Below are 113515 nucleotides of genomic sequence, written 5' to 3'. Positions count from 1 at the left end.
TCTCTCTCTCTCTCTCTCTCTGTGTGACTATCATAAATAATAAATAAAATTAAAAAAAATAATTTGAGCAAAGATATTCTTTCAAATTACACCCCCACCCCCACCCAAAGACCCAGCTCCAGAGAACCACGGTCCTAATTCACACCATGGCCACCAGAGGGCGCCCGTGGGCGGGAGGCCAGGCGGTGGGGGGAGGGCTCCTGCGCCCGCCGGCCGGAGAGTCGCTGCTTTGTCTGCGTCCCCGGGAACGCCGGCCTAGGGCCTGGGCCCGCCTTCCCCGCCCGCACCCTCCACCTCCCCGTCACACCTCCCTGTTGCCCAGACGACCTGTCCGGGCGCAGCCCACCCTCTCCCACCCCAAGACCTGCCCAGTGCTTGCTGCCCGGTTGGCCTCCCACGTCGCGGGGTGCCTGGCCATCTCTCCGCTGGGAATCTCCTCCGGCCCGACTGTGCTCCAGTCGCTGATTCTGTCTTGAAGCCGTCGGTGGTCGGTGGTCGGTGGTCGGCGCCCCAACCCACAGGGCTGCGCCGGGCGGTCACTTCTAAATTTTTTTTTTTTAAATTTATGATAGTCACACACAGAGAGAGAGAGAGAGAGAGGCAGAGACACAGGCAGAGGGAGAAGCAGGCTCCATGCAGGGAGCCCGACCTGGGATTCGATCCCGGGTCTCCAGGATCGTGCTCTGGGCCAAAGGCAGGCGCCAAACCGCTGTGCCACCCAGGGATCCCCTGCATTAGCATCTAGAAGTGGACCGCCCGGGGATCCCTGGGTGGCACAGCGGTTTAGCGCCTGCCTTTGGCCCAGGGCGCGATCCTGGAGACCCGGGATCGAATCCCACGTCGGGCTCCCGGTGCATGGAGCCTGCTTCTCCTCTGCCTATGTCTCTGCCTCTCTCTCTCTCTCTCTCTCTGTGACTATCATAAATAAATAAAAATTTAAAAAAAATAGATGCTAATGCAGCTCCTGCTCCTGAGATCTAGCCTTCCGTCTTCCATGACATGCTCTCTTGGTTTTTGTCCCATATTCCGGCCTCTCTGGACTTCCCAAATTTCTCTCCCCTGAACACAACTAATACATCCAGCTGTGTGATAGACACCCCAGCCCTGACGGTCCAGAGCCCAGCTACCTTCCCTCCATGGCATCCTACCTACTCTCCCTGTGGCTCAGGCCACCCCACTCCCACTCAACAGCAAGTCAGATATGTGCCTCCCACCCTACCTACCCTGCCTGCATTTGCCCACCCTCCTCCCGGTGATCACAGGACCCTCTGGCCGCCACCCCCTTCAGTCCACTCTGGGCTCAGCAGCTGGGGGGGGGTCTGTGAAGACCTGAGCCCCCGCGGCCCCCACTGCGCACACCAGCCCGGCTCCCCCCTCGGGCGGGCACCTCTCATCCCTTCCATCTGTGTGGGCACCAGGGGCAGTACCCAGCCCACCCGCCCCACACTGCATGCTCCCTGGCTCACCTCCCTAAGGTCTCGTCTCAAACCTACCTTCCTGGGTGAGATATTATCATAAAATGGAATGAAGCCCTGACACACGACGAACCTGGAAAACGTTCATGCTCAGTGAGCGAAGCCAGTCACAAGAGGCCACAGAGAATATGATCCCATGTATGTGAAATGTTGGGAACAGATAAATCCATGGACACGGAAAGCAGGGTGGTGGTTGCCAGGGGTGGGGGAAGGGGTGAGGAGTGACTACTGGTGGGGACCAGGTGTCCTTTGTGGGGGGGGAGGAAACGTTCTGGGACTAGAGAGAGGTGGTGATTTCACAACACATTGTGAATGTAATCCGTGCCACTGGAGTCTTTAAATGGTTAAAATGAAAAGTTTTATGTTATATATATATTTTACTACAATTTTTTAAAAATATATTTATTCAAAAAAAATAAAAAAATATATATTTATTCATGAGAGACACACAGAGAGAGAGAGAGAGAGAGAGAGGCAGAGACATAGGTAGAGGGAGAAGCAGGTTCCCCTCAGGGAGCCCAATGTGGGTGGGACTCGATTCCTGAACTCCAGGATCACTCCCTGAGCAGAGCTTAACAGCCGAGCCATCCAGGAGTCCCATCTTGCCACGATTTTAAAAAGAAAGAGGAGGGGCACTTGGGTGGCTCAGTGTCTGCCTTCAGTTCAGGCCATGATCCTGGGGTCCTGGGATGAGCCTGGTGTTGGGCTTCCTGCTCAGCAGGGAGCCTGCTTCTCCCTCTCTCTGCCCCTCCCCCATCACTGTGCTCTTGAGCACTGCCTCCCTCTCTTTCTCAAAGGGGAGAAAGGCACCTTCTCCAGGAGGTGGGCCCTGAGCCCACCCCCAGACTTCTGCTCATGTTTATTCTTTTTTTCTCTGGAATGTAATCTCACTAGAGCAGGGCCCTGGTCTGCCAGTGAATCCTGGGCTGCGGGGAGCCAGGAGGCAGGCTGCAGGAACTGAGAACAGGCCAGATCTGAGGACAGGCATCTCAGGCAGGGGGAGGGAGTCAGCTGCCACTGTATGGATGCAAACGACAGAAAACCCACATGGAGCCTTGTGAGGAGAAATACCCACAGCAGGCAGTGCTGGGTTGGTCCCCAGCTGGCACCTGAGCAGCCGCAGCCAGGGACAGACACCAAGCGCTGAGGCCGAGGGGCTCCTGCCATGGCGCTTCATTGGCTGGAGGAAAATCCTGGCAGCCATGGAGGTGGTGGCCCTCCCAAGCTGCACCATGCAGAGAACAGCAGGGCGTTCAAAGTAGGGACATGTAGCTGGGACACATCACAGCCTGTCACAGGGCATCTGGGTGGGATGGCCTGGGAACTGGCAGGCACTGGTGGCCTCTGGAGAAGGGAGGAGGGGCCAGGGCCTAGACAGGGTGGGAGGAGGCGGCAGGGCCCATCTGAAGACGCCAGCAGAGGAGGAACTGGGGCAGCCGGGAGGTCACCCAGGAATGAGGGGGGTTAATGCCGAGGCCCTCAGCGCTGCACCGACACAGCGCTCACTTGCTCTCGCTCGGGGAGTGTATTGACAGGTCATTGGAGGATGGTAGAACTTACGTTAACAGAAAAAAAAAAAAACATCAAACCCATCCCCAGTAAAATCTGGAGCTCACAACATATGGAAGGAAACAACAGAAGAGAGCGGGGAAGGCAGCGCCTGGGGGAGCAGACCCACGAGGGACCCCAGGAGCGGCCAGATCCACACTCCGACCCACCCTGCTCGGCCAGCGGTCGCTAAAACAAACCTGATATGACCAACATTGACATGAAAATAAGTCCAAAATTTTAATGGGAGAATTTGTGACAAGTCCTAGAAGAAACAATTAATTCACAGTCTTATCATAAAATTACTATTAAAAAAATGAACTGAATTGAGAAAATGAGCAGCATCTCAGCCCATTTCAGATCCCAGCTGGCAAGCAATGGATGGCGCCTGCCACCTGCTGCGGTTCTGGGTCTTTGAGGTAATCAGCTGCACGCGCAGCAAAGACTCGGGTGCCTGCAAACCACTGCAGGCCACCCGGTCCGCTTTTCTGGTCGACTCCAAACCTTAATTAGATGCGTCTGAATGGACGCTGCCGGGGTCTCCAGCGGGCGAAGCGGTGGACGCCGGGGGCGCGGCTCCCTGCCAGCCACTCTTGGCCTGTAAAGACAGAGACTGGGGGTCAGAAGGCCATGAACTGAGATGAACCGAGAAACAAGGAGAGGAGCCAGGAGCCAGCGGAGGGACTGTGGGGCCCTCCTGGGTCACAGCTGGCCTCACTGCCTGACCCCTGACATGGGCGAGCTTCCCCGGCCGGAATGGCCTCCACTGGCCACCCGACGAGGCTCTGGTCAAGGACAGATGTGGCATCGTGGTGCAGCCGAGGCTTCTTCTTTTTTTTTTTTTTTTTTTAAATTTTTATTTATTTATGATAGTCACAGAGAGAGAGAGAGAGAGGCAGAGACATAGGCAGAGGGAGAAGCAGGCTCCATGCACCGGGAGCCCGACGTGGGATTCGATCCTGGGTCTCCAGGATCGCGCCCTGGGCTAAAGGCAGGCGCCAAACCGCTGCGCCACCCAGGGATCCCAGCAGCCGAGGCTTCTCCACACTCTGAGCGGGAGGCAGCCTGGTCTGGCCTGGAGCTGATGATAGAGCCGGAAGGAGCTTCAGGACCTGGCTGGACGCTGGTCTGGCTGCGCAGCCAGAAGAGTAGCAGCCATGGTCCCCAGGCATGGGGACTGTGTCTGCCGTGCAAGGACAGTAGCAGGTACACGCAGCCTTGGGATGTTTGCCCATGGGATCTCCCCACCCACTGTAGTGGAAAACACCACTGGAAGCGGCTCTTTGCGAGTGGTCTGCTCTGTGGTGAGTCCTGTTTGCAGCCCACGAGAGCAGGGCCATTCTGCTTCCTGACATGTGCCCGGAGGGCGGCTTCCAAGCCCAGTGGTCCCAGATGTCATACCCTCCACGTGACCCTGAGGGCTTGCTGGGTCCCTGCTAAGTTGGCGGCGATCACACAAGTTCTTCCTCACCTTCCTCTCTCTAGCACTTTCCCTGACAGGCTGAGGCCTCCTGCCTGCATCCTCTACCTCATCTGACCCCACCAGGCCGTAGACCCTGCCCCCTGCCCCTCCCCACCACAGCTCCTTCCTCGCCACGTGTCCCCTGGTGCTGCCCCAGTGCCTGCGCTTCAGAGGCCAGTGTCAGGTGACTGGATCAGCGGACCACTGGCTTCCTGAGGGGGCCGCCTCATCCGTGACACGGGGCACCCTGCCCATCAGTCTGACAGCAGCTGGGATGAGCACCAGCCTCAGGGGGTCACTGTGCCCTCGAACACCCACAGGCCTGTGTTCCAGGAAGGAGGCCATGAGTGGTGAAGGGAGGGGGGGTCCATTCACAGGACTGACAGGTGACAGGCTAGTATCCAGGTGTGGGACTGGCAGCCAGAGGGCAGCCCAGATGTTCCTTGGGCACACAGAGTGGAGGCCATGGCTTCTGGCCAGGTGGCCTCCGCCCTCGGGGTCTGCCCTCTTAAAAAAGCATCTGTGCCCCACCCACCCCAGCACAGGTGGGGCGTCCACACCAGACCAAGGACATTCCCACTTACTCTGCTGGGTGGATAGGACCTGCCTCCTGGTCCAAGGAAGCCACGAGACTCCAGATCTCCTGGGCTGGTTCTAGGGGTAAGGACGGAGCTTGTCTATCAGCTCCCCACTCTCATACTCACACCCGCTACACCTGAGGCACTGAGCCAGCCACAGAGCTCCCCGCTCTGCCCAGGTGCTCATTATGGGGCTGTAGGGTTTACTGTGGTGACAGGACATGCAGGACCCTGTGCCAGGTCCTGCCAAATGGCACCAGGAGGCATCCAGTCCCTGTACCAATTAGGGGGTAAATCAGTGGGGGTCACCTGGCACTGTAGGCTACACTTGTGTGAAGGAAAAGGTCTGCTAAGGCCTTGCCAGATGCCACACAGCCTTGAACCTATAAGACACCTCACAACTGTGCTCACAGCCTCTTCAGGATGGCCCTGTGGGTGGGCCAGGCCCTTGTGACAGCAGGGAGCTGGGGAGGCACCAGGGCCAAGAGAGGGATGGGGCCCCTAATCCTGGCTAGCCCAACACCCTGAGAAAGTTCCAGAGGGCATGTCTGAGATGCTTATGATCCCCGGCTCATTTTCCCAGCCACCAAAATGGATGTTCACTCTGACCCAGCTGGGCCCTAGGTGGGTGACAAGGCCAAGGCCAAGGCCAAGGCACTGATGTGGTGGAGGTCTGAGCCTAGTAGGGCTCCAAGTCCCAAGGGTCAGGGCCTTGTCTGTCTGTCCCCTCCCACCCCCTCCAGGTACAGATGCCCGCTGGGAAGGAGGGCTCCTTCCCAACAGCTCAGCAGCTACCGTGACTTCCTGAGTCCTGGGGCTGGGAGTGAAAGGAACATGTCTTTGCAAAGTGGGCCCCACAGAGTCGGGTCCCAGAGGCAGCTTAGCCAACCTGCAGTCATCAAGGCAATGGACTGAGTATCCAGTGGGCCCTTCTTCATTGCTGGGATTCCTGAGAGAGCCTTGGGGAGGCTGAGAGGTAGCTGGCAAGATGGCCCATTCCCAGGACCCCCTACCCACTTTGTCTCTGAGTCTCTGCCCCAACACTGAAGCAGGGACCCCAGGGCATCCTTGGATTGTGCTTTGAGACTCACCTGGGACCGCAAGCTGCCTCCTGCAGGAGTACGGCGGAGAGAGGCCAGTGTCTGTAGGGTGATAAGTGCATCCCCGGCACTGGTCAGTGGGAAGGGATCAGAGGAACCTAGAAGGGGTGTGAGGTATCAGGACTAGTGTTCCAGCTCCAAAAGTTACAGAGGCTCCTCAGGTGGGATCTACTAGCCCCTCAGCCAGGAATGCAGCTCCTGCCGGCATCTGCTCCACAGAGGTCTCTGGCAGCCCCGGCCCCTCTTATCCCTTCCTGCGCAGCTCAGCGGCATGCCTATGTGTGGAGGACAGGCCCTGGGCTGGGCAGTCACTCACCAGAGCTGGGTGTTGATGGACAGCTAGCCTGGCTCCTCAGGCCCCCGACTTTGGTGGTGTCAACTGCCATTTTAGTAGTATAAATGGTAGCCTCTTCTTGAAACTTCCCCATGTTCTTTTTATACCGAATTCTTTTGTTGCCGAACCAGTTGGAGACCTGTGGACACCACAGAGAAAGAAGTCGCTGGAAAAGCTAACCCAGTAATGAGGTAACATGAACATATGGTGGGCTCTCTCTGAGATGCCTGTGCTCCCACTGCCCAGGAGGGACATCCCTGAGTGGCAACAAGCAGCCCTGGGGCCGGGTGAGAGGCTGGGACGGAGAAGCTGGCACTGATTGAACCATGGACACAGGGAAATGGCTGCAGTGGGTGGAGGTCACCCCAGAGCCGGCCTGTCCTACCACGTGCTGCTGGAACAGGGATGGGAAGGAGCTGGAAGGAAACAGGATGTCTGACATGTGGAAAGAGGAGCACTGTTCCTCTTCCTGCAGGGGCAGGAACAGATTAGATTCCAGATTGTTCTTTAGGGAAAGTGAGACCCAGGGAGACACGCCTCCCTGGGGACCCGGTAACTCCACTCCTGGGAATTCAGTCTAAGGAAAGATCACATTGATCCACAACTTATCAAAGGATGACACAGGTGGACGAACTGGCAGGCAGTGGAGAGGAGCTGAACACTGAGCTAAGCGCCTGTCTAGTGCTCGGAGCAGCTGGGGCAGCTGCTGTCACAGCCAATCTACAAGCAAGCAGGCTCGGCAGGTGGAGAAGCCCAGGGCTGAGCGGGCCGAGCCCAGCTGACTCCAAATCTGCACCAGGACTGACCAGGGCTTCTCCCCGGGGTCATTCTCTACCTCAGGGCTGTCCTGGACGCTGTGGGGTGCTGAGCAGCATCTCCCCCGACTAGATGCCAGTAGCGCCCCACCCAAGGGTTATGACAGTGAAAATTTCCCCTGGGGGCAGAATCTGTCAGCCCCTGACCAGCACCTTCCTGTGGAGACAGCCATGACTGGAAACACTTCAATACCCCAGACTAAGGCCTGGGGCCCTGCAGTGAAATACGTGTGGGTCAATGAACAGAAAAAAAAACAGTTGAGTGACGGTGGCAGGGTTTTGATGACCTTTTCTCTCTTGAAAATGTATTTATTTAATGTCCCTACCCAAGTGCTCCACATTATCCTCTGCATGTTAACCGCGAAAAGAAAAAGCCCTTATGTGCGCTCCCTGCCCCTCACACCGGGTCTCCTTGTGCCTGCCCCCGGGGTGTGAGGGCAGCCAGAGCAGCACTTGGCTCCCACCTACAAGGAATGTGCTAGAATGTCTTTGTGGAACTGAATTTGCAGAGGAATGGCAGCAAGCAGTTTTCCATATTAACTGGCATTTTAGGAGGGCAGAGAGCAAGCTTTTCTGTGTGTGGGAGGCTGGCCCTGTTCTGGACAGATGGGGGACCCAGGGGCTGGGGAAGAGCAGTGTCCACCCTCTCCACGGGGAACACCTCAACATGGGCACCTCAAGCAGGCTCTCAGATATTCTCTCGGCCGGTGTGGCCTGGAGCCACTGGCCACCCCCACCCAATCCCTCTGGCCCTTCCAGCTGAGCCTGCTGCGGCTGCTGCCGAGGTTCTGCCTGTCACCTCATCTGTGGCTCAGCAACCTGCCCCTTTCTCCCTCGGGCCTCCTCAGCCTGCAGCTGCAGCTGATTCTAGCTTGAAAACGTCTGTGGCCTTATTTGTGACACCCCTTGCCCTAAGGGTGCCCCCATTACCTTTTCCTTAGGTGAACCTCACAGCTTGCACATCTGTACCTTAAATTCAGAATCTCCCCTCCACTGTTAGCCACTTCAGGCTGTCCTGAGACCTGGTGGATGCACCACACTGGGGAGGGGCTCCCAGCACAGAATTCTGCTGCTGGTTGGTGTGTGTGGGTGGGCATCTTAGGGCACTACCACAGAGGGGGAGTCACTGGGATGTGGCTAGTGCTTTTCAAACTTTTGTTTGCAACTGACCCTCTGTTCGATGAAGTCTAGACCCAAGACCCATCTGCTTTCCATAGGCTCTGGGCCTTGAACTGAATCTGGCTGTTCTTCAGAAGACAGCACAAGGTGACCAGCAAGCGCCACACCTCATGCTTCTGTGTGGCCCTGAAGCTCGTGAGGTGTGCACCTTCCTTCAGCTCTGGCCTTGGTGCTGGGGATGCCAGAGCAGTTCCAGGGTGAGTGAAGTCAGATGTGACCAGGACACCTGCAGGTTCTTCTGCCTGTGGGACCCTACAGGTTCCTGTGTGCCCCTTATCATGAAGTTGCAGCCTGGACTTGGCCTGGGCCAGGGTAGAGAGCTCTGGCTAAGGGCATGGGCTCTGGAGGCAGCCAGATTGGGCTGGAATCTCAGCCCCTCCGACTGTACAGCTGGAGGAGGGGGCTTCCTTGGAGCTGGTGGCAAGATCCAGCGAGCTAGCATTAGCGCCAGTCAGCTCTGCTGCCAGGGGCTGGGGGTGCAGCCTGACCCTGATTGGAGCTCCTGAGCTGCCCGTCCTCACCATTCCCACCTTGAAACCGTCTAAGATGTTTCTTGGGTTGTCCCCTCAGCTCCACCTCTCTCGCCCCCAGCTCCACTGAGGACACTGGAGGACCAGGCTACCAGGCTCTCCCAAGGCTGTTCGGGTCCCATCTGCAATCTGTACCACTGCTCCTCGTGTGGAGCCAGATGTTGCCTGACATTGTATAACCCTGGTCACACACTCTGGGCCACTGGAGAAACAATCAAGCATGTGTACATCCAGGCCTCTCCCAGGATAGCTGAACCAGTTCTTTGGCACAAGAGCTGGTCTATCATTTCAAGTCCTAATTTTGTTCCAAGTTCTCTTTCTTCTCTTATGCTAATATGCTAACCTTCCTTATGCAACACAGAACATCCTTGTGATACAAGTGTGACGAGGGCCACACTCCACGTGCCACTGGTGCTTGCCTCAGGGACTTCACACTCTGTCCGAGTCCATACAGTTAATGAACTTCCCTGGGTGTCCTCCTCATTGGACACAAGCTTCTCCCCCTCCTACATTCAGGGAGGCCCATCACCTGGGAGACTGTGATGCCGCCCTTCCTGGCCAGCTCTTCTTTGGCTTCTTCACTGGGATAAGGGTTGCTCAGATGGGAGTAAAAATACTCATTCAGCACTTCCGTGGCCTGCTTGCTGAAGTTCCGCCGCTTGCGCCTGCAAAGACGGACAGCCTCAGGCAGTATGTGCACCGGCCTCTCATAACGTCCCTGTGTCCCCGTCTGTGATTTCCTAGAGGTCAGCACTTTTATTTTTTTATTAAGATTTTATTTATTAGAGAGAGAAAGAGAGAGTGCGTGCACAGCCAGGGGGGAGGAGCAGAGGGAGAGGGAAAAGCAGATCACCCACTGAACAAGGAGCCTGATGTTGTGCTTGATCCCAGGACCCTGATATAATTACCAGAGCCGAAGGCAGATGCTTAACTGACTGAGCCACCCAGGTGTGCCAAAGTCAGCACTTCTGATTGCCTCTCAAGAAGCTGTGTGAGGGCTGCACCCCTGGTCACAGCTGGAGCCCCAGGACAGGCTGGGAACCCCCCAGAACTTAAACCCAAACCAGCAACAATTCGGTTCTTCTTAAGAGACAACCCTAGGGTCACGGGAAGCACGTAGGGCCTGACCTGGCATCGAGGAACCGTGAACGCAGGGTCATCACAGCCTCGCAGGTGCTCTGCTTCAGCTGCATCTGGATGGCATTGAACTTGCCGTGGATGACACCGACCATGCGCTCAATCTCCTTGGGTGAGACGGGCCTCATCCTGCTTTGCTCCTGGAGAAGGTTGGTGACATGTGTGGTAAACTCACGGCAAGCCTGGGGTGGGAACATACATGCCAGCCTGTGACCACCCAGCCGGTGGGTTCGGGACTCCATGTGGGACCAGCCACCTGCCGCCCCCTGCAGCTCCCACACAGGCTGGCTATTAAGAAGTGAATGCAAAGGGTTTCCAGCAAAATTGGCCACCTCTGCTGTGAGACCAAGTGCATGTACTCTCTGGTCTGTGCCACAAAAGAAAGGTGGTTAGCGTTCCATGTTTTGCTTTGACAAATGCGCATTCACATGATAAAAACTCTTCCATGCAGAAAGATCACCTGTTCATATTTCTCTAGCTCAGAGTGGTAAATCTGTCGGATCTGGGACAGCTTGGCCCTGTAGTCAGAGTGCTCAAGGCTATTGTCATTTGGACAGCCACCTGGTGTTGCTGTGTTGGCCGCTGCCGCCGATCCTCCTCTTCCTCGCCTCTCCGGCCTGGATACACCCTCAGCCAGCAGCATGTTATCCAACCTCATGAGCTGAGCATTGGAGGGACCTTCTTCTTGAATGCCATGGATGCCTAACACTAGACAGGAGAGATGGGACCGAATCAGTGGAGGCTGAGCAAAAACAATCACAATAGACTATTAGCACTGGTGTCATATCTGAACACTTGAGGGGAAACAAAGGCTTCCTTTCATCTGTAAGAAACACTGAGTTCCTCACTTTGAAAGTGGTCCAGGTGCCACATAGGAGCACAGTCCAGGAGGTGAAGACAGGCTACCATTCAGTGTAGCCATGTGGGCACATATAGGAGGACTTGATAGGGCGAGTTTGGGGTGGCACCTAGCACTGGAGAAGCCCGAAGCCCTGAACCATGCCTCCAGAAGGTGGGGAGTGCACATTTCCAGATGCCCATACCAGCTCAGGCATGGACATGAATGTGACTGCCAGCCTGCTATCAGTGCGATACTGTGGTGGTGTGCATCTGTTGTGACTATGTGTGTTGGGGAGGGGAATTGGTGCTATAAAGTCAGAGAGGAAAAGCTTGATCCAGAGGGTACCAGAAAAGATGAACTAATCCACTTAGACATTTTAAGCAGAGAGACAAGACATTTGACCCTAAAACCTGGAAAAGGCATTCCAGCTGGGCTGAGAGGGTGATCTGCTGAGGGGCAGGGCTAGACAGGCAAGGGAGGCCTTGGGGAGAGCTGCCGATGTTCAGGTGGACACGGGGCAGCCACAGGGCCTCCAGAGGGAGAGTCCTCAGGATTCCTGACCACCAGATATGGGTGTGAGAGACAGGCAATTCCTAAGTTCATGTGGACAGTGCCATGGATGGCACATTCTCCCAAGCACAGTGTGCAGAGTGGCAGGTGAAAAGGCTGACCCAGCCTGAGTCCCTGACCCAGCCAAGCACAGACGTGAGGTGGCTGCTTACTGGGAATTGGGGATGAATTGACCAGTTTGGGTGGGAGACAGGTATTTGTGTGTCATCTGCATGTGGTACTTGGGACATCTGTATATACCCACCTATCCCCATAGCTATACTTATGAGAAGTAGGCCATGCCCCTCGAATGCTGGAAAACCAACACAAGGGACAGGCAGATGAGGAGATGGAAAAGAATGATCAGGTAGGTCAAGGAAAAACCAGAAGTAGTCATGGGATGAGACGTGGGCTTAGTCATTAGGAGACCGCCATTAATCTCTGCAAAAGCAGCTGCAGGATCTGGCGAAGTAGAATCTGACTAGAAAGCTCCAGGAGACTGTGGGAGCCAGGCAGTGCAGAGAAGGAAAGTGAGGCTCAGATCCGAGGGGGGCAGTCTTGTGGGACCTGAAGTTTGTTTGCTTCTTCAGTGACTGAAGAAGTGTCTGTAGCTACAGAGAAAGAACTGGGTGGATGATCATTGTGGGGGGTGGGGTGAGGAAGGAGGTGATGGTGTCCATCTAGATCTGACTTTGCAGAAAGTTTTGTTTTGTTTTGTTTTTTAAGATTTTATTTATTCATGAGGGAGAGAGAGAGAGAGAGAGAGAGAGAGAGAGGCAGAGACACAGGCAGAGGGAGAAGCAGGCTCCATGCAGGGAGCCCAACGTGGGACTCGATCCCGGATCTCCAGGATCACGCCCTGGGCTAAGGCGGCGCTAAACTGCTGATCCACCCAGGCTGCCCCAAGAAAGCCTAAGTGCTCCCCACAGGGAGCCTGCTTCTCCCTCTGCCTGTGTCTCTGCCTCTCTCTCTCTCTCTCTTTCTCAGGAATAAATAAACAAAAATCTTTATTTAAAAAAAAAAATAGTGTTTTCTTGGGAACAGGCTCCTTTAATACTATCAGCTACTAACTGACTCCAGCACTCAAATAAAAAAGGAGTGGAGCCCTCTCAGAGATATTTACGTATGGCTTGTCCTTCACCTCTTCCTTGTATAAATGATGGACCTTTTCTGTCACAAATTTACTTGTGATAACTGAAGAAGCTAAAAAACTATCCTTGTAGGAATCTCCCTCGTGTGTGGGGCCTCTTGCCTCCTACCCCATCCCCCTGGGTCGCAGGCAGGCACTTTCTGGAAGAGCTGAGGGAGAGAGCTGTCTCTCCACCAGCTCCCCACGGCCTTCCACTGTGGAGAGCCAATTCTCTCACAACCTGCCTTGATCTCCAAGAGGCAGCGGATGTGAAACCTAGTTCCGGTGCTCTACCAGGACACCAGGACAGGGACTTGCGAGGCTAAACACATCCCCCATTTGGTCCTTGCAGACGCAAGCTCCTGGGGGCTCCTGGATGGGTCCTAAGTCTGCTCTAGAGTTAACCTGCACTGCCTAGTCTTGGTTCAGGCCCCTGTCCCCCTAATCTCTCCTCACCCAGAGTAGATAATGGACGCCCTCCTGTTCAAGTTCCACTGTTTTCTAATTCTATCAAATCTACCTCCCTTGAAATCAACTGACCATCCATCTTCTCCCTTAACACTATTCCTGGGTCCTGCTGTGTTGACCCCTCCCACGCCCTCCATGATCTGCAGAGGAAATCCCTCTCTCCATCCATCACGTACACCTGCAAATGGACTACCTTCAAACACTTGTTCATCATGCCAATCTTTTGTTCAAAGATGTCAACGACTCCCTGACTCCCACAGTTGAGACCTAGAATCTGACACCTGGCACTCAGGGACTTTCCTGACACCCTTCCAAACTCACGTATGTCTTTGTGAACCTTCCCTCTGCTGGGCCCTGTATGTGGCCCTTTGATGGCACAGCAGATACTCTACTCCTGCATAAGGTTTATTCTGCAGCTGTTCCCTGAGTGCCTATGGTCTGGGAGGGGGATCAGGAGTGGGCCAAGAGGGACACATGGGACCCATTCCCTCCCCAGAAAGGCCCCAGCATGCCCTGATGCCCAGGGCTGGAGAGGCTACCTCTTCACTTTCCATTATGGCTTCAGTTGAATCAGGGAAAGGAGTGGTCAGGGTTGAAACATGAGGCTTTAGTGAAGGCAGGTGTGTACACGCAGAGGTGTGGGCACATGTGAGGGTGAGTGTGTCTGTGTGTGCCCATATGTGCATCTGGGCTGCTGCAGGCATGTGACAGTCTTTCTTGTGCTATTTATCCAACAGCAAGCATCTATGGAGCCCATCACAAGCTGGACACCACACCAAGTGTTGGAGATTAAAAAAAAAAAAAAAAAACCCACCAAAAATACACTCAAATGAAAGTTTGAGAAATTACAGAGAAAATTCTCAAATTACAGAGAATACCCAAGTCTTTTCTCATATCTCATATCTCTCTACAGGTATGTAATGGTACAGCCATTTTTGGAGGCGAGTTTTGAAATGCTGATTAACAGTGAAAAAGTACGTATCCTTTATCTCCAAATTCCTGGTCTGAGAATTTGTCCTACAGGAACATTGACACCTACAGATGCCCTATTTATAGGACACACATTCCCTACACTGTCTGTAATTTTGAAAAACCGAAACCACCCAGATGTCCATGAATAAGGAGGCAATATGCCCGTCATACCCTAGGCCCTGTGGTGTTAGCCAGGCGTAGGTCTTGAGGTGCTGCTACGGTAAGCTACCACACCCTGTAAGCTTTATTAAGACTGGATGTCTTTTTTTTTTTTTTTTTACATTTTTACAAATGTCCTTAATTTGCAAAATTAATTTGCTTTTACTCCTTAATATAGGAGTAAAAGCAAAACTTAAAAAAAAAAAAAGCGACCCCGTGCTAAGGTCACCACCAATTATAGCTGTGGACGTGGCTGTGCAGAGAGCACACGTTTGGATGTCACTTTACATGCTTGCAAAATGTGCCTTGCCCTCTCCCAACTGCCCTGCGTGTAGCTCTGTCTCTCCCTCAGCTCCGAGCGTCTGTCCTCCCAGGGCACCGAAACTGGCCTAATTATGGTCATTAGATACTCACTGCCATCAATTACAACAAGCTCATTTCCGGTAGGCTGTTCCAGAGCATCTCAGACGTGCTCCTGGGCACCCTCAAGGGCCCTCGCTGGCAACTGGGAGGCCTCAGGGACCAGGAGCTCAGCCCAGGGACACTGTCTGCTCAAGGCACTTAGAAGAGGAGGTACAATCTATAATAAAGCCCCCCAAGCCCCCACCCTGGGGCCAACTGCCAGATTTCCTTCTGTTCCCAATTTACTAAAGGTGACAGAGCACCTGATGAATCAAACAATGAAAGGAAACTGTGAATATCAATACATTATGTTTGTTTTTAAAAAAAATCATACAAAAAAATAAAAAATAAAAGAAATCATACAGAAATGTTATGGACTGAACTAAGTCCCCCTAGTTCACATGCTGCAGCCCTAATTCCAGTGGGACTGTATCTGGAGGGGGTGATGAAGACTGAATGAGGTTGTGAGGGCCTTCATCCTAGGACAGCGGCCTTCTAAGAAGAGGGAGAGCCTTTCCATTCCCCCAAAGTCGGGTGTGAGGGCAAGGCAAGAAGGGGGCTGTCTGCAAGCCTGGAGATGGCTCTCAGCAGGAGCTCAATAGGCTGGCACCTTGATCTCGGACTTCTACCCTCCAGAACTATGAGAAAACAAATTGTTGTTGAAGCTTCCTCAAGTAGATTAAGATAGGAGCATGATCCCAAGTTGCTTTATTTTTCTCTCCTTGATGGAACAAAGACATGGCTACTGGGGGAGACAGAAGGCTTGGACGGGAAGCCTCCTTCACCCTGACTTCCCCCATCCTGCATGCCTGTCCCTGTGCCCAATCAGGAGTGTTCCTATTTGGCAGCAAGACTGTGTCCCAGCTTCTTTCCGCCGAGGTGGGAGGCTGGGTACAGCCATCTGCAGGACCCATACCCACATGGGAGAAAATCTAACCCATGAGCTGAGCCCCCAGAAACCTCAGATGCCCCTAATTGGCCTGACCTCCTGGCTGCAAATGTGACCCCCTGCTGGCCACAGCTCACAGCTATGAATGGAGCTGCTCTGAGCACCCGAAGGGATGGGATGATCCACAACAGGCCTGACCTGGAGCCTGCCAGTGTGCAGAACTCAGCAAAACACTGACCTCCCTTTCTCCTTACTCCCCTCAGAAGCCTGCCCCCCTCACCCACACAGTGGAGTCTCCACCACCCACTGCCTGGATGGATGAAGCTGAGAGAACCCAACATAGAAAGATGCACTGAGGCCAAGTGAGAAGTGGCAACTGAACTGCTTTCTGAAGAGCTTTTTGACAACAGAAAGTCCAAGCCTGGTGTTGGGACCTCAGGGTTAGGGTTGTGAGCCCCAGAGTCTTGAGAACATGCTGAGCACCCACAGTCACCACTCATCTGGTCACACCAGTCCCCACATCCCCATACCCGCAGCACCAGTCTGGAAGTGACAGCATTAGTGTCTTTGCAGTCATGGGTGACAATAATCATTAGGAAGAAAAACCTGGGGACTTCCTGCTTCCAAAAACTTCTCCATGTTTTTTTTTATCCTTTGCTCGGTCTAAGTGTGGGGCACAAGCTAGGGCTTTGGGGTAATTAGTGGCTGCTGCTGCCCCCAGGGAGCAGTGGAGACCGGCGTCTCCTGCTGCTACATCTTGGCAGGAACAGGGCCTCTGGGGTGGACCCAGTGGGGTTCTCTGAGACCTGCACTGAGGTTAACGCTCCTGTCCTCATTCTCAGGCTCGAGTTCAGCTCCCACCGGCTCCAACTTCTCTTGCAGTCAAAGAAGCAAAGGTAATAAGGGAATTCTACAACCAATTCTGGCAAAATGCTAATCCCAGCAACCATGGTCATCTTTTGTGAGAGTGTTAGAGTGTTTCTTCCCTCACACAATGCCTCTGATATTGGAACATGGAAAGAGGTGGCATATGATGAATGATCTTCTGTACTTGGACCCAGTGACTCAAGAAAAAAACCCAAATGACTCCAGCTATAGGGAAGGTCTCAATGGCTCATGGTTTCTTTCTGATTCTGTTGCATCCCCTAGGTGTCCCCTATGTCCTTGCCTCAGGGGGACACCAATGGAGCATGTACACGTGACCCAGGAGTCTTTTCTTTTCTTTTTTTTTAATTTTTATTTATTTATGATAGTCACACACACACACAGAGAGAGAGAGAGGCAGAGACACAGGCAGAGGGAGAAGCAGGCTCCATGCACCGGGAGCCCGACGTGGGATTCGATCCCGGATCTCCAGGATCACGCCCTGGGCTAAAGGCAGGCGCCAAACCGCTGCGCCACTCAGGGATCCCGCCAGGAGTCTTTTCTTATCAGGGTAATTTCATCTGATAGGCCAGAGGTTTCCCAAACTAACTCCACACTCACCTGGGGAGCCAGGAAACTACGCACACCCCCTAAATGGTTGCAGAGATTAGAGAATCAGCATCTTCCTACCTGACATGGAAACTGGTTTGATCCAGTCTTGGTCAGTGGCAGTTGTTGTTAGTAATGGACAGTTTCTGAGCCTTAATTCCTGGGTACAGGAGCTGCTGCTGCTGTGAAAACCCCATCAAGCCACAGGCTGGGTGCCCCAGCAATGCCCCCAGCATCCCCACCTGCAGCCCATCGAAATTCTTCCCTCCCACAGCTTGGAATAGCTCTGCCAAACCTAACCTTCTGGAACTGCCATTCCTTACCCACTCTCCTGCTTCTGGTTCCAGAGGCAGAGTCCCTCCTATCAAGATCTGTAAACTGTAAAGAACCCAAGAGTAACTCTTTTGTGCTCTGTGGGCCATGTGGTCTCTTGTCACTACTGCTCAGTCACTGTTCTAGCACTAAAACAGCTCCAAACAAGAATAAACAAATAAGCAGCTGTATTTCAATAAAACTTTACCAACGCTGGTCTGATGACTGACCCCTGCTCCAGAATATGCATGTCATGGAGCCTAACATGTATTTGAGGAAGAACCTGGATGCATGCAGGTCCAAGTAGGCTAATACCACTGTATTACTGCCTTCAAATGCTCCTTTCCTCTGGGCCCCCTCTTGATTCTTCTCCCTTCTTCTGTGGGTGCACTACTGAGGATTTTAGCTTGGCTAGGTCAGTTTGTATCTAGATCAGGGCTCTTTAAAACGTGGTGTCTGATTTGTCACCTGTCCATGGAGAGGCCAACACAGACACAAAGGGCTACATGCAGAAACTTTTATAGCAATGTGGTGGAGTAATTTTGTCTGTTGAATCTAATGAGACTTTTAGGCTTATTATTTTGTATGTCCACTTTACTTTCCCTTTTCTTTTCCCAGAACTTCATCCTGCTTGTATTTCACACTGGTACTGGGTGGTAGTGAGCCAAAACCCTTCTTAAGGCCAGAGCAGACTGAGCCTGGGTCACTGCCAGAAGCTTTGGCATGGCTCTGAGATGCCTCAGTCCCAGATCCAAGCTCTGGGGTCCCAGAAGAACAGTCCAGAAGTAACCCTCTAGGGGAGTAAACCCTATATTTGCAGGATTCCTGCCTCTCTGTGCATCATTACTGTCATCAGTCTTGGGGCAGAGATTGTGCTGTCCCCTGGAAAGACCCTGTGGAATTTTCCTGGGTCCTAAAGACAAGAAACTGAGGAAAAGCCCTGTGTGCAGTAAAAAGGCTCACTCTATGAGCTCCCATCAAGGGGATGGAGAGATGCTAAATGAGGACCAGAACAGCGTTTTAAAGAAGAGTGATCCATTTCCACAAGAAGACCCATTTACAGGGGAGGCAGGTCCCTCTAACTTTGAGAATGCCTAGCGACATAGTAAATGCGGCAGAAACACAGGCTGTGGGTGCCATGCTGGATTTTGGGAGTGAAGGAGTTCAGGCAAGTCTGCACAGAGGAGGAAGACCAGGTTCCCGGGCCCAGGAAGCCAAGGCAGTAGTATGGGAACAGGAGTGGGGTTTCTGAGCACCTGGGGCAGGTACCCAGAGTGGCCATGGATATGACAGGTTGGGAGAGGCCTAATGGATGCAGGGGCACCTGTTCATGCAGGAGGGTACTGGGTGGTGTGAGGAGGTGGCATGGAGGTGAGGGAGAGCAGGTCTGTGGGATGACCAGCAGGACGCCCTGGGAGCCTACACACTGAAAGAAGGTGAGAGGCAAGAGCAGGAGGTGGCCCGACTCTCCCAAGAGAACCCAAATGTGCCACATCCTTCAGAATCTGGCCCTGAGAAGCTCCCTGTCATCCTCCATTTCAGCTAACTCCCCACACCCACTCACTCCAATATGGCTTCTCTCTGGCCTGGAGCACCAAGCTATTCCTCCCTCTGAGACTCCTTCCCAGCAAGGAAGGGAAGATGTGCCATTAGGCAGGAAGAGAGGCACTTCTACCCACAGCCCCGAAGCTGCACGTCTGTCTCTATTATCATTGTGTGAAACTGACCTGCTCATTAAAGACCATCACTGGTTGCTATCATCACCCCAGCTCCTTGGAACACACCTGGCTTCACAGAATCATGTTCCAGAAATAGGAACTTCTGCTAAGAAACCTCTCCCCAAAGATCATCAGGCCATTTTATGGCTACCAGCCTCTCAAGGAAGACCACTGGGGCTTCCTTCTTCAACAAACTGTTCATGGAAGAGACCCAGAAAAAACCACACTCACCATAGAGAGACCTTAAGACAGGAGCTCATAAGGAAATCACGACCCAGCCTGACTCGTGTAAAGATGCATGACTGTCTAACTAAATGACCAGCAACCTGAAGCTAGCAGCATCTATGTATATATATGTATGTGCATAAATATATGAATCATGGCCCAGAGGATTTATTTTTGCATACAGGTGCTGTCAAACTGTCAGTGTAAATAATCAGTGTAAATGAAAATCTATCAGTGTAAATAATTTCAACCACCTAAAGGAGAAAAACTATCACTCAAAAGCTACAAAAAGAAAAAAAAATCAATTAAAACAATACCTACTAATGATCAAAATCATTAGCAAACCGGGGTGCCTGGCTGGCTCAGTCAGTGGAGCTTGCAACTCTTGATCTCAAGATTGTAAATTCCAGCCCCATGTTGGGTGAAGAGATCACTTAAAAATAAAATCTTTAAAACCAAACAAAACAAAACAAAACAACCCTTAGTAGACCATGGATAGAAAGAATCCTTCTTTTTTTTTTTAAGATTTTATTTATTTATCCACAAGAGACACACAGAGAGAGGCAGAGGCACAGGTAGAGGGAGAAGCAGGCTCCCCACAAGGAGCCAATGCGGGACTTGATCCCAGACCCCAGGATCACTCCCTGAGCCCAAGGTAGATGCTTGACCGCTGAGCCACCCAGGTGTCCTTAATTTATTTATTTATTTGAAGATTTTATTTATTTGAGAGAGAGCAAGAGAGAGAAAGAACACGAGTGAGGAAGGAGCAGAGGGAGATGAAGAAGGAGAAGCAGACTCTTCACTGAGCAGGGTTCAATCTCAGGACGCTGAGATCATGATCTGAGCTGAAGGCAGAAGCCTAACTGACTGAGCCACCCAGATGCCCCCAAGGGTCCTTTTATATTCTTGTTTCCCTGGAAATAAGAGTCCTGAGTTTTTAACTCTAAGTGAGGACACTTTTGAATACAGCCTGTTGGTCTTGAGAACTGCCTGCATTTACCTGTGAGGCAATGTCCCCTAGGTCAGTCCATTTAAGCAGTACTCTAGATAAATCCTCATTGTAAGAAACAGAACATTCTCAGTCCTATAGAGCCTTATTGAGACCATTCCTAACAAACACTCATCTGAAATCATGGCTACTATGCACACTAGATATTCATCAAACTGAGGGAGAATAACATTGTGCAAATTCCCATAATTTCTAATTAATCCTTAATTAGCCTAAGTGCTGAAAGTGCTCAACCAAATATGCAAATTATTTTTCATTTCAGTATACTTACACACAGTTTGGTAATAAACTACTTTATGAAGTAAAAATGATACGCGGTTTGTTTAGGTTTATTTTCCTTGCACGTAACAACAAGGCAAAAGGAAAAGACAGCAAAACACTGTAATGAAAAACACAGCCAGGTAAAAGATCTAGAAAATTAGTCCATGCTCTCCTATAAGGCTCTGAGAACAGTTAATAGCAATAGCTAAAAAAACAACACTTATAGGTGATTTCTGTCTACGTTAGACAATTTCATTTCTCATCCAAAGAAATTCTCTAATTTCAACTGAACACATACCACATGTGAGCCATGGGGAAAGACCTAGAAGCTTCCAGAGCTGGGTGCCATTGTCCAAAGTGTGACCTTTATTTTGCCAAATCCCACACAGGTGACTAGCCTGGTAATATATACATCAACCATGTCCTACCCAATTTTCCAGGCTGGGAATCAGTCTTTTAGATCAGCCAATGTCCTAATCACCCTAAAAGGTATTATTCCAGGAACTGATGTTAAGTTCTAAGTGACAAGACAAAGGAACATTTTTCTGTCAAAAAAAAAAAAAAAAAAAAAAGGTCACTTTCATGCCATGACCAAGTTCACTGATATATACCATGAGCGCTTGGCTCATGGTCCACACTGTGGACACACCTGCGCTTTGGGCGGCTGGCATTCAAGGCTGGGAATCAGAAAACAAACCAGAAAAAAAAGTACAGGATCATTTTAGTCAATGGCCAAACTGTAGGAAAAAACCTGAACGGGGTAATAGATTCTGCAAGAAAGTGCTGCTTTACAAGAATCTGTGTACATACTAAGGCCTTAAAGTTCCTAGCTCACTCTTTATTGGAGGTATATACTTACAACCAAAAGCCCTCAGTTCTTGAGCTTTTTAAAAGGTTTTATTATTTTTTTAAGATTTTATTTATTTATTTATGAAAGACACAGAGAGAGGCAGAGACATAGGCAGAGGGAGAAGCAGGCTCCCTGCAGGGAGCCCGAGGTGGGACTTGATCCCAGGACTCCAGGACCACGACTTGAACCAAAGGCAGACACTCAACCGCTGAGCCACCAGGCATCCCAGATTTTTATTAGTTTTAAGGAATCTCTACACCCTATGTGGGGCTCAAACCTACAACCCTGAGATCAAGAGTGGAATGTTCCACTGACTAAGCCAGCCAGGTGCCCTGAGCTATTTCTATAACAGCTTTACTGAGATATAATTCATGTGACATACAACCCACCCATTTAAAGTGAATAATTCAGTGCTTTTCAGTACATTCATAAGGTTGTACAGCCACCACCACTACCTAACATTTTCACCACCCCCAAAAGAAACTCTGTCCTCGTTAGCTGTCACTCCCTGTTCCCTTGCCCCTCAGCCTCTGGCAGCCACTAATCTTTATCTGTCTATTCTGGACACTTCATATAAATAGAATCATAGAATATGTGGTCTTTTGTGTTTGGCTTCTCTCACTCCATAAAGTTTCTTTTTTTTTTTTTTTTCTCCATGAGTTTCCAAGGTCCATCCCCGTTATAGTGTGTGTCAGTGTGTTGTTCCTTTTCATGGCTGAGTAATACTCCACTGTACGGGTGGACCACATTTTGGTTTCTTCAGTCATCATGGACATTGGGTTTCTTTCCTAATACCTGATTTATATATTTATATATATAATATATATATATATATATATATAAATATATATATATATAATTATCTATCTATCCAATAAAACTTTCCCACTGTTCTAGACTTATGCTAATGAAAGCCACCAGCCACAAGTGGCTACTAAGCACTTGAAATGTGACTAGTGTGGCTAAAGGATGCCTTCTTTAATTATAATTAATTTAAATATAAAAGTAAATGGTAAGAGGTGGCATATGGGAAGGACCACAGCTCTAGTCTACAGTTGCACAGGAGAGACAGGCTGATCAGACTCCGAGCCTTGGGGTGCTAGCTCAGTCAGTGGAGCATGTGACTCTTGATCTCGGGGCTATAAGTTCAGGCCCCAGGTTGGGTAGGGAGCCCACTTAAAATATAAATTAATCAATCGATCAATCACAATTGATAATGGCCTAAAGGCTAATTAATTGTTGGGATAAGCCCAACCATAAGGCTGGACCTACCGATCATGAATTTGCAATTGCAACAGACCCAACTAGCTGATGAGGAAGGAAAACAAAGGTAAAAAAGCTGCTGGATTACTCAAGCCTGACAGCTCCTAGCCAGGCAATGAGCAGTATGGTCAGAAAATAACAAGGTGTTCCCTTATGTTATCCATTATTTACATTTACTCCTCTGAAAGGCAGCCATCTGTGCTGGCCCAAGAACAAGGCTAGCCAAGCCAGGTCTCTAGGACTTCTGATTCCTCAAGAGACAGAAAGCACAGGACTGATCAAACCAGGTATAGATGTGAGCTTGAGACCAGCACAGGGGACAGTGACAGTGCAGAGAAGACAAAGCAGGTCCTTCTGAGTCAACTGCCCAAACACCGGGTGGCTTTTCAGGGCACTTCCTATGTACACCAGGTCTAAGCTGCCTGCTCATCCACAATCCAAGATCCAATGTTTTTACAGAAGCTGGCACTCAGTTCATTTGGAGGCAAACCCTGACCCAACCAGTGTGTAAGAATGTTCCTGTTCTGGTGCTAAATGTCACCTTTGGAATGCAGGCTGTCTCTGAAGTCATCAACACGACATGCCTAAAATCCAAACAATTCTCAATTCTGTAATGCATCTAGCCCCAAGGGTTTCAAGAAAGGGATTGGGCCAGTATTTTGTCCTCCCAGCCAAATTAAAAACCCTCCAAAAGTGGTTTGTTTTCTTAGGACAGCTCTTCTAGACACCAAGAACAGCTGTTTCAAGGGAAGGATTCAGGGGGAAGGGTTCACTCCTAGGGGGTCCTTGGCCTTCAGAGACCTCTGCAGGCAGGGATGCCCAAGACACCCCTGACCTGGAAGATATGCCAGCATCCCTCCCATAGGCCAGAGGAGACAGTAGAAGGCAGTGAGGAAGTGAGATAGTGCTTCCAGGTATGTCTGCCAACACAGGGTTTACACACAGGATGGCTTTCTTTTCAGGATGATATGAACAATAGCCTTGTGTTCTAAGTCAGGCCCCAGACAATCATTCTGAACCTCATAAAATGAACAGGATGAAAAAGATTTCAATTAATAGGTATCAGTCACCAGGAACAGTTCTTCATTAACAAAAACCTAAGGTACATGGCACTGTGTGCCAGGTACCAGGACAGTCCTAGAACACAGCACATCCTAGACTCTGAGCTCACTGGAGGGGACAGGTAAAGGCCCAGAGCCATCATGAATGCAGTGAGGGCACTGGATACAGAAACAGCACTTGGGCTGGTGGATGTAGGCTGTGAGGCAGGGAGGGTTCCCTTTCTGAGCCAGGACAGGGTGTGGAAGGCAGCACGCAGCTTGGCTGTGGGCTACTGAGGTGCTCCTGCTCTCTCCAGAGGTTCAATCTGCTTATCTATAAAACAAGAGTAAAGTAAGAGGCTGCTAGAAGGGTGGGACAATAATGCCAGGAAGCTCTGAGCTGCCTGACTGCAACCCCTGCTCCAACAATGCCCACTGGACTTTAAATGTTCTACACAGGTTTTGGTCTTTACCCTAAAGGCCTGTTGCAGACTTTAGCCAGAGGGGAATGTGAGGAATGTGGGTTAAATCAAGAAGCAGATATGCTTTGTTCCTGCATGAGGAGTCCCCGCATAGAGTCAGTCTCTCAGGATCATCAATAAGGTGGTGACCCATTGGATCAGGACCCTGAATAGTTTTCTATGGGCTAATACTGGATCATTCCCATCACAAGATTGGGAGAAGCTGAAGCAGAACTGAGATCTTGTTTACTTTCCTGCCACTCACATGTTGGATCCACAGCACTCCCACAGCTGTACTTCCTATTGATGAGAAAAGACACTTGGCCACAATGAACTTGACAACTCAGCCAGCCCATGTGGAGCCCAGCTTATGGCAATTGCAGATGGCCTACACTTTTCAAGGCTGAGCAATGCTGCCCCATTCCTGTGCTACCACGCCCCAAAACGCATTATGCAGTCCAACATTTGAGCCAGTTGGTAGAAAGGAAATCTGATTTTCTAAAGAATGCCCAGATCTGATGTGTGTGCGTTTTGCTCTGAGCCCCATGACTTCCTTGGGATTTAGCCTGGGGCAATTCAGAAGCCCCAAGCATGGCCTTTGCAGCCTGGAGGGATGGGACAGATGACAGCATGGGTTTAAATGGATACCGTAGCTTGTCCTGGTGGCAGTAAGTATCAATCCTTTCTTATTCTCCTCAAACTGATGAGTTTGAAGGTGATGGACAGTTGTACTCATTTTTACATATACAGAATCAGATGAAGCAAAAAAGATGTGCCCAGACTGCACACCCATAGCTCTCAAGAAAGGCTCTAGGAAAAAGGTCATCAAGAACTATAGCTTTCGGGATCCCTGGGTGGCTCAGCGGTTTAGCACCTGCCTTTGGCCCAGGGCGCAATCCTGGAGTCCCGGGATTGAGTCCCACATCAGGCTCCCGGCATGAAGCCTGCTTCTCCCTCCTCCTGTGTCTCTGCCTCTCTCTCTCATTATGTCCATCATAAATAAATAAATCTTTAAAAAAAAAAAAAGGACTATAGCTTTCTGAGACAATGGTTGCTTATATTACTCTTTTAAAAAATTATTATTATTAGAGAGAGAGACAGAGAGGGAGGGGCAGAGGGAGAGGGAAAAACAGTCTTAAGCAGGCTCCACTACCCAGTGCAGTGCCCAACATGGGGCTAGATCTCACTATAGGGAGACCATGACCTGAGCCAAAATCAAGAGTAGGATGCTTAACCAACTGAGCTACCCAAATGCCCCTTAAAAATTGTTTTTATGGATCCCTGGGTGACTCAGCCATTTAGCTCCTGCCTGCGGCCCAGGGTGTGATCCTGGAGTCCCGGGATTGAGTCCCCCATCGGGCTCCCTGCATGGAGCCTGCTTCTCCTTCTGCCTATGTCTCTGCCTCTCTCTCTCTCTCTCTGTGTCTCTCATGAATAAATATATAAAAATCTTAAAAAATAAAAAATAATAAAATAAAAAGTTAAACAAGCAACCTATGAGAACAAATGTAGACCACTCAAACTATAATGACTTGGTAAGCCAAGTAGAATAAAAGCTTCTTGGTTACAAAGTGCACTCACAGGTAAAAGAACCAGGAATGAAATACAACCCAGGCTGGCTTTTATGAAAAAGGAAAGTGATGGTAAAGGCAACAGATACAATGTTGGCTGCTACCTGGGTTGGAAACAACACCATGGAGATCCATCATGAAGTGTTTCTTTGAAGTAACATGGGTCCCCACAAATCTCGGTCCCACCAAATGACTGAGCGGATCCCAACCAAAGTGTGAAAGTCACAGATGATGAAGAAAGACTGAGGAACCGTCACAGATCAGAGGAGACTAAGGAAACAGGGATGACTAAATGCACTGTGGGAGGCTGGACCAGAAAAAGGGCATTAGGGTAGAGACTGGGGAAATCTGAATAAAGCCTGTTGTTCAGCTAAAGAGCACTGTACTAAGGTCAGTGTCCTGGTTTTGATCATTGCTCTGTGGTTCTGAAGGTGTTGACATGAGAGGAAGCTGGGAGAAGGGTACAGGAGAACAAACTGTACTATTTTTCGAATTTTCTGCATATCTAAAATTGATCAAAATAGTTTTTTTTTTTTTTTTTTTAACAAAAGGATTTGCAGTGACAGAACCTTCCATGGGGATTACTCTGGATACTTAAAACAAATAAAACAAAATCGTCATCATTCTACTTTTCTAATTCTATCATCTTTTCCTTTTCCAAAACAACTGAATGCCACAGTGCCTCTTAGGTCTTGCTTAAGAACAATGCAGCTGCTTGTTACTCACTGGCAACAGTATTTCTCCAGTTACAAACTGCAAAATAAATGGATGTGATACACCAGAAAATGGCACTGACAAGACAGAAAGGAAGAATCTTAACCATCCGCTGCCAGAGAGAAATGTGACAGGCAAGATGGCCCATGACACACATCTGAGTCACGACCAGAGGTGCATCATTGTCATGGTACTGGAGCCATAAAATATGTCTCTCAACAGCCTACCTGTCTTTTCCTTGATCTCACAGAGCACACTGAAGAGAGCCTGGCTTCATCCGATGGCAATTCAGAGCATGCTTTCTGAAAGAGAAGCAATAGAAGAGGCTGTTGAAAAAGAGAAGTTATCCTATCCACAAGAGTAAAGACCCTTCATATTACCTCTGCCAGTTCTTTTTTTTTTTTTTTTTTTTAAGATTTTATTTATTTGAGAGAGAGAAAGCATGAGTAGTGGGAAGAGAGAAAAGCAGACTCTCCACCAAGCAGGGAGCCCAATGTGGGGCCCCATCCCAGGACCCTGGGATCATGACCCAAGCTGAAGGCAGATGCTTAACAGACTGATCTACCCAGGCACCCTGCCTCTGCCAGTTCAGTTGAAAGTCGCTCTTCTTGGGGATCCCTGGGTGGCTCAGCGTTTTAGCATCCAGGGCGTGATCCTGGGTTCCCAGAATCGGGTCCCACATTGAGCCCCTGCATGGAGCCTGCTTGTGTCTCTGTCTCTGTCTCTGTCTCTGTCTCTCTCCGTCTCTCATGAATAAATAAATAAAATCTTTAAAACAAAAAGTCGCTCTTCTGAAGTTACAGTACAGAAGCATGTCATACAAATTCCATTTTGCAAAATTCAAGGAGCAATATACAAATACTCAAAACATTTGCCTTTATACGTAGAATTTTATTTTTATTTTTAAAGATTTATTTATTTATTCATGAGAGACATAGAAAGAGAGTCAGAGACATAGGTAGAGGGAGAAGCAGACTCCCCTGCAGGAAGCCCAATGTGAGACTTAATCCCGGGATCCGGGATCATGTCCTGAGCAGAAAGCAGATGCTCAACCACTGAGCCACCCTACATGTAGAATTTTAAACAATGCAAATTTAAATAATGCACGTAAGTCATCAAGAGCTATAAACTTTCAAGGTCTGTGTTCACACTATTGCCCTGTAGCAGCACTTTGATGCATAAGCAGAAACCCCAGCCATCCTACCCCAGTGTCAGTGAGACATTAATTTAGTAGCTGTTTACTGAACGGCCACCATGTGCCATATATCATTCTAGTGTCACAGGTACAGACAGATAAGGTGCCTACCCATGTGGTAGTTAAGACAGAGGGAGTGAGAGACACCAACACAACACAAACACAAACACAAGACAACCATGAGCCATGGCAGGTGCTTTGTGGCAACAAACCAGAGTGATGGCTAGGTTTATTAGAGTTTGCATGTGTCTGATGTGACATCAAACCTGAGACTGGAATAACAAGGTAAAGTCAGGCAGGAAAAGACAAGCTGAAGAGAGTAATAATTTAGGTAGAGGAAATAGCCAGTGCAAAGGCAAAGTGAGAATACACTTGGCTTTTTTTTTTTTTTAAGATTTTATTTATTCATTCATGAGAGGCACAGAGAGAAAGGCAGAGACACAGGCAGAGGGAGAAGCAGGCTCCTGGCACAGAGCCGGATGCGGGACTTGATCCAGGACCCCGGGATCATGACCTGAGCCAAAGGCAGATGTTCAACCACTGAGTCACCCAGGCATCCCAACACACTTGGCTTTTTAAGAGCCCAGGATGTGTAAAGGGTGAGGGAGAGAGCCATGAGGTAAAGTTAGACAAGGGGCCACCTAGAAGAGACTTGGCAGTCAGGGGAATTACTCTGGCTTTTGTTTGCCTGTGATGAGAACAGTGGTCTGCAGAAGAATGGCTCCCCAAGATGTCCATGTACTGATCCTCAGAGCAAGTTCCAAGGGAAAAAAGAACTCTGTGGATGTGACTAAGGTTAAGGACCCTGAGTTGGGGAGATCATCCTGGATTACTTAGATGGGCCCAATCTAATCACACAAGTCCTTAAAAGTGGACAACTTCTTCTAGCTATGGTCAGAGAGAGATGGTGACATGGAGACACTATGCTGTTGGCCCTGAAGATGGAGGAAGAAAGGACAAGCCAAGGAATGCAGTTGGCGTCAACAAGCTGGAAATGGACTCTTCCTCTATTGCCTACAGGAGAAAGGCAGCCCTTTGAAAACCTTGATGTTAGCCCAGAGAGACTCATGTTGTACTTATAACCTACAGAAATGGAAGACAATAAATAAATGTGTGCTTTTTAAAGCTGCTATTATTTGTTATAGTGGCAACAGAAAACCATTACAGGGAGCAATGAAATTTTACAGAGTAGTTATCACATGACATAAATTAGATTTTTTTATTAGTGTTGATTTTTTGAGATGTAATTCATATACCATAAAATTCACTCTTAAAAGCACACATACAATTCAGTGGCTATGAGGGTTCCAATTGCTCCATATCCTCACCAACACTTGCTATTGTCTTTTTCATTATAGCCACACAGCGGGTGTTGAGATAGTAGCTCATTGTGGTTTTGGTTTTCATTTCTCTAAAGACTAATGATACTGAACATTTTTTCATGTGTTTATCAGTCATTCTTCTTTTCTGGGGAAATGTCTATTCAAATACTTAAATACTTTGCTCATTCTTCAATGGGGCTGTCTTTTTATTGTTGAATTGTAAGAGTTCTTTATATATTCTGGATACTAGCTAGACTCTTATCAAATACATGACTTGCAAATCTCTTCTCCCATTATGTGAGTTGTTTTTACTTTCTTGATAGTGTCCTTTGAAGCACTGAAGTTTTTCTTTTTTTTTTTTTTAAAGAGTTTATTTATGAGAGAGAGAGAGAGAGAGAGAGAGAGAGAGGCAGAGACACAGGTAGAGGGAGAATCAGGCTCCATGCAGGGAGCCTGACGTGGGACTCGATCCCGGGTCTCTGGGATCACACCCTGGGCTGAAGGCGGCACTAAACCACTGAGCCACCTGGGCTGCCCAAGTTTTTCATTTTAATAAAATCCAATTTATCTATTCTTTGTTTTGGTGCTTGTGCTTTAGGCATCATATCTAAAAACCCATTGCTTAATTCAAGGTTACGAAGATTTATGCCTGTGTTTCCTTCTAAGAGTATTACAGGATTAGATCTTACACTTAGGTATTTGATCTATTTGAGTTACTTTTGTATATGATGTTAGTTAAGGGTTCAAAGTCATTCTTTTGCATGTGCAGATCCAGTTTTTCCAGACCATTTGTTGAAGGGACTATTCCTTCCCCACTGAATGGTTTTGGCACCCTTGTAGAAAATCAATTGATCATATATATGTGAGTTCATTTCTGCATTTTCAACTCTATTCCATTGATCTATTTACTTATCTTTAAGTGAATTGCATTTTATTTTTTATTTTAAAGATTTATTCACCTATTCATGAGAGAGAGAGAGAGAGAGAGAGAGAGGGGCAGAGACACAGGCAGAGGGAGAAGCAGTCTTCTCATAGGGAGCCCGATGTGGGACTTGATCCAGGATCCAAGGATCATGCCCTGAGCCAAAGGCAGATGCTCAACCACTGAGACACCCAGGTATCCTTATTTATTTATTTTTAAAGATTTTATTTATTTATTCATGAGAGATACAGAGAGGCAGAGACATAGGCAGAGGGGGAAGCAGGCTCCCTGCAGGGAACCCGATGCAGGACTCCATCCCAGGATCCTGGGATCATGCCCTGAGCCAAAGGCAGACGCTAAACCACTGACCCACCCAGGAGCCCCTTGAATTGCCTTTTTTTTTTTTTTTTTTTTTAGTTGCATTTTTAAAAGATCACTGTGGCTGCTCTGAGACCAAAATGGAAGGCAAGGGGTGGAACCAGGAACACAGTCTGGAGGCTACTATAGCTGGAATGGTCCAGAAATGCTGCTGGCTTAGTTTAGAGTTATGGAAGTAGACAAAAAGTAGATACATCTTGGGGCACCTGGCTGGCCCAGTCAGTAGAATATGCGACTTGACCTTGACATCCTAAATTTGAGTCCCATATTGGGCGTGATGCCTACTTAATGAAAAAAGGAAAAAAAGGTAGATAGATCTTTTACTTCTGTGATGGAATCAACAGGACCTCCTGATAATGTGGTGTGAGATTTTGGGGACAGAGGAGATTCAAGAATAACTACTAGTTTTAGGCCTGAGCAACCCAATGAAAGGAGATATCATTAACTACTATAGGGGTGACTGGAGGGCAGCAGGTTTAGGGAAGAAGGGTCTGGAAAACAGAGCGGTGTTTTGATCAGGTTAACTTGAGATATCTATGAGCTATCCAAAAGGAGGTATGAGGTAGGTAGCCAAGCACATGGACATGGACTCAAGGTTGGAGATAAGCAGTAAAAAGATGGGGAGTCTTGGGCATAGAGATGGCACTTTAGGTCACAAGACTTGAGGAAATCACCACAAGAGAGTATACATAGAGAGAGGTCCAGGCCCCAGGCCCATGGACTTATAGAAGTCAAGAAAAGCCTACAGAAGAGACTGGGACTGAACTGCCACTGAGGAGAAACCAAGAAAAGAGTTTCAAGGAGAGAAGAGCAATCTGTGAGAAATGCTTCTTAGAGGCTAAGCAAGAGAAGAACCCAGAAGAGACCATGGAATTAGCAACATGGAGGTCACTAGTGACTCAGCAGAGGGAGGAGAAGGGTGGGATAGAATGAGTGGAGGAGGGTAAGTGGAAGCAGCCAACCACAAACTCTTTGATCATAAAGGAGAGTAAAGAAATGCAGGAGGTGCTAAAATAAAAGGTGTTTATTTTTTTATTTTTTAAAGATCTTATTTATTTATTCATGATAGACACAGAGAGAAAGAGAGAGAAAGAGAGAGAAAGAGAGAGAAGGGCAGAAACACAGACAGAGGGAGAAGCAGGCGCATACCAGGAGCCCGACATGGGACTCAATCCCAGGACCCCAGGATCATGCCCTGGTCCAAAGGCAGGCGCTAAACCACTGAGCCACCCAGGGATCCCCCAATAAAAGATGTTTAATCATGTTTTTTATTTATTTACCATGCTGCTCTAATGTTCATAAGAATTATTACTTAATTTCTGCTAGACAGCTGGAGCATTATGGACCTTCTTTCCTGCCTCACAGTCATGTTATATACAGCAAAGTCTTCCCCGCTTCCTCCCTTCCTCCTTTTCCTTTCCTTAAGTAGACTCCAGGCCCAGCGTGTAGCCCAATATGGGGGTTGAACTCACAACCCTGAGATCAAGACCTGAGCTGAGATCAAGAGTCAGACGCTTAACCAACTAAGCCACCCAGGCAAGTGTAAGACTCTGATGGGTGGCTTGCCCCATTCTGGAGTCCTTACTCCTTTTTTTTTTTTTTTTTTTTTTTGGAGTCCTTACTCCTTCCCCTGTTCCCTTTAAAGCATTTACTATGACTGGTCTGGGCATGAGGAAGGCCTCAACTTACTGGTTTCAGAAACTCTAGGCCCGTACCATACTTGGCACACTAGCTGAGCAAAGACTCGTTGAACTGAAGAAGAGGTAGAAGCTAGAGATGTCAAAATGGCAGAGAATAGAAACAAAAAGTTTGAAGGCAGAGTTCTGATGTCTCCAGACTTAAACTTGGACAAATAGAGAAGTCAAAAATTGGGGTGAAAACCGCTGGGTTGCACCATCAAAGAAGGTAGCAGAAGCCAAGAGAATCACAGAGGTCTGTTGGGAGCCCCTCGTCTTGGTCTCTTTCTAAAGCCGAGGACACAGTGGGCACTCATCCACTCTAGGAATGAGGAAAAGTGTTAAGGGGTTTAATAGTGCTGCATGAGAAGAGAGAAGTAAGATCAAAAAGGATAATGGCCAAAGGACACTAGAATTGGGCAGGAGGGGGTTATGGAAAAAAAGGGAAAACTGCTTTAGTTTGAAAGAACAGGAGCCCTCAAACCCCTGGAGGGCTCAATCTGAAAGACAGGTTATAAATGAGTGTCTCAAGACATTTCTGAAGAATAGATGGTAGACAGGAGGTAATGACTATTGAGCTTTCTTTGGACCAGGACCAATACCTTAGAAAGGTTTGAATACTTTGAGAAGTACTTATACAAGGAACAGAATAAACTTTATGCTCACTCCTTGCTTGGCAAGGAATTCAAGGCCATGCTCCATTAGACAGCAGCTAAGGCAAGTAGTCACCCCATCTGAGTTCCCCTTTGAAAGCTGTGCCCTCCACTGTGCCTGATGGAGCCCCATTGCATGTCTTCATGCCCCCTGCCTTCCATGCACACATGCTTGCCCCAGCCAAGACTGTGGTGCCTTCTTTTTCTGCCTGGGCAAAGCTTTGCGTCCAGATGCATGGTCATCTCTTTGGGGCATGCTCGTGTCCCCCCGCCTCATTTAGCTAGATTCTAGGGTCTTAGCATCCACACTCATCTTGCTGCTAGGTGGCCTCCCTCAATCTTGACTAATTCCTTGTTTGGCTAATTCCTTGTCACACTTTCTCTGCCCACCCCCCTAACCATCCCCCCCCCCACCCACACTACCATAGCACTCTCCTATGTCTGCTGATCCTGAAACCGTGAGCTTTCGGGAATCATTGCTGTATCCCCGGGGCCTGGCACAAAACGAAGTTTTACTGAGTAAATGAGATTAAATCTGTAAGAATGAAACTTTAAAAACATCTTTAGCTTTATCCCAACTGTCCAGTTTCTCATAGCGCCTATAATCACCTTCTAGCTCCTATGAGCACGAAGTGATGTCATAGTCTAGTAAACCAGGTGTGGGGGTGGTGGCAATCTCTGGGAAAATCAGGGAAGGTGGCAGGTCAGCACCAGCGTTTCAGAGAACAGAGTCAAATCTCTGTCCAACCACTTCCTAGTTGTCTGACTTCAGGCAAGTTCTTACTCAGGTCCAGCTCTTCATCTAGAAACTATGTGAAGAACCATCCACTTTCTAGGGCTATTGGGAAGTTTAAATGAAGGAAAGCATTATTGTTTTCATTATTTTTAAAAAGTTTTATTTATTTACTTGACAGAGAGAGAGAGCAAGCGAGCCAAGCAAGGAGCATAGCAGAGGGAGAGGGAGAAGCAGACTCCCCTGCTGAGCAGGGAGCCTAATGGGGGGCTTGATCCCAGGATCCTGAGATCATGACCTGAGCCAAAGGCAGACACTTAACCAACTCCCTGTGTCCCCATTGTTTTCATTATCATCAACCACTGTGTCGACAGAGGCACTCAGTAACTGTCACTAAAATGAAAGAGGGGTACTTACTTATTTGTGAAACTTTTCTAAAACACTGCATGTTGCTTTACTTAATAAAACTACTTCAAAAGGGATTTTGCTGTGACCCTAGCTAGATTTTAGATAGCTTTAGGAAACTGTATTAAAACCAACAAAATCCAACTCTTAGGAAAAACATTCCAAAGACCACAAGACTTTCCCTTTGGCACTAGACCAAGCCAAGCTAAGCTAAGCATGTTAACCCTAAGAGCAAAGCTAAAACCTATAAGTAGGCTAAGAACAGAGCGGTGGCACTAAGTTGACTGGGATCTAACAAACCTTTCTAAGGATGACGAAAAGAAAAAATTTAACTTTAATTCTACTTCCTAGGTTTGGACTAGTAGACCTTATCTTGCTAATACTATCTAGCTTTGGGGAAATTCCAAACCATAAATTCCTCCTCTGACTCCCCACATACTTTGAATAGGCATGCTGAAAGCTGAATGCTCACTGACATGCATTCCAGAACTGAAGTCCTAAATATGGGGACACAGACTTTTAGAAAAGGGGCACACCATTCAGTTGACAGTTTATGCCTTGCTACTTGAGTAAGTTCTAAGGATAGTCAAAGCCAGATCATCTCCCTTTAATAATTAGAATTTAGTCTGTATTACAGGCAATGTTAATCTGCAGAAATACTGGAGGAATTAAGTCAGTCATGTAAATTTCTACTCCTAGAAAGTATCTAACATGTTTCACATGTAAAAATCAAGTTAAAAAAGAAATTCAAAGAAATTTTTTCTTCCTAAGAAAAGCTATGACCGCCCTTGTCATACCTATTATGCTGCCTAAAAGTGAACTTCTATTTTTTTTTTTAAGATTCTATTTATTTATTCATGACAGAGAGAGAGAGAGAGAGAGAGGCAGAGACACAGGCAGAGGGAGAAGCAGGCTCCATGCAGGGAGCCCGACATGGGACTCAATCCCGGGTCCCCAGGATCAGGCCCTGGGCTGAAGGCAGTGTTAAACCACTGGGCCACCGGGGCTCCCCCTAAAAGTGAACTTCTAAATATAATCTTTTTAGTTTCAAGTATACCACCCCATATACCACACTGCTTGCTCCTAAACAGTTATGACAGTAATCATTATCCATCATCCCTTTATTCACTATATATAAAGGGTTTTTTCCTTAAAACCTATTCCCATTCCCTAGCAGTCATTTTCTATTGCATTCAAGTTATATAAACACAATGTTAGGCTGTGGTTTCATAGACACTATAAAGGAAATATAGAAACAACCTTGAAACTTCCACAATCTGATTTTTTTAGATTAAAAATGTAAACAGGGGATCCCTGGGTGGCTCAGCGGTTTAGCACCTGCCTTTGGCCCAGGGCGTGATCCTGGAGACCCAGGATCAAGTCCCATGTCGGGCTCCCTGCATGGAGCCTGCTTGTGTCTCTGCCTCTCTGCCTCTCTCTCTCTCTCTCTGTGTGTGTGTCTATCATGAATAAATAAATAAATAAAATAAAAAAATAAAAATGTAAACAGACCCTGAAACAACAGGGTCTTGTGGCCTCAAGCCAAGATTTTCATTAAGAGAAAAAAAAAATCAACGATTTTTTGAATTTTATTTTTTCATTTATAATTTTCTTCCTAAATTAAGTAAGCAAAACAATGCTAATAAGTGACCCTTGTGATTAACTTAAAACCTATTATGACTGCAAACACAACTCAGGCTTCAAGAAGATAAGTTTCATTTGTCAGATTAACCAACTACTAGGTGAACTGACTCATGAAAATTTAAATAAAAGGGATGCTATTATCTCCACTTTTGAGAGCCTGATGTCTCTAAGTGTGGTTTAGGATCATCAGCATTGGCACCTTTGGGAGCCTGTTAGAAATGTGGATTCTTGGGCCCCATTAGGCCCCACTGGGACCTGCTACATCAGAACTTGCATTGCAATAAGATTCCCGCAGAAATTTGCTGCATGTCCAGCCAGAGAACTGCTCTAAAGCACCACTGTCCAGTATTTTCTACAATTATGGAAATGTTCTCTATCTGTGCTAATATGGTAGCCACTAGTCACATGTGGCTACTGAGCACTTGACATGTAGCTAGTGCAACTGAGGAACTGAGTATTTAATTTTAATTCATTTTAACTTAAAAAGACATATAGTGGAGCACCTGGGTGGCTCAGTTGGTATAAGAATCTGCCTTCAGCTCAGGTCATGATCCCAGAGTCCTGGGATCAAGCTCCACATCGGAATCCCTGCTCAGCAGGGAGTCTGCCTCTCCCTCTCCCTCTGTCTTTCCTCTCCTTCATGCTCTCCCTCACTGTCATTCTCAAATAAATTAAAAAAAAATTTTTTTTAAAGAAAAGACATACAGTGAGTGGTTACCAAATTGAACTGTACAACTCTGTAGTGAATCAGTGTGTACCTGTAAGCAAAGGGTGACCACTACAGTGAAATCTGCCAATCCAGCAACACGCAGCACAACTCACCTGTCATTCCAACATGCAGAACAACTTGAAGAAAGACAAGTCTTTTTCAGCTGCTCTCCCAGAACATCAGGTGTGGAGTATGGATCTCCAGATAACACTGTTACCATTCTACTTCCTTTCTCTACCAGGTTTCAAAAATCTACCCCTCAGTTCTAGAGTTCTCATACTAATTTCTTAGAAATATTACTACTGGACAAAAAATGAGTCTACCAGCCTTTGTTGAGAGGCAGCTTCCAGGCTGTGGGGCACTTGAAGCTGAGGATCTCCAAGGGGGTGGGAAGTGAGGGAGGGCCCAGAGCTTACAACAGATTTTTATGACTCATACATTCATTAAGAACCCTGGGAGAAGGGAAGAACTTTGAGCCTGACAGTTTTGACAGAGGAGTCCTCAACCCTAGTCTAATAACCCTCCTAAGCCTCTCATAAAGGTAGCCAAAGCAGATGAAATGAATTATGCAGAAACTGTAAAATGTTGTAAAATTTATTATTATAAAAAAACAAGGCTATGCATGATAGAGCAAAATACTCAGACAATCCTTGGCAAATGAGATAAAATTTCCTGCCTGACTTGTCTCATACAAGAAATGGATGAGCTCATCATCAGGGAATGGTTCCAAATCAGAAAATGCAGAACTGTACCTTCTCCAGGAAGAGCTTAGGGTATAGCTGAAGGTCAGAAGATCATTCAAGAAGACTGCTTATCCCTCACATAGGAAGTCTTCAGCTGACTTGGGCTGAATCTAAACTAAAGTGAAATATTCCAAAGTCCCTTACAGTCCACTGTGTAGCCCAAAGGAAGAACAATATACAGTTCACTATTCCAAGACTATCATGACAAAATGAATCATGCACAAGCACTTGGAGATGCCTTCCAAATAATGCAGAAAGGTGTAAGTAAGAATTCTGGTTTAAGGAGAATAGGTGTGCTTTCCCTCTTTAAGCACGCTTACGGTGACAAAATAGTTTGAAAGGGCCTTGAATGTGAGATGAAAAATTCTTTCTTGCTAGACAGTTAAGCTGAACTGACTCCAGGGCTATGAAGGGGTCAGGGTGCACCAAGAAAGGGCAGGGGCAGAAAGACTTGCAAAAGCCTCACCCAGTCGGTTGATCAGGACAGACACAATCTGCTCCCCCTCCCAGGTTGATAATCTACCAGGCTGCAAAGTTTTACTATGAGGAAAAGACCCACCCAAGCTATCTGCCTGGAGTGGAGTAAGTGATCCACCTGAGGACTGAAGACTGTTGTCTGAACTTGGGTGGCTTTTAGAGCTATATCCAAAGAAGGGGGGCAGATCTGAAGCTTCTAAGTCTCAAAATAAAAGCCCCAGGGGCCTTTCTACCTCAAAAAGAAACCAGGAACCAGCTACCTAATAACCACGTTGTCATGCATGTATAATGCCCCACTATTCAATGTCCTAGCCTTAAAAGAAAAAGAAAAAGCTGTCTTCAAGAATAGCAAGGAAGAGGTCACTGACTGCACACCATTCTAAAGTCTATCTAGGGGAGTACTGGATTGCTGTAAGAAGAGTGCACCTTGGGGTTGTAATGGGGTGACAGATGCTTGAGGAAGGCCACACCTGAGCAGAGCTAACTCCTTAAGCAGCTCCCTACCTAGAACAGAAAGAACTTGGGAGCTCCACAAACACCCAAAGCACTGTCTCTGTGATTCCTGGGTGTGAAGAGCCCATTTCCCTCTCCCCAGCTCCTCCTAATCCTTCCAGAATCTGAAGTGCCACAAACTTTACTACATGATAGGTGCCAGGCATTGTGCATAGTCCTGGGAATACAAAGGAAAATAAGACAAAGCCCCTGCTCTCAGACAAGTCTAGCAGACAGGGTATCACACAGGGCACCCCCTCTCTAGGCCCATCTCTTTTTTCCCCTGGTGCCAGGAATCACCTCTAGTCAGCACACACTTATTATGATAACTATTTATAAATCAGTCTCCCACGCACCCCACTTTTCAATGATGTCTGAGAGGGCAGAGAACATCTTAGCCAACTTGGTTTCTCTAGCACCTAGCACAGTGCTCCAAAACGTAGAATGAACATAGTAAGGGAGGAGGATAATAATACTCTTAACTTTCCAGAAAGAGTCTATGAAACTGCAGAAAGTGGACAATCCACAAGAAGCAAAGGAAAGTGAGAAGAACAAATGCATGCTGAATCCATCTTTTCTTTGCCTCCTCCTTCCTGTGGCTGCTGTTCACTTGGCTTTGACATAACCCCTCCTCACTAGAGGGCTCTAGCGACTGCACCAGACCCTAGTCCCAGCCCCAGGGACCATCCTTCACACCCAAATAGGCCCCATCCTCCAAAAGGACTTTGGTCCTTTCCTATTTTCCAATAATTTGAGCAGGCCCCCAACACAATGGGTTGCCTTGTGAAGCCGATTCTACTGTTCCTGGCTGGCTGACAAGTGGTGGGTGGAAGCAAGTAGGACAGGTCGTCTTAAAACTGCTATGGTTTTTCCCAGCGCAATTGAAATAAAATCCAAACTCCTTCCTAAGACTTGTGGGTCCTGTGTGGTCTGGTGCCAACCCCTCCCCAAACTGAACTTGGGATTTTAAGTCTCTGGCTCTGCTTTCTCTTCCAGCTCTTTCCCGCTCCCGGGGGCCCGAAAGCGCCGTGTCCTCAACACCTGACTTCCCATAGCATGCCATCCCTTTTCTCAGAGCTTTTCTCACAATGTATACTTGGTTTTTGCTACTTTCTCTCCCTCACTACTAGGAGTCTGAGAGAAGGGACTGTGTCAGCAACCCAGCTGGGTGTCCCACACAGTATCTAATGCATATTTGCTGAGTTAATAAAAAGGCGGCCCTCCATCCCCACCCAGCAGCTCCTCCACTAACCCTTTTTCCTGATGGTTCCCACACCAAGTCACCCCCATCTCCTCATCCGTAAGTCCCACTGCCCACAACTCACTCTCCATCATCTCTCTCAAAACTTCCCACCTCAGAAGTCTCACTAATGCATCCATTTAGCTGTCCATCCTTCACAAATCCCATCTCTCAGCCCTTACACCTTCCTTCTTTCCTCTTAACCCTTACATTTCATAAGCCTCAAAACTGCCTTTCACCATATACCTCCCCATCCACAAACTCCCCTTAAACCCATCCCTCTCACCCCAGGATGGGCCCCTAAAACCCATCACCCGCTGCTTAGCCCCATAAGCCTTTCAATCTGTCGCAGTTTAACCTCATAAATCCCTTCGGCCTCAGAACCCGCCCCCCCTCAGCCTCCCCGAGCCCCCACATCTCCCCTCTCACGCTCTCACCCTGCACCCTCCTCACCCCTCAGCCTCCAGTCAACTTGGCCTTGGCCCCTGGGCCCGCCCCCTTCTCTGCCGCCACTCTGGGTGGCCCCGGCCCCCGCCCCCGTCGAGCCCGCGCAGCACCTGGCCTGCGCCTCCTCCAGGCTCTGGTCGGTGATGGCCATGATCTGCTGCAGGACCTCGCCTGTGTCGGGGCCCGGCGGGGGCCCGGGCGGCGGGCGGCGCGGGGCCGGGGGAGGCGGCGCGGGGCGCTGCGGGCGCGGAGGGGACTCCATGGGCGGCGGGGCCGGGCCGGCGCTGACACGGTGCCGCCGGGCCTGGAGCGCTCACAGGTCGCCGCAGCCAACCACCGCCCCCCGCGCGCTGTGCGCGCGCGCGCCCAGACCCCACCCCTCGCCGCTGCCTCCCGCCAACCGCCGCCAGCCAGGCCGCCGCGCCCCGCCCACGGACACGCCCCGCCGCCTCCGCCAGCCAACTGCCGCCGCCCGGGCCGCCGCGCCCCGCCCACAGACGCGCCCTTAACAGCTCCCTTCAGCGGCCCAGGACTCGGCTGGGAGTTGCCGAGGCAACGGCTCTTCGCACCCACACCCTCCTCCTTCCACCCCTCAGCTCTCCGCCTTCCTCACCAGCTCAGAGCAAGGACTCCCGCTTAGGGACCTTAATCCTTCCTGGGGCCCTCACGTCTCCTCAGAGCCCCTGCCCCTCCTCGGAGAGGTCCCGCATTTTCTCAGAGACCCTCAAGTCTGAGTCCACCGCCCCCGCCGACATCGCCGCAGAGCCCTTACTCCCCTGCAGAGCTCCCACTCCTCACAGGTCTCCACTCAGATGCCCCCACTTCCTCAGGAACCCACATCTCTTCCCAGTCCCCACTTTTCAGAGAACCCCACTCCTCCTTCAAACCACCCCTTCCTTCTCAGAAATCCTGAGATTTCTCAGATCCCCACCAAAACCCACCATCTTCAGAAGCCCTGAGACCCAGGCCCCCCCTCAGTACCCTAAGGGTCCCCTCAGTCTCCGCCCCATCAGGTGGGTCCCTAGGGCTCCCGACCTCCTGGCTCTACCCCCCTCTCCCCGGAGCTTTTGACGAGGGGTGCAGTTGTGTGTGGTGATGGTGGCTGGAAGATTTGCACGGAGAGATTTTTCTCTGCTACACAAATCAATTCTCTTTTCAAGGTCCAGCTTATAAATGACCTCTGGTTTATCCATTCTCTCCATCAACTGCAATCTGACCCTAGAACACCCAAGCAGACTTATTGAACTACTGAAGGATGCTTCCTGAGGGTCTCCTCTGAGGTGTACCCCAAGTAACAGTGAATCTCCACAAGTCTTGGTTTCTAGCCAGTAGTGCTCACTGCATCAGAGAAGGATCGTCGAGTGAGAGAAAAGGAACCGACTGGACACGAATCACTTCTCCAAAGTCACTGGGACCTGGTGGAGCCTCTGCTCTGAGGACAGATTCCAGACGCAGTCTCATAAAGGTCCTCAGCCTCTCTGCGAACCCTTTGGGGTAGGGCCCACCTTCTTCCCATTGCTGCTGGAGAGGAAACTCAAACACCATCTGGTGTGATTGGATTGGAGGACTCCAAAAAAGACAGCAGGGAATGGAAATGAATGATAGAGGCTGGTGTTAGGAACCACTTCAAAAGCTCTCTGGTGGGGTTCCTGGGTGGCTCAGTGGTCAAGCGTCTACTTTTGGCTCAGGTCATGATGGGGGGTAGGCCCTGGGATCGAGTCCCACATCAGGCTCCCCACAGGGAGCTTACTTCTCCCTCTGCCTATGTCTCTGCCTCTCTCTCTCTGCATCTCTCATGAATGAATAAAATCTTAAAAAAAAAAAAAAAAAAAAAAAAAAAGCACTCTCTGATTAAGGAAACTCAACACTGGGTCCCAATAAGAGAAAGTACTAGAATTTGTGGGGACCATGGAGGGTTGTTGCCCTGCACAAAAGTTCAGCAGCTAGTGCAGCCCTACACAGGAAGCCTAAGTTATGGGTAATTTTGGTGTCTTTCAGAGAACAGTGGTGGAAGCAGGGGGTTGAAAGCTTTAGGGATCAAAGGTTGAAGGGAAGAGAGACCTACAAGAGAGAGAAAAACCAATGGGACAAGATGCCAAAGGAGACCAGAGGACTATGGGTTAGAACTGGGGGATGCTGATGCAAGAGCAAGTGAAACACAGCTACCTTTGGGCTCTCCACCCTATAGGAATTGGTGTTGACACCCAAAGGGACATGTTTGTCTAATAGTCCTAGAGCTCCATGGAGGCAAGGAATGTATCTTTTATGGTCCTGTGCCCAGATCCATGGTGGAAGGCACTTGGTTGGCTCACCATCTCTGGAGATTCTGGCCTCAGGCCCTAGAAGATGTGCTGCCCACCTTGGACCCTGAAGTTCCCAGCAACCCAGTTCATTCTTGCCTCCTCACAGAGCTGTCTTAGGACAAAGGGAGTTTTCCCAAAGGGAAAGCCAGCCCCATTTAACATAGGACTAGATTTTTTTTTTTCTTTTTTTTTAGGACTAGATGTTTTTGGTTCTTCAGTAATATATGCTTTACTGGCTTAAGAATTTGGCTTCTAATGCACGGCCTGAGTCCAAATTCTGGCTATTTAGCATGTGAACCTTAAGTAGAGCTATAACCCTGTCTCCTCCCTGCTGAAGTAGAAGCAGAGAATCCAGATTCTAGTCTATACTGTACCTGGCAGGATGCCTCTATGAGCATCTGAGGGTGGGGCTCATCATGGCATGTCTAAAGCCTTGGAGGGCTGTGAGGTGAGGTGAAGAAAACCAGGCTGAGTTTGTGACCAATTCTGGACATTGTAGGGATCCAAAGCTCTTTCTCCAGGGGCCTCTCAAGTCTCTCGGTTCACCTCCATAGCCTTTTGAAGCTGTGTAACCAGCCACAGGCCATACTGCAACTTCACTGTCTTCATGTGAAAATAAGTGTGCATCTGCACCACAAGATGCAAGTAATGATTAAATAATGCACCTACAGTGCTTGTCAGCATGCCAGGCACATCAGAGGAGCTGGAGAAACAGCAACTCTCAAATCCTGCACCCTACTCTGTGGGCCCCACTCCCACTGTGGGATCGACACACATGACTGTAATAGTCTGGACTCAGACGAAAGGAGAGGCAGGAGAAAGAGGGCTCACACAGGTCAGAGACCACTGTGGGCTCTAGAGGACAGAGACAGATGGGGGTGAGTCAGAGGCAGGGGAGTAGGCAAAACGGAGGCAAGACCTCCAACAAGAGAGATTGAATAGGGCATCTGGCTGGCTCGGTTAGCAGAGCATGCCACTCTTGATCTCGCGGTTGTGAGATCGAGTCCCATGTTGGGTAGAGAGTTTACTTTAAAAAGAGAGAGAGCTCAAGAATAAATAAATAAAATCTTTAAAAAAAAAGTTTAAAAAAATAAAATAAAAAAATAAAAAAAAAGAGAGGGAGTAACAGCTGTACAGAGATCAAAGAGAAAAGAGAACTAGGGCTGAAGAGATCCCAGCCTAGCCCAAGCCTAGGTGCACAATTCTGGGACACAGGGACAGATGGACCATCTGAGTTGATGACAAAATGCTCTGGAGACCTCAGCAGAGAGAAAGGTTTACTCCTTATAGCACGTTCTCCCCACAAACTCCTCAATTCTAATAGGGACAGGCAGGACCCCAGAGGCTGCAAGGGTCCACAAACCTTTTCCCAGCTCATGCTCAGCACCCCTCAGTCTGCACCCCTGAAGAATCAGATTCAGGCAGATAGCGCATCCATGGTCCATCCTTGTCACTCTGTCGCACTGAGCAGAGTGGCCTGAGAGGGCTCTCATCTCTCCCATCTTTTTTTTTTTTTTTTTTTTTTTTTTTTTTTTTTTTTTTTTAAAGATTTATTTATTTATTTATTCAGAGAGAGCGAAAGAGAGGCGGAGACACAGGCAGAGAGAGAAGCAGGCTGTACGCAGGGAGCCTGACGTGGGACCCGATCCGGGGTCTCCAGGATCACACCCTGGGCTGCAGGCGGCGCTAAGCCGCTGCGCCACCGGGGCTGCCCTCATCTCTCCCATCTTAAACACCCACACCACCACAGACAGGGAAGTAGTCCACAGGGTTTACCAGGGATGAGTGGTAAAAATAGAAAATGTCGGTTAAAAACCCCCACAACCTGAGATGATTGAAGGGCAGATTCCTGAATCCCTTCTGACTCTCTCCTGGGCATTGGGAGATGACCCCACTCCCCCAGGCCCTGGGGCAGGCTGGCAGTGGAGTTGTGCCATAGCAGACTGAAGGTCTGTCCTGCAGCTTAGGTAGAGCCAGGTGCATTCACCAGTGGTCGGAGGCCATAATCTGGCATTTGCAGCACCCCACTGAAGTCCCAGGTCGGCTAAAGGGTGGAGTCCATCAAGGAGTGGCCATTCTCAGGAAGCATGATGCGAGTGCTGGCACCTGTTCGGGCGGAGGGTGCATAGCGGGCAGACTCGTGGGTGGACCGGCGTAGGCACAGACAGCAGAGGAGGCGGCGGAAGGTGCGGCGCATCTCAGCATCTCGGCACGAGTACACCACGGCGTTGACCAGTGAGTTGGCCTCGGCCAGGAGTAGGAAATACTTCTCCACCGCCAGGACGTTGCAGGACTTGCAGCCCAGACCATCCAGGAGCAGCACCACCTGGCCTGGAGTCCAGCAGACCACGAACGCCCCTATAGGATGGAGCCTGAGGTGAGCAGGGCTAGCTATTGGGGCCCAAAACCCACAGGTCAGAGCTCAGGCCTGGAAGGAGCTCCAGAGCTCAGACAACAGCCGTGTAGTTTGCAGGGCAAGAGCCGCCTGACACCTTTCTCTGATTTATCTGCCAGAAGGGATGCCTTTCCTAACCTGGTACACGGTAGACAGGGTGCTGGACATTTCTACATGAAAATTTGTTCTATGAGGGGAAGGAGGTCATGTGGGAGAGGTGTTACTTGGTGGGGGGAAAGGGGGTCATAGGGAAGAGTCACTCCTTGTTCTTAGGGGTAGGGGAGTGTATCCTTGCAGGATAACCTGGCTACCTCCCCCACTCAGACCACTCTACAGCCAGACTGACCTCATTACTCCCTACTAAGAACTCTTGAGGGCTTCCCACAGAACTCAGAACAAAATCTGACTCTTGCCTGTGCCCTTCGAGGCGGTGCTGACCTTTTCTCCTGCTTCTCTCCAGCCACACGGGCCTCCTCTCCTCTTTGGAGGCACAGCCCAGTCCTGCGGGACTCTCACCTTCTGTTCCCTCTGCCTGGAAGTCTTCCCTTCCCAGCATTCAGGTCTCTGCTCAGATGTCACCTCCTTGGAGAACATTCCCCACCCAAATCATGCCCTCCCATGCCTTGTGGGAGTTGGGGGGAAGCAGGGTTCCCGAAACCCTGGGCCAGCTGAGGACACTCACTCACCCAGGATAATGACAACGGTCTTGACCAGGCTGAGTGTGGTCTCTCGGTATCGCGGGTGGCAGCTGACGTGCTCTGCCATGCGCTGCACCCTCCGCCTCACATAGAAGAAAATGCGGGTGTAGACAGCCACCATGAGCAGGAAGACAAGCAGGCTGGACAGGGCCCAGACAGCCAGATAGGAGCGGCTGAGCAGGGGGGCCATGCGTGAGCAGCGGTCCAGGGCACAGAGGCAGTGCCAGGAGTGGGCCGGCAGCAGCCCCAGGCCCAGTGCAGCCACCCACACCCCCACGATGAGCATGACGACTCGGCCTCTGGGCAGGCGGCTGTGCAGCTGCACAGCCATCACGCTGCGGTGCCGCTCCACGGCGATGGCTAGCAGTGTGGCCACTGATGCCGTCAGGCTGGTGTCCAGCAGGCCCTGCCGCACGAACCAGCCCTCCAGCGAGAGCCGGGCCGTGCGAGGGCCAGTGTGGAACATAAGGAAGAGGTAGGCCACACCAGCAAAGAGGTCAGCCGCGGCCAGGTTGCCAAGCAGGTAGTAAATGGGCTGGTGGAAGCGTCGGTTGGAAGCAATGGCTGCGATGACCAGCAAGTTGGTCAGCAGCACCAGCACGCTGACTGTCAGCCCCAGGGCCACCACAACCACATCTTTGGGCCGCCAGTGGGAGCTGAGTTCCTTGCCACTGTTGTTGTAGAAGAAGCCGATGGTCTCGTTGTAGTAGCACTGGCCCATGGTGACCATCTGGGGGCACAGAGGGAGAGGTCAGTATAGGTGGCATTTGTTCGAAGGACACAAGAATGAGCAGCAGCCAGTGAGGGCGGGGGTCAGGACAGGAAGGGCAAGGGTCTCAGACTCGGTAAAGTGGCAGTGGTGGAGCCCAGGGTAACCGGGAAAGCAAGCTCCCTGGTGGGAGTGTGGGGGATGGGCAGCTGTTGCTCATTTACTAATAAGACCCTTACAAAGATGGTCTATCCCATCAAATCAAATGACTGGCTGTTTGTTTTAACTTAAGCAAAATCAAACAAACGAAAACAACAAAAAAATCATCTACTACCCAAGCGCGCCCAATCTGTACTGGGGGGGTGAGTGGCGGGGAAGGAGGGACAAAGCGCCAGGAGCTGTGCAAGTGGGTGAGGGACGGTACGCTCGCTGCTGGGATCAGTGCACAAAGTAGAGCCCAAGGGGCGTGTGTGAGCAGGGTGGAGTCGCTGCTGGGACCCTGCGGGCAGTCCGTGCTTGAGCGTGGAAGTGACCGGGTCCACCAGAGCCGGCAGCGACGCGGCCCCAGAAGTTGGGCGGCGGGTGCTGGGCGCGAGCGTTCCCGAGGCGGGCGGGGTATCGGGCAGTGACGGGTGGGACGGAGGACCCCGGCGGTCTCCCAGACAAAGGGGGCGGCCAGGGAGGCGGCGGCCGCGGGGCCTCCAGGCGCCCCCAGGCGCCCCCAGGCTGGAGGAGGAGCCGGGGCTAAGGGGAGGAGGGGGCGGTGCCCGGGCCCCGCAGGCACGTGCCGCGCCCTCCCGGGGACCCGCGCCCGCCCGCCACCGTCAGTACCGGCCTCGTCTGGGCGGCCCGTCACGTCGCAGACGGGCGGCCTCCCGGGGGGACGGGGTAGGCCCCAGACCCATAGCCTGGGGGCCACCGCGGGAGCCGACGAGCGTCCGGGTGCGCTGGGCGCGGGCGCCGAGAGCCGAGAGCCGGAGGGCGGGGTCCCGCCCCTGCCTGGGCGCGGCGCCCCGCCCCCGCCACCTGGGAGCCCCGCCCCGCCCCCGCCACCTGGGGGATCCCGCCTCCGCCGGCGCGGTCGGGACGGGGTCTCCCGGAACCGCAGCCCCCCACCGTTTCCTCCCGGCCTCGCGGTCGCCCCTGCACTTCCGGCGCGGGACCCCCGCCCCCGCCCCCGCCCCCGCCCTCGCCCGCCCCACGCGCAGTTTCGAGCCCCCGGGGGCCGAGCCACTCACCGCGCCAAGTCCCCGCCGTGACCTCGCGCCGCCTGGGCGCAGCTCCGGGTGGTCTCAGGGTCCGCGCCCCCGCCCGGCCCCACCCCACCCGCTCCCCGCCGTCCAATCCGTCGCCGAGCTCCAAGCCACGCCCTGATCCGACCGGGCTCCCACCGCCGGGACCCCCGCCCCGCCTCCGCTTCCCCGGCCCCGAGATACCGCGCGCGCGGCCCCCGGGGCCCCACGGACCTCTCCGGCCCCAGCTGACCCTCGGGCCGCGCTCAAGTTTCTGGAAATCCCACCCCCACGCCCTGCGCCCGCGGCCGCGCTGCCCCCTGCCCGGCCCGGCTGATGGCGGCCCTAGGCTCCCACGGCCCAGAGCACACAGCCCCATTGTCCCGGTTATCTGCACTTTGTTATATTTGTTTGATTATGCAGGACCGGATCGGGGACGTGGAGCTCCGGGAGGGACGGGCCGTTGTGACTCAGCCGGGTGCCCGGGCCCAGCCCGTACTTCTTGTAGGTGCTCAAGGATGTTTGGGGATGAAAGGGGGCCTTAGTTCCTCCAGTGGGTAAAGTGGGGCCAAAGGATGCTGCCCTCCCCTCTCTCTCTCCCATCACCCTTGCCTGGCAAAAAAAAAAAAAGACACTCAAGGGTATAAAGGACACAGTTTATTCCCAGGCGTCAGGCCCCAGGTGCCACAGAGTCTGGGCTGCCCACTCCCTCCAAGAGCTGCTCACCTGAGGCAGCTAAGGAGGCAGGCAGAGGTGGGGGAGTGGCTACAACCAAAGTAGCAAAAGGTACCCCTGTCCCAGGGGTTAGAGACTAGAGTGGATGCCAAGGATCCCATGACTTGTAATGACCCTGAGTGTTGACCCTGACTAACCTCTGAACCTGAGTGGCCCTGATGCTTGGCAGTGACCTATGTCTAGTGGGGGAATACTGGTATATTGCTTCAAAAGGGGTTTTAGTCTCCAAGGCCATGTAGTCTTTCCTTGCAGGAACTCTCCAGTTCCCCCAACACTGAACACCTCAGTCCTTTCCCCCTTGGTCAGAAGGCTGGGATGGTCAAAGATGGTCCTCAGCTTCCTCAGGTTGGGGATCTGGGCAGCAGGTGGCCTTGGGCATAGCTTCGCTGGGTAGCTTGGAGAGAAGCCGGGCTGTCTCCTGGGTGATCTCAAAATGCTTGGGCAGCGGGGTGCGGCGCAGAGGGCTGCCCTCAGGCGAGGAGGTGACAGGGCCAGGTCCTCGCCTCCGCAAACTCCCTCGCGTCACTGATGTGATAGGGGTCTCCTCACACAATTTGGAAGCTACCAAGGCAAAGCTGGACAGCTGGTGGGTGATAGGCCGTGCTCCACCCCGGGGATATTTCACTGGCTGGCGGCTGAAGTGGCCACGGGATTGAGTCCCCAGGAGTGAGTCCTCTGGACCTTGGCTGGACACTGTGGGTTGGGATGGTCAATGATGAGCACCCCTGAGTCCTCTGGATATAACCTGGGGGTCAAACCTCAGCCAAGCTATCCCAGGCAAGGACACCCCTCTGATTCCTGGGCTACCCCCCAACATACTCACCTTCCTCTTCTTCCTTTTTGGTGTCCTCAGCCACTTCTCTGTGGTCACTCTGTGGAGTTGGAATCTGTAGGAACAAACCCAAGACCAAAACCCCAATAATAAAATCCCAGTTCTTTGAAGTTCTTTGAGAGCTGAGGGTTTTTTTCTGGACATGTAAAAGGTCTTTTGCAGTTTTGGTATCTGGGGAGGCGATGCCCTTAACAGTGTACAGCTTGTCTCCTTGTGCAGAACAATATTATTCATCTCAACTGTGGACTCCATGAGGGCAGGAACGCCCTTGCTCAGCAGAGAGCCAGGCCAGGGAGTGACTTAGCCATGTCCACATTAGGACCAGGTGAACTATCTGTCTCCATTCTGCTCTGCTCTATAACCTCGCACCCACTTTTTAATTTATCTGTACATCCTTCAGTTTATTCTTTAGCTAAATGCTAATAGCAGCTGGAGTTCTTTCTACATGTTCCAAGCACTTTCTGAGCCATTCCATTTCTCAGAGACCCAGTGCTCACTGACAGGCCCTTTGCCAGCTCTGGGCTGCTGTGAGGGGAGGCATATGCTCTCAGGAATGGTGTGTGTAGCAGGATCTGAGGGGCAGGGAAGCCATCAGTAGGAGTCTCATCTGTAAATGGTTTTCACTAACAGTATCTACCTCTCAGGGCTGCAGTAGAGATGATAGGAAGCCTATAAAATGCCCATGCACAGTAAGTACACAATGTGTGGCATTCCACAGACCCCTCTTTGGCCTCACTTTCCACCACCTTCTCTTCACTAATTCATTACAACTCAAGGCTACATCCTACACACACCAGGCATGCTCTCACCTCAGGGCCTTTGCATTGGCTGTTCCCATTAGAACACCCTTCCCCGGATCTCCACCTGGCTCATTCCTCCCTCACATCTCTCCAGTCTTTGCTCAAATCCACCTTCTCCATGAGATCTGCTCACAGCATCCTATTTACTGCTACAAACTGCCCTCTGCCTCTCCTTGGTACCCCCAATGTCTCTTACCTTATGCTACCCTTTCTTTTATTCTCCATAGTACTTGTCACCTTGTAATGCCCTATAAACTGACTTTATACCATATTTCTTATTTGTTGTTGGTTTCTTTCCCGCTGGACTGCAGTTACCAAAAGGATGGGGTCTCTGAATAATTTACTCACTGATGTATTGGTAATGCCTACTACAACAATACTTGGTACATAGTAAATGCTCAATAAACATTCTGTTGAAAGAATAAATAATCACCTATGTTAGTAACTCTGCAGAGCTGTACCCTGTTGTTCCTCCATTATTATTACTCACCATTTCATTCCTCATGTGTAAGGAGAGAGGGAATGAAAGAGAACATTTTAAAGGCAAAGAAAGGAAGGAAGACAGGAAAGTGAGAGGATTAAATGGAGAGAAGGCCCTCCTCCTGTCTGCGGGCCCAGTGGGTTCCTACCTCAGGAGGCGTGGCCTCAGGATGCTTCTCCAAGGTACCATGGAGCTCAGAGTCTGTGTCGGGGTCCGAGGCTAGGACTAGGGGTAGGGGATCTGGGGCAAGGTTGGAGGGTGGTGGTTGAGGGTTGTTTGTGAGAGGCCCAGGAGCCGGACTGGGGTCTTGGGGCGGAGGCTCAGTGGCCACAGGGAGGTCATCCATCCCAAAGATTTGCTCATAGTATACAATGAGGAACTCAACGAGCTGGGCCTGGTGCCCCGAGTCTAGTAGACAGGTGACGGAGCCAGCACCAGCTGCCCCTGGACCGTCCGGTGGCCGCAGCAGTGTTGGCCCAAACACAATGCCCAGGTTGTTGGCAGACATCTTGTTTTCCTCAAACTGTGCAGCCACCCTGGGGATGGTATGAGGAAAAAGATCAGGGCATGGAATGGATGGTCACTGGCCATCAGGAAGGCGAGACTAGTAGGCTAGGCTAGTGACAACTTGCCCAAGTCATGGGTAAGTGGTCCCAGTCATTGAGACCAGCAGCTACACGCCCAGCAGTGGAGATCAGGGGTGAGCCCCCAAAGTCTGGAGTCATGTATTAAGATTCAGAGCTCAGAAAACACATGCAAAGATCAGAAGTCAGTGTCAGGGGTCAGTCCCAGAGGTCAGTAGTCATGTCAGTAGTCATGTGACATGTCCACGGACACAGTCACAAATCTGTGGCTAAGGTCAGAAGTCACATTTCAAGGTCAGGGACAGTGCACACCTGAACAGATGGGCCACCAGGTGCTGCAGGGTGTTGTAGTTAGAGTCAGGCAGCTGCACCAAGAGGGTCTTCAGCGAGCGGATAACCTCAGGGCTGGGGCTGGGGGTCCCAGGGTCGTGCCCAGGGTCTGCATGCAGGGTCTTAGCCAGAGAGATGAAGGCGTCGTAGAGGTGGAAGGGGACCACGGGGTCAGTGAGCTGGGGGTGGAATGGGGGGAGGGACATGGGTATAGGTGGGCTGCAGAGGGCCCTCAGCCTGAGCCCGCCCAGCCCCTGCCCCCAAGCATTGAGTACCCACCTCCTGGAGGAACCGCTTGAGAACACTCGAGACATCATGAGGCGAGTTCCCTGACATGTCCACCAGTGCTCGACCATTCTCAAAAGCCTGGCACAGCCGCTCCACACGGACCCGGGACCCGCTGACCCGATAAATGCCCTGCAGGGCAGGGGCAGGAGATAGATACTTGACTTCCGGTCTGGCTATCAAGAGGGCTGGGTCACTACTGGGGGTGGTCAAGAGTCAGGGCAGCACCTGCACACCCAGGGCACGCTGTTCTATCTCAGCCGTGCACCTGGTGATCACAAAGGGCACCTCCTCCGGGAAGTCCCTGGGCAGCTGCAGGAAGTCGACTCCAAAGAGGGGGGTCCGGGCTGGGAGGCGCTTATGTCCACAGAGGATCAGTAGAGTCTCCAGGCAGCGCTTGTGGCAGGTCAGAAAGCACTGAGAGGAAGGTCATAGAGTCAGGGAGGTCATCAGGGGTCAGTAGGGGGAAGAGAGGTCATAGAGGTCCTCAGGGGCAGGGGACTCATAGGACACTGTTAGATCAGGGTATGTCCCAAGGGCAGAAAGGTCATAGGGATTTCAGGTCAGGGAAGTGCTTAGGGTCAGGGAGGTCCTTCGAGTCAGAAGAGGTCATTGGTTGATGGGCTCAGGCCACACCTCCTCACACTCAGTCCCGCTGACCATGAAGGCTTCACATTCACGGCACTTGGCTGGGCCCCGTAGCCGTCGTAACCGGTGGGTTTGGGCCGCACTGGAGAGCGTCCACTTCCTGAAGGGGGTTCCTGGGCCGTTCTCCAGCCCATCTACCAGGTCTGCAGGGACACAGGGTCAGGGGTGCCTGGTCCACCCCCCGCCATGCCCCATCTGCTTCCAGCCTTACCGGGATCTCGCTCCTCAAAGTCATCTGAGGACTCAGTGCCTATGGATGAAACCTTCATCAACCGCCTTGTGCCAGAGCCTGGAGTCAGAGGGTCAAGGATCATAGAAGTCAGGGGTCACAGGGGTCATGGGGAAGCTGCAGGGCTAAGGAGATATTCCTTGTTTTTGGGTTTTCCAGAACTACCCACAGATGCCCTTGGGGAAAGGGTTAGAAGTCAGGAGGGAAGTCAGGTCTGATATTAGGGGTTGGAGAATGGGTCAGCAGTCTGTGGGGTCATTCAGAAATTGGCTCAAGAGAATGGATCAGAGGATGAGGAAATAGGTCAGGGGTACAGGTAGGTCAGAGGTCAAATGACAGGTTAGAGATTGAGGGTCAGAGCCTGGGCAGGGTCTAGAGGCTGGTTAGAGGTAGGGAACGGGTTAGGGCCAGATCCTGGCCTCACCTGGGCTGGAAGTGGGAGAGTCCAGGGACCGAGATTCGCTGCCACCACCCACACTGTCCACATCGCTGCCTGGAGTTGGGCCTGGAGTCCCTAGGGGGAAACAGGTCAATTAGGATGGACCCCTGCTCCAGCACCACTCCTGCCTCCTCCCTGCTATGCTCACCTTGCCAACTTATGCCTGTGTCCTCCCAAGGGCCAGCCTCAGCTGCACTTTCATCCAGCCGTGGGGGTGGGGGTCCAGAGGGCTTCTTTCTTATGTCCAGAGGGGAGCTGAAAGGAGTTTGAGGAGTCTGATAACCAGGAAACTGCTTTGGGATGACATCACCTATGCACTACATCTAGCACCTAACTCCAAGCACTTGCGTCTGCAAGCCTCGACACCCGTGAGCACCCAGTATAGTAACCCTAAAGTTTGGACTCTCCCAGAACAGGGATACCCACCCCCACAGATAAAAGCCTTGGGTACTAAACCAAGAACCGAGGCTTTGAGTTTTCTGATCCTGAGTATTCAGCTTGGTGGTGCCAACAGCCTGCCACTGTCTATGGGGCCCATTCCTGACCCTGCTCCTGGGTGGGTCCCCACCTGTGTGCAGTGGGCACGAATTCCTGGAAGGAGAAGGCAGGTGGAGGGGGTGGTGGGGCCTCAGGCTGCAGCGCCCTCACGAACTCCTGGTAGCGCTGGCCAGCCTCAAAGGGCTCACAGCACTCGGCCAGGGCAGCGAAGGCACGGGGGCCACGCTCCGCCTGCGCCCCTCGCAGCCCGAACAGTCCCAGGGTCACCTGCAGGGGTGGGGGCTAGGTCAGACTTCAGTGAGAGAGGGACAGAGCCTGACCTTTAGAGACACCCAGTGTGGTCAGGGTCTAGGGGCAGGGCAAGCAATGAGAGGCAGCTGGGGCAGGGCATGATCACATCCTGGCCCAGAATGGAGGGGTAGAGATAGGACCCCAAGTGGGTGGCACCAAAGCTGAGGTGTGGTCAGGGACTGAGGGCAGAAACTGGCTGTCTGGGGAGAAGGAGTCCTAGGCCCTGGGGATGGGTTAGGGGCAGGCAGACGGCTGGGGCCAAAGGAGAGTGTGAGGCAGCAGTGGGAAGGGGTCTCACCCGCCTCAGCACTTCATCTCCCTGCAGCACCAGCTTGCGCACATGCGACACGATCCGCTGCTTGGCAGCCTCCAGGTCTTGTTGCCGTGCGTTGGCTTCACGGACAGAGGCCTGATATAGCGCCACGGCCTCCTGAACCTAGGGAAACCAGGGCCAGGACACACGTGGGAAAAAGTGTGGGGCTGGGTGCACCAAAGTGCTGGGGAGCATGGCACCAGGTCCCCACCTTGGCCTGGGCCTCCTCTCGAGATCGCCGCCGCCGCTCCTGCTGTTTGCTGGGCCCAGGCGAGGCCTGAGGTGCCGGGTCCTCAGGGGATGCCTGGGAACGAACCCACAGGTCCTCGCTGCGCTGCACATACTGGAGCTGGGCCCTCCGCAGCGCCTGCACTGCCTCATTCTGGGACCGTGGGGGGGGCGGGGTGGTAGGGACAGAAGGGGACAGATCAGAGCCTCTTCCTCTCCTCCACCTCCAGCCAGCGCACACCCACTCACCCAGCCAGGCCTCACCATCCGCTTCTGCTCTTTCAGCCACTGCTCCTTAAACTCCTTCCGCCATTTCTCGATTTCAGTTCGTTTGGCTGCTAGAGGCTGGCAAGGACAGATGGGGGGCTGCTTCAGGGCCGCCCCAGTCTTTCTGCTCCTTGCTACCATGTGCCTTTCATATTCTGGACCCTCTTTTGGGTCTGCACTCTCTCCCCCACCCACTGGCCCTTCACCTGATCCTTTCTAAGCCTGGACCCACATGTGCCAAAGCTCTCTGCCTGGGATCACTCAGCAACCCCCAACCCCATGCCAAGCCCTGCAAACAAACAAAAGCACAGTTTTGCAATTGCACAGGAAGCTTGGTTTGAATCTCTGCTGGGTAACCTTGGGCAAGTTCCTCAGCATCCCTGGGCCTCAGCTTCCTCATGAGCAAAATGGCACTGATGGTAGTGTCTTCCTCCTAGGGAGAGGGGACTCGAATAATGCATGCAGCAGGGCCCCCTCACCTGGTAATAATCTCTTTTCTGCTGGGCCACTGTTTCCATGGCCAGGGCTCCCAGGCTTAGGTCATGTTCCAGAAACAGGGTGTAGATGTACTGCAGTGGCATGTGGCTCTGGGGTGGGAAGGTTGGTGTTAGAAGATGCTGAGGATCTAGGGGGTCAGGGCTGCGGTTCTGGAGGGCTTGGGCCCTGGGCGGAGTGGGGGGTCTGCTCATGGCTACCTGCTGGTGGATTGACACCTTGCCAGCCTCGGCGATTTTCATGATGCTTTTGGCAAACTCTAGCTCTGGGGGAAGACAGCAGGGGTCTGAGTTGAGCACGGTGTGGGCACTGCCTGGGCCCTGGAGCCTGGGGCAAGGCAGAGGGGCCCTCACCAAGGCTGGCTCTCTTCTCGGTCCAGGCCAGTAGCTCCTTAGCGTAGCGGCTCCAGGTCTTGGCATAGTCCAGAGCTGCATCCACGCCCCCCTTGGTCCGTATGAGCCGCAAGTCCAGTTCCTCCCCTGGGGCAGAAAAGTGAACCTCAGACCTCTGAACTCTGACCTTCTGTGTTAGCTTTCCCTGAACCCCAAGATCGGCCAAACCAGAGACCCCTATTCTACACGCTATGGCTGCCCCAAACACCCGTTTATGATCTTGTCCAGGTTGCAATTTTATACTGATTCTCCACTCAGATGGGGGCTCCCTAAGGGGAGGAGCTCAGCTCTGTCCTGTGTACTGCTGTGTCCCTGGCACACAGAACAGGCAGTGGGTGATGACTAGTTGAAGGAGGGACTCCTCTCTGCCCTCATTCCCTCAGTCCCAAAGTCCCCTACCTGTTAGGGGTGCAGGACCCTCCAGGGAAGGGCCACTCCAAAGGCTGGTTTCATTGGTCTGAAGGGGAGGGAGGCAGCATTCAGGAGCAAGCAGAGCAGAGGCCTCAACCCCTAGAGCCCCTCCTCCTGGAGGACCCCCTCCTCCCTGCCTCCTTGGTTCCGCCCTTCACCTCAGTGGCTGTAGGGGTCTTGTCAGATTCTGGGTCTCCTGAAAGCACGGGGTCTCCAGGCGGCATCTCAAGGGTCCTGGGAGGTAAGGGTGTCAGGATACCACCCTCCACCCAGTCTGTCTTGGTTAGGGGTGTTGGGAGTCCCCAGGGCAATCTGAGTGGTAGTCCTGGACATATCATCTCTGTGACATCTCTTGTATCTGGGAGGCCTGAGTGGTTTTGCGGGGAACCAGATGAGTTTTTTTAATGGGACTTGAGGGAGTTAAAAGGTCCCAGGTGAATCTGGAGTTCATAGAGTAGAATTATAAGGATCTCAAATGTTTTAAGGGATCACAAGAAGACTATATGGGGGTCTTAGGACCATTTGGGGGATTTCCAGTAGGTTGGGGTGGAGGGCTGAATTTTGGGATTTTTCATGTTTTGGAGGGACCCATCTTGGACTTCTCAGGTTATTTGGTAAGTGGATCCAGATGTTATAGGTTCCTAATGAGGTACCTAAATGGTTAGGGATTTGGGGTGGCCCAGGTTTAGACTCACACGTTCCCCAGTGAGATCTCAAGGTTGTCCAGGCTCCGGAAGATGTCACTGTACCTCTTCCTGCTCTCCGGAGCCAGGGGTAGCCCTGGGGGAGGGGAGTGTCATACATGGACCAACTGAAGCTTCCCTCCACCCACAGCAGCACCTAGGCCCTTAGCCAGTTGTTTGGAGGGGAGGGAGAGAGAGACAGTGTTCTGGACCTGTAGAGAGTGTGGGGTGGGTGTCAGAGTCAGGATTGAGGCAGTGTGGCCTGGGGTGAAGCCAACTCAGGGCAGGCAGATGGACTCAGGCACAACCCAACACAGAGACAGCTGCTCAGAGGAACGGAGACACCCACACACACATGGGCCCAGAAGCAAAGCAACAAAACAGATGCCCCAGATGCAGCCACACTGTCCCTGGGGAGAGAGCCAGCTTGACAATGGAACCACATGGACCTCAGGCCAGACAGATGGAAATACACGTGGGAGAGACCGGCACAGAGCCTGTGGCACAAACAGACCAAAACCAGAAGAACATAAAGACCAAATGACACTCAACATGCACAGCAGAGACACAAAGACAGCCGGAAATACAAGTCAGACCTTGCCACATTTCTGCCACAGCCCCCATTCTAGGGAGCCCAGATCAGCAGTGCCCACTCCCTGGACTATGGAGGAGCCGAGTGGGGATCCTGCCGCGTCGCCCTCTCCATCAGCAGTCGCGACACCCTGCCCCCATCACAAATATCAGAAGCAGAAGCAGCCACTTCCCCTTCCTGGGCCCCCTCCCCCAGGCATCCGGGGTGAAGACTCCAAACGGGGAGGGGGTCAGAGAATGATGTCCTGGGCCCCCTCGGTTTGGGGGTACCCAGTGGAGGATGCCCGTGTCCCTCCCGTTTGGGACTCCTTCACCACTCTCTGGACAGAAAGGGACAGCCGAGACCACTCAATTTAGGAAGTGGGGTACAGCTGGGGGAGGTCCCTCTAGGATCCCGTATCCCGGACCGCCTACCCGGCTCTGCTGCGTCCATCGCCCGGCCCGAGGATCGCTCGGCGGGGACCGGGGCTGGGATGGGATCTCGCGCCGGCGGGGCCCAGCCCCTATTTCCTGCCGCGGCCGCTGCCGCTGCCGCCTCCGCCGCCGCCCGGGTTCCGCGTAGCCCCGCCCAGCAGAGGCTACGCCCCGCCATCGAACACGCCCCTGCTCCGCAGAAGCCCCGCCCCCCGGCTTCACCTCGGCGGGTCGGCCACGCCCCTGAGGCCCGGAAGCCGGTGCCGCTCCCCGAGCCCAAAGAGCCCAAAGACGCGGGAGATGCTGTGGGGCCAGGGCTTCCAGTGCGACCACTCCCTGGCTCCATGCCTACCAGGGTTCTCCTTGCCAGATCTCTCTGCGTGGGCCCCAAAGCCCCAGCACACTCCCTGGTCCGGAGCGCCTGTTCCCTGAATCTTCCACACTCCACCACCCATTGATTTCTCTACCCAGGTGCCTCTTGGACCCCTGAACCCATCCAGGCTCCACTGGGTCCATGGAGCTGCCCACTGGAAAGGCCTGATGTCAGGCTTTATTCCAGCGGGATCTTAAGTCCCCCAATGCTCTAGGGCTGCAGACCCCTGCTCTGGGGCACCTCTAGTGACCTTGGAAGCTGAATGACTCTTGAAGCCCTGATTAGAGCACAGCTAGAAGTGCCCCTAGCACCTCTCAGGTCCCAGAGGTCACAGATCTCCACCCTGAGCACCTCAAGAATCATTCCCAGCAAACAAATTCCAAATCTAGAGCTCTCTTCTCTGAGTTGCCTCAAATTGTTTCAGGGATTCCAAGTGATCCTAACAGCCCATCTGTCCAGTGGGTTTTGGCACCCCTAAACCTCCATACACTTTGGTTTGTGCCAAGGGCCCATGTGATGCTCACAGGCATTCACAGATGGTCCCTGACCATTCCCTGTTTTGGATTCCAAGGCTTTCCTTGGACTGTGGACCACACTCCTCCTGATAGCAAGCTGGACAAGGGACAGACTGCTGAGAATGATCAAGGGGGTGGTGAGCCCCTCACAGATAATCAGCAGTGAGAGAGTTTGTCTTGAAGCCTGGGCCTGGGATTCTCACATCCAGCTTGTCAAAGTTATACTTATGAGGCACCTGGGTGAAATCAGTCAGTCAAGCATTTGCCTTTGGCTCGGGTCACAATTCCATGCTGAGCATGGAGGCTGTTTCTCCTTCTGCTACCCCTCCACCCCCACCCCCTACTTATCTTAAAAATAAGAGAAAGAAAAACAGGTTTATAACTTTGTTTTCTAAAGTTCTTAGCTGTTGAGAAGGCAGGAAATCTCCCACGGCCATGACTCTGCTCTCATGCTACCTACTCCACAATTCCGGAGTTGTAAGGAGTGCGCACCCTCTGACAGATGATAAATGACACCCCACATAGCACAGGGCCCCTGCGGGTGTGACCCGAGTTAGTATCTGCAATGATTTGGAATCAAATCACACCGTGAGAGGAAGGAATGCAATACTTCACATATCCCTAAAGAGGAGAAAATGCCATTATCCCTAACTCTTCACTGACCAGTGCCTAAGAGAACAGAATATGAAGTTGAGACCAAAGAAATAGAGAAGTGCTTATCAAATTAGGAAATATGTACAACTCTCTGAGATTGGAGCCTGGCACCGAACAGCTGGATCCAGAGGCTTTTTAACAACCTCATGGTTTCTGGGGAGGTGCCAGGACCCTCCCTGCTCGGTGACTGCACAGCCCCACCATGACCCCTCCAGTGGTACAGACAAAGGTGGAGGCAAGGCTTCTTAAAATCGTGGATGCGGCTTTATTTACCAAAGGTGCTGGCCCTAGGCTGGTTCTGCCAGCCAGGCCCTCAAGTGGCTGCGGGGTGGTCCCAGCTCAGTTCAGTCCTGGTGGCAAGGCCGGACCTGCCTCACCACTGGGGCAGTGTTCCCTCTTGGGGCTCCCGCCCGGTGGCACCAACATGGGCAGCAAGTGCCGGCACTGCCATCTCAGGAAGGCACTTTCAGCTTCGGGGTCCCCAGGAAGAACTGCAGGACACGGTCGGCCAGGAGCGCCAGGCAGAAGTCCAGGAGCAGGACCTGGGCGATGACCAGCTTGAACTGTGGGGCAAGGAACACTGGTGAGCCGGGTGCCTGTGGATGGGCCCAGGCTAAGTCCTGGGGCCACATCCACAGGGTCACTCACCTCCACAGGGATGTCCACGAGGCCAAACTGACTGTTGAAGTCAGGCGAGGAGCCAAGGAGCAGGCCCACGATGGCCAGGAGTGACACAGCCAGGCTCCACACGAGGGGCTTGTTCTCTGGCAAGCTTTCCATGAATGGTGGGCCCTGTGGGGACAGAAAGATGAAGAGTCATGTGCTGTAGAGGCCAGGAAAGTGAGCAGGGTGAACTCAGGAAAGGGCTGGGCCTCACTTTGTAGTTGATGGCAAAGGTGGCCATCTGCATGGCCATTGCCATGATGTACACGGTGCTGTTGACCAGGCTTGGCTCAAACTCCTTGTACAGGTCCACGAACTGCTCCTGCCTGCAGCAACACACAGGGGACAGGGCCGTCTCTGACCTCCGTCATCCCTGTACAGAGCCAGGGCTCTCTGCCTGGCTGACCCCACTGGCTAGACCTTGGTTACCCCACAGGGGTAGTAATGCCTGGCTGCACATCCTCCTGTAGCCTCCACTGCAGGGACACTGCCCACTGCCTACGAGCGCCCTGCCCCTCCCCAACTCCCATGCTGGGGCAGCACTCACTTCTTGGGGCTCCGGGCCTGGGCCTCACTGTACAGGTAGACGAGACTCAGGAAGTGGACACAGAACTGGAGCACGACCGTAAGGACGGTGTACAGGTTGAAGATGTTGGGCAGGGGCCGCTCTCGGGAGAGAGTCTTGAGGGGCTGTAGTAGCAGGGTGGAGGGACATGTCAGGGTCCAGGCCCCCCTGCACCAGTCCACCCTGCCTCCTGGCAGGATTCGTGCAGAGAGCAGTCACCAAATCCTGGAGGTTATGAGTCAGCACCAGTCCCCAGAGCCCTCCTCATTACCCAGGCCTTAGTGCAGATTCCACCACACCCTCACTCAAGGCCTATGCTCCACAGAGCAGCCAAACCCACCCCTCTCCCCTTGTTCTGGAACAAACCAAAGCCCTCCCTGGGACCCACCAGATGTGCATGATTGACACAACTCACCGACCCCCTCCTCTGGCTACCAGGTGCTCCTGGCATTAGCAGATGCCCATCTATAGCCTTTCTGCCTACTTCCTGGAAGGTTCCCTTGTTCTTTATGCATCACACAGGCTCCCCTGAACAACCTAAGGCTGTCCCCTGTAGCTTATCACCCACTCTGTATTTTTCATGATACTGCATGCTTTCTGAATGGTCTTGATAATCATTTCCCCATTGTCTTCTCCTTGCCTGTGGGTTCTGTGTAGGCCACCTGAGACCCCAGCTGGTGGACAGTGCTGGGGCCCAAGTTGTGCCCCTCTGAGGAGCCTCAGCATGCACCTGCCCTGCTCAAGGGGTCCCCATCTATAACATGGGGATGACAGTTCCCACCCTGAGGGCTGCTGTGAAGACAAATGGATGACATGTAGTAGTGGTGACTTTAACAGTCCACCCTAGCTGGCCCAAAGAGGTAAAGGGTATTCCTGAGATGGGAGGGAGCCCCTGCTTTTGCCTGTGTCTCAGCCCACCTTGGAACGGGAGATGAAGAGGAAGCAGCCGGCCAGCAGCAACCCCTGCAGTGTGGCCTGGAAGTCACTGAACTTGACGCCCTCCAAGTAGAGAACACTCTGACTATAGGCCAGGATGAGGGCATTGAGTGCCAGGATCTTGAACATCTGCAGCGTGGTCACCAGTGTACAGCGGCCCTGCTTGATCACGTGGCAGACTGTAGGGGGGGCAGGGGAGGAGAGGAAGGTGTGGGCATGGGGCCAATCAGGATGGTCCTGGGGATGGGCACAGGGAGAAGGACTGGGGTGGGACTCACTGCACTGGATGGAGGAGAGCTTGGAGGTGAAGGGGGCAGCGATGCTGGCATCCCCCAGCTTCACAATGGGCATGCTCTCATCCTCTAGTTCCCGCAGCACCTGGCTCAGGCGGTCCTGTGGGGCAGGGAGCAGGGGTGAGACTTGGCCACCAAAGGGTGCCACTGCCACCCACATCCTGTGACTCACCCGCTGGGAGACCAGTTGTTCCTCGGGGGGTGGGAGCCCTGACTTCTGCTTGGCTGCCCTGGAGGTGGCCCGGACTCCACTGCTGCTCAGAACAGGGCTATCTCGCGGCCGTCGGCGCCGTTCCACAACTCGCTCGGGGGCATTGGCCAGGAGTGCCACACCTGCGGGGAGGTATGTATGTGTCTGGAGCGAGAGGGATCCAGTCACCCCAGCGGCTGGCCCTGTGTCAAGTGAGGCCCCATGCAGAATGGAGTGCCGTGTCTACTCACAGGAGCCAAACCTCCCCATCTCAGATGATCTCCCCAAGGAGTGCCTCAAAGAGCATCTATACTACTTTCTACATTTGGAAAGCAAAACCCAAATACACAGAAAACCTGAGGAGTCAAAACTGATTTCCGGCAATACCTAGGTGGCTCAGTGGGTTAAGCGTCTGCCTTTGGGTCAGATCATGATTTCAGGGTCCTGGGATCAAGCCCCAAGTCTGTGCCCTGCTCAGCAGGAAGTCTGCTTCTCCTTTTCCCTATGTCCTTCTCCTGCCACTTCTGCTCTCTCAAATAATTTATAAAAATCTTAAAAAAAACAAAAACAACTAATTTCCAAAATATACTGCCAAGGATCACAATTCTAAGGAATAACAATTAATAAAGTAGTTAAGAATCTGAAAAGCGCTTTAGGTACATCACGTTGGTTTTTTCCTTTATTTTTAGAGAGAGTGCGCATGTGGGGGCACCCGAGTAGCTCAGTGGCTGAGCTTCTGCCTTTGGCTCAGGTCGTGATCCCAGGGTCCTGGGATCGAGTCCTGCATCAGGCTCCCTGTGGGAACCCTGCTTCTCCCTCTGCCTACATCTCTGGCTCTCTCTCATGAATGAATAAATAAAGTCTTATAAAAAAAAAAAGTGCATTTAAACAGGGGTGGAGTAGGGGGCTGGGGAGGAGGAAGGAGAGAGAAAAAGAGAGAGAGAGAATCTCAAGCAGGCTACACTCAAGTCCAGAGCCAACATGCGGCTTGCTCTCACAAATCCTGAAATCATAACCTCAGCCAAAATCAAGAGTTGGACACTTAACTGAGCCACCCAAGTGCCCCATCAGATTGGTCTTGAAACCTTAACCTGACAACTGCATTCTGTTGACAGAAATCCAAGGCTGTGAACAGCTGGCAAACACCTCAGCTTCAGTTTGTGCATCCCTACTTATTCCATCTTCCCCTGCCTCCAGCCTCAGCACTCACTGCCCACATGGTCCTCCTCACAGTACCGGGAGGCCTGAACAAACCAAGCTGTGTCTGCCACCTGGAGTCCACCTGTCTTCCTATACTCCCAGAGGTCCCAGTGCCTGCCTGCCCCACCTTGTTCCTCTGACACCTATGTCCCTTCCAAAGACCTGCACTCCTCAGATCCCCAATCCCACTGGCACCTGCTCCATTCCCTGCCTCCTCAGAGAACTCGCTCAGTGACATATCTCTGATGCTAAGCTGCGCTGCAGGACAGTAACGGAAGGAACAGTCCCTCAGCTTGCAGGACTCACCCACGTCAGCATGCTTCAGGGCACCCACATCATTGGTGCCGTCGCCACACATGAGGGTCACGTAGCCCAGCTCCTTCAGGCTGGTGATGACAAACTCCTATGGGTGCAGAGATGGACTGAGTGAGGGCTGTGTGCTGACCCCAGGGCTCTGCCTGCCCCCCAACCTCCTCTGTACACACCTTCTGTTTGGGGGCCACACGGGCAAACACCTGCACATGGGGGATGAGGTGAAGCAGCTGCTGGGGGTCCTCAGCTTGTAAGTGGGCCAGGCCATCGCCCGTGAGGCACAGCGCATGCTCCAGGGCCAGTGACTTCGGGGAGCCCCTGGCCAGGGGCAGCGTGACACTGCCATCGATGGAGCGCCACTCACAGGGTCGACCTGCAGGGCCAGAGCCCAGGGTCAGGGAGGGGGTTCAGCCAGTCAGCAACTCCCCCTCACGTGAAGCCCACATATGCCGTCCCAGTCTCATCTCTCTGAAGCAACTTCTTGGCCCCCCACCTCTTTTTATCTCTACCAACCCCCATCTACACCTGCACCCTAGACCCCAGCAACCCCACAGATGTTGTTCACAGAACCCTCTAATACAAAGGATTCAAGAACCCAGAGCCTAGGCCACTGGCCTGAGACCACAGATTTAAATCTAGACAGCCTGACCTCAGGAGCAAGACACCGCTGACCCTGGGACCTGTCTGAAACCCTGCTCTTTCAGGGCCAGGGCACTGAGTCACTTTCTTGGGCCAGATACTGCTTGCCAACCACTTCATCTTTCTAGATGGCTGACCCGGGCATGGACACTGAGAAACAAGGATGGCTGAAGGAGGCCTTCTGGCACTGCATGGCTCATCCTGGGTTGTCTGGGCTGGAAGGGAAAACAACCTCCATCTGACTTTTACGATGGCTTTTTTGCTAGAGCAACTTCACTCGCCAATCAATAGTCCTGATTACCATCTCTGGGCCACCTGCCTCTAATCCCTGGGGCCGGGACAGAGATGACAGACATGTGGGACCAATGGTGCAGACTAGAAGGACTGCGAAATTCTAGAATCCAGCAGAGTTCCAGAAGCCAGTACCCTTCTCTGACCTGCAGCCTGGCAACCAACCCCATGCATGTGGCTCCCCAGGCAGGCACCATCCCCTGGCATCTGACAGAACCCATACTCTACCAGTTGGAGGTGCTGGGGTTGGACTGCCCCTCAACTGGTTCTATTCTGGGGCACCACTTGCAGCCAATTTGATTACTCAGGAGTGACCAGAGGCCATGAACTCTGGAGTCAGAACATCTGGGTTCAAATCCTTAGTCACAGTATCACTAAGGTGGGTGAGTTTACTTCTGTTTCCTTATCTATAAGGTGGGAGTGTCAACAGCACACCTGTTCACTTTCCTCCTATAGGGTGTGGGATGATGAGGCCTCCCATGTAGGGCAGAGGGGCCAACATGGTAACACAAACCAGACCCTGCCTAGGGTCTGGCCATGCTGAGGATGAGCACTAGCATCCCTGTGCTTAGAGGAGGGGAGCCCTCACTGTGTACAGGCAGCCTGCCAGGCCCAAAACAGGTGTGAGGATAGGAAACATGGCCTGGTGTGACGACAATCAACCACTCTGGTTCTAAGTCGTCACTGACCCCAGACCAGTTATTGCCTGCCTACTGCTGGACATATAGGTGTGGGGCTCCTTGGCCAGAGGGCCCAAGCATGCTGATAAAGCATGGCTATGTTCCACAGGTCTGGGTCACAGATACTGGATGACAGTGAGGGTATTCTCTCAGGCCTGAAATGCAGGTGGGCCACCAGATCAGAGCTGTTCTTGGACTCAGGGTTCCCCCAGCCTATGGACTCATGATACCTCACCTTTCTCCGTGGGAGGCTGCAGGATCAGTGTTTGTGCCTTTTCAATGAAGTGCAGTTCCTGAGCCACGTGGCAGGCAGTGAGCGGGTTGTCACCTGTGATCATGACCACCTGAGAACATAGAGGCACAGTGGGGCAGGGCCTCGCAGGTCAGAACTCCAGACCTGGTGGCTGAGGCCCCTCTAAACAAGGCCACAGAAGGTAGTCTTGGCCCCCTGATGCAGAATGGGCTTCCAAGGACCACAATCCATCCCAACCTGGTGGTGTTTTATGCCAACGATACATGTATGTGTGTCTAAAAACACTCACAGCCTTTATTTGTAATACAGACTAAGAACCAACCATTGGTGTGAACCCTCTTGACTTGGTAGCTGCCCTAGGTAGAGGGAGCAGATGCTCCAGTCTTCTCAGTTAGAGCCCGGTGATGGGAAGACGGGCTGTGACCGCTGAGGGCCAGGTGGGGTATTCACGTCACCAACTCTGAGACTGCTCACTATCCTCCCACATCCTAAACTACATCCTGAGTCCCAAACTAAAAAATAGAAACCACAGGACAGATGGATGTAGTTTGTCTAGGAGTTGCCTCTACATCTGCAGTCCAACTCCTCGTCTCTAGGATGGGGTGGAGTGGGGGAATTGCCCTCGCCTCCCAGGGATGCCGGGGGCAAAAGAAGTAACTTGAGAAGGGTGTGCACAGATCAGGTCCCAAAGGGGGACCTGGGACAGCATGAGCACCAGAGCTGTGATGGAGCTTGGTCAAAATCCAAGAAAGACATCCTTGAGACTGAGACGTGGATACCCACCCACACCTGCCCCACTGAGGGGAGAACTGCCCTCCGTTGTCACATTGCTCTCTCTGGAAAAAGGAACCAAGACCCACCCACCCTTGGGGCCCAGCAGCTGTACCCGGTGGGATGCATTCTGGATCTCCCGGATTACGGACTTAGAGTCAGCCTTGAGTGGGCAGGAGACCACGATGAAGCCAACGAACTTGAGGTTGCACTCCAGGGCCTCCCGTTTGACCTCCCGGGCCTGTAAAGGGATACAGGGTTACCCTCATGACCCATCCCTCCTCCATTTTCAAGCAGTGGAGTGGGGGTCAGGGAAGGGCCCATCCTTACAGGAGGAACACTTGAGGCTCAGGTAAGAAGTAGGGAGGGCAGAAGGTACCCTGGACCCACATGACCCTGGTTTCCCCACCACGGGGCTTTACTCCCTGGTAAACAACAACAGGGCATAAGCCTCTGTGACTCCACTTCTAAGATGGCAAAGTCAGATACTCCTTTGTTATCCATTAAGCGCATGCTCACCCTATACCTCATACCAGAAACCGCAAACTCTTGCCCTCATAAAGCTTGCCTTCTACTGGAAGAGAGTCCCAGAAATCAGAAGACTAACTGCCATAAAAGACAAACGCAGGGGAATGGGGCAGATAGGCTCAGGGAGAGGCACCAAGCAGGGTGGTCCTGGGGGCAGGAGAGTAAGCTGTGACTTGGGGTCTGAACACAGGGACGCAACCTGGTATATACGTTCTAGAAGGATTTCTCAGCCATTAGCTGTAAGTGGACTGGATGAGAACGAAGGGGGAACCAGATAAAACAGCACTACTGATGGTGGAAATGGGAGGAGCCAATAATTGGCAGGATAAACAGTATGACAGAGAACTGGGGGTACCCCAACACCACGTGGTGATTGGGTGGTCAGGCAGGGTAGGGGTAGAACGGGGCTGGAGACAGGAATCCAAGGTGCCTCCTGGTGATCCCTGGGGAGTGTGAGGATTCAAGGGTGTGGGATAAGAGGCTGCATGGAGCCCTGGTTACTCTGCAGGAAGTGGCCTCAGAAGCCAGGGTGGGATGGGGTTCCATAAGAAGCAGGTACACAGTAGAGAAGGGACAAAGGACTGAGGGCCACTCAGGGCCTCCCAAGGTAGATGCCAGGGAGGAGGAAGAAACTGTGCCTGCTCATGGTGATGCTGCAGGGAATAGATGGCGGTATGGATACAGGGCCAGCAGATGGGGGGCCTGAACCCTTACCTGCTGGTGGGTGAGGTGCCCCAGTTCCTTGTACCCCAGCGCCAGGACTCGGGCTCCTTCCCGGGAAATCTCCGTATGGATGTGGTGGTAGTCAGGTGGGCACTGGGCGAACTGCAGGGAACGCAGGGGATGTCACCGACCGCCCCACGCCCCCCTTCCCCCGGGGCCGGGGCTGGCTCACCATGGAGTGCAGGGTTTCGGGGGCCCCCTTCACAGCCGCGATGTAGCAGAGATCAGTGGAGCCTAGCTTCTCATAGGAGGCGAGCACGGACATTCGCTTTAGGGCACTGGCAAAATGAAAGCGCTGGTGAATTTTCAGCCCCTGAGTTTTAATACTTCGGGGGAATACTTTCTCATCTGGAAACAAATAAGTACGAATCCTGAGGGCCTTCGCTCCAAAGAGGCAGCCAAGCCCCCGCCTCCCCTTTCCACCCCTCTGTTCCCCCCGCCCTCAGACCCAGACCCTGCAGGGTAGGGAAGGGGGATGGGGGGCTCCTCGCTCTAGGAGGGATCAGATTGGGAGATCTGTACTCAGAGGACGCTGCCCGTGGCTTCCAGCAGGTGGGGCAGGTTCTACTTCCAAGGGGTGGACTATCTCAGGTCAGAGGTAAGCCTGTGCCCACCCACCTAGGGGACCACCAGAGCTGTGGGCTTGCCTGCCCCTGAGCTGGACACACTGTCTCTGAGGGATGTAGCCCGCCTGCCCAGGGGTGCGAGAGCTGACAGTTCAGCCCAGCTGGGCCCAAAGCTCCAGCCCCTCACCTTTGGTCAGTGTCCAGTCCACAGCTGTCAGCATAGCCTTCTCGAGTGGGTCACCCACAAGGGTGCCATCATCCAGCTGCATGAGGGAGTGGCATGAGGCCAGGGCACGGTGCGTTTCTACAGGGATGTTGGACACAGGAGTGACCTCCTTCCCATCTCTGCAAAGATAGGAAACAGCTGCTGATAGAGTGGAAGAACCCCTGGGAGTCGCTAGCCAGGATGAGGGATGGGCTCCCACTCTGGGCTCGCATTGCAGGGGCCCAGAGGATTGCACTGTCTTGGTCCTCGGGACATCTGTGCCCATCTTGTGGATGTCCCTAAAGGTCAAATGGCTGCTTGGGGTGGAGCCGGGCCCCTGTCGCTGCCACATTGAGGAACAAAAGGAGCCTCTCCGCTCCCGATCAGACTTTTGGGGTACACCATGGGACCTAGGGGTGGGTGCTATCTGTCCTTTGAGTTCCTGCAAAGCCATCTGCTGGGCAAGAGCCCAGGCCACTCGTGCTCACCTGAGCCCAGCCACTCCACGAACGACCAGGCTGTCGCTAGTCAAGGTCCCTGTCTTGTCAAAGCAGCACACCTCCACCTTGCCGGCGAATGGGATCCGGAAGGGCTCCGTGCAGTACATGTCTGGGAAGTGGGGAGTCAGGGTCAGGGGTTCTGTCAGGCCCTGGCCCACTCAGCGCCCCAGCCCTGACCCAGGCACTCACACAGCTTGGCCAGGGCGATGAGGGAGGTATTGACAGCCAGAGACAACTCAATGGGCAGTTCCGGGGGCACGACTGATGTGAGGATCAGTGTGCATTCCAGAAAGAGCTTGTAACGGTTCCGGCTAGGGTCCTTGGTGCCTGCAGAGACAGGGCCTGCCAGCCTAGGGGCCGGAGAGTGGGAGGGGGCCAGCAGGCAGGGGAGGGGCCCCCGCATATACCTTCAATCCACACATAGGCAGCTGCTGCGATGGCAAACACAAGGAGGAAGAGGATGAAAATGAAGGTCTCCAGGTTGTTTGCAGTTACCCTCTTGACTCCAAAGAGGATGGTGCGCAGCAGCTTGCCCTAGAAGATCAGAAGCTTAGAGGCCTTTTCTGCCAGGGAGGTGGCCTCTCACACCTGAGAGCACCAGGCCACATTCTCTGTCTGGATGGGGGGTGCCTGCCCTGGGCCCACCTGTGACTCTTGCACCCATGACACAGGGTCCACACAACTATGTAGGGGGCTGCAACTTGGCTAAGGGCTATAAAGACCAGTGGTCAAAAACTGGGGGTCAGGGCAAGAAGTGGCTGAGATGGGGGGACTGAGTCTTTCAGAAGGAGGTGCTGCCAATTACCTCTACAAGGCAGCGCTCACTTTAGTCAAGTTTACGGGTGTGATTCTGTTCGTGACCCCAGTGTGTTTGGCCAGTTTCCTTTCTGTGCTCCCCACCAGAACCTCAGCTGAAGACAGCAGGCCTGGTGTAGGGCTCATGTCTGCGCCCTGGCCACAAGCCGATACCTGCTGTCTGAATAAGTCTTTGGCGAGGATGTTCTGGGGTCTGAAAGAGCCACTGTCGACTGTCTGCCACCCGCCCTAAGGCCTACCCTCCCCAGAGCCAGACAAGGGGCCATACCTGGGATGTATTGAATCCAGTCCTAAGAACGTAAGCCACACACCCGTTGTCAACCGCTGCAGAGACAAACAGGACCAGCATCATTTGTGTCTGTTCATCCCAACTCCCTCACAGTCAAGCAGATGTGGAGGGGGTGGGGATGGTGGGGCCAGGACACTTCAGACCCCCCAAGGCACCTACGCTTCAGGCCCGTGGTGGCCTTCTGCGGGGGGATGTGCTGCACCACCTTGGTGCCCCCAAAGATGACATGGAGCCGAGAGTCAGCCTGGAGGTCCAGCACCCGGTCAGGGTTAAGGTCTTCAATGGGCTCCTGAGCAGGAAGGAAAGAATGGTGAGGGCGGTCTCATCTCAGCCTCCTCTGTCCCCAGTCTGGCAAGAGTAGGCTCCTGGGGCTGGGATGAGCCACTCTGACCCCTGCAGGGCTCCTAGCCTAACACAGTGCAGCTGACCAGGAACAGCAGCCTGCCATGCCTCCTCTCCACCTGCAGGTGCACTCACATTGACTCACGTCGACTCCACGTCGACTCCTCGTGATCTCACAATTGGCTTGAGGCTTTGTACTCTCTTGGTTTCCCCTCAGCCCACCTCAGTCCGACGTCCCTGGTCCCTGGCCTGGACAACTCCTGACGATCTTGGCCTTTCTGATCTCCTTCCCTCTCATTATTACCCAGCTCCCCTTCGTCCGAGGGCAAGACCAGGAAATCTGGAAGCTCCAACTAGGCACTGCACCTACTCTGCCTCTTCTAGTCTCTTAGGCCAGGGTTCCATTCCTCCTCCATCCATGCCTGGGCAGGATGATGGCCCAGCTACCAACCCTCTCCCTCCTCCACGAATAGGACAGTGACACACTGAGTACGACCCCCGCTCCCCACCCAGCACCTTCATCTGTGGCACCGACTCCCCTGTGAGCATGGCCTCGTCCACAATGCAGCGGCCTCGCAGCAGCAGCACATCACATGGCACTAGGTTTTCCTGCGGGGAGCGGCCTGCAGGAAGGGGCAGGAGGGTTAGAGAGGAGCCAAGAGAAAGGGCTCCCACCAGGACAGATCAGAATTGTGCCTCACCGATGGAGACGATGTCTCCAGGAACAATCTCATCACTGGCAATGGGCCTCCACTTTCGGCTGCGGTAGACCTGGGTAGAGGTAAGGTGCAGTCAGCTCTGGATCCTACAGTGCGCATGATGCAGGCGCATCCCTGGAGCTGATCTCACCCTGTTCCCACTGCACACAAACACTGGGACTGGCAGCCCCCCACCCTGCCCCGGCCAATCTCCCTGTTGGCCACACCTGGATCATGTGGGGCTTGTTGCCCATCTTCCGGATCTCAGACATGTTCCGCATCTGCTGCTGCACCAAGGAGGCCTCGAAGGCCACCAGCATGGAGAGTGTGAAGACGCTGTAGTACCAGTACTCATCCAGACACCAGAGCCCCACGCAAAACACCTGTAGGACACAGCCTGTGTGTCCACACCCCTGCCCGGCCATCCATGGGGGCACACGAAGACCCCTGTGGAGGCTGGGAAGGGACACCAAAGGTCATTCTGCCCATGGGCTCAGATCCATGAGGACACAAAGAGGATTTCAGGTCTGGAAATGGAGACTGCTGTGGAAAGCCCCAAGGGATGAGGGAAGGTGGGATGGGGAGAAGGGCTCAAGCTGCTGCTCTACCTGGAACACAAAGAAAGGTGCTGTGGCTCTCTCCTTGAACAACTCCGAGAAGTCAGGCACCACCATCTCAGCCCTGCAAGAGACCAGACCCCACATCCTGTTCATAGTATGAGACCTCAGAGGCCCCACCCTGACACCTTCACTCAGAGCATTGCAGGCCTCCCCAGGGAATGAGCCAGAAAGGACCCTCCACTCTACTACGGCTCTCCTTGTCCCCAAGGCACTGGGGCAGGCGTGCTAACTGTTGCCAGCTCTCTCCTCCGCAGAACCCAGGTAAAGCTTCTGAACTAGCGACAGGCTGTTCAAGCAGGCAGCCACCCACCCAAGCAGGGCTAGTGGGAGACAGAACTTATCATCAGGTTGAGTAAGAAGGCGGGCAGAGAAGGAGCTCCCTGACTGAGATGGGAGCCCTGCCGCTGTGCAGAAAAGGCCTGGCAGCTGGGCACTGTGGAATCTTCTGGGGCCTGAGCTCCACTCCGAGTTGGAGAGGGGAGGTCTGGAGCTGAAATTTTCTAAAACCTCCTTTAAATAAGCCCCATAAATTGAGGAGTAAGGCCTAAGGGTGTGTTCTGTGCCACTGTGGGGTGGCCCAGTCTGGCCAGGGGACCAGCCAGGTCAAGTAGGGCCACCCTTACCCTGCCCTTGGAGATGTGTCCTAGATATGGGGTGTAAGAAAAAGAAACCACTGTGATAACAACAACCAGACCCCATTCTGTATTATATCAGGTAACTTTGCATGAGCCAGGAGATGTGAGAAGGGACATCCCAGGCCACCACCAAGGGTGACCCCAAGCAGAAGGTAAAGGTATAAATTTCTTGTGAATCTTCTTATTAGATTGCTACTTGTGACAGTACCTCAGTTTTTTTTTTTTGTTTGTTTGTTTTAAACCTCGGTAGTTTTTTAAAAGCAACTGAATAAGAAAAGAATTCTCTAAAGGTTCTGAGGGTTTTCAGATTGAGGACAATTATCATGGAGGCAGGACCAGGGGCTCTGGTGATGAACAATGAGCTCTAAAGCCCTGCTCTGCCCCCACCTAGTTCCATGTCAGCACTGGTGGTTTTGCGGATTAAAGGGAGGAAGTATGTACAAGGTGTCTGCCATCATGCCCAGTAGAAAGGAGAACTATTGTGATCACTGGCAACTCCTTTATCACTCTTCCTAAAGTGCTGAGATGAGTATGAGAAGCATGGTGATAACACACACTTAAAAGAAAAGCTTAAAAACAAAGAGAAATCCTACAATAATTACAAAACAAGCATCAGCAGTCAACTCTCTGGGGCGTTGGCCCAGGCTGCCACGAAGAGTTGCATGGGCTCCTGTTGGAGAGCACCTCCAGGGTCCCTGTCAGCTGGTGAGTCCAGGGGAGGTAAGACTAGAACACATTTCTCAAAAGGTGACTGCCATCTTCACCTGGGATGTATCGTTGAAGGGGCGGGCTCCTCTCCCATTTCCTAGGCACGAGGACTTGACAGGGCAGTAACAGGAAAAGGAGCCAGTGGCTCAGCCAAATGTCCATGCTGTGACCACAGGCAGAGCCCCAGCCCTGTCACAACACATGGGCACATCAGGACTCACTTATTGCTCCCAAATTTCTTCTCGGCTGCACGGATCTCTGAATCCTCCTGGAACCCTCTGTTGCTCTGGTAGTATGAGAAGGCATTTCTCACGGGAAAGGCCACAGGGAGGAAGCGCTTCTTCTCCAGGGTGTCGTAGGAATACTTGATCTTCTGGAATTCAAAGGACAGCACCTCCTGTCCATCTTCACCCTGTGGGAGCAGGCATGTCTATGGCAGAAGGCCCACACCTGGGGGTGTCTGTCAGGCCTGGGAGTCCCACCCAAGTCCTGGGCTGAGCAGCCCAACAGCTGGTCCGTCCCTACCTCATCCCGGTGCAGGGCCACGAGCTCAGTGGAACCATTGTTGGGGGTCGGCACCACCTTCACGAAGGTTGCTTTCCTGGGGTCGTACTCCTGCGAGGGGCAAAGCGGTGTTGCCAAGGCCTTCTCAACCCCCACCTCCAAAGCCCTCCTGGTGAGGTTGCAAGCACAGCGGCTCTAGGCTCAGAGCACTGGCCTGTCCACTCTCCAGTCTGTCACTGAGACAAAGATACCACCTCACCACACCTCTGGTCTCGTATCATAAAAATCGGAGTCACAGACAGCACCCAATGCTTGGGGTTCTGCTGAACTCAAACAGGAAGAATGTCCCCTGCATGACCTGCACCCATAAACCACGTGGGCCAAGTCTTGTCACAGCCCACTGGCCGGCTGCTGCTCTGCATCCCCTCTCTTAACTATTTCGTGTCCTGAAATGATGGGGGACAACGAGGCCTGTCCTTGCTTCAGCCAAGGGCCTCGGCACAAGCTGTTTTCTCTGCCTCGAACATGTGGTCCCACAATCAGCTTCAGGGCTTTGTACAAATGTCCCCTTCTCAAAAGACCTCCCCCAGAGGAGGCTCCACATAAGAGGTCCTTACAATGTTCCTCTCCTTGGCCAGGGTTTTCCTCTCTGTAGCACTGGTGGCTGAGCGCAAGCTCTACCTCTCCCACCAATACTATGAAGGCAAGAGCTTCTGTCTGTTTTGTTCACTGCTGTTTCCTCAGTGCTTAAAATGCAGAGGCAATGGATGAATATGTGAGGCCTGAAGCCTGAGCTGTACCCATCTCACTGCTGCGGCGCTGGCTCATCAGCCCCTATGGTGGGTGTGTGTGTGTGTGAGGGCAGGTGCCAAAGGGTGACCCTCAGAAGAAGGGCCCTGCCTGCCCCTTGGGAAGATCACCAGCCTTGGAGCAGGCAAAAAATAACAAAGACTTAACTACAAAAACACCATGGAAAAAAAGTGTGAAGAGCTACTCGGGGCTACTGCCAGGCCACTGCCAGGCCAGGCACTTTGCAGTTTTTCAGTTTCTTCTCCTAATGGCACGCAGTGGGTGTTACGGTTCTCAATTTACACAAAGGGAAAGTGAAACCCAGAGAAAAGAACCTGAGATCTCTGATGGAAACCCAGATCTGCTTGTCCTCACCCCATGGTGGCTTAGCTCCTCTTTTTCTTCCACCGCTGGAAAGAAAGTTAACACACATGCTTTCTAGCTGCAGGCCCAAAGGCAGCTGGAAGTGGAGGTTGGGGTGGCTGGTCACACTCCCTCCAACTTCCCTGTATTTCTTTGTCCCTCACTGGAGTCTTTCATTGTATTGACCTGAAGTCACCAAGCCCATAGTTTGAGCCCCTCCCCTGGGATAACGCTTATTGGGACAACCGAGACTTAATTCCCTCAGAAAAGAGAGGACTCAGTCCACATTTGGATTTAAAGAGAGGGAGCTTCTGTCTTTTTCTGCAGCCATTCATGCTCTTCCCTTTCCCTCTTCTTCCAGAAACACATGCCTGGGATCAACGGGGAGGCTGGCTGGACCTCGGTGCCCATGGCTCCAAACATGCCAGTGTCATCTGAGGCAGGCCCAGAGAACAGCAGTGCAGTCACCAGCAGTAACTGCTGATCCAGCTGCTCTCCCTATCCAGATCCTGGGGGTTAAGGGTCAGAAGTGCTACCGTGCTGCTATATTCCAACAGAAGCCCTCAATGTCACCACCCTCATCTTGGACACAGGTCTAAAGAGACTCCGAAACAGTTAAGTCACTTGCCCACAAATTGCTCCTGCTCCTCTTAAATGCTACGATCAAAGAACATTTCAACCTAATTTCGGTCCTAGTATGCAAGGACCTTTACACACTGGACAACTGAGTTCTCAAAACAAGCTTCACAGATACAGGAACACACCTCGAAGGCCTAGCCTCACATTTTGAAAACCAAGATAGGAGATAGAAGGAGAACATGACCGTTTCCAGGAGAAAGTACCTAGTACTCGCTACTATGGTAGCTAGCATTAACAAGCCAAATCAAAGAGCGACATATGCTGGAGCCTACACTGAGCTTTTTATAGGTATTACCCTATCGAATCTAAATGACCACACCAGGGAAGGATTCCAAGGAAGGGAAGTAATCTGCGCCAGGGTCGCACAAGTCAGTAGCGGGACCAGGATTGGGCCACCCAGAGGACACCGCTGGGGACTCAGGCCCTGGAAACAGGAGGCCCGGGATGGGGTGGGGATCGACACGAACGTCGTGACTGTGACCCGCCGCAAGGCCCGACCGAGCCGAGGGTCGGGCTCGTGCCCGCGCACTTACCGGGGTGCAGGTGAGCGCGCAGTGCGCGTGCACGGACCAATGCCCCGAGAGGACGGTGAGCGCGTGCGCGAGGCAGATGGTGGCAAGCACAAGCAGCGCGGCTTCAGGGATCTGCACCCAGCTGCTGCCCCAGCCCCAGCAGCCGGCGGCCGCGGCGCCCACCCAGGCCGGGTAGAGCAGTCCCGCGAACGGCAGCACCGTGAGGCGCCGCAGCAGCGCCAGTCGCCGGTACGGCCATACGGCTGCGACCAGCTCATCGCCGCTCGCTATGAGCGCCGGGCCGGCAGCGAGGAGGGTGCGCGGCTGCGGCCTGGGCTTGGGCTGCCCGCCGGGCCGGGCCCCGCAAGGCCGGGCCCCGCAGGGCACCGCGTTGCCCACCGCAGCAGCCGCCGCCGCCGCCATCTTTCCCAGCGCCGCGCTCGCTTCCGGGCAGAGGAACCGCCTCACTTCCGATGTTTAACTTCCGTTGAGCCCTGGGCGCCGCCATAGTAGCCGGAGGGTAGAAAGAGCCGGACAATGGAGGAGTTGGGTTCGGAAGTGGTTACTCAGGGCGCCGCCATGACAGCTGAAGCCGGAAGGAGAGGCAGGGCGCGGCCATGACAGAGTCTTGAAAGGGCTAAGGCTGCCTGCCCGCCCTGCCACGCCGGACAGAGACCGGAAAAGACTAAGCTAGGCGGGTTGGGCGCCACCTTGACGCCTGAACCGGAAGAGGGGAGCTCTTGTCCAGAACTACCCAGGCAGTGGCCAGTTTGGATCGTCAGGGGCGGAGCCTGGACCCTACGGAGGCGGGCCAATTACGGAAACGCTGGGGTTCTGGGGGCGAGGCCTGCACAGGCCCGAGGGGCGGGGTTTGTCATGAAGGCGGGACTTGCGAGGGGCAGGGTGCCGGGTTGGTTTCCCCGCGGGAGGGGCCCTTGTCTCCTGGTCTGGGGTCCCGGGCAGGGCTGGCGCGGACAGGCTTCCAGAGCCGTCACGGGACGCAGCGCGCACGTTAGGATTATACACAGAGTTACTATTTCAACATAAAAATATGAAAAGTGGGTGTTTATTTGAAATTACATCCATTCTGTAACATTTACTTTCCTGTTACATAAATGCTATTGTTTGAACAAAACCACAATAGGAATCGTTCACAGTGGCAATAGTGTTCAGTAGTACTAGTAGAAAATAGAGAAAATGTATAACAACACTTTGTTTCTTTGTCCTCTGATAGAGCAATTTGAACTACTTTTTAAACCCTATTGGATGTTTATATTTTGTAGGTTAATTGTTGCATATTCTTGAGATACATAAGTGTAAGACTTTGTAAAAGACTAGAATATGGCAGCCCCGGGGGCTCAGCGGTTCAGCGCTTGCCTTGGGCCCAGGGTGTGAGACCTGAATCGAGTCCCGCGTCGGGCTCCCTGCTTGGAGCCTGCTTCTCCCTCTGCCTATGTGTCTCTGCCTCTCTCTGTCTCTCATGAATAAATAAAAAGTGTTTTTTAAAAAAGAACATAATAAATGCAATAAGACTTAGTTAATATTCTATATTTATTTTTTTAATATTCTATATTTAATAAATGTAATGATAACCTCTTTCTGTTCCAGTACGCGGGATATTTTTACTCTAAGTTTTCTTTTCCAATAATACTCGAGTGGACTGCAATCTTTAGCATTAAAGATTGTATAGTGATAAAACTCAGTCAAAGATGATATCACTGATTTGTTTCCCTGCTATCAGCCGACAATTACTCTGATTCTTGGTGTTATTCCAATGTGATAACATCAAGCTAAATATGGTCTCAACTAAAGCCTTTCAGCATGGATTTTGCTTATTAGGTTTTTTTGACTTGTATGGATGAGTTTCTAGCTCTCCAAAACAGCAGGGTTTGTTTTTGTTTGTTTGCTTTTTGGTAGACCAGCTTATTTGTCAATCAGGTCTTTGTGTATGTAAACTCATTATATGCTATGTCCAAAACATTATTTTTGAACACTCTAGAGCACATTGGATGTCATCATAAGTCAAACCTCCCTTTCTCAAGGACAATTATTTTTAAGCACATAGATAATTTGAAATTATGAAATCAAAGCTAGATTGGAAATAGTTCATTTGGAAAGAAACTGAGAATATCCTGTCTAATTTGACTGCCCCCCACCTTTTTTAAGATGTTATTTATTCCTGAAAGAATAAAGAGAGAGAGGTAGAGACATAGATAGGCAGAGGGAGAGACAGGCTCCCTATTGGGAGCCCAGTGTGGGCACTGGATCCCAGGACGCCAGGGTCATGACCTGAGCCGAAGGCCAATGCTCAACCACTGAGCCACCCAGGTGCCCTGACTGCCCATTTCTGATGATGTTTTGAATTCTAAATTTTAAAAATGAGTCATTTTTCTCCCCTGTATGAATGTTTAGGGGCAGTTGCTTTGTCCCTGTTTGGGCTCCCATGGCCTCTTCAAAAATCATTAAAGTACTTTGGAAAAACAGCATGTAAATTTCTGCTTTACTATAAATTTACTATAAATTGTTTTCTCCATTCTAATCTTCAGTGCATTTCCAAATTAGGAGACTTTTGTCACTCTTTGAAACTGATTTTGTGGCAGGCCAATTAAAACAAAAAAAACCCCACCTTTAAAAAAAAAAAAAAACAAAAAAAACCCCACCTTTATTAGTTTTAGGTTCAAGTAAAATTGAGAGAAGGGTATAGTGATTTCCTATACATCCCCTGCCACCATAGTATATAGCACCCTGATTATCAACATCTCTCACCAGAGTGGTACATTGTTCCCAATAAACCCAATGCCTATAGTTCACATTAGGGTTCACTCTTGGTATTGTACATTTTATGAATTTGGACAAATACAGAATGAATGTATACATTATACTATTCTACAGAGTAGTTTTACTGCCTTGCAAGTCCACTGTGATCTGCCTATTCATCCCTCCTCCAAACCCCTGGGAACCACTAATCTTTTTAGGGTCTCCATAGTTTTGCCTTTTCCAGAATATCATAGAATCATATTATATGTACCCTCTTCAGATTGGCTTAAGTTAGTAATATGAATTTATAGTTCCTACATTTCCTTTTATGGCTCTGTATCTCGTTTTTTAATGCTGCATAATATTCCATTATCAGGATTACATCAGTTTACCCATTCATGTACATCTTGGTTCTTCCAAGTTTTGAGTTATAAATAAAGCTGCTATAAACATCTCTGTACAGGTTGTTTATTAATGACTACATGGTGATTTCCAATTTTCATGTTTATTGAGAAATAATTGCTGTGTATCATTGTGTAAATTTAAGATGTACAATGTGATTATTTGATATATGTATTTATTGCAACTTGTTTACCACAATATAGTTTTTTTTAAGATTTTGTATTTATTCATGAGAGAGAGAGAGAGAGAGAGAGGCAGAGACACAGGCAGAGGGAGAAGCAGGCTCCACGCAGGGAGCCTGATGTGGGACTCGATCCCATGTCTCCAGGATCCAGGGCCTTCAGCCCTGGGCTGAAGGCAGTGCTAAACCACTGAGCCACCTGGGCTGCCCTACAATATAGTTAGTTAACAGTCCTTTACCTCACCATGTTTTGTTGTATTTATGGTGAGAACATTAAATCTCTACTCTCATAGCAACTTTCAAATATACAATATTATTTTTCAAGTATACAATATTGTTAATTATAGTCACTACACTATACATTAGATACCCAGAACTTCATCTTGTAACTGAAAGTTTGTACTCTGATCAACATCTCTCCATTTCTTCTACCACTCAGCCCTTGGCAATCACTATTCTACTCTCTCCAGTTCATGTTTTTAGATTCCACACATAAGTGAGATCATACAGTATTTGTCTTTATCTGACTTATTTCACTTAGTATAATGCCCTCAAGGTTCAAAGGTCCATCCATGTTGCCACAAAAGGGAGGATTTCCTTATGACTAGTATATATATGTGTGTGTATGTGTATATATATGTATATTTATGTATATATGTACATACATACTAGCAATTTTTAAAAAGGATCTCATTCATTTATTCATGAGAGACAGAGAGAGAGGCAGAGACATAGGCAGAGGGAGGAGCAGGCTCCTTGCAGGGAGCCTGATGCAGGACTTGATCCCCAGACCTGGGATTACACCCTGAACCAAAGGCAGATGCTCAACCACTGAGCCACCCAGGCGTCCCATATATATTGCAATTTCAATGCAATTTTTTAAAATATATTTTTTTAATTTTTAAAAATTTATTTATTTATGATAGTCACAGAGAGAGAGAGAGAGAGAGAGAGAGAAAGGCAGAGACACAGGCAGAGGGAGAAGCAGGCTCCATGCACCGGGAGCCCGACGTGGGATTCGATCCCAGGTCTCCAGGATCGCGCCCTGGGCCAAAGGCAGGTGCTAAACCGCTGTGCCACCCAGGGATCCCTCAATGCAATTTTTATATATATTAGTTTTAGTTGTATATATCACATTATCCATTCGTTGATGGACACTTAGGTTGTTTCCATGTTTTCTATCACGCAAAAATGTTGAATTTTGTCAAATGCTTTTCTGCATCTGTTGAGATAATCACACGATTTTTGTCTTTCCTCCTATTAATGTGGTGTATCATATTTATTGATTTGTGTGTATTGAACTATCCTTGCATTCCAGGAAAAAAATCTCATTTGATTAAGGTGTATGATCCTTTTAATGTGCTGTTCAATTTGGTTTGCTAATACTTGGTTAAGATTTTCACATCTAGGGCAACCACGGTGGTGCAGCAGTTTGGTGCCTCCTGCAGCCCAGGGCGTGATCCTGGAGACCATGGATCGAGTCCCACATCAGGCTCTCTGCATGGAGCCTGCTTCTCCCTCTGCCTGTGTCTCTGCCTCTCTCTCTCTGTGTCTCTATGAATAAATAAATAAAATCTTAAAAAAAAAGATTTTCACATCTTTTTTTTTTTTAACAACCTTTCCCTTTTTTTTTTTTTTTTTTTAATTTATTTATGATAGTCACAGAGAGAGAGAGAGAGGGAGGCAAAGACACAGGCAGAGGGAGAAGCAGGTTCCATGCACCGGGAGCCTGATGTGGGATTCAATCCCGGGTCTCCAGGATCATGCCCTGGGCCAAAGGCAGGCGCCAAACTGCTGCGCCACCCAGGGATCCCCCAAGATTTTCACATCTATATTCATCAGGGATGTTGGCCTGTGTATATGTACATATACTTTAGTGGGTGGCAAAATAACACTCCAAACATTTCTTAGGTTATACTTTATTTTTTAAGTTAATACACAGTACCATGTCATATTTGATTCCATGCTTCTGTGACCAGTTAATATTTGTTGAAAAAAAACACAAAGATTAACAATATTTATTCATTCAATGTAACAGAAGTTCTTTGGGTGATTTTTAAATAAATACTTTTAAACAAACATTAAATTAACAGCTTGTTCACATCAATATTTCAATCATTCCTTTGCTTTCTCTTTTTAAAAAAGATTTTACTTATTTTTTTAAGTCATCTCTACACACCATGTGGGGCTCAAACCTATATCCCTGAAATCAAGAGTTACATACTCCACTGACTGAGCCAGCCTGGTACCCCTTCCCCCCACCTTTCACTTTGAGCTATCCATAACAAAATTTTCCTGAGCAAAATAAACTTCAATTTAGTCCAAGTGGAATAATTAGAAATGTGGGACAAGCAGTGTGAATTAATGAGTGTTTAATGTGTTCAGTATAATTCTAGAGTATTAGAGTATAAGAAATCTTAATGTGTTAATTAAATTCTTCCAGGTTAGTTAAGGAGACAGAGGAAGAGAAAGGAAAGAAAAGAACAGCAAGGGCTCTAATCACACTATGTGGGGCCTAAAAGTAAAGTCATTCACAGATAGCCCTGGTAAAACTTTCTGACAGCAGTTCACTCCCACCTTAACTCTCACTTTAGAGAGTACTGTAATCCCCAATAGTGAAAATGAGCACCCTAGCATATTGGGCCACAGGGCAATTTGTTGTGAGAAAGATGATTCTGACCCCCTGTCCCTCTAGGAATGAACCAGCACTCGGATGTGCCTAGAAGCAACCCTTCTGTTCAGATGCTTCATGGATAGTTCAACCTTGGACACTGATTGGTAAAGTGAGTGTCTGGGCTGCTTCACACCTGTTTGGTTAGAATGGTTGTAGTATTTAGTCTCAGAATAATATACTTATAATGAAATGAAATGAAATGAAATGAAATGAAATGAAATGAAATGAAATGAAATGAAATGAAAGTAGTCATACTAGTAAATTTGTAAGATAGGAACAGATTTTCCTAAAGGTACATTTACTTTTATTGTGGTCATCTATCTTCTTACTTAAACATAATAATGCCAATTATTATTCAAGTCTGGTAGGTGACTCTATAGTTTACCGATACATAAAACACTGGACAACTTAAAACTATCACCCAGTAGTTATTTTACATCAACCAAGTGAAATCAGCCTTTCTGGTGAATCTGAGACTGCTGATAAGGAGACATCAAGAAATTTATATATCTGGGGATTTCTGAGGTTTCTGGTTTCTGGTAAATCTGAGACTGCTGATAAGGAGACATCAAGAAATTTATATATCTGGGGATCCCTGGGTGGCTCAGTGGTTTAGCGCCTGCCTTCTGCCCAGGGTGTGAATCTGGAGATCTGGGATCGAGTCCCACGTCGGGCTCCCTGCATGGAGCCTGCTTCTCCCTCTGCCTGTGTCTCTGCCTCCCTCCCTCCCTCTCTCTGTGTGTGTGTGTGTGTGTGTGATCTGAAATACTTTTGTCATAGCTCACATATCCCCATATGTGTTTATTTGATGAATAAATAAATAAAATCTTTAAAAAAAGAAATTTATATATCTGGATTTCCTTATTGTGATTTTGGGCATAGAAATAACATGACTTGGTTATAAAAATAAGTGTCATGTAGAAGATGCAGACTAGAACCTAATGGAAATCCAATAAATAATCCATGCATATGTGGTCAACTAACTTTTGACAAGGGCACCAAGAATATACAATAAAGGATAGTCTTTAGTAGACTGTTAAAAACTAGATATCCTTATCTTACACCATACAAAAATTAACTTGAGATTGATTAAAGACTTGTGTAAGATATGAAACTATAAAATTCCTAGAAGATGGCATAGGGAGAAAGTTCCTGACATTGGTCTTGGCAATATACTTTTTGGATCTGACATGAAAAGCACAGGCAAGAAAAGCAAAAATAAGCAAGGGGAACTGCGGAGTAAGCTTATCTCTCTCTCTCTCTCTCTCTCTCTCTCTCTCTCTCTCTTTTTTTTGTAGATTATCCCCAAAAATAAAGCATTTAAAAATATTTTTGATAAATCTAGGATCAATGAGAAGGTATCTATAGATAGATCCCTGGGAGTTTTTTAAAATTTGCCATAGTTTATTTCTGCATAAATAGTCAATGATCCCATCCATCCCTCTGTGGACATGGAGATTTCCATCAAATGCCAAATTGACCAATCAATCTTGACTGGTTATACTAACAAATGTGCTTTATTATTATTTTTTAAAAGATTTTATTTATTTACACATTAGAGACACCGAGAGAGAAAGAGGCAGAGACGCAGGCAGAGGGAGAAGCAGGCTCCATGCAGGAAGTGTGATGTGGGACTCGATTCTGGGACTCCAGGATCACGCCCTGGGCCGAAGGCAGGCACTCATCCAACCACTGAGCCATCCAGGTGGGTGGCTTCTTGCAAGAGATGTTAAACATTTAAAAGATTACGTGAAATACTGTTCCTAATTTGTTAGCAATACTACCATAATCATATACAAAACCTCACCATAATAAAAATCAGAGAAAGAGGGACACCTGGGTGGCTCAGTGGTTAAGCATCTGCCTTCAGCTCAGGCTGTGATCCTGGAGTACTGGGATAGAGTCCCACATCGGGCTCCCTGCTGGAGCCTACTTCTCCCTCTGCCTGTATCTCTGCCTTTCCCCCCCACCCTCTGTCTCTCATGAATAAATAAAATCTTTAAAAATAAAAATAAAATAAAATAAAATAAATAAAATAAAATGTATATGAGATATAAAGGGCCAAGAAAAGCCAAGACATTGTTAAAGAAGAAATAAGTAAGAGAGACAACTCTATAAATTAAAAATTTAATAAAAGCTATAAAAATTAAGGCAGTGATACTGAAACAAGACTAGAAATTAGAACAATGGAAAAGATCACAGCCCCAAAACAAACCAACACATATGGGGATATGTGAGCTATGACAAAAGTATTTCAGATCACTGATAAAAATGCATTAAAAATTAATGCTGCTAGGTTAATTGGATAGTCATATAAAAAGGTATTTTTTTTTTAAGAGAGAGAATGTAAGTGGGGCCAGGGGGAGCAGAGGGAGAGATAAATCTAAGCACGCTCCATGCCTAGAGCAGAGCCTGACATGGGCTTGATCTCATGATCATGAGATCATGACCTGAACTGAAATCAAGAATCAGACATTTAACTGACTGAGCCACTCAGGTGCCCCAAAAGTTAAATCTTGAAACTATTCACAAAATAGTTTTAAATCTTAAAACTATTCACCATTCACAAAAATAAATTGCAATAGAAATGTACATTTAAATATGAATGGTGGGATCCCTGGGTGGCGCAGCGGTTTGGCGCCCGCCTTTGGCCCAGGGCGTGATCCTCGAGACCCGAGACCCGGAATCGAGTCCCGCGTCAGGCTCCCTACATGGAGTCTGCTTCTCCCTCTGCCTGTGTCGCTGCCTCTCTCTCTCTCTGTGACTATCATGAATAAATAAATAAAATCTTTAAATAAATAAATAAATAAATAAATAAATAAATAAATAAATAAATATGAATGGTAAAAAGTAAACCTTAATAAATTATTTTTATGATCTGCAGTTAGGGAAAGATTCCTTTTTTTTTTTTTTTTTTAAACTTAGCTCTTTTTTTAGTTTTATTTTTAAAAGATGGGCAGCCTGGTGGCTCAGCGGTTTAGCACTGCCTTCACCCAGGGCCTGATCTGGGAGACCCAGGATCGAGTCCCACGTCAGGCTCCCTGCATGGAGCCTGCTTCTCCCTCTGCCTGTGTCTCTGCCTCTCTCTCTCTTTCCTGTGTATTCTCATGAATAAATAAATAAAATCTTAAAAAATAATAAAAAAAAAATCTCTACACCCAATGTGGGGTTTGAACTCATGACCTTGAGATCAAGAGCTGCATGGTCTTCCAACAGAGCCAGCCAGGTGCCCTTAGTTAGGGAAAGATTTCTTAAATCACAAAAAGCAACAGCTATAAAGGAAGAGCTTGATAAATTAGACAACATTTAAATTAAGAGTATGTGTCTATCAAAAGACACCATTAAGAGAGTAAAAAGTTGAAAACAGATATATACGATATATATACCTGATAAAGGGCTCACATTCAGAATATGTAAATAACTCCTGCAAGTCAGTAAGAAAAAGACGATCTAATAGAAAAATGGGTAGAAGACCTGAAAATGTAATTGATAAAAAAAGATATTAAAGTGAGCTCAGGGCAGCCCAGGTGGCTCAGCGGTTTGGCGCTGCTTTCGCCTGGGGTATGATCCTGGAGACCCAGGATCAAGTCCCATGTCAGGCTCCCTGCATGGAGCCTGCTTCTCCCTCTGCCTGTGTCTGTGTGTGTCTCTCATGAATAATAAATAAAATCTTTTAAAAATAATAAATAGAGCTCAACTTCCTTAATAATCATGTACATTTGAATTAAAATCATAGTGAGATACCAACATCCTCCCAAATACTTGAAGAGTAAAAAGACTGCCAATACCAAGTGTTTGTGAGGATGTGGTGCAATGAGAACGCTCACTTGCTACAGGAGGGAGTGCAGTGTGTTTGACATTGTACACTAGATCTAAAAATGAGCATAGCTTAGGGCCAGGTATTTTACTTCTGAAGTAACAGAAATACACACGTATGTGTGTCAAGAGACATGTATAGAAATATGTGTATCGTTATCTGGCATAGGAAAAAAAAAACACTAGAAAAATATCTCCATGAGACATCTGGTTTCAGCTTGGAAGCTGTCACTCCTGTCTTCACAATAAGACAGAAGCTAAAACTGAAAATCAACAACTTTCTTTTAGATACATAAGAAAACTGAGATCACAAGGCAAATTACTACAACCCAAATTTGAGAGAGGTGAATATAATCAGCTTACCAGGATCAGAAGCAGCTGCTAGAGACAGTGAGGGGGGTGCTAGGGGGAGGGCAAGAAACTGACACTGTCATTGACAAATCAGCATGCCAGGGGCTTGGTGTGTACAACCTTGAGAGTTAAAAATTAAAGGGGGAGGCCCCACATTTTCATGAGCTTACTCTCAGGAGCCCTATCAGGTGCTCCCTGAAGATCAGAGAAAAACTGCCTGTTTCCCTCAGGGGAAAGGAAAAAGTAAACCATTTTTAAATATGCCCAGAGTACTCTGTTCCCCTTAACAAAACCCTGCCCTCAAGGAAACGATTTTATTAAAGCGTAGCCATTCTGGGTTTTACCAGAGCCTCAGAGACACAGGCGATGGGAAATAACCAACTCCAGTTCCCAGTAGCCTTCCAGTCTCACCTAAGCAGAGAGTAGGGGAGTGGCTAAGAAGCAGTTGTGAAGGGCGCAGCCTGAGGCACTGGCTTGCTAAAAGCTGACTGACTGAATCCTAGGATGGAGGGGACACTTCGCCTTCCTCCATACCTCACCACCACGTTGTTATGTATGGCTCCTGAACAATAACCAGGGATTACAGTGGCAAGAACTGCAAGGCTCAGACTTTTTTTCAGAAGTCTCTGGGAAAACCCAAAGACAACGGTGTGGGGGAAAAAATACAAGGACACCAGAGGAAATTTTAGCCTTTAACACCTTAGCTTCAGCAGATGGTAAATATAACTTTACTTCTACACAGATAAACATAGAACCTCACGCTAAAGGCATATTTACCTCAGTTCCTTTTACCCGGTACATCATGTTCAGCTTTAAAAAAAAAACAAAAACAAAAACAAAAAAAAACCAAGGCATACTAAAAGGCAAAAACCCACAGCTTGAAGACACAGAGCAAGCATCGGAGCCAGGCTCAATATGGCAGAAATTTTAGAAGTATCAGATCGGGAACTTAAAATAACTATGATCACCATGCCAAGGGCTCTAATGGAAAAAGTGGACAACTCGTACATTACCCACCTGCAAGAACGGATGGATAATGTAACAGAGAGATGGAAACTCTAAGAATCCGAAGAAAGTGGCTAGAAATAAAAAACATTAAAGAAATAAATAATGCCTTTGATGGGCTCATCAGTAGATTGGACACAGTTGAGAAAAGAATCTGTGAGCTTGAAGATATGTCACTAGAAATCCCCCAAACTGAAAAGCAAAGAGAAAAAAGAATGAAACAGAACAGAGTATCTAAGAACTGTAGAACAATTGTAAAACTGTAATCATACTTGTAATGGGGATACAAAAGGACAAGAAAGAAGGAATATATGGAGTAATAATACCTGAGAATTTTCCAAAATTAAATGACACCAAATCACAACCAGGAAGCTCAAAGAATAGTAAGCAGACAAATGCCAGAAAAATCTACGCTTAGGCATATCATATCCAAACTGCAGAAAAATCAAAGACACAGAAAATCTTGAATTAAAAGAAGCCAGGTGGGGGAATACACCTTAGTTATCTAAAACGAAGGTAAGATTTTCATGAGACTTCTCTGTAAAAACCTACCAACTAGAGTTGTGTCCAGCAGAATATACTTTAGAAAGAAAGAAAGAAAGAAAGAAAGAAAGAAAGAAAGAAAGAAAGAAAGAAGAAAGAAAGAAGAAAGAAAGAAAGAAAGAAAGAAAGAAAGAAAGAAAGAAAGAAAGAAAGAAAAAACAAAAACTGAGGGGTGATGTCACCAGTAGATCTGCCTGTCAAGAAATGTTCAAAGTTTTTCAGAGAGAAAGGAAATTGATATAGGTTAGAAACTAAGATCCACATGAAGAAAGGAAGAGCATTAGATAAGGAAAAAATGGACTTCTCAATTCACATTTTGGTGCCAAGCTCATACCTGGATCCCCAGGCCCATGCTGAATGATATCGACATGGAGCATGATGGCTCTGTTGGCTTAAAAAAAGAAAGAAGACTTGCTTTCGTGACCCACAGCTGCAGCCTCCACATTTAAAGATACTGCAATGGACATAGCAAGTTCTCTGGCTCATAGAAGGGAGAAATCTACTCCAAAGACTCTGGGCAAAATTTGTAAATAAGAAGTAAAAATATGATGAGAGCAATATCCCCCTTAGCTTTATAGAGGTTTATAATGTACCTTATTGTGTCTAATGCCACACAATATTTCCCTACAGTGTTAAAGAAAAACCAATTTGGAAGGAAAAAAAAAAAAAAAAAGAACCGGATCTGGACAGTAGTAGTTAAAGTAGTTAGAATAGGTTTTATTCAGAAACTATTGCAGTAGGGAAGAAAGAAGCCTCCACAGAGAACAGGACCCCATCCCCAGGACAGTACAAAATGGGGATTTATAGCCAAAGAGCAGGGTCATGGTCAAGGGATGGAAAATTACTGAGAAAACCTCAGAAATAGAAAGATTCTAGTTAAACAAACCTGACAGGATTCTTGGCAGAAGGCAGGCCAGGGTAGTCAGATGCTGTGCAAGGGAAAACCCAGTCTTTCCACTCATGAGTCTTTCTCCTGTGAGTCTGTCTCCCTTACTACTCACACAAAACACTTCACTTCCGGTCACCCAATGTGTGGGTTTTTTCCCTACATGAAGCAATTCTCTATCACACCAGATGGATATGATACTACAATTCAATTCAATTCTAACATTATCTGTCTAGAGCTAGCATCAGGTTCCACAGGTCAAGGGCTCAGTGCCACAAAGCAGCACCCTCCCCTCCTCCCTTTTCAGACGGCAATCTAGGTCCAGGTTACCACCTGTGCTTCTGACTGATCAGCTCTAGAGTGGAAGTTCCAACAATCCCCTCCTTAGGTTCAATTTATTTGCTAGAGTGGCTCACAGAGCTCAGGAAACACTTGAATTTTTACCACTTCATTGAAAGATGTGATAAAGAATACGTGAATAGTTAGATGAAGAGATACACTGGGTGAGGTCTGGGAGGGTACTGAGCACAGGAGTTTGTCCCCATGGAGTTGGGGTGCATCACCCTCCCAGGGTGGATGTGTTCATCCATGTGGAAACTCTCTAAAACCCCATACTATTGGGATTTTTATAGAGGCTTCCTCATGTAGGCATGACAGATCATTAACACCACTTCCAGCCCCTTTCCCCTCTCTGGAGGATTGGTGTGTGTGTGTGTAGCTGAATATTCCAAGCTCTAATCATGGCTTGGTCTTTCTGATGACAGTCTCCAATCCAGGAGTCATCCAGAGTTCCCTCATTAGAACAAGACATTCCTACCACCCAGGAAATTCCAGGGGATTTAGGGGCCCTGTGTCAGGAGCTCAGGTTAAAGACCAAATATTAGAACAAGAGTTGCTCCTAGTGCTCTGAACCCTTCAGAAATTACAAGGGTTTCAGGAGCCTATGTCAGAAACTGGGGGCAGCAACCGATACATATATTCTATTTTCTCAGATACCAAAGCAGGAGAGATGAAGAATATTATCAGATATTGAGGGTGAAGAGTTCTCTCTAAACTGACTTGGCAAGATTCTTGCTACAACTGCGTGGTACAGACAGACGAGAACAGACTGCAGGGTCCAGGCCTAGAGAATGACTAAAGTTAATCAAGGAGAGTCATTACCAATAGCTATTGTAAAGACAGTTAAATTGTGATATCATTTTGACACTGATCATCCACAGTTTCAAGAAAAAAGGAATTGAATTATTTTAAGGCTCGACATCCTGGCTTTCTTTAAACACCAAAAATTATTACAGATTTCCAAACTAGACATGAAAAGGTCACCAAAGCATCCTTCAGGTTTTAACTTTTAGTAAGGTAAATATCAACCACTATAAGCCACATAAGCATAAAGGCCTTTGGGGGTGTCCCCCCCCCCTTTATTAAGAGTAAAGGGTTCCTGGGCAGCCCTGGTGGCTGAGCGGTTTAGCACCGCCTTCAGTCCAGGGCGTGATCCTGGAGACCTGGGATCGAGTCCCATGTCGGGCTCCCTGCATGGAGCCTGCTTCTCCCTCTGCCTTGTGTGTCTGCCTCTCTCTCTCTCTCTCTCTCTCTGTCTCTCTCATGAGTAAATAATCTTTAAAAAAAAAAAAAAGAGAGAGAGAGAGAGAGTGTAAAGGGTTCCTGAGACCCAAGTGAGAAAACCATTGTGAATTATCCTTAATGTTAACAGGTCTATTTCTTATACTGACTTCAAGAGCCATCAGGAGAGAATCCTAAGCACCTCTCTGCATAAGCCCTACATCTTTTTGGTTCTTTTAGGCCAGGGACCTGGTGTTTGGTGAGCCGAGGGACTTTTGACCACAATTAGCTTTTTCCCCCTTTGTTCTCTTGTTTGTTTCTTTCCTCTCATCTTTATGTAGTTTGTTAGTACTGTTAGGGGGCAATTGTAGGTAGTATTGCTAGCAGTAAATCACTGAGCTGCAGGACCCGGCAGCCATCCCGGCAACCAGGAGACTCACGTTGACAACTACCAGCCCCTCGACACTACCAGCCAGGGGCACCTTTGCCAAGGTGAGGTTGGTCTGGCACAGCCTGAGCGGGTCAGAGGCGTCCATGAAGGTCATTAACAAGAGTCAGCAGAGCTCCTCCAGCCTCCATAGACTATTCCTTGAAGTCCAGAGCGTGAAGGCCCTGAATCACCACCCTCGAGTCATGAAACTACATGAGGTGACGGACACCATGGAAATGCTCCACCTGGTTGGTCACAGAGTACGCTATAGGCACTTGCTTACCCACTGGACCACACGTGTGTGAAAGGAGGAGCCCCTAGGCAGATTCTGTCAGATGGTGTCCACTGTGTAGTACCATCACCAGAGGGTATCGTCCACAGGGACCTAAAGCCAGAGAACCTGCTTTTGGAGGCTGACCTGAACATCAAGGTTGCAGACTTTGCCTTTAGCAATGAGTTCACTGTCGGCCATAAGCTGAACACCTTCTGTGGTAGCCCCCCCTCATGTCTACGTACAACAGTCTCGCAGTGGATGTGTGGAGCCTGGAACCATCCTCTATACAATGACTGTCCAGTGAGCAGCAGGTCCCTGGCCTTTATAGGACTTCAGGGAGATGTGGCAGTGGGTACTGAGCAGAATATACCACGTTCCCCTTTATATGTCTGTGGAGTGTGAAAACCTACTAGAGAAATTCCTGACCCTCAATCCCAGGGAGAGAAGCGCTTTGAAGGAACCATGAAGGACCCACAGATGAACATGGTCCATGAAGAGGAACTAAAGCCTTACATTGAGCCACTTCCTGACTACAAGGACCCCCAGCAGAACTGAGGTGACATTACCCATGGGCCACGGGTGGGACAAGATCCAGAACCTGTTGATGAGCTGGAATTATGATGAAGTTATAGCCAACTACCTGATCCTAGGCTGCAAGAGCCCCAAGGAGAAGGGGTAAACCACTGCTGTGATGCTCCTGCCTTCAGCTGATCCTACCAACAGCTGTTGTCCTTCCCCATCCTATATGCTTCAGCCTAGGGTCTCTGCCAATGCAAAGAAATGCAGTTTTGTTGAGCCTGTCATCCGCCCCCCCCTCCCCCCGCCTTGTTGTGTCTCGTAACTCAGAAAGTCAGCAGCTTGGGGAGGACTGGGAATCAGTCGAAGGCCAGCAGCCCAGCCAAAGGGCCTGCCAGTCTCCCACCAGGCCTGGAGACAAGGACCAGCCCATTCCCCAGCACAGGCCCTCATGTGGGCCTGGGGCTGCCCTGCCACCCAAAGCCTCAGTAGCAGTGGTAGAGCCCCATATGGAACCAGCTGCCCCCTACCCTGGGTTTATCCTACATTGGAAACTCCTCTGTGCTGGATGACCTGGTGATGGGAGCCCAGCCTTTCCTTTTGGCAAGAGCCAGGGCTGACATGGGAGCTGTTGGGAGCTTCTTCAATTTCCTACTCAGACAGACACCCATGTTTCAGGCTGCCTAGAAAGAACTTGTGCGGCCCTTAAAACACAGTGAGGGCAGCCTGGGTGGCTCAGCAGTTTAGCGCCGCCTTCAGCCCAGGGAGTGATCCTGGAGACGAGGGATCGAGTACCCGTGTTGGACTCCCTGCACAGAGCCTGCTTCTCCCTCTGCCCATGTCTCTGCCTCTCTGTTTCTCTCTCATTAATAAATAAAATCTTAAAAAAAAAAACAACCCACAGTGAAGCCAATGAAAGCTCACATGGTTGATAGCCAAGGTAGGGATAAAACCAAAGACTGCTTTTAAAAGAGGGAGCAATGTGCTCGCATATACTAAAAGAGCAAGAAGATCCTGAGTTCCACAGAGCCCAGTGACAGGTGTGGGAGCCAGGACAGGGCTGAGGCGACAGCTGCAGGGGTGGGAGTGGTGCAAGGAGCTTACAGCACATGTGCAGGGACACCTAGAATGAGGACTGCGTGCAGTCTAGCACGTGCAGACTGCCAAGGTGCTCTGCATGGGATTCAAATCAAGGGAGTACCTGCATTTCTACAGCTTTCAAAAGCACTGAATCCAAAATGCTGGTGAGCTTAAAGGATGGCTGGGAGCCACCAAGGAGATAAAAGGAGAGGCTGGCCCTTTGTCCCAACCTGGATGAATCTTCAGAGGCTGGACTGTTGTCCTGGGGCACTTCTCCTCTCCTGCTCTTCTCCCTCTTCCTCCATGTTTATCAGGGAGGGGAGATACTGCTGCAGAAATAAACACAAAAAAACACATTTAATGAGGAAGCATTTAACATCTAATTTCTGAGTCACTTTTAATTTTCTTCAAAGATCGTATTTATTCATTTATTTATGAGAGAGAGAGAGAAAGAGAGAGAGAGAAGAGGTGGAGATATAGGCAGAGGGAGAAGCAGGCTCCTCAGGAAGCCCTATGCAGGATTCAATCCCAGGACTCCGTGATCATGCCCTGAGATGAAGGTAGATGCTCAACCACTGAGCCACCCAGGTGTCTCCGCTGAGTCACTTTTAAAGCTGGATTGTGGGAGGTGATTATTGATTTGACTGGTTCTCATTGATGTTTGTCTTACAGAACACAGGGTTGTCATTCCCTTGAGCAGGTTTGATAATAGTGATATTAACATCAACAAATAACAGTAGCATTTACTAGTGGCCACAGACGCTCTAGACCATTTCAATTCCTTTTAGGTACAAGTGCCTATTTAACAGACTAGTAAATGAATGTTGAGTGGGGTTAAGCGCTTTGTACAATCACGGAGCAGGTGAGTGGCAAAGCTTGTGTCAGGAGCTTGTGCTTTGAGCCCCAGCTCTGTGGCCTCCCGTGGCTTCAGCCTGGGGCCTCTGTAGTCCTGGTTTTGACACCCTTTCAAGGTTGTTACACTGGGTCTCTGAATTAATTGATGATCCAGTAATATAAGAGATGAGACAACCAACCACTTGGGTAGTAATCTTCAGAGCTCTGTGAATTAACCTGTCTGCAGTCCCCTAAATCCTTCTTTGCATAAGTAGGACACAGTTCTGAGTATACACTCTACCTCAAAAATGTAAGGAAGAGGGATCCCTGGGTGGCGCAGCGGTTTGGCACCTGCCTTTGGCCCAGGGCGCGATCCTGGAGACCAGGGATCGAATCCCACGTCGGGCTCCCGGTGCATGGAGCCTGCTTCTCCCTCTGCCTGTGTTTCTGCCTCTCTCTTACTGTGTGCCTATCATAAATAAATAAAAATTTTTTTAAAAATGTAAGGAAGAAAGATGAAGCTGCTTAGAGTGCTGGAAACACGGTTTCTAGATCTTGAGGGACAGTGCCTTATAGGTCCTTTAGCAATGAAGTGCCCCCCGCGCCCCACCCCATGTTAGAGCCTGATCCAGATCCTTTTTTTTTTTTTTTAATTTTTTTAGCCTGATCCAGATCTAAACGGATCTAGGGTGGTGCCCAGCAGGGTGGCCTTAACTCTCTTCTACCTCATGTTGAAATCTTAGGAGCTAGAGAGCAGATGAAGAGTGATGGCTTTCAGATGAACTCTCATGTATTTATTTTTAAAGATTTTATTTACTTAAGAGAGAGAGAGAGAGAGAGATCGAGAATGCATGTGCGAGCCAGTTGAGGGGAGGAGCAAAGGGAACAGGAAAAGGAGAAGGAGAATCAGGTTCTCCTTTGAGCAGGGGGCCCAATGCCAGGCTGGATCCCAACACCTTGGGATCATAACCTGACCTGAAAGCAGATGCTTAATCAACTGAGCCATCCAGGTGCCCCAAACTCTTGTGTATTTAAAATTCACTTACTAGAGTCAAGAGCCCCTTTTCCTATCCCATTCCTTTTTATTCATGTACAAATTAATTAGAACTTGCCTGAACTGCTCACTCACCCCAGAACTGCTGGGTCACATCTCTGCCCTGGGGGATCTGCCACAGTGTGTTCTGGGCCTCTATCCTCTCAGGCACAGGGAACAGACTTCTCATTTATGGTCAGATTTGAGCCTTTTCCAGAGTCACTCTGCTTCCAGAGTCACAGTGGTGAGGCCACTGAAGAGCTTTGGAAGGGTCCTTGATTGAAAATTTGATGGCAATTCTTTTTTTGGCACATCCTCTAGGTCAAGGTACAACCCTCTGGCATGGGCCTTTGTGATTATCAGAGTGCCTGGGACATACCAGTGGTCCACAAATGGTGCTTTTCCTCTTTATTGGAAGGGAGTTACAAGGAAAGAATTGCAGGGAAATTTTGGAAGACAGAGACAGACAACTAGGTATAACTTATGCGAGGGTCAGGAATGTTTTGCGGACAAGGCAGATTTGGAGCTGAGGCCCACCAGAACTGCTGGGACACTGAGTCCTCGTGTGAGATGGGTCACATATTCTTCTGAGGACTGCCATTTTTCCCCCCACTGCAGCTGCTGTGTCAGTTTCCAAGCTGTCTGCTGTTGGGAGGGCCTCAGCTTGTACACAACACAGATCCATTGGTGGTAGTCGCCTGGAGCCCTGGCTGGAAAGGATCTGGAAGTCAAGGTCAGGCTCAGCAGGGGGGAGTCCTGCTTGTCAGGCACCCATAAGAGTTACAGTTCCTAGAACTGCCTTCACTGTTGCTCCCACTTGTAATGAGATGATGTTAAAGGACTCCAAGACTGAGGATCCCTGGGTGGCCCAGTGGTTTTAGCACCTGCCTTTGGCCCAAGGCATAATCCTGGAGACCCGGAATCGAGTTCCACATCGAGCTCCCTGCATGGAGCCTGTTGCTCCCCCTGTGTCTCTGCCTCTCTTTCTGTGTCTCTCATGAATAAAAAAATAAAATATTAAAAAAAAAAAAAGGACTCCAGGGCAGAGCCAGGACGATGAACATAACCCAGTCACGACAGGAGCTGCTGGGTCAGAGAGCTCTCTGATCATCACTGCATATACCTGGGTATGATAGCTTTGCAAGCCCCTGTATTCCTGATATTTCTAATTTTATTGCATTATGGCCCCAAAATGTAATGTATTAAATTTTTGTCCTTTTCATATTTACTAAATATATACTTCTGTTTCCAAAGTATAATCCAAAGGTATTTCTATTTCTTTGTAAGTTGTCTTGGTTTCTAAAAAAAATTCACTTTGTTATTTGTTAATATATTCTCTTGGGTAGATACATAAAGGTCAGTTACATTTTCATTGTTTTGTAGATTTGTGTGTTTTAAATCATTGGGGCCTTTCATTCTCTCTGAAGATTTTTCCTTCCATGCAGAGAGAGAGAGAGGGAGGCAGAGACACAGGCAGAAGGAGAAGCAGGTTCCATGCAGGGAGCCTGACGTGGGACTCGATCCTGGGTCTCCAGGATCAGGCCCTGGACTGAAGGCAGCGCTAAACTGCTGGGCCACAGGGGCTGCCAGGATTTAATTTTTAATACCCAGATTGGAGCGCCTGGGTGGCTCAGTCGGTTGAGCATCCGCCTTCGGCTCAGGTCATGATCCAAGGGTTCGGGCTCCCTGCTCAGCAAGGAGTCTGCTTCTCCCTCTCCCTCTGCCCCTCCTCCCTGTGTTCTGTCAAATAAATCTTAAAAAAAAATACCCAAATTGCATAGCAGTTATTTCTCTCAACATTTTTAGCTGATTATATATATATATATATATAGAGAGAGAGAGAGAGAGAGAGTGTTAGTTTGAGTCTTCAAAAAATACATTTTAAACGAGGAAAAGGGATGCCTAGGTGGCTCAGTGGTTGAGCGTCTACCTTCAGCTCAGGACGTGATCCCGGGGTATTGGGACAGAGTCCCTGCATCGAGCTCCCTATGGGGAGCCTGCTTCTCCCTCTGCCTATGTCTCTGCCTCTCTCTGTGTCTCTCATGAATAAATAGATAATTAATTTTAAAAAAAACGAGGAAAAGTTTCTTGTTGCTTTCAAATACAATCAGCAGACCATCAATCACACTAGTCACTCTGCAAATCTTTGGAGTGTTGGCAAGATGTATAATATATGATGCTGCTGGTCTACAAGAGGCCACTGCACAAAAAGCAATTATATGCTAACGGCCGCATTATTTTTTAATTTAATTTTTAAAGTATGATGTGGAGAACAAAGGCAAAAGAAATCTAGAAAAAAATTAAATCTCCTTACAACTTGCAGCCTATTGACAAGCCTTTGAGATAGGCAGAGCGACCTTCCTCTAAGAACTCAGTTCAAGGGCAGCCCCGGTGGCGCAGCGGTTTAGCGCCGCCTGCAGCCCAGGGCGTGATCCTGGAGACCCGGGATCGGGTCCCACGTCGGGCTTCCTGCATGGAGCCTGCTTCTCCCTCTGCCTGTGTCTCTGCTTCTCTTTCTCTCTCTCTGTGTCTCTCATGAATAAATAAAATAAAAAATCTTTAAAAAAAAAAAAAAAGAACTCAGTTCAATACTTGGCTAGAAGCAAAACATAATCTTAGCTTAACATTAGCCCAATCTCCAGGATCTTCTAAGTCTTCTTAACACATAAAAATTCCTTTGGAGACAGCCCAGGTGGCTCAGCGGTTTAGCGCTGCCTTCAGCCTGGGGCCTGATCCTGGAGACCCAGGATTGAGTCCTATGTCGGACTCCCTGCATGGAGCCTGCTTCTCCCTCTGCCTGTGTCTCGCCTCTCTCTCTCTCTCTCTGTCTCTCATGAATAAATAAAATCTTTAAAAAATTTTCCTTTGGAAACTTCCTTTATTTTTACCCTCACCCCCACCAAGATATATGTCAGCAATCATCCTCCAAGCATATAGCCCACTGATATACATCTGATGGGTCTCATGACAAAAGTTTTACTAGACAGTAGTAAATGCTCTTTTCCTAATAACAGCTAACCCCTCAAGGTCCTGGAAACCTGGCTTCCAAATACCTTAGAGACTCAAGCTACCCCATAACCCCCTCCCAACTTACAAGTATATAATCGGCCACTCCTCACCATCCCAGTGCAGTTCTGCTCAAGGGCTCTGTCCCCTGTGCTTTAATAAAGTCACCCCCCCTTTAAAAAAAAAAGATTTCATTTATTTATTCATGAGAGGCAGAGAGAGGGAGAGAGAGAGAGAGGCAGAGATATAGGCAGAGGGAGAAGCAGGTTCCATGCAAGGAGCCCGATGTGGGACTCGATCCCAGTACTCCAGGATCACATCCTGAGCCAAAGGCAGACGCTTAACCACTGAGCCACCCAGGGATCCCAATAAAGCCACTCTTTTTGCATCAAAGATGCCTCAAGAATTCTTTCTTGACCGTTCACTCTGAACCCCAACATTTTCACATCAAGCAAATTCTATTCCCAACATGGGGCTTGAACTCACGACCCTCAAGAATTGCAAGCTGTAGTGACTAAGCCAGCAGACACTGAAAAATTGTTAGGATTTTTTGATGGACTTGCTATACCTTACAATTTTTTTCTATTTAAAATAATAGGAGGGCACCTGGGTGGCTCAGTTGGTTAAGCGTCTGCCTTCGGCTTGGGTCATGATCTGGGGTCCTGGGATCAAGTCCCATGTCTGACTTAGCAGGGAGTCTGCTTCTCCCTCTGACTCTCCCTTTGTGCTCTCCCTCTCTCAAATAAAATAAATTAAAAATCAATAAATAGGGATGCCTGGGTGGCTCAGCGGTTGAGCGTTTGCCTTCTGGCTCAGGCTGTGATCCTGGTGTACGGGGATGGAGCCTGCTTCTTCTGCCTGTGTCTCTGCCTCTCTGTGTGTCTCTCATGAATAAATAAATGAAATCTTAAAAAAATAAAATAAAATAAATAAATAGTGGGAACTAAGGTCTCCTTAGAGTTTCTTCTAAGAGAAAGTCTTGACATTTCAGGCATAGACTATCAATCTAACAATCACCAGTGGCATATAACTTTGTAGCTTTGTCTTAGTTTTAAGTTTTTGATTACCTACCTTGGAAATTACTTAACTTCATTTCTTCCAATTCTTGTAGAATTGCTGCTCCAGAAAGTAGGACCATGGATATTTTGCTCTTTTGCATCCTCCCTGCAAAATTGGAACTGTGCATAAGTGAGTTCAAGACTGTGTGTAGGTACTTAGTAATTGAGAGCTAGCTAATCAGAAAAAATAAATGGACAAAATGACTTAGGAAAAACATCACTATCACCCCCGAAGGCAACAAATTATTTTGTGGTTCTGAAGGAATATTTAAAAAGGGATATGTAAAGGGGTTCCAAAGGAGCCAGACTGTAGAAATTGTTATGCTATCTTCCTCCATAAACTTCCCTGACGTTTTGGGAAGGACCAAAGGGAACTTGTAGTCCTGCCGGCCTGTGTGAATGAGGCCAAGAGGGCCACTATTGGGAACCCTGTCAACCAGCCCCTGCGGGGAGTTAGAGTCATAGCTTGGGTGTGGTCCCCCAAGGGTATTAGGAGGTCACTGACCTGCCCGCCTGTGTTTCCCATCTGTACCATGCAGCTTGGGGCCTCTCCACTGTCATGTTTCTCCTTTGCACAACACCGCACTGTGCAGTCCCTCTAAGAGGCCTGATGAAGTGTGGACTGTTCAGCCAGCCCAGGGGTGCAAGAGTTGCTCTGCGGCCACACCGCCAACAGCCCATGGGGATGATTTGGGCAGCCCCCAAGGACAGAAGTGACGGCGGGAAAGGTGGCTTTAAAAAGGCAAGCTGCAGGTTTCCAGGTACCGGTATTTCCGTTGCAGCCGGTGAGTTTACGTTTCAAATAACGGCTTAGGAGCTTCCGCGCGGATTCCAAGCGACCACACCAACCGCCAAGTCCGCGCGGGCCGCTAGCTCCACCCCCAAGCCAGGTGGCCTCAACCTGCGCGGCCCGGCGGCACTGCGCATGTCCGAGGGGGCGTGGCTCGGAGGCCTCGGCGAGAAGAGGCGGGGAGCGAGGCGGTGGGAAGGGCGGGGCGTGCCGAGCCCCGAGGCCCGGCTGTATCCAAGGCCCGCTCGCCGCAGGCTGTCAGATGTGCGCTGCGGCACTTGCTCGAATAGAAACCCGGCTTTGGCCACAAGTCGCGCCATGGGCAATTCGTGAAGATGCACTCTTACGATTACAGCGCCAGCCAGGAGGTCAGGGGCCGGCTGGGCGGTGTTTCTGGGAGCGGGGCTCGGAGGACGTCAGCGCTCCGCCCCGGGTGCTCGGGGGCGGGGCTAGGGGCGGGGCTTATCTCCCGGGCATGCTGGGAACTGTAGTCTCTTAGTCGTTCCCAGCCTGGGGCTTACAGGGCGGCAGAACTACAACTCCAAGGATGTGCTGGGCGCTGGGTGCTCACCGTGGTTCAGCATCTTCTTCTTCTTTTTTTTTTTTTTTTAAACGATTTTATTTATTTATTCATGAGAGAGACACACACACACACAGAGAGAGAGAGAGGCAGAGACACAGGCAGAGGGAGAAGCAGGCTCCATGCAGGGAGCCCAACGTGGGACTCGATCCCGGGTTTCCAGGATCACGCCCCGGGCTGAAGCCGGCGCTAAACCGCTGAGCCACCCGGGCTGCCCTGTTCAGCATCTTCTGTTTAGATTTTGTGGCTCTGACACTTTGGGTATCCCAGTCCCATTCTTATCTGCTGCACTGATTGCTTTTTTGTTTCCTAGGAGCCATTTGGTTGTTTCTGTATCTTGCAGTGTTTTTAGGGATTCCACCCTCATTACATAAATCAATATGTGCAATAAATAGAATAGCTACCTACTTGTATCTCTCACGTTTGTCCTCTCCAATGGAGCTGTGAAGAATCCTAGTTACTTTTAGCTCCTCATTCTCATGCGGTCACTTACAAAGCTGAGCATCTCTTCTTTGGTCTCATTGATTTTTTTTTTCATCTATTTTGAAATATATTCTGCTGATAACATGGACACTGGCTGGCATTTTTACATATCTAACATCTCTGTGAAGGAGGCCTGTGGTCCCCATTTTGCAGGTGAGGAAACTGAGGCTAAGAAGGGTTGAGTAGCTTCCTAAACTTCACACGATCTCTTAGCACATTTTGAATCTTAACGTGGAACTCTGTCTCTCAGGTGTATACACTCTGTGAAAGAAGATGAGTGTTTACAGAATTTTGGCACAAGGTGCTGAAAGCAAATGATTTTAATTTGAATATAGCTTTGTACAACTTCTTTCTATCTTACTTCAACCACCCAGATTCATGTAACTCTCAAAAATGCATTGGGTAGTTTCAGGGATTCACAAAACCTTTTCTTTTTTTAAACAACATTTGCATGGCTTTCATGGTGTTTTAAGTGAAGAATCGATGATGATGTTGAAAAAAAATGATGATGATGTTAAACTTTGCCAATTATCAAGTACAGAAATACCAGCCAACTTACTACTGAGCAGGTGGAGAGATCTACAGTGCCTGGTGCTGCTGATCAGTGAGCTCTGGGAAGGTGACAGGTGTCCTGCAGTGCTGGCAGCTCCTCCACTGGCTGGGCACTGTCTTCAGTAAAACTGGCCTGTGTATATGTGAGCACCTGGATCTTGTTAGGGCTCTGGATGGCTTCTTGTATTGTTTTTTTAAGATTTTATTTATTCATTCATGACACACACACACACACACACACACACACAGAGGCAGAGACACAGGCAGAGGGAGAAGCAGGCTCCACACACGGAGCCCAACGCAGGACTCGATCCCGGGTCTCCAGGATCACACCCCGGGCTGAAGGCAGCACTAAACTGCTAAGCCACTGGGGCTGCCCCGGGTTCTTGTTTTTAATAATAGTTTAATAGTTTGAAAGTGATAGTATAAGTGTATTTTCTTTCCTTTGTTTAAGTGTGCCTGTGTGTGACAGACATAATGAGCCTAATAATTTCATATGAACCCATGGTTGTTCTCAACTAAGGACAGTGGTGGAAAAAAAACAATTTGTGTATAATCACTGGCTTCATACTTCATACAGAGAAGACATATTTCCTATTGGAACAGTTGGTGAGAACTCTTTTGCCTTTTATATCTTGTTTGTCTGTTCTAATGTGATATTTTAGGGGCAATGCTAATGGTGCAAATTGCAGGGCTCCCATTTTTTCCTTGTTTGGGCTTAAGATGTAACATTTTTATCTTTTTAAAAAAATTATTATTATTCATGAGAGAGAGAGACAGGCAGAGGGAGAAGCAGGCTCCATGTAGGGAGCCCGACATGGGACTCAATCCTCGTTCTACAGGATCAGGCCCTGGGCTGATGACGGTGCCAAACTGTTGAGTTACCCAGACTGCCCACATTTTTATCTTAAATGGCAAAAGTATCTTTGTTGATGAAAAAATTCTATTGCCAAATACCTGTACTTTAGGAAAAAAGCAGAGCTCAAATATACTTATTGAAAACAAACTGCTTGCTTTTCTTGTTCTGTTCCCCCAGATCTTTTTTTCCAAAAGGGAATTTTCCTTCTTTTTTTTTTTTTTTTAAGATTTATTTATTTATTCCTGAGAGACCCAAAGAGAGATAGGCAGAGACACAGGCAGGGGGCAAAGCAGGCTCCCCGCAGAGAGGCCGATGTGGGACTGGATCCTGGATCCTGGGATCACTCCCTGAGCCAAAGGCAGATGCTCAACCGCTGAGCCACCCAGGCGCTCTCCCCGCAACATCATTTTTGTGCACTTAAGTATCACTTAAGAAAATGGCAATATTCTATGGAAAAATCATGGTAGGTTTTAAATATTAGAGTCCTGCAGAATATTTCATTTTGAAATGAGGTGGCGAAAAATGTTGATCATCTCTGAATCCAAAGAGTGTCTAAGATTTGTTCCAGCTTCAACAGTCTATGAATTGCTGGGCATTAGCAATAAGCCATGTATTGTATAAGTAGTAATTTTTTTTCTTTTTAGGAGGTACTATATAAATGAAATATGTAACTATGTTTAATATCGGGAAACTCAAATTTCATATTGAAAATTCTGTTCATTGAACAGAATCCTATTTAGCAAGCATGCATTCTTAATCTTCACTTTAAAAACGTCTAAGATTTAAGTCTTGAGGGCTTTCCTTTTAAACCCAACATAATTTTTCACATGCATCAGTTTAGGACTTTGGTTTCCTTCAGTAAGAAGTTCAGAGGAGCACCTGGCTGGCTCAGTGAGTGGAGTATGAAACTTGATAATCGGGGTTATGAATTCAAGTCCCATGCTGTGTGTAGAGATTACCTAAAAATTAAAAAAAAAAAAACTTAAAAAAAATGATTATTCTCTCCTTTTCAGCTGCTGTTTTGGTAAGCCAAAGTTACACTGTGGTTCAAGACTTTGCAGACAGCCCTGTTTCACAGAGAGAAAATGAACACAGTTTTTGAAAAGGAGAGCATTGATAAAACTGTGGTTTTTAAAAAGACTTTTATTTATTTATTCATGAGAGACACACAGAGAGAAGCAGAGACATAGGCAGAGGGAGAAGCAGGCTCTCTACCTTGATCCAGGACCCCGGGATCATGACCTGAGCCAAAGGCAGATGCTCAACCACTGGCCACCCAGGTGCCCCATGATTTTTTTTATATAACCAGGACTATTGGCTTCAGAAAGCTGTTGGGGAAGATGATGACTATTCACCATAAAAAAATACAAAATTTAAATTATGTTTATGTTTATGGTTTTTCAGATTTTTTTTAGTGGTAAAAGGGCAGGATGTTCCTTCAGGCTTGTATGATGATGACATTTCTTAGGTCAGCATCTGTTAGGATCTGCTCTGGATGTGGGCCCATCCTGTGACTTCAATGGAGCCTGCCATCAGGTGATAGCTCATAGTTAATTTCTCTCTCTCCATATGAACACAGACTGTGTGTTACTACCTGGTAAAGTGGGCCAAGATGGCTAAGAACCAGAGATAATGGGACCATCAGGCAGGATGTGTGCTGTTACTCAGATATAGGACTACAATCTTTTCAGATTGTAATAAAAAGAAATCCTTATATCATCCTTACCAGTGTCAATCCCTGCTTTAATTATGAACCTCACAATTCTTGCATGTGAAATGGTTTAATAACCTCTTGGGTTTGTTAAGTGATTAAATGAGCTATTAGTAAAACGGCAATAAATTGAAGCTCCAGGTACATTATTCATTAAAATGTCAGAGCCTTTTGATGCAGTGTCCAGCATTTTGTATGACAAAACAGGCTTTATGTGGAACTTAGGGTCAGTAGGTGTGGCCTGCATCCTCTCAACACAAATCAGGTGTACATTACATTACCAGATACAAGGACAGGCAGGTTTAGCTTCATAGTCCAAAGACTCCCAGGACCCCTGTACTGAAGGACAGTCCTAGCCTGGCTCTTCCCGTAAGATGAGGTGTCTCACTCCTATTTTCTCTGACCTCACAGCTTCCACTGGCATTGTTTCTCCTATAACTTCATCCCCTCTCTCTGCTCACAGAGTAACAGAAGCATTTTTCAATGAATTCAAGTCTTTCCAATTCTTCAAAACTGGATAAAAATTATTTTAGGGTGAGGAGGCTGCGAGGGGAGGGTGAGAGGATGAGAGAGAATCTTAAGCAGTCTCCACACCCAGCTCAGAGCCTGATGCAGGGCTCCTTCTCACAGTCCTGAGACCATGACCTGAATTGAAACCAAAGAGTCAGATGCTTAATTGAGCCACCCAGTGGCCCCTGGCCACAATTTTCTAAATTTTACTCTACCTATTATATTCCTTTTCAATATACTTCCCAAATTAAGGAAACAATACTTCCTATAGATTACTTCCAGTTTCGGAACAAAGATTACTTATAAAGGGGCAAAAATGGGTGGTTTGGAACAAGGATGAAGAGAAGTATTTATTTTTTAGAGTTTTATCAAATATTCAACTGTATTCTAAGAAAACAAAATTAAAATCAGAAAAATAAAAAAGCAAAACTGACTCCCTACTGTCCCTTACTGTACACATTCATACAAATGTTGGAAAGAAACTGATTTTCCCATCAGTCCCTGACATGGTGCAATCATCACAGAAACATGGGAAGATGACCATAGCTCAGAGCCTCGAGCACCTTCCAGATGCACTTAGATTCTGTACTTGATCCAAGTGGAGACACCTTCCTATCTATTGGAAACAAGTTTTCAATTCAGGAGAAAGACAAAGGTCCTATTGACCTGTTTGTCACAAGATATTTCATGGATAGAGGTAGAACTACAGATGAATTGAAAAGAAACATCCCAGGGACAAAGCCTCTATCAGCTTAGTCTGTCACCACCCTCAGGAAGCTCAGTCTCATCTTTTCTCCCACTCACTGAGCCCATATAGTGGCATCTCTGTTACTGTTACTGACCTCTCTTCCCATAAGTGACTTTCCCTAGTCCAGGCTTTTCTTGTCCTTGTTAACGCCCTCAGAAGCCACGTAGGCTTCTGAGACTCTTCTGCCTCATTAACCCCAGGTTTGTGTACTAGAAAAGGTGTGTGGGAAAGTATTTTTTAAAAAGATTTTATTTATTTATTCATGAGAGAGAGAGAGAGAGAGAGAGGAGCAGGCTCCCTACAAGAAACCCAATGTGGGACTCGATCCCAGATCCTGGGATCACTCCCTGGGCTAAAGGCAGATGCTCAACTGCTGAGCCACCCAGGCGTCCCGGGAAAGTATTTTTGAGCAGAGAGTTTTCAAATGCCCTCTGGGACAAGCCAGCTGAACCCTACTTTACAGGGAGAGACTTGGAGCAGGTGATAGCAATCATCTGAGGGCTTTAAGCTTCAGGGTCAAGCCCATAACTTGACAGTGAAGCAGATCTCTGACACTGAATGAGCCCATTTAATGTTATGTATGAGGAAACTGAACCCAGAGAGATCAGCTGACTGGTGTCATCACATAGCCTGTTCATGACCTTGCACCCAGAAGTAAAGTGCCCTTCACATTCCATTATCTTCTGTGTTTATCTTCTTCAACACCTTTATCTGCTAAAATCAGATTTGGAGGAAAACTGGCAAAGCTCCGGTGTGGAGCAGTGGTTCTCAAACTTTTTTGCACATTAAAGTCACTTAAAATAATTTTAATGTCTGGCTGCATACAAGTGATGAATTAAATCACAACTTCTGGGCTGAGTTCCAGGCGACTAAGAGTACCTAAACCAATGCAAGTAACTTGACTTGTCTGTACCTGTCAGGTTGAGGGGAGTGGGGAAGGGTGGGAGGTGACAAGTGGTCTGGATGGTCCAGTCCCTTCTGGTGTCCTATGGGTCTAAGATTCTGGTAGGTGAAAGCAGTGGGGCAGGGGGATTGCTTAGGTCTACTGGGATTTAGGACTGTTTTCAAGTGCGGCCTCCATCTACCACATAATTTTGTTGGTCTACAAATTGTTTCTGTATTCAGAGCAGCTGGACCAGTCCACCAAGCTCTCTCAATGTTACCATTTAGAAATAAACACTCTCACTGCTTGGCAACAGGGGAAGGACTGACTATGTTCCAGGACACTCCTCCCTGTACTCTGGGGAATATTCTGACAGTGTCTCTGAAGATGGAGACAAATGTCTGCTTTGGTTAAGAATAAGTCATTGGGGGCAGCCCTGGTGGCGCAGCGGTTTAGTGCCACCTGCAGCCCAGGGCATGATCCTGGAGACCTGGGATCGAGTCCCACGTCAGGCTCCCTGCATGGAGCCTGCCTCTCCCTCTGCCTGTGTCTCTGCCTCTCTCTCTCTCTCTCTGCATCTCTATGAATAAATAAATAAAATCTTAAAAAAAAAAAAGAATAAGTCATTGGATGATTTGAACTTAGGTTTAAAAGTTACTGGTTTGGTAAAGTAGAAAACTGTAGTATTTAAAATTTAAAAGCCAATTTTATGATTTTAGAGCCAAATATACTTAGATTGACTGATAAATTGTTCAATGCAGACACTGGTAAGATAAAAGCTAAAGGCTAAAGAGCTTTAACATTAATTTCTATTTTCCCAAACTTTACATTCATTAAAGTTTACAATTAGGGCCTATCTATCTCTATATATTCATATATAGATATTCATATATAGATATATATATTCATATATAGCTATATATATAGCTATATATATAGCTATATATATAGATATATATAGATATATATATAGATATATATAGATATATATAGATATATATAGCTTTGAGATGTGTGTCACTATTTGGTAGGTGCCAATTCTCGTGCAGCACCCATACTTTCTTGCCTTTGGAGAAGTTGTTAACATTTGTTCATACTAGCGTACGTAAGGAAATAAAGTCTGGGTGGGTTAGGGCCTCTGCAATGTGGCCAAAGAAGAAAGCGAGTTGGCTAAGAGGGCTCACCCCTGGCTCTCTGGGCTTCTGTTTGGGCATCTGGGACCCTAATTCATTCTTGACCAAGTTATAGGGGATCTAGAGATCAGCCCTAGCCAGATGCCCTCCAAGCAGTTCTCTCAACTTACATCAGGCATGGATTACCCTCAGAGATCTTCAAAGTTCTAGGTTCACCTGATTTCTTTAGTTTTCCTAGGCATCATATCAAGGATGTCACAAACTAAATCAGTCTACCAAAAGATTTTGTAAAGTGATTATATATTTCTATGTCTGCCACAGTCTTCTACCTTCTCAGTCCCTGAGATAGCTGTTTTTGGTGAGAAAATATTTATTTATTATTTTTATTTTTATTTTTTTTATTTATTATTTTTAAAAAGATTTTTATTCATTTATTCATGAGACACACACAGAGAGGCAGAGACACAGGCAGAGGGAGAAGCAGGCTCCAAGCAGGGAGCCCGACGTGGGACTTGATCCCAGGACCTCAGGATCACGCCTTGAGCCAAAGGCAGACATTCAACCACTGAGCCACCTAGGCGTCCCAGTGAGAAAATATTTTAAAGAATGGTTATATATTGTTTTACAATATACAATTTTATATATGGATTATAGTTATGTTATTAATCTCATTTTGTAGAGCAATTATATACATATATATTTTTGAGAGAGAGCGAGAGAGAAAGAGAGCTCAAGTACACAAGGGGGGAAGAAGGGCAAAGGGAGAAAGATTCTTAGATAGGCTCCACACCCAGCTCAGAGCCTAATGTGAGGCTCGATCCCATGACCCTGAGATCATGATCTGAGCCTAAGAGTGGGATGCTTAATTAAATGAGCCACCCAGGCACTCTGATTATATATTATTATAATATTATAGACTTTGCTACGGGCCTTCTAAGAGGTCAGCTTCTGCCTACAGGGCAGCTTCACCCATAGATAGGCCCTTCTTGGGACTGCTGAAGCCAAAGGAAAAGTGCTGTGCAATAATGGCCCAGTTGCAAAAATTGTCAACTGCGATGGCCATAGATGACTCAGAGACTTCCACAGGCTGCACCACAGTTCACCTTCAGCCTCTAATCAATCCTCCTTTCACCCTTCCCTGCCACTGAGGACGATAGTTAATTCATATACTGCTTGCCAAAATCAATCTCAACATCTGTTTCTAGAGAAACTAACTCAAGACAGATGGGAGTGGGAAGGAAGGCAATTTAGAGAGGGATTTTGGAACTAGCTTGTTCCCTGCTTGGCTGGCAATGAGAACCTCTTCATGGAATAGGTGGAGCACTCATGCACCAGATACAGCTGGCAGTCTAAGCATTAAAACTCTCACAGGTGGGGATCCTTGGGTGACGCAGCGGTTTAGCGCCTGCCTTTGGCCCAGGGCGTGATCCTGGAGACCCGGGATCGAATCCCACGTCAGGCTCCCGGTGCATGGAGCCTGCTTCTCCCTCTGCCTGTGTCTCTGCCTCTCTCTCTCTCTCTGTGACTATCATAAATAAATAAAAATTAAAAAAAATAAAATATTAAAAAAAAAAACTCTCACAGGTGATGAGATGGTAATTGCTAGTTACCACTGAAGCAACCAGAGATGCTTTGTGTAGCAAGAAAGCTGAGACCCAGACCCAGGACGAATTAGAGTGGCCAAATTCTACGTAAGGGTAATAAGCCACCCCTAGGAGATCTGTTAGGCTATGCGGTCTGTGTGTGTGTGTGTGTGTGAAAGAGAGAGACCCTAAAACTTGCTATAGGGACTTCAGGTGGACACCCCCAAACTTTCAACGGGATTCCTCTGAGCCTGTGGAAATGGCCCACCCCATCTCTATTTTTTTTTAAGATTTTATTTATTTGGGGATCCCTGGGTGGCTCAGTGGTTTAGCACCTGCCTTTGGCCCAGGGTGTGATCCTGGAGTCCCGGGATCGAGTCCCGCATCAGGCTCCCTGCATGGAGCCTGCTTCTCCCTCTGCCTGTGTCTCTGCCTCTCTGTGTGTGTGTGTGTGTGTGTGTGTCATGAATAAATAAATAAAATCTTTTTTTTAAAGATTTTAAAAATTTTAAAGATTTTATTTATTTATTCATGAGACACACACAGAGAGATAGGCAGAGACATAGGCAGAAGGAGAGGAGCAGGCTGCTCGCATGGAGCCCAATGTGGAACTCGATCCTTGCACCCCGGGATCATGCCCTGAGCCAAAGGCAGATGCTCAACCCCTGAGCCACCCAGGCATCCCCACCCCATCCCTATTAAGAACAAATGCTGTCTCTCCTTTCTCTTCCTATCTCTCCTTTCTCTTCCTACAACTAGAACGATTGCTCTAGCTCTTTTTTCTTCTCAAGTCCCACCCTTTGAGCTACCAGTTCGTAAGAGAAATTGGTTGCCCTAAATAAGCCAGCAAAAGGGCACTGGATTCAGAGGAGCAGAAGTAGTCAGTTTCCTTTAGAGCTGTAAAGTGCAGCTGGCTGTCTCCCTTTCCAGGTAAGGACAGCAGCTCCGACCGACTGTCACTGCCGGCTTTCCCAGTGTCAAGGTGATGGGGGAACAGAGCTAGCTGAGGAGAAAGCACAAGCCTGGGGCAGCATACTGATAAGTCCTTGAAACAGGCAAAGGAACATTCTTTTACCAACTTAACTGCCTCAATGTTAATACTTTGCTAAGGGCAAAAGGCAATCCTGGTCCGACCCCCAGGATCCTATAAGTCTACTTTAACATATAAAAATTTCTTTAGAGGGATCCCTGGGTGGCGCAGCGGTTTGGCGCCTGCCTTTGGCCCAGGGCGCGATCCTGGAGACCCGGGATCGAGCCCCACGTCGGGCTCCCGGTGCATGGAGCCTGCTTCTCCCTCTGCCTATGTCTCTGCCTCTCAATCTCTCTCTCTCTCTCTCTCTCTCTCTCTGTGACTATCATAAAAAAAAAATTTCTTTAGAAATTTCCTTGTTCTCTACCCCCAAAGATTCATGTTGTCAATCATCCCCCAAGCACATGGCCCACCTATATACATCTGAAGGGTCTCATGACACAGGTTTTATTAGACAGTAATAAGTGACCTTTTCCCAACAATAGCTAGCCCCCTCAAGGTCCTGGAAACCTTGCTTCCAAAATACCTTGGAGAGAACGCTATCCTCAAACACCTCCCAACTGCCAGGTGTATATAAGCAGCCACCCCTCACAGGCCCTGGGGCAGCAGCTCTTCCTGCCCATGGGTCCTGTCCCCTGTGCTTTAATAAAACCACCATTTTGCACCAAAGACATCTCAAGAATTCTTTCTTGGTCGTCGGCTCCAGACCTCACTCCACTAAACCTCACCTATATTCTAAAACTTCATCGAGGGGAGCTGCCGGACCCTTGCTAATTCAGATTTTCCCATTCCAGGCTCTTCCCTACTATCTCCAGCCCTTCACTTTGGAACATGTTCAAGAAGTTTGATGAAAAAGAAAATGTGTCCAACTGCATCCATTTGAAAACCTCAATTATGAAGAACCAGTTGATAGAGCAATTTCCAGATAAGGAACCATGGCCTCATCCTGTCAAAACAGTGCAGTGCCATGAACATATAGACATCCTTACAGTGAATGGATAGTTACTATTCTTTAGACAAAGAGAAGGACCTTTTTTATCCAGCCCTAAGGTTACTTCACAAATATCCTTTTATTCTGTCACACCAGTAGGTTGATAAAGGAGCCATCAAATTTGTACTCAGTAGAGCAAATATCATGTGTCTAGGCTTAACTTCTCCTGGAGCCAAGCTTTACCCTACTGCAGTAGATGTGATTGCTGCAATCATGGCAGAAGGAAAACAGCATGCTCTGTGTATTAGAGTCATGAAGATGGCTACAGAAGATATTGAGAAAGTCAACAAAGGAATTAGCATTGAAAATATCCATTATTTAAATGGTGGTCTGTGGCATATGAAAACATATAAATGAGCCTCAAAAATATACACTTGGGCAAAATATGGAATAGTAGTTTATCTGTGTTATTGTCTGTGTGTGACAGCATGAAGACAGTACTTCTGTGCTTATGCTGAATAAATTCAATGGGTGCTAAAAAAGAAAAAAAGAAGAAGCATTTGTTATCACCTTGCTTGGAGACAATGCAGACATCTTCTCTGCAAGACAGCATCACTTCCTGTAAGATCTGTACCTGTCTCCTCTCCTAGCCATCGGGCTATAACTCCCCCAGAAAAGCTGCATGATCCAGATGGGAAAAGACATGTAAGACTGAATTCTCAGGGTACTTGACCCATGGTCAGACCATAAAGATGGGCAGCTCTCCTGAAATACAAGATTTAACACCCTGGCAAATGTCCCAGGAGATAGTGTGACCTCGATACTGGGATGGCTTCTAGAAGCGTGGAGAAAGTTATGGCCCAGGCTAAGTTTTTTTTTTTTTTTTTAACATATATTTATTTATTTATTTATTTATTTATTTATTTATTTATTTATTTATTTAAGAGAGAGAGAGAGAGGCAGAAACACGGGCCGAGGGAGAAGCAGGCTCCATGCTGAGAGCCTGATGTGGGACTCAGTCCTGGGACTCGATCCTGGGACTCGATCCTGGGGACTCCATCCTGGGGACTCCATCCCGGGACTCCAGGATCAAGCCCTGTGCCAAAGGCAGGCGCTAAACCGCTGAGCCACCCAGGGATCCCCAGCCCAGGCTAAGTTATGCTAAAATGCCAGAATGGCTGACTTTGGAGGGGGTGGGGCAAGATACCATATGGAGCTGTGGCACTTGCCAGAGCAAGGATCACAATGCAGGCCCCTGGGGTTCTGGAACAAGGCGGTGCTGTCCACAGTAGAGGGGTATGTGTCTTTATAAAGCTCCTGGAATTCTTACTGGGCTCTTGTAGAGACAGAACACTGGTCCATGGGAAACCAAATGGCCACACACTGGAAATGTTCATCATGAGCTGAGTTTTATGAAATCCACCAAGGCTTAAAGGCCAGGCAGGGCCAGTGCCATATGCACTGCTGAGATCAGACACAAACATCAGAGGGCACAGATGAGCTGCATGAGAAAGTGGTCCAGAAACCCATGTCATCCACCACCGCTGCACCAACACTATTTCAGCACACCTATGGCCAAATGACAGATTCCCTATGACCAAGTTTGGCTGTGTGGGGATGTGCAAGCTGAAATCTGACAGCAACTTCACTGGAGTCTCACCTAGCAGTGGGTCAAAAAGACAGCGGTGAAGGAAAACACCCCCAAATGGGGAATATGCCTGGTCATCCATCTGGTGTAGAAGGAGACATGGATCAAGGTTAGATTTCATACTGACCTATAGCAGTGGGGAATGACTTTGCTGGCTGGTGAGAGGCCTGCAAGATTGAGGATGAGGAGGTGCAAGGTGGAAGTATATGGATGGATGACTGGGAAAATGCAGATTGCTGTGTCATGTTCATGCCCACCAGAGAGCATCCAGGACAGAAGAGGAACTAAACAACTAAGACAGCTGATGCTGGTCAGTCTTGGTCATTGGTCCCTCCAGTACTGGCACAACTGACACATGAATAAGAGTGGCCACAGTGTGAGGGGTGGAGCTCATTAGCATGGAATATAACTTGTTAAGGCTGATTTAGCTGTTTTCTTCACTGAATGCCCAGCCTTCCTGCAGGACACCAGTACACCAATACTGAGCCACATCCAAGGCATCATTCCCAAGGACACCAACCAGTCAGCCACTTGCAGCAAGTTGATGGTTTTCATAGGAATGGACGTTCTGGGTCTGAATTTGCTTTTCTGCTTGCAGATCCCCAAGCATCACTACTCTCTGAGTCCCATGGAGCATCTGGTCCATTGGTATGGGGTGCCACAGAGCACAGCACCAGACCAGAAGATACCCCCGCACACACTGAAGGAAGTGCAAGAATGGACTCATGACTGTGGGGTCCTCTGGCTGAGTCACACATGGTACCTCCAGAGGCTGCCTGCTTCATGGGTTGTGGGGATGGTCTGTGGTGTGGTTGAAGCGGCAGTTTGGAGGTGTGTTCCATTTAGATGGGCACTGTCTTCTGATTCTGCAATATACACTCAGTACTGAAAATAGCAATCTGGCTGCTCTCTACAATTCAGCAATATAACAGCTAGAGCAAATCTGGTCAGATTTTTCTCTGAAAATCAAAACAGCAAGTAAAGGGTCTCCTTCATCCCAAATATTTTTTTTCATCCCAAATATTGAAGCAATAATGGGTCATATATTGTTTTGGAGGGGTGCCTGCTGGGGAGATGTGGAGGTGTGTGTTTGTGAAGAGCAAGAAAGAAGAGGGGTTTTAAGTTTCAGAGTTTAGCAGCTGGAAAGTCTAGTTCCTGGTACTGTTCTGAGAGCTGGCACAGTTGGTGCTGCTGACTGCAGCACAGGGTCCCCTCAAGTCTCGAGGTTTGGGGGATGAGAGTTAACTGATTCAAATGAATAAATTGCACCAAGAGTTTCTCAATAAGACAGCCCAAGCTGAGGCATTGTTAGAAACATCACAGTAGGTTTAAATGATGCAGAGTCAAATGATCTTTCAAACAGGCTCTTTTTAAAAAAATATTTGAGAGAGAAAGACAGAGAGAGAAATGCAGCTCAAGGGGAGAGAGAGAAGGAGAGGAGCAGAATCCCCACTGAGTGGGGAGCCTGACTTGGGGCTCGATCTCACAACTCTGAGATCATGATCTGAGACGAAATCAAGAGTCAGATGCTCAACCAACCGAGGACCCCAGGCACCTAACAGCCTCTTGGAAGAAGTGGAGACAACCTATATGAAGCTACTTCGGTTCTGCCACTTTTTAGGAATTTGGAGGCAATGACACATGATGGGAATGCACTTTCTATGTTCAGTTATGATTTTTAGGAACGTTACTACCGAATTTTCTCCACGATATAGAGCAGATGTTTTCAAAATATGTTTCCTTGTGTGCCCTGGAGTAGCTTCACTTTCATTTGCTTCCTGTGAACAGTAGGCAAAGTAGTAATTGTTCCGGGGTTAACAACATCTAGAGGGCATGGAGGGAGTCATAGATAAACATGAAAGAAATGATCAAATCCAGTGTAATAGTAAAATGATTCTATAGAGAAATATAGAGAAAGAATTAATTGCTCTATGTAGTAGTGCTTCTCCCTCTCATATGTTTGTATAAAAGAAAAGAAATCTGCTTCTCGAGTAGATATTGCAAATTGAATCTTGGATCTTAACAGGCTGGGGAATATTTTTGGAATGGATTTTCCCCCTAAAAAGTTTATTATGTGTATATTTTGAAGATCTATTTATTTGAGAGAGAGAGCACATGCATGCATAAGCGGGAGGGGCAGAGGGAGAGGGAGCGAGAATCTGAAGTAGATAACGCACAGAGCATGGAACCCAACATGGGACTTGATCCCACGACCCTGAGATCAGACCAGAGCCATAACCAAGAGTCAGCCACTTAACCAACTGCATCACCCAGCTCCCCATTATTATATTTTTATTTGTGCCTGGAGTAGCTTCACTTGAAACCAATGGCTACTTCTGGGAGGGGTATGAGTTAATCAGCACACTCTGAAGTGAAGCCCGTATTCCCTTTTCAGAGGACTCGAACAGACCATTCTGATATGTGAGCACTGAAAAGCTAGAATATGGCCTGCAGAGAATACATTTTGTTTAAAAATAAAAACAATAGGGCAGCCCAGGTGGCTCAGCGGTTTAGCGCCGGCTTCAGCCCAGGGCCTGATCCTGGAGACCTGGGATTGAGTCCCATGTCGGGCTCCCTGCATGGAGCCGGCTTCTCTCTTTGCCTGTGTCTCTGCCTCTCTCTGTGTGTGTGTGTGTGTGTCTCTCATGAATAAATAAATAAAATCTTTAAAAAATAATAAAAAACAACAAAACCAAAAAAAAAAAAAAACCAACAAAACCCTTCATAGAAATGCTTTTCTGTTTAGTAGACCCTTCTCCAGGGCCACAAAGGCCCAGCCATCTGAGCTGCAAATCGGGCTCCAGTACTCCAGTACTGGGAGGCAGGAACTACCTTCAGGCCTGAATCTTTAAAAAAAATTAAAAAAAGTTTTATTTATTTAAGTAATCTCTACACTTGACATGGGGCTCAAACTCATGACACTAAGATGAAGAGTCACATGCTCTTCCACCTAAGCCAGCCAGGCACACCTCCATAGCTTACAGTTCTAAAAGATTTTTTTTTTTAAGATTTTATTTATTTATTCATGAGAGACACACACAGAGAGAGGCAGAGACACAGGCAGAGGGAGAAGCAGGCTCCATGCAGGGAGCCCAATACAGGACTCGATCCCA

The 113515-nt window shown here is 49.2% G+C and overlaps 4 protein-coding genes, 2 long non-coding RNA genes and 1 pseudogene across 14 annotated transcripts; 2 read left to right on the top strand and 5 right to left on the bottom strand.

The window, feature by feature from the left end:
- Positions 1-3238: 3238 nt before the first annotated feature.
- Positions 3239-39779, bottom strand: PBX4 (PBX homeobox 4). The gene is given in 9 exon segments (XM_025458197.3): positions 3239-3621; positions 6155-6261; positions 6480-6636; positions 9551-9686; positions 10150-10340; positions 10619-10866; positions 26692-26731; positions 26733-26766; positions 39611-39779. Coding segments are annotated over 9 exon segments (1158 nt in total). The 5' UTR covers positions 39763-39779; the 3' UTR covers positions 3239-3528.
- A 3781-nt stretch (positions 39780-43560) lies between these two features.
- Positions 43561-46948, bottom strand: LPAR2 (lysophosphatidic acid receptor 2). 5 transcript variants are annotated; one of them, XM_025458203.3, is made up of 4 exons: positions 46844-46948; positions 44885-45626; positions 44637-44738; positions 43561-44161 (listed from the first exon to the last, which is right to left on the bottom strand). In XM_025458203.3, the coding sequence occupies exons 2-4, from the start codon at positions 45624-45626 to the stop codon at positions 43848-43850; spliced, it is 1158 nt and encodes a 385-aa protein (XP_025313988.1). In that variant the 5' UTR covers positions 46844-46948; the 3' UTR covers positions 43561-43847. The 5 variants fall into 5 exon arrangements, with proteins under 5 accessions (XP_025313988.1, XP_025313989.1, XP_025313987.1 ...); XM_025458204.3 differs by lacking the exon at positions 46844-46948 and adding an exon at positions 46441-46696; XM_025458202.3 differs by lacking the exon at positions 46844-46948 and adding an exon at positions 46437-46695.
- Positions 46949-47479: 531 nt separating this feature from the next.
- Positions 47480-56941, bottom strand: LOC112666794 (GEM interacting protein). 5 transcript variants are annotated; one of them, XM_025458207.3, is made up of 22 exons: positions 56784-56929; positions 56375-56500; positions 55791-55875; positions 55254-55329; positions 55084-55141; positions 54646-54771; positions 54493-54557; positions 54277-54384; positions 53795-53875; positions 53514-53684; positions 53288-53425; positions 52769-52965; positions 52349-52455; positions 52186-52275; positions 51744-51821; positions 51521-51675; positions 51113-51301; positions 50879-51016; positions 50582-50778; positions 49834-50221; positions 48396-48459; positions 47480-48265 (listed from the first exon to the last, which is right to left on the bottom strand). In XM_025458207.3, exons 2-22 carry the CDS (start codon positions 56400-56402, stop codon positions 47892-47894), a joined length of 2913 nt encoding a protein of 970 aa, XP_025313992.1. In that variant the 5' UTR covers positions 56403-56500; positions 56784-56929; the 3' UTR covers positions 47480-47891. The 5 variants fall into 5 exon arrangements, with proteins under 5 accessions (XP_025313992.1, XP_048954016.1, XP_025313994.1 ...); XM_049098059.1 differs by lacking the exon at positions 56375-56500 and having other exon boundaries at positions 53514-53606; positions 53780-53875; positions 56784-56941; XM_025458209.3 differs by lacking the exon at positions 56375-56500 and having other exon boundaries at positions 56784-56941.
- Positions 56942-58567: 1626 nt separating this feature from the next.
- ATP13A1 (ATPase 13A1) lies at positions 58568-74978 on the bottom strand. Its single transcript, XM_025458212.3, has 26 exons — positions 74577-74978; positions 72274-72363; positions 71970-72160; positions 70394-70466; positions 70013-70168; positions 69789-69858; positions 69604-69710; positions 68905-69034; positions 68725-68780; positions 68048-68174; positions 67830-67967; positions 67629-67749; positions 67123-67280; positions 66542-66717; positions 66361-66471; positions 65234-65359; positions 64330-64438; positions 62658-62857; positions 62479-62575; positions 60955-61115; positions 60768-60882; positions 60472-60668; positions 59536-59678; positions 59203-59314; positions 58974-59117; positions 58568-58888 (listed from the first exon to the last, which is right to left on the bottom strand). The coding sequence occupies exons 1-26, from the start codon at positions 74976-74978 to the stop codon at positions 58778-58780; spliced, it is 3621 nt and encodes a 1206-aa protein (XP_025313997.1). The 3' UTR covers positions 58568-58777.
- LOC112666797 (uncharacterized) lies at positions 63337-74578 on the top strand. The gene is made up of 3 exons (XR_007404271.1): positions 63337-63793; positions 71120-71192; positions 73766-74578. It is a non-coding gene; the product is annotated as an uncharacterized LOC112666797 (long non-coding RNA).
- Positions 74979-88795: 13817 nt separating the features above from the next.
- On the bottom strand, positions 88796-97887 carry LOC112666799 (uncharacterized). The gene is made up of 3 exons (XR_003140968.3): positions 97467-97887; positions 96975-97067; positions 88796-91359 (listed from the first exon to the last, which is right to left on the bottom strand). It is a non-coding gene; the product is annotated as an uncharacterized LOC112666799 (long non-coding RNA).
- Positions 97884-109200, top strand: LOC112666798 (malignant T-cell-amplified sequence 1-like; annotated as a pseudogene).
- Positions 109201-113515: the final 4315 nt, after the last annotated feature.

This window comes from Canis lupus, chromosome 20 (assembly GCF_003254725.2).
Source record: "Canis lupus dingo isolate Sandy chromosome 20, ASM325472v2, whole genome shotgun sequence".
NCBI lineage: Eukaryota > Metazoa > Chordata > Mammalia > Carnivora > Canidae > Canis > Canis lupus.
This window is presented reverse-complemented; position numbering and strand designations above follow the sequence as displayed.

What these genes read in the sequence shown, in the direction of transcription:
- LPAR2 (XM_025458203.3), bottom strand. Translation starts at nt 45,626, where the DNA reads ATGGTCACCATGGGCCAGTGCTACTACAACGAGACCATCGGCTTCTTC. An exon ending in GACCGTTGTCATTATCCTGG is followed by an intron (nt 44,739 to 44,884) that starts GTGAGTGAGTGT and finishes TGGGAAGGGAAG; the next exon opens with ACTTCCAGGCAGAGGGAACA. An exon ending in GGAGAGAAGCAGGAGAAAAG is followed by an intron (nt 44,162 to 44,636) that starts GTCAGCACCGCC and finishes TCCATCCTATAG; the next exon opens with GGGCGTTCGTGGTCTGCTGG.
- LOC112666794 (XM_025458207.3), bottom strand. Translation starts at nt 56,402, where the DNA reads ATGGGGGCTGTGGCAGAAATGTGGCAAG. An exon ending in TTCGTGCCCACTGCACACAG is followed by an intron (nt 52,456 to 52,768) that starts GTGGGGACCCAC and finishes AACTCCTTTCAG; the next exon opens with CTCCCCTCTGGACATAAGAA. An exon ending in AGCGTGCCCTGGGTGTGCAG is followed by an intron (nt 51,017 to 51,112) that starts GTGCTGCCCTGA and finishes CCTGCCCTGCAG; the next exon opens with GGCATTTATCGGGTCAGCGG.
- ATP13A1 (XM_025458212.3), bottom strand. Translation starts at nt 74,978, where the DNA reads ATGGCGGCGGCGGCGGCTGCTGCGGTGGGCAACGCGGTGCCCTGCGGG. An exon ending in TGGCCCTGCACCGGGATGAG is followed by an intron (nt 72,161 to 72,273) that starts GTAGGGACGGAC and finishes CTGCTCCCACAG; the next exon opens with GGTGAAGATGGACAGGAGGT. An exon ending in CCTGAAGCATGCTGACGTGG is followed by an intron (nt 61,116 to 62,478) that starts GTGAGTCCTGCA and finishes ACCTCCCCGCAG; the next exon opens with GTGTGGCACTCCTGGCCAAT.